The following is a 117,699-nucleotide window of genomic DNA, read 5'->3' on the forward strand; positions in this document are numbered from 1 at the left end:
GAGGAAGTCATCACTATTAGTTTGTTTTAGGCAACAAATTCTTTGTCCATAATATCTATCAAATGTCTATTTGGCTAGAGCCTAGACCTATTTTGTGAAAAAAATAAAAAACAACGTTGAGGGAGCTATGGTAGTCGGATTGTAGTTATAAAAGAAAGGATGTTTGCTAGAACAATTCGATAACTTTACCAAATATCCTCCCATACATTAATGACGCTAGCCTATATCTCTGGTTGAAAATTCTATTGTTTCATTCGAGCCAAATGGCCCAAAGCAGCCGCGAAATAATGATCTCCTTTCCTATTGTTTTGCTTGAAAGACCATAATCCATGAGAGAGAGCTCAAAGTAATGTTTGTTTTTCCAAGAAAGATAAATTAATGTTAACAATATTATTAGTTGACCGTTAGTATTAAATTAGTCTTTTAGTCCCTTTTAGACTCAAATCCTCACTTTTTACATCAGATTATTCTATTGAATTATAAAATTCCTCATCAACAAAATTTTTTAACAAAGCACTCGAAGATGTTGGATCAATTAGTACCATAGGTGGGTGCCACCATATCAACATTAATGCACAAGATCCATAAGAACTATATAGGTAATTTTACAGGTGATTTGGATTATCTCAATTGGCACAAACATAATACCCTCATTATACCCTTAGATCAAGTAAGAAAGTATTCGGTCAACATATCATTGGTAAGAAGTTTATTAATGATAAAATCTATAATTGATTGGAAGTCTATCAATGGTAGACTTCTTTTATTTTTAAAAATAATCAACCATAATATCAATTACAAATAAATTTTGCTATATTATTGTTGCATTATTTTAAAATAATTTGTCGTACATCTAATGTGTTACTATTGCAATTATATTTCCCTAAAAAGATAGGAAGGAAATAGGTCTCATTTAATAGAAATTATTTGATGTTTAATTTTTATAAAAGTGAGCTTATACTATCTCATTCAATAAGTTAATTCTGATGTCTATTTATATTTTCAAAAGCCAAGCGAAGTTTTAATATATATATTTTGGTCATCACAAAAAAAAAAAAAATAATAATAATAATAAATAAAAAAGAGATTTTAAAAACTTATTTTTTTTTTCTTGATGTTTATTATAAATTCAAGTGTTTCACTCAAATAGGTGAAAATCAAAATAGACAAATTGAAAGAAAACGGCAACCATAAATTATAGGGTTTTTTCTAAAGAAAAAAATTAACATAAAATATTTACGCTAAAAAACAAAATCATTAAATATAAAATTTATTACACCTTATTTTTCTTAAATAAATATGTTACCAAATATTCTTTTTTTTTTTTTTTTGAATTTTTCTAAATTTTTATATTTTAAAAAATAAAAAACGTATTCCATAACTTTAGAACTCTCTAATAAATTCATATACTACGATTAATATTGTTTTAACAAAATGAAGCAAAATAATTATATAACAAATTCTTTCATGACATATATTGTAGGTTTTAAAATTTTATCATGTTTGTAAATATTTTCAACATGTTTAAAATGATTTTCGAATTTTTTATTTATGTTTTTGTAAAACTCACAAACTAACCATTAGGCACATATAAGAATATAAAATTACCTCTCCACGGATGAGAACTGTCTAGATATAAATACAGTGTATTTAATGAGATCGAAAAATCAAATAAAATATCACATATCGATTACAGTGTATTTGTAAACACACCCACTTATGATAATTATTAACTAAATCAAAAAATTATTATATTCTTTCACAAGATCCCTAAACATATTCAATTGGTTTCGATATCCCCTAAATATTTCGATTTTTACCTTCAAATTAATGAAAAATAATTTCAAATATTAAATTTTTTAATGCAATAATTATAGATTCAAACTATTATAGATTTAAAACTATATAATGCAGTAATTATTTATTATCATAAAAAAATAAGAAATTACTTGGATGCTCGGAACCACCCTATCTGTTAGTGCATTGAAGTTCACTAACACTTGTTGAAACTCCAAGTCACTTCCGCCGTCGTTTCTCCTCTGATCAAGCTCAGCTAAGCCATCATATTCCACCTAACTCCTACAGCTCCATTTATTTTCCACTACTAGTTTCCTTTTTAAGCCCCTGCTGGTACTTCCTACTCACTTACTTTCTTTATTCTGTTTGCTTTTTGTCCGCATCTATGGCTTTTATCAAACAACTACCCAAATCCTGCCAAATCGAGCAAAAGGAATTCATACTATCTTTGGATAGTAAACCAAGTTTCATCCGTATGTGGTTGACTGAAGTGTGTCAACACAAATCTTTCTCCATGGACATCACACCTGACACGCTGGAGTGGATCAGAAACTGCTTCAAAGACTTGTTGGACACCTCAACAACTAAACACTTTTTTGCTGAAAGGAGGTTGGAAGACAACTGCATGTGGGTGAGAAAAACAAAAAACAAGAGCAAAACAAGTATTACTGCCGAAATCTTCAGAATCGACAACAAAGGAAGGAAATGTAGCATCCTTATACCTGAAGGTCCTGACAGCTTTGGGTGGAAGTCTTTCTTAGCTTTGATTACTTTCAGACCTTCTGCTCCAACAAAGAGAATTCGCTCAGAAATAAGGAAGGAGTTCCTCTTAAAATACTCAGACTCATTCTCATCAGACTCTGACTCTTCCAGAAAATCATATGCAAAAGCGCTCTCAGACAGCAGTGAAGAAGAAAACAAGAAAAGATACAAATCTACATCAGACGACAGTTCAAGTAGAAGAAGTTCCACTATTGGTTTTAAGCCTTTTACTCTCTCTGGGGACTCCTTTGAAAAAACGGTTATTGTCACCAGGCGTTGTTTCCATGATGACTGGAACAGAATTATGTTCTCCCTAAGAAAGCAATCAGAAATAGCTTTCTCATACAAGCCGTTCCAAGCTGACAAAGCCATCCTTTTCCTGAACCCAGACCATGCCAAACTTCTATGTAGTAACAAAAGCGCAAATGGCTGGTCTACAGTGGGAAATTATCAGGTAAAGTTCGAAAGTTGGGATCCAAATTTACACTCTTTTCACTCTGTGATTCCCAGCTATGGAGGTTGGCTTCGTTTTAGAGGGATTCCGCTTCATTTGTGGAACTACAATACTTTTCAAAACATTTGTTTGGCTTGTGGAGGTTTCCTTGTTGTTGCAAAGGAAACAATGCAAATGGAAAAGCTCGTTGATGCCAAAATTAAGGTCCGTTATAATTATACTGGCTTTGTCCCAGCTTCGGTTTTTATCACTGATAATCAAGGCGAAAATTTCATCATCACTACTGTTCCACCGGCCGAAGCCAGATGGCTCGTTGAAAGAAACGTCAGAGTTCATGATACTTTCAAAACTAAAGCTGCTGATGAATTTGATCAACACAACCCCTTAGCTGAAGTTTACACTTACAATGGCTTCCAAGCTATCCCGCCGGAATCAACAAGAACTCGCGGTGACTACAGTTTCCTTAACTCTGACAAGCACTCTATCTTAAATCACACACAAGCCAAGAAAAATAACTCTTCAGAATCTGAATACGATCCTTTCGATCAACAGCTCAGTGAAAGAAGGAAAGAGAAAGGGAAAGTTATTCTCCTCATAAATGATCAAGATCATGGCCATTACTCCAAGAGATCAAAAAGGATCTCCAACAGAAAAGTTTCTTTCTTATCTCCTGGTTGTATCCAATCATACAGTTCAAATACTGAGAAAAATATTGAAGGAAAATCATTGGAGATCTCGACCATTAATGATCCTTTTGAAAAGAGATGGAGTCCGCACCAAAAATCCAAGATAAAACTCACGTACAGAATCAAAAACGATCCTCATGAATTTAATGAAGATCAAAAGCTATCCTTAAAAGAATATGGGGAAGGAAGCAAACAAATGAACCTCTCGGTGGATATGGGCCCCATCTCTCCTCTGGACTCCATGTTACAGCCAGAAAACAATCATGGGCAAGATTCTCTCAACAACCAGACAAAAACAAAAGCCAAAGGAGAAGTTCAAAATCAAACTGTCTCTGTAAAAGAAGGAGCTGATCATAATAAGTCTCCTTCAAGAAGCACAGCAGATGGAATTTCAAAGGATGCAAAGACTGACAGTGAACTAGAAATTGACAGAGCCTTCAAGGAAAAACTTGTTATTTGGCTAAAGGAAAACGAACTCAAATTGTCTCCAAAATATACCAATGATGTACCTAGTTCCTCATATTTTCCTGTCATTGTATATGATCAAAATGTGGATCTTTCAGGCCATGGGCCTCTGGGGGATAAGGGTAATACATGAAGGTCTTATGTTGGAATATTCGAGGGCTAGGTTCTCCCTCAAAAAGAGCCACAATAAAATCTCTAATTTTCTCTTATGACCCTGACTTTGTAATCCTTACTGAATCTAAAATAAGCAACCTTCAATTGCTTAACAAAAACATCTTATGGAATAAGCCTGGTATACATTGGCACGCTCTTCCTTCTACTGGCTCTTCTGGCAGCATTATAGTCTTATGGGATGACACCAAATTCAAAGTCAACAATATCAAAGTGGGCAGTCACTCCATTTCTATAAATGTTCTCAGCACAAATGGAAATTGGTGGCTCACCTCTGTCTACGGCCCTTACAAAAACAATGACAGAACAAACTTGTGGCTTGAATTAGAGCTTCTTCAAACCCTCTGCCTTCCTAATTGGCTGATAACAAGGGACTTCAATATTGTTAGATGGGAAACGGAGACAAATGCAAAATCTCTCGATCGAAGAAACATGACTAACTTCAACAATTTCATCTCAGTGAATGAGCTTATTGATCCCCCCCTTTAACCAACAAATATACATGGTCAAATCTCAGATTAAATCCTACTTACTCTCGTCTTGACCGTTTCCTCCTCTCAAAGGGCTGGGAACATACCTTCGGCTTACATACCTCTCGGACTATGGAAAGAATAGTCTCGGATCATTTCCCCATCATTTTGGAATCACCTCAAATCAAATGGGGTCCCTGCTCTTTCAGACTCAATAACTCCTCCCTAAAGGATAAAGAATTCCAGAAAAACTTCACAGATTGGTGGAACAACTCCAAACAAGTTGGCTTCCCGGGCTACGCTTTCATTCAAAGTCTAAAATCTCTATCAAAACTCATCAAAGAGTGGCAACATAACAAAGTCAATCTGTATGATGCCAACAAAAAAGTTCTCTTGGAAGAGATTGACTCAATTGACAAGTTAGAACTTCAAGGAGAGATGTCTACCATTCATCACCAAAAGAGAATTTCTCTCAAATCGGAATTGTTAAGCATTGAAAACAATCAAGCACAGATTTGGCATCAAAGATCCAGACAAAGGTGGAACCTATTAGGGGATGAAAACAACGCATTTTTCCACAGAGTCTGCACCATAAATCAAAGGAAAAATCTAATTAAATCCATATGCGACCCAAATGGTATTTCTCTATACTCAATTGGTGATATCTCGAGGATCTTCATTTCTCATTTTCAGAATATATACACTAAAGAGAACTATGAAGAAATCCTTATTGGCAATTTGAACTGGAATCCAATCTCCTGTTCTCACCAATCCGAGCTGTGCAAGCCTTTCGATGAACATGAAATAAAAAGCACTATCATGTCCATCAGCAATGAAAAGGCCCCAGGACCAGATGGTTACACCATGCTCTTCTATAAGAAACACTGGACTGATCTCAAGGGAGACTTGCTGAATGTTCTCAAGGATTTCCACAAGAAAGACATTGTAAATAACAATGTAAACAACACTTTCATAGCCCTTATCAGCAAGAAAGAGAAGTGCAGCACGCCTTCAGACTATCGTCCCATTAGCTTAACAACCTCCCTCTACAAGATAATGGCTAAAGCCTTAGCAAACAGACTCAAATCCACTCTTCCTGACACTGTTGCGGAAAATCAAATGGCTTTCATTAAAGGGAGGCAAATTACTGATGCAATTCTTATAGCTAATGAAGCAATTGACACTTGGAAACAAAGGAAAACAAAAGGTTTTGTCCTAAAGCTTGACATTGAAAAGGCTTCCAATAAAATTAGCTGGAACTTCATTGATTACATGCTTGCAAAGAAACAATTCCCACTTAAATGGAGGAAATGGATAAATGCCTGTATCAGCAATGTCCAATATTCCATCCTGCTAAATGGATCTTCTAAAGGTAGAATCAAGGCGGAAAGAGGTATAAGGCAGGGAGACCCTCTCTCTCCTTTCATCTTTGTCTTAGCCATGGATTACTTAAGCAGATTGCTGTCCCACCTGGAAACAAAAGGAGCTATCAAAGGGGTCTCTTTCAACAACTGCTGCAACATATCTTACCTCCTATTTGCAGACGATGTACTCATCTTTGTCGAAGATAATGAAAAGTACTTAAACAATTTACAGATGGCGCTCTCCCTCTTTGAGAAAGCTTCTAGGCTGACTTTCAACCTTTCGAAGTCAACAATAAGCCCCATTAACATATCTGCCGATAGAACGGATCAGATAGCTAGATTTTTCGGGTTTCAAACTAAATTCCTACCAGTCAACTACCTAGGAGTTTCGTTAGGAGGAAACCCAAGATCCAGATCTTTTTGGGGACAAACAATCGAATGTATCCACAAAAAACTAAACGGATGGAAATACTCACAAATTTCCAAAGGAGGAAGACTTACCCTTTTAAAAGCTTCTCTCTCGAGCCTCCCCACCTATCAACTTTCTACTTTCAAAGCTCCTGTCTCTGTTTACAAAGAAATTGAAAAACATTGGAGAGATTTCTTGTGGGGAGGAAGTGAGGACAAACAAAATGCTCACCTGATCAATTGGAGAATTTGTACCTCCCCTAAGGAGTTGGGAGGCCTGGGAATTAGCAAGCTAAAGGATACAAACCAAGCCCTCCTATGCAAATGGCTACGGAGATACCACAATGAGTCAAACTCTCTTTGGAAAAAGTGTATAGATGCTAAATACACAAAAAACCATCAAGGCAACATACCAGTAGTAGGTAGAAATAGTAGTGCAAAATCTCCCTAGAATGCGATCAAAAAATGGAAAGACTGGTTTGAATAAAAAATCAGCTGGATTCCCAACGATGCCTCCTCTCTATCCTTTTGGCACAGCAAATGGCAAAATAATATTCCTCTCTCCCACCAAATTCCTAGACTCTATGCTCTCTCGAATCTACAATCAGCTACTGTAAAGGAAGTTTGGGACCAAAGTACCGATGGATGGAACATTAACCCAAGACGACCTTTAAATGAGAGGGAAAACCATATTTGGGAGTCCATCAAAATGAGCTTGCCTCAGATTCACAGCAACAGAGGGATAAGTAAGCCTCTCTGGAAACCAAGTGACAGCAACGTCTACTCGGTGGCATTAGCAAAAGATCTTGCATTCAAGGAAACCTCAATTCCAAGGGAGACAAACTGGGAAAAGGAGCTCAAACACCTCTGGAGGTCTCACATTCCACAAAAATGTAAATTCTTCATTTGGACCATGGTTCATCAGAAGCTCAATACTATGGATAACATCCAAAAGAGGAACCCAAGCATGTGCCTCAACCCAAACTGGTGTATATCCTGCCGATCCTCAAACGAAGACATGAACTATTTATTCATCCTATGTCCTATGGCCCACAGACTTTGGAATCTTTGGAGCTCCGAAACAGGCATTCCTATGGCCAACACAAATGTAAAAGACCTCTGTTTAAGCCTATGTAGGCTAACAGGTGGTAATGCAAAGAACATCATCAGCTTCAATGCAGCCATAGCTACCTTATGGACAATTTGGATACGAAGAAACAATCTTATCTTCGCAGAAAAAGATTCATCCTATCAAAAGGCTTGGGAAGATATCTGCACTCTCACGGGAAGTTGGTCCTCAAAAAGCAAAATACTCAAAAATTACAGTCAAGCTACTTTAGCATTAAACATAATTGCCTTCTGTAATCTTCCTATGTAAATGAACCTTTGCAACTCTTATGATAATAAAATTTGTGACAGGGATGCTCTTCTCTAGCTCCCTTCACTGGTATCCTTTCAAAAAAAAAAAAAAAAGAAAGAAATTAACGAAAAAGATATTCAAATCTTCATTTTTGAAATTTTGGAATTATACATTCAAAAGTGCATACGTCCTAAAATAATGGCAAAGATAATGCAATAATTAATTATTAACAAAAACATTAAAAAAAGTAACGAAAAATCATTTAAAAGATTCAAATTTCAAAGCTCACTTAAATACCAATCATTCCCTTAAAATAATGCAATAATCCCTGAAATTACTATTGTATTTAGGAATCTATATTGTCAATTAGGTAGGGGTATTTTTAAGGCATAGTTGTCCCATTTATTATGTGGAAATTAATTGTTTTGCTATTTTGACAATTTAAAAATAAAATTGTCATTTATCCAAAGTAAACCTTATATTTTGCTATTATAACTTACTCTCATCAAGTCTTCTTTTCAAAGTAATCCAACTTACTAACTCTCGACTTTCAAGGCTCCAACACAGGTTTACAAAGAAATTGAGAAACATTGGAGGAACTTTTATGGGAAGGCACTTCCAATGAAAGCAAACCTCACATGATCAACTGGGATATCTGTACCTTACCGAGAGACAAGTGGGGCCTTGGTCTGACGAAAGTCAAAGACACAAACTTTGCCTTACTTACCAAATGGCTTTGTCGCTATCATAAATAACCAAATTCTTTATGGAGAAAGGTAATCGATGCTAACTACAGTAAAGATTTCATCGGAAGTATCCCAATAACAGGCAAGTATTGCAGTTTAAATGCACATTGGCTTGCCATCCTACAAGGCAAAGACTGGTTTGATTTTAAGATTTCTTGCACAATAAACAATGGAGATTCGCTCTCTTTTTAGGATAGCAACTGAACCAATGATACTAAACTTGCTCATAGAGCCCTAAGATTACATGCGCTCTCAAGCTGACAAAAAGCTTCTGTTAGATGAATGGGACCTTGATGCCAATGACTGGAATTTTAGGCCAAGAAGGCCCCTCAATGAAAGGGACGTCGTAGCTTGGCAAACGATAAAGAATTCTCTCCCTGTCAAAACTGGCAACAATAATCCTGATAGGTCAACTTGGATTCTTGATAGTAAAGGAACTTACACAACTGCATCAACAAAAAAGCCATCTTTGAAGGCTCAAATCTCACCCCAGTAAATCAAGACCAAAATTACAAAAATCCATGGAGCTCCTCTATTCCCTCTGAATGTAAATTCTTCATCTGGACGTTGTTGTACCAAAGAATCAGCACCATGGATGTCATTCAAAAGAGAAATCCTTCCTGCTGTCTAAGTCAAAACTAGTGTATCACATGCAAAGCAGCGCAAGTGGATATCAATCATCTGTTCATACTCTGTTCTAGAGCGATAAGTCTTTGGAAAAAACTACAAATTGAGACTAGAATTGCAATTCCATTAACAAACATCAAAGATTTATGCTCACGTCTCTTGCTTCTTCATTATGTCTTTCTTATATCCGTGATAGCACAAAGGATATCATTCGGTTCAATGTTATTGCAGCAACCTTATGGACAATTTGAATTGAAAGAAACAATCAAATTTTCAAGGACAAGACATCAAGCTTTGGAACCATTGGGAGAGTATTTGCAATCTGATAAGCATATGGTCAACCAAAAGTTCTCTCTTCAAAAACTACTCTCATAGCACCATATCTCTCAATTTTAATGCTTTCTTACACTAATCTCTTGTACTTAGGTTGCCCTCCAGCCCGCTGTAACTCCTTTCATCAATGAAATTCTGTTATGGTTTGTTCTTTGCTACCCTAACAAAAGTATCTTTCTCTAAAAAAATTCATCACTCCAATGTTTCGACTTGTCCACCAAGAAAGATTTTCATACAATTTTTTTCAAAGAAAATAGCAATTAAAATCCAAATCAATTTTCTCATCTCTTATGTAACTCTGAACAAAAAAAAGTATTTTTTTGACATTAGGATATAATAAAGGTGTAAGGATGTGTAAAACCATTGAGATCTTTTATTCTTATTCGACTATATCTTATTAAAGAAATGAAGATAGCTAGGAAGTTTCCTAATTTTAGGAGATCACAAAAATTTTCAATCCACTAATGAATGGCATATAATTTCCATGATGTTGATTTGGCTGTACACTTAGGTAGTGTCCATATTAATCTCGTTAAATTAAAGCTGTCCCTAAACAAAAAAAGAATTATATATAATTAATTATTATGTGACAGAGACCTTATTTGATGTCATTATTTTTACCCTCCAAATGTAATTCCTTCGACAACACCACCTTAGATTGGAATCCAGCCGTCCATTATTCGATGTAATTAAAGTTTGTTTTTAACTTCCAAAATGGATTCAAAGTATATATTTTCAATAATGTCTCAAATATGGGTTATCACTATTTTCATTATTTTTATCTTATCAAATGCATTTATTATGGAGTACAGGAGAATTAGCAAAGGAGAGGATAAAAGGTGGCTAACAAGAACTTGACTCAATAACATTTTTATGTAGATCAAATTCTTCTGCTTTTAATTTACACTAAATACACACATAAGTGGCTAAAGAAAAACTTTTCAAGGGAGAGATTTAATTTCCCAAGCCTGCCAAAGAGGCTCAAACTTACTTTTCCCTCTAACTTTCCATTTATTTTTAATGGTCTAGTTTAAGCTTTTAATTTTGAATCTAAATGTCCAATCTATTAGAATTTTTATTTACATAAATTATATATATTATTATATAAAAAATTTGAAATTTTGATTCCTATTCGATACAAAATTTAATTTTATATTTAATAGATTCGTTAATTTTAGAAATTGTTAAAAGTAATAAAGTTGACAAAATATTTATAACCTAATGAAAAATCAGTGGCTTTTTTCTATTGAGTTTAAATAGTTTCGTTTTCTTATTATTATTTTAGAAAAACCCTCAAACCTTATCTAACGATCAGATCAATGTATTGGCATTATTCTTTTCCGCAAAATCAATAAAATATAAAGTACTAAGATGGAAGAGTTCGAACATTCAAAAGTATGAAAACAGAAATTGACATAAACAAAGAAAAATGTAAGTTAAACCTACATTTTTTTTACTCAGCACTATCTACCAATAAAAAAAACAACAAAAAGAAAAAAAAATGTTGTCCAAATTAGATGATACAATATAATCCACCTCATAAAATTAGAAACAAACCAAAAACAAAGGGCCAAAATCAAAAGAACAAAAAAAAAATTCCTAAAACCTTATTATATATATGTGTGTGTTCGTGAGACTCAAAGAGACCATAACTCTCATCCATCTTAATTTCTTAAGAAAATTTTAGGTTCAAGTATGAAGATCAGACAGTGCAAGATGCAAAGTGAATTGAGTGGAGAATTAGCAAAGCTTGTGGCTTTGTTAATGGTGGGCTTAGTTATGATATCTAAAGGTGACTCACAAGAGTTAAAAGTTGGGTTTTATAGTGAAACATGTCCTTTGGCTGAAAAGATTGTGAGAACCACAGTGGCAAAAGCTGTTTCCCAAAACCCTGGAATGGCTGCTGGTATTATTCGATTGCATTTCCATGATTGTATTGTTCTGGTAAGCTCATAACTCCATCTATTTTTTAATAACTTCATCATCATTCATTTTAGTCGATGATCGATTTTGGTTAACGTTTAAATAGCATAATAAACTAATGAAAGTCTCATGTCAATATCTTGTTAATTAACATGTTAGTACCAAAGATCGAATGATTCCTCTAAAATTTAATCAAATACTCGTAACTTAGGTTTCATCTTCAAATCAATGGCCATTTTCGGATTCTCAACATGCTCTTTCAATTTTTGTTTTTTATCATATATTTGTTTGGAGTCTATGAACTTTTTATACTATATCATGAAATCCTAAAAAATATCGATTATTGTGTTTCTTGTACTTTGTAGGTCTTGGTTCCTTTCATTTAAAAATTTTCAATTTAATTATCTAATTATGTCCTAACATCTAATTTCAATTAAGCTTTTTATTTAAAATTTATAAAATTGCTAAATGATAAGCTAGGTGTATGTATCATAATGATAAGTTTTTGTATGACGTAAATTTCAGTGAGAAATTAGACCACTTCAAGAGAGAATATTTTATTGTCTTCCAAATTTTAAGTTTCTCATAAGACAATATCATGACATTTAACAAAGGAGTAAAACATAAAAGATTAAACTGACATCAACCATATACTATCCATCAATAATTTTAAACAACGTTGAAACGGGAAAAAGCACCAACACCATATAAACAAAAACACGACTTTATAGCCATTATTGTATATGGTTTGATTAGTTTTTTGTAACACATTTATATTTCATACATTAAAACCTTAAAAAAAAAATTGACAGGGCTGTGATGCATCAATACTCCTTGATAAAACACCGCAAAATCCTGATACTGAGAAAGGCACTAGTGTCGGTAACCCATTATTACGAGGCTTCGAAATAATCGACGATGCGAAGTTCGAAATCGAAACTCGATGTCCACGAACTGTTTCTTGCGCCGACATATTAGCCTTTGCAGCTCGGGACAGTGTCGCAACACTCGGTCAGTTCACCTACGACGTCCCTGGCGGTCGTCGTGACTCACTCGTCTCTCATGGGGCAAATGTATCTGACAACATCCCTTTTCCGACAACTGATATTGGATTTCTTGCACAACATTTTGAAGAACGAGGCTTGTCGCTTAGAGACATGGTGGCGCTTTCTGGAGCACATTCTATTGGAAGGACGGGTTGTCCAGAATTTACCGATCGACTTTTCTCGAGCAATGGAACAGAAATAACCGACCCAAGTTTGGACCCAAGCTTTGCAGCTACTTTGAGAGAGAAGTGTCCGTTTGGTAGCGGGTTTGATAAGACGGCAGATTTGGACAATGTGACGCCAAATCATCTCGATATTCAGTTCTTTGAGAATTTGAAGAACAAGATGGGGGTTTTGTCGTCGGATCAAGCGATTGCGACTGACCCTCTTACGGCAGCGATAGTGAGCAGATACCAGGGGAATAGAGCAATATGGATGAGGGATTTCTCAGCGGCTATGGTGAAGATGGGGAAGCTACAAGTTTTGACTGGATCTCAAGGGGAGATTAGAAAGGACTGTCATTTTAGGAACTAGGGTTCTTTTTTTTCCGTCATGGTTATGATTAAGCTACAAGCGTAATAAAATTATTGGAATTAAGTGGTTGCATCCTAACAAGGGTTGGATGTAGATTTGAAAAAAAAATTTAGTACAACCTTTTGTTTCTTTCTTTTTCGTATATTCAACGGTTTGAATTGTTTTCGATAATTTCTAATTTGTGTTCCTGTGGAGCGGTGTGATTCCTCCTTTATGTATTGTCACTTTCCCCTTTGTATGTATTTAGTTTGATTGGGTGGTTGTTTCAAAAAAATAATGTATTATTAAAAGTTTATGCTATATATATATATATATATATATATATATTGCAATTGCAAGTGGGTTGCGTTATGTTTATGTTTACAATGTCAATAATATTTAAATCAACTATTCTATATCAGAGGAGCAACTATTAATTGTTGTCATGTATAATCGTTGGATGTAGAAAGAGAGAAATTGTATTAATGTAATTTAAATTTATATATAATAATATGATATGAAATCCCTAGTGAATTGAAATTAGAAACTATTTTAGGATGAAAACCCTTAATTCTCAATCACTAAAACTCTTCAAATCAATATGATTTCAACCCTAAGGATTTGGGTTAGACACGAATTGTTTTAAGATCAAATATCTTTTTAAAAGGAAACGGCTAGTTAGGACTTAGGGCAAAACCTAAGACCAAACTAGAATATTATTAATGAAGGGTTAGAGAAAAGCCCAAACGCTAATTACAGAGGACGCTAAGATTAAGAGCAATTGTAGCTGCTGAATAATTTTTGAAAGTAGGATCTCTACTACACCAATTTCCTATGAGAATTTTGCAATCTTCCCACAAGTTAGAAATTGATTTTTGATAACTTAAAGTATCAAAAATTCTATTATTTCTCTCTGTCCAAATACCCCAAAGAATTGCTATCCGCCCACAAAAAATGACCTTGTGCTTCGGGAGGGATTGGTTTAGGGAGAGGAAGAAGGAGAACATCGCTTCAAAGTCGTCGGAATTAGGCGCGAAATTGAGAGATCGATGGAGGAGGGACCACAGGGGCTTCACCAGATCACAGTGAAGGAAAAGGTGAGCTCCCGTTTCGCTTTCTTTTTTGCAGAGAACGCACCAATTAGGTTGGAGAAGCGTATTTGGCATTCTTTGCTGAATAACCTCCATAGTGTTTAACTTTCTTTGAACCAGGCACCACATGAAGAATTTTATCTTCATAGGAATGTGAGATTTCCAAATTAAATCAAGCAGCTTTACTCGAGGATCCGCTATCGATCGATCAGGCTGATGGGAGATACAACTTTTTGCAGAGGCGATGGAGAAGGATTTTTTACTGTCGGGAATCCAGGTAGGTTTACTTGGCCCTCTGTTAGTTCTCGGAATAGGAAGATTCTCTAAAATTTTCTCCCAGGTGCTAAGTTCTCTATCATTCAACTTTCTTCTAAAAGTTATTTCCCATTGATTGTTGTTTGAGTTCCACACATCTTTGATTGAGGATTCTTTGTCGAGAGAGAGGGCAAAAAGTCTAGGATAGGCAGTAGAGAGACAACCTTCTTGAGACCAGTTAGAATACCAGAAGGAGATTTGATCTCCATTGTTCAAATCCCAACCTTGATTACTTTTGAACCAATCAATGTTGTTGATGATAGATCTCCACGGGGCTTCAGAAGAGCTAGAGGAAATGTTTGATGGGATGTCCCCTGGGTGTTTGCCTTTATATTTGATATGGATTAACCTCCTCCAAAGGGAATTAGGCTCCGAATAGTAGCGCCAAAGCCACTTAGATAAAAGAGCTTGATTTGTTACTTGGAGCCTCGAGATACCCAGCCCACCCTCCTCCTTAGGCTTAGTCACTTTTGACCAGTTGATTAAGTGTGACCCTTTTAAACCAAAGCTACCTTTCCGAAGGAAATTTCTCCAAGATTTTTCGATGTTTTTGTACGTGGAGGATGGAGCTTGGAAGACAGAGAGTTGAAAATTTTGGAGGCTACTTAGAGTAGACTTGATTAGCGTGAGTCTTCCACCTTTTGAGATGTGGGCATATTTCCAGTTGTTGGGCTTTTTTTGGATTATGTCTTCAATATTCCTCCAGAAAAGGTTGGATTTTGGGTTGCCACCAAGGGGGACTCCTAAGTATGTAAGAGGAAGAGTGTGGCACAAAATACCTCAAGAAGAAGCACACTCCAAAGCTCTAGACCAGGAGACATTAACTGGAACCATAGCTGATTTTGACAAATTAATTTTGAGCCCTGAGGCCTTTTCAAACAGAGATAGAGCCATTCTAAGGTTATTAAAAAAGTAGTCATTATCTTCTACAAAAAGTAGAATATCATCAGCGAAGAGGATATGGGATATGTTGCAATCATTGGCGAGGCACACCCCTTTGATGGCATCAGAGGACTCCAAATGACTTAAGAGCCTGCTAAGGTAATCCATAGCAATAACAAAGAGGAAGGGGGAAAGGGGATCACCTTGTCTGAGACCCCTATTGGCTTTAATTCGACCTTGTGGTTTTCCGTTGACTATGATTGAATAGGTGACATTGCTTATGCAGCCTCTTATCCACTTCCTCCAGGAATTTGGGTAATTTTTTTTCTTAAGAACGAAATCAATGAAATCCCAGTTCAGATTATCAAAAGCCTTTTCAATATCCAGCTTCAAGATAAAACCTTTGATCTTCTTCACTTTCCAATAGTCTAAAGCTTCATTCGCCATTAAGATAGCATCTGTTATTTGACTTTTTTTTATAAAAGCAAGTTGGTTTCCTGAGATAGTATCTGGAAGGGTGAGCTTTAATCTATTGGAAAGAGTCTTTGCAATGATCTTGTAGATAGACGTTGTTAGGCTGATTGGTCTGAAATCTTTTGGATGAGAATAATCCTTCTTTTTTGCAATCAACGCGATGTATGTGTTGTTCATATTCTTATTGATCACTCCCTTCTCAAAGAAATCCTTAAAGATGTCCAGGATATCCTCTTTCAGAAGATGCCAATAAGACTTAAAGAAGGAAATAGGAAAGCCGTCTGGACCAGGGAGCCTTGTTTCCATCAAAAGATTTGATGACCCCTTTAATTTCTTCCTCCAAGAAGGGGGCACAAAGGAGAGACCAATCTGAGTAATCAATTGGATTCCAATCAAGATTTTCAATGAAAAGAGGGTCTCTTTTGGTGGAACATCTGTGAATACTTGAAAAGTGTTTGATAAAGGCAAGTGAAATATTATTGTTTGTATTCTGAATCGAGCCTTCTTCATCCTGGATTTCATGAATGAGATTTCTCTTCTGTCTTGATGAACAAATTCTGTGAAAGAATGCAGAATTTTCATCTCCCTCTTTAAGCCAAAGCTTTTTTGCCCTTTGGAACCAGAATTGGGATTCCTTAAGGGATAGATAACTGAGCTCAGCTTTTAGAGCAAGTCTACGGTTGCTTTCCTCCTGAGACAAAGGAGTATCCAGCTCCTTCTTGTCAATGGAATCCACTTCCCTGATAATGTTTTCTTTAGCAGAAATGAGGGAGTGGAATTTCTCCTTTTGCCATGGTTTGATGAGGTTTGCTAAAGACTTGAGCCTTTGAATGAAGGAAAACCCGGGGTGACAATTTTGAACCGAGAGCTCCCACCATCTTTCCATATTTCTTTTGAATTCAGGGTCATTTAAAGCTACGGAGTTTAATCTAAATGGAGCAGGGCCCCATCTGAGAGTGGAGGTGGAATCTTCACAGACTAGAGGGAAGTGGTCAGAAGTAGGTCTCGGGAGAGTCCTTGTGATATGAGGTTTGAAGAGAATTTCCCAGCTAGAGTTGAACAAGAATCTGTCTAGGCGGGAAAAGGTGGGGGGATTTCTCAAGTTTGACCAAGTGTATCTGTTATTTGTTAGAGGAGGGTCAATCAGAAGATTGTTGGAGATGAAGTTATTCAGCATTTTGGAGCTGTGAGTAAAGGAAGTGACTGTTGTTGATTCCTCTCTCATTCTGACCACATTTAGGTTTCCCCCTATTATCCAAGGAGAAGAGTTAAGATGTTGGAGATTATGTAAATCTGCCCAAAAATTTAATCTTTCCCTTCTTTTGACTGGACCATATAAACCAATTAACCACCAAGAACCGTTATTGAAGGTCGAAAAATTTGCTGATAAGCTGAACTTCCCTTCCTCTTGACTTAAAAGAGAATGATGCTGAGCATCCCATAAAATCAAAATCCCTCCTGAGCTGTCAATAGCGTTTTTAACAATCCAGTTAATGCTATTAGAAGGCCGAAGGGACTTAATAATTCTCTTGTTTGTGATTTTAAGCCTTGTTTAACAAGAACACATATTCCACGTCCAAGATTCGAATACTCCATAAAATAAGATGATCAAACTAACTTGAATGTTTTTGGCCTGTAATTGAATACATGGATTAAAAAAAAAATACTCTTAACTAAACTTGAAGGAGTGCAAAAGTTAAATTTGATTCGCAGTAAAAAAAAAAAAACTTATTAAAAAGCCTAATAGCAATACATAGCGATACTTAGGATTTTTATTGAGAGGCTATATAAGTCTTACTATTAACTTGTTTTAATTTGTTAATTTACAAAATATAGCAAAATCAATTAAATTTCATGTATTTCATTTAAGTTTTTTTTTTCTTTTTGCTATATTTTTAAATAATTTCAATTCTTTTTTGCCCATGAAAATTTCTCTCTTTTTTTACCATATCATTTTCTTATTTGTGAAAATTTATATTTTTGTTATTTTCTTATTTATTTATTTATTTTATTTGTTCATAATTTTGCAAAGCATGTTCTAATTAAAAGTTTAGTGAAGTTTATGTAAATCTAAAATCATAAATTTGTGGTTTATTTAATTTATTAGAAAATACTATTTGCAATCTAAATTACAATTTTTAATTTTTTTAATTTTCTTTTCTTAATTTATGGTAAATAAATAATGTATCACCGTTATATATTACAATGCACATAACCAAAATCTATATCAATGAAGCAAGGATGATGAGGGTGCTAAGAGAGTGTTCATCTAGTAGAGATATCCAGTGCACTTACCGACCCATATATCTTTTTACAGAAAAAAAATAACTCTAATTTTTCATAGGTGTTGGATATGTGACCAATTATTTAAAATAACAAGAGTCATTGTCATTCATTATGGATAATTATAGAAGAATTGTGAATTAATTTTTAAATTGTTACTTGAATGGTTTTGATTATATATTTATTTAACTACGTAGTTAAATAAATAATCAAAACCATATGCTAATTACTTGTATACAATTGTGTTTAGAGCACCAACACCAACATATATATATATACTGAGTATTGTAAAGGATTGTAGCATATGGTTTTTGTTTGATTCAGTTGTGTTTAGACATTACAAGAAATTTGGCTTTTAATGTCGGTTTAAAACCGACATTAAAGGCCTTTAATGTCGCTTGGCGACCGACATCTTTGCGAGCGTTATTAAAGGGCTTTAATGTCGGTTGGGCTTCAATGTTGGTTTATAACCGACATTAAAGACATCTTTAATGTCGGTTATAAACCGACATTAAAGCCCTTCAATGTCGGTTATAAACCGACATCTTTGAAGGTGTTATTGAAGGCCTTTAATGTCGGTTCATCTTTAATGTCGGTGGATAACCGACATTAAATATGTCTTTAATGTCACTTATGATACATCTTTAATGTCGTTTTTCCACCGACATTAAAGATGTCTTTAATTTTTTTTTAACCGACATTAAAGCTGTCTTTAATGTCGTTTTTTCAAATTTATTTGTATTAAATCCTTGCATTATTGTCCATTTTGTATGACACCAAATAGTTAAAAATGAAATCTTTTACTTGTACATATACAAAATGAAATCTTAATAATGTGACATTTATATACAACTTGGATCCAAACACAGAAATTATGAAGCTTAATTATTACACTGATCATCCTTTGAAAAAAAAGAAAGAAAGAAAGAAAAAGAATATATTGAGAGAGCAATAACTAAAACTGCAACTAATAGCAAAGTAGAACGCTTCACAAATGACCAACTTCAAGATCTTGTCACAAAGATGAGGGCCTGGCTAATTGTACTCACTTGCAACCATTTCTTCTATTGCAGTCATTTGTTTAGTGATAACTCCCTGTAAAAGACATCAAGATGGTTGAATTGATAAGTAACAATGTTATGACCTAGTTGCTAGTAGAAATATCAAAATATCAAAATATCAGAACAAACAATCTCTCTTCTCATTAACATCTCGTCGATGTGGACCTGCCATTTCTCAATACAACCCCATATAAATGGTCACAACAAAGCAAGGAATCTTTTCATGAACATGTAAAGCATAAAAGAAAACATATTATTACGATAATAATAGGATTATTCTTTCTTTCCGCAAACAGATGATCCCAACAAGAAGAAAAATATCCAATAACTCGGAAGAAAAATAAAAAACAACAATATCAAGCTAGGACCGATTGCAAGAAAGGAATTTAATAACCAAAACTCCTCAGGACACATTCTGGAGGGTCTCCCAAGGAGCCTATGCTCACCCAAAAAGTCCTCCACACACTAGCCATACTCTCCAATTTATAACCCAAAGACTTAACAAACTTAATGTCTAATTATTAGAATGCCCCTTACTACTAATCATATCTTGACTTGGCCTTAGAGTTGGACAAGTCAAGATATGTAGTGTTTATAGTTTCAAATTCCAAATTTTCAAAGTAAAATCAGAAAACCCTAATTAAACAACATTGTTAAACATCAATGGAACATCAATCACTTCTACTGCATGCAGAGGAAAGATCAAGATGCTCAAAAATCAACAAACCTGAGCAGGGCTCTTGGTTGCTCGCATGTAAGATCTTGTGACAGTGTATCAGTGAGTTCTTTAAGACCCTGAAGGAATACAATCGGCACACTTACAAACAAGTAACAAATAGTAAATGATATTATGAAAAAAAACAATTAAACGTGTGCATTATGAGTTGTACGTATCTTTACAGCACATATATAACAGTGTCATATAAAGAAAAGAAACCCATAAATTAGATCTTCATGTAACATATTCTTTTTTTTCCTTTTTACATAACTTTGACTAAACCAAGCTACATAATAACAATAAATAAAAAAAATTCGAGTCTAGATGAACCCAAATATTTCTGAAAGTTATGTCAAGAGAGAAGACTTACACCATGCTAATGGAGGCAATAATGGTGTAACCAATGCTAACACCAACCAGATTACCATACTGAGCCAACCCACAAAATTTAACATTGTTAAATCCTGCAGTATATACCATGATCAAGTAATTAAAACCCAACAAAACTTCCTTAAATTTTAACTAAACAAAAGGGTTGGTTAATAACAATATAATTACCCAAGTGAGCCTTGACAACATCCATATAAGTGTAGTTTCAACTTTTGGTATCTAATTGGCAATGGTCAAAAAGTATAATGTATTGTTAAATAAAACATTCAATTTTAGGGGTAATAAACTAAAAATGCGCCAACTATCCTAAAGATATTAAACATAAAATTAAAATGTTGACAGATTTAACAAAAACTACTTATAATTTAGCATTCAAACAGGAGCTATTATAGATGCACTCACAAGTATGATCAAGGTTGTCAAGCCACGAAGCAAGTACAGAGAATGGAAGGTTCTGATTCAGAAGCAATGTACAAGATCACCTACATATCTGGCACAAGTAGGAATAAGTATTGGAAAATCCTCAAGGTTTTCATTCAGACCATTGTTAGTATTGTTCTTGGAGATCCTACCATGATTCTTGCCTCTTCGCTCCTTGATTTGCTTGCATGACGTAATGTTAAATATTATCTAAATCTTTCCTTTTGTACTCTTCAACTCTTACGTATAACTTATAAGTTCCTTTTAAAATGACTTTGCAATGTATCAAAATCAATAATAATAGCTCTAAAATTTTGTGAGTACCATTCTACCGCCGCACCTACTCAGATCTACCACCGCTCGTGCAGATCCTCAATCTCCTTCTGTTCGTCGGTCTCTACTTCGTTTGTGTGATCGTCGTCCATATCCGCTGCCAACCAGAACACTAGTACTTCAGACACCGTCTACCAGACCTTCGCCTCCCCGTTCTTCAGACACCGCCGCCCAACCCCTTCTTGCAAACCGATCAGATCCACTGCCCAGCTCAATCGACTCGTTCTTCATCTCCATTTGTTGTTTAAAGGGTTTCCAGCGGGTTCGGTTCAGCTTCTTTGATAGATAAATTATAATAATAATAATAATAATAATAATAATAATAATAATAATAATATTTAATATTTTCTATATTCATTTACCAAACATCCCGAGCCGGTAACGTGCCGGTGGTGAGGAGGGTGAGTGTTCCACGTGAGGCACGAGCACGATGCGGCAACGGAAGAAGCTGCCTCTGATGATAGCACGGCGACGAGTTCACACGCGTTTGCGACTGATCAGAGAAGAGAGGGGAGAAAGTGATGAGATTGAGAAAGCAAGAAAGGGAAGAAATGTTGAGAGAAAACCTTTGTAGGGTTTGGTAGAGAAGAAAGGAGAAAAGAGTAAAGTAAGAGAGAGAAAAATTCAACTTTTTACAAAATTAAAAAAATAAAAAATAAAATAAAAAGACCTTTAATGTCGGTTCTAAAAAACATGATGTTTAATGTCGGTTTTAAACCGACATTAAAGATAAAGCTTTAATGTCGGTTTAAAACCGACATTAAACATCCGCCTTTTGAAAACCGACATTAAAGCTTATTTTTCATTTTTTCCACCCGACATTAAAGACCAGATTTCTTCTAGTGAGAGCACTAACACCAACATATATATTGAGTACTGTAAAGGATTGTAGCTTTTTGAAATCAAGTTAGTGAAGTTGTTTGTGTTTCCTAATTATTTTTAATAATCACTTTGAGAAAATGTTAATAACCAAAAAATAAATCAATCTATCTATCTATCGTTGCATAAAGCTATGGCTTAGGACGTACTATTATTTGTCATTACTATTGTTTATGAAAGAAAACTACAAAGAATTAAGTAATCTATCAAATTATTTATGTACAATCAAATAAAATGTCTATTCTGATAAATATTTTTTTAGAAGTTTTACCCATCCAATAATAGTCTTTTATTTTAATAAAAAAAATATTAGAAAATCATTTTGAGCTAATATTTCAAATTTTGCTCTGCATATTTAATTTAGTGAATCTTAATTTAGTTGACTCAAATCTTTATTTTAACCTTCAAAAAAAATCTTTATTTGGACTGGCTCCTTTTAACAAAAGATTTTTAAAAATATTAAGTTTTCTATTTTTATTTAGCATCGTCGTCTTAGCCCACAGAAATTAATAAACTATAGGTATAGACAACTTCATAAATTAAATACTAAAATGGTTTTTGAACTATAGACATTGTAGAACACTAATATCAATGTCTTATCATCAATAGAATTTTATTACAGATCATGTCTCTATATTTAAAAATATCTCTATTTTTAAATATAATATTGAAAAATCGTTATGAATTGAAAAAAAAAAAACAAATTGAAACTTTATGTTATGGAGATCAATTTAATAGATTTTGCTATATATACGCAAATAGTTTTCTTTTAATTGTATTTGAAAATGTCCAAACCTACGAGCACAATATAATAGTCATCAAATAAAGATAAATATAATGTTTATCAACAAAAATACATATTATTCAACCACAAAATCATGAATACATGCATAAAAGAATTACAACAGGAATAAACCAAAAACAAGAAAACGTCCACTCTCTCAAACTAGCTAAATTAAAATTTAAACATACATAGAATATAACATTAAATTCAAACAAACAAAAAAGAAAAACAAGAAATAATTCACAAAACACAAACAATAATTAAAAAAGTACTTATATCAGTTCACAAAGCTACAATGACGCCTAATCTCGCCCTGTGATCCAGTGAGGACACCGATGGAACCCATTTTAACCATAGATTTCCCAAAATTGGAGGCCCATATCGAGCCATACTTTGCATAAGCCAACACTAATTTTGATGTGGAAGGGCTACTCAACAATATTTGATCAGAGCTCAATAGTCCTTCATGCTTAGTCAAGCCAACGTAGTATTGTTTGTCTAGACGATTCGGGGTGGTAAAGTCGAGGGCCACCTCAAGCGGCTGAGCATTTTGGCCTCCAACGTTGCTAGTTGGTGGAGGGCATTTGGTCTTCAAGTAAGCTACGTATTTTGGGTTCATGGAAGGGTCTTGATTGTGGGTTGTGTTGAAGGAATAAAGCCTCTTGGAGAAGGTAACGCATCGAGCTGCTCCGATCGAGTGGGCACCAGAAAGAGTTACCATATCTGTCTTTGATAACCCTCGCTCTGCAAAATTTTGGGTGAGTTGTTCAATGTTGAAGGTGGGAGAAGGAAGACGACTGGCCTCTTCTTTAATTGAGATGCGTCCATCACGACGACCAGCTGGTACTGCATAGTTAATGCCTGCGAACAATAGTCTTAATATAAAATTTAATCTAAATAATGTGTTTTTCTTTTCTTATTTTCTTATTTTCTTTTTTCATTTACTTCATGTGTTTTATTGAACTTTTTATGATATAAGGAAAGTATCGATATTTATTCTTTGTTTTCACGTTAAATTTATGAACATGCGAAAGAAATATAAATGATAATGTTAAAGATATTAATGGAAATTTAGAAAAATATGTTTAAAATATGAAGTACAAAAATAGATAAAATTAATGATTAACAAGGCCATATTAAATAATGAGATTTAAAAAATTAAAGTGTATCCACACGCTACGCACTCTCATCTATCATTTCCTTCTTTTTTTTATTACCAACTGTCTGGTGATATATTTTTTTATTTTTGTTAAAAAAATACTTTCGTGTGCTGAACACACTTTTCAAAAACTAAAAAATTAACAAATTATCAGTTGATTATATCAAATAATGATATACCTCCAACTTTACGAGCGCTATCACGAGCAGCAAAGGCAAGGATGTCAGCGCAAGACACGGTGTTGGGACAAGCAGCCTCAAGATACGTCTTAGCTTCATCAATAATCTCGAAACCTTGTAAACTTGGAAAGTTCGAAGGATGATCTCTCTCAGCTGGATGTCCAGGAGTGGATTTCAACAGCACAGAACCTTCACAACCCTAAATTTAAATGCGAAGAATGAGAGACTTAGAAAAGAAATCAAAGCTTACGATGTCACGTCATTGCAATTGAATGCAACTCAGGATGCACACAACCTTTTTTATCTTTTTAAATACTAAAGCGTTTTAAGTAAACTTCGAGACGTACCCTGATAAAACAATCATGGAAGTGCAATCGGATGAGGCCGGCTGCCGCACCGGGGTTTAGAGAGATGGCTTTGTTTACAACTTTCTTAACAATAGCCTCAGCATTGGGACAAGATGAACGATAAAAGCCCACTTTTAGGGTTGCAGAAGCAAAAGTGAAGAGATAGAGGAAGAAGATGATGGTGGAATGCTTTGAAAAAATTTTGAACTTTTGAGAAGAAGAAGAAGAAGAAGAAGCCATTGAAGCCAAAGAGAAGAAAAGAAGAGGGTTTTAGAAATTTGAAGAGAAGGTTTTGAAGGTGTGTTGTATTTTAAATTTGTTGTTTTTTTTTTCTTTTGTTGGGTTTGAGAAGAAGGTGAATGTTAGGGTATATTTATAGTTGTCTATGGGCTCTCAAGCAAATGGGATTTTTTTAATTCACTTTTTGAAAAAGAAACCGTGTATTGAAAGTTGTTAAAAGCATAATAATGATAGTACAATTGTACGAGTTGTGAAATTTCCTAACTTTGAAGGATTAATTAAAAATTACATTGAATGATTAATTAAAAATTACATTGCGATGAATCTCTCTTTATTAACATGATGATGATGATAGAAAGATGTTATTATGTTAACTTAGTTAAGATGTTTCGGTATACCTACCAATTACATCTCTCTTTATTAATCTTTTGAAAAATAATTAAAATTTATAAGACCAAAATATTTCTTGATAGATGCTAACAAACTTCTAATATACATTTTGTTATATTTTTAAATATTTTTTTAAATAATTTCCGATCTTTATCTTTGTAGAATTATTTTATTCGTGTTTATTAGTATCTATCACATTAATAGATTTTAAAATTTTTGTTACAATTATAAATATTTTTCCTTAAAAAATTATATATATATATATATATATATATATAAATAAATAAATAAAGAAAAGTATATATATCATATTGTATTACGCCTAGAAAATTTTTCAAATTTTGGATTGTGATCGGTAGTTTTTAAGAGTTTGATTTTTACTGTTAAACGTCATTGTTTATTTTTTCAGACTCAAGATAACTTAGAATTTGTTCCAAACAATTTGTATTAGAAGACATATATATGTGATAGAATTAATTAATTTACCAACAATACATATATAAATGAAACTTTTGACCGTTTGAGTGCATTATTTGAAGTCAACTCTAAAGTTCAAAGTATTTTGTATAATTTGGAATTTAAAACTATATATTATCTCATATGCATATAGATATATATAGTTATCCTCTCAAACATAAATAGTAGTTCATACTGGTATTTATGCCTGTACTCTCAACCAAAAAAATTAAGATTTGAATTATTCAACCCTAAAAAAGCAATAAAAAGAATCTATAAGTTAAACCCCCAAAAGACGACAAAGAAATGTTGATAGAATTAAACATCAAACATGGAAGAAATGAAATTTCCTCACAATAATGTTTTTACAATATTTAAGTAGGGGTTAATGGGTTTAACTGTTGACTATGAAAAACAAGGCCTAGTGGGAGATTAATATTAACCCTTAATTAAAAGTAAGAGAAATACCTTGGGCTGCATGGAGACCAAGTAGGCTGTTTAGAGAAAAAAAAAAGAGAGAGAATAAAATAGTCAAAGATTTGCATGAAAACAATATTAATTTAAGTCGTTTGAATGAAAAATAATCATTTTTTAGGGCACAAGCTCGAGAATATTTTAATTAAAAGACCACAATTATAAAAATTATTGTAAAATTGTTAATTATTATAAACATTTTCAAGTTGATGAATTTTTAATTGTAATAATAAGTTTAATTTTTTTGGTTTGAGAATATAGTATGATTATCCAAGTGATCATTGTCCATAAGCACAACAATCCAATTTGAACTCTTCGATCTAGATTATTTTTATTAGCCTAAATATAAAAGTTACCAACTTTTATCATTACTAGTTATTAGTTGTATAGCAGAGGATTGTAAATAAAGTTGCAGTTGTAATTATACTCTCACATTTCCGGTCACAAAAGAAGTGAGCTCTGAAATTTATTGAGTGTAACCTTTAAAATTACTTCATTAATTCATAGAAATTGTAACAATTGTGTCAAAATTTAAAGACTTAATTTTTATTATTTGGATTGTAATAAAAAGATTATCATTTCCAAATTCAATTTCTATGACTATTATAAATTTGAGGGTTATTTTTTAACATTTGTATAAATTTGGTTACTCACTCTTTACAATTAAAAGTTTGAAGATATGATTACAACGATAGCTCTAAAATATTCTATAGGGATCATTTTTGTAATTTAGGGTAGTTGCAAAAAAAGTAGATTTTGTTGAATCTAAAAATTCAGAATACAACTAAAACATTCCGTTACTCAATTTAACATTTAATTGAAAGTTAAAAATGTAAAAAAGAATAATAATTAAGCCAATCATGGTTAAGTTAATTTTGCAAAGTTAAAAAATAAATAACCTAACTTAATTGACATATGTATGCTTTTGAGGGATGGAATCTCGAATTCAAATTTTCGATGAAGTTTGTACTTAATAAAAGCTTTCAAAAAAACCAATTGGTGCAACAACAAGCAATAATTAATTCAATGTTCTATTACATATTTAGAAAAATAAAATAACTCTTACAACCCGACATGTTTTTTCTATAAAAAAAGAAAAAGAAAACTTTTAATTCAAAAGAAATAAATAATTAGGAGATCGGTACTTTCCTAAGTATGGTTAGTAATTTATTGTTATTGTTTTATAATTAAACTTTATTGGTGGCCTAGGCATTATGTGAGGCAAATAAAACCAAGGAAGGCTTATGTGAGACCATGGCGTCTATTCAAGAATTATATAGTACATATGGTGGTTATATTATAACTAATAATAATAATAATAATAATAATAATAATAATAATAATAATAATAATAATAATAATAATAATAATAATAAAGTAATTTTCTTTTGTTCACAAAGATAGGGAACAAATCCTCCATTTTAGGTCATCCCAATCACTATTAAACCAAATTCACTCTAACATAATAAAGAAAATTTTGATGTCAAAAAAGAAGCTGACAGAAATATCATTGCAACCTAACATGGCAAAAATAATTCCATCCATTCTACATCAAGTTGATGAAAATGAGGGAAGTAGACCCCTATCATAGAATGAGGAAATTGATAAAATTAAAAAAAAAAAAATTATAAACCTTTTTCCCTATTCAAAAAGTATAATATGTTCATTAATTTATTTTATTTTTCAAAATTATAAGACTTTATATCTTTTTTATAGATATCCATGATCATCTACGTTATTGTCACTAATCGTAGTTTTTAAAGACAATAATCCGAAACTATCACTTATAAATATATTTCCATAAATACTCATTGGTGGTTGCTAGTATCATTGAAGGTCTCGACAACAGTAGATCGTAGTTTCATCGACGGCAATAAGCAATGAGCAAACAAGAATATTTTGATTATTTTTCAATAGCATGAAATTACACTAAAAAAACATTTTTCAATTTTCTAAATTTTGGATTTATTTGTTTTCTTTTATAAAACCGCAACTTATTTTGGATTTTCTAAAAGATTGTTTCTAAGCTGTTTGTAAAAAGATACAACTTTTATGAAAATATCATTTGAAAAAATTTAAATATCCATTTGAACACATTCTAAATCCCAGAAAATCACATCTAGAACAAAAAAGAAAAAAAAAAATTACCATTGTCAATTTGCCTAAGAAAAGTACATCATTAGTTGTTTAGTTGAAGGGTAATTGTCATTTAATTTAGGGGTATAAACTCTTTTCAATTTTCCAATATATGGAACCACCATATTTTCTAATATTTTGTCAAAAATAAAAAATAAAAAATAAAAAATAAAATTAATTTGCATGATTTGTTTAATACTCCATTGTCCTATTCATTAACAAACAATCCTTACTAGTTATGGTCGATTATTTTGAAGCTACCTATCTACAAAATATAACAAAATCTATTAATTTTTTCATAATTTATTTAAGTTTTTTTTTTTGCTATACTTCATAAATAGTTTCGATTTTATCGTTATCCATACAAATTCTTCTTCATTACAAATATATATTTGATACATTTTAATATTACATCTTTCATGAATATCTAAAATATACCTATATGTTTTAAAATATTTGAATAATTAATATTGAAGAAAGATTTAGACAGAAGTCTTACAATACATTAAGGCTCTTGAGCTATGTTTGGCCCTTCCTATTTAACCCAATTATGAGACTTTGTCCTAGCTTTGAAAATGTTTACTCATTAAATCAAATGTCCAAGAATTATTATTTTATTGTATATAAATCATATATTAATAAAGTTAAAAATCAAATTGTATTGCATCAAAAAAATTTCTTTATATTTATTGCTTTGAAGTGAGATTTCTTTTTATTAAAACATTAAATTAAGTTTAGCACATCATTTATAGTATCTCATAATCACTTATGATTGTATAAGTATAGGTGGATGAATGACTCATAGAAGTACAAGTGGTAATCTCTCCTTACACAAATTAAATTGTTCTTTAGTTAAGATTATTCAAACTCAATAGAAATTGTATACATGAGTGAACTTCCCATAATAAAATAAATTTTACTTTGTTACCAAATAAAAAAAGTGAAACTTTCTCTTATAAAATATAAGTTTACTGTTGATAGATCCTACTTTTAAATAAAGATAAAATGATTAATTCTCTCGTTGTTAATTCGTTTTGAGATGGAATTCATGTAATTTAATATAATTTCTAAACTGATGAAGTTTAAATAGACAAAAATTGGAATTTGTTGATTCGAGAATGGTAAACTCAAAAAAATGACATAAGATATCTTAAAGTTCCACATTAGAAAAATCAAAATACGTAAGTTATTCTTTTTTTATTTATACAGTGAATGAACTCGATCAAGATTTCGGAATACTCTTTTTTATTTTCCTCTCTCAACATCTATAATCAATTACCTCTTGTCGTTGTTGGATTTGGATATGATTTTTCACTATTCAATTAATATAAGAAATTATCGTCATTGGATTTGTATGGTTCACCTAATAGTATATCGACTATATTTACGTTCACTTAGTAGAATATCAAATTGCATATTCAAATGTGTTTTAGGGAACTCATAAAGTAGACTCTTCTCTCTTAACCTTGAGCTGAAATCATATAAATAACACAAATATAAGAATACAACTTAAGCTTTCATAAATTAATGGGCTGTGGGCTAGTGGACATAAATTAAGCCTACTACAATTTCCTTAAACTTTTCAGCTTTCGTAAATTAATAGGGTTGTATTTAGGGCTTTTCTCTAGCCTTTTATGATACATTTACCGTGTAACACTCAACTACTCTTAATGAAAAAGAAGAGTATAGTACAGAAGGAGCCCTTGGATTCTCCGATTTGCTATACTGATCCTCACTTGTTTCCTCGACAAAACAGAATAATACAACTTAAGCTAAACTTTAAGACATCTTGTATACTTAGTCATTCAAAACTTTACGAGAACAAATATTCATAGCATTATTCAAACAAATTAAAATATCATTCATTAGAAAAGGAATTAGCAAGAGTTTCATACGACATCAACAAAAAAAAAATCTAACAATGCATAAATAAAGAGAGAAAAGTATACACACTTATTGAGTTAAACAATAATGAAAAAAAAATTAATAAATTTGAACATAATAACAGTTTAACATATATATGTAAAACAAACACACCAAAGTTCTTCTTTCCTTGCAGATTAAACAAGTGATCCCCAAGGAAGCTTCGAAATCAATTTACAAAGCTGCAATGGCGTCTGATCTCTCCCTTGGATCCTGTGAGGACATCAATTTTGCCCATTTTAACCATTGCCTTCGCAAACTTGGTTTCCCATTTGGACCCATGATGGGCATATCCCAACACCATTTTTGAAGTCAATGAACTGCTCAACAATGTCTGATCGGAAATCAGTAGCCCACGGTGGTTCGTTAGCTCGATGTAGTAACTGTTATCCAAATGATGCGGGGTTGAAAAATCAAGATCCACGTCTGGCTGCTGACTCCCGTCATCGCCAGAGCTACTTGGCGGTGGGCATTTGCTCTTCAAGTAATCAGCATATGAAGGGTCCAAGGAAGGGTCTTGTGCATGAGTTGTATTGAAGGAATATAGCCTGCCAACAAAGGTAGGGCAATGAGCTATTCCTATGGAATGAGCACCGGAAAGAGTCACCATCTCCTCCACTGACAGCCCTCGTTTTCCAAACTCACTAGCCAGCTTCTCGGCATGGAAAGTAAAACCAGGAAGAGCGCTAGCATCTTCCTTTCTTGAGATGTATCCATCACGTCGACCAGCTGGCACGGCATAATTAATACCTGGTACAGATATGAGTAGAGAAGATTTAAATCTATCGTAATGTATCAATTTTCCAAAAAAACTATCGTAATGTATCAAAGCTCAAGCTTCTGAGTTTAACTAGTGATGGTTTAATCAAACAGTACCTCCAACTTTGTTGGCGCTATCACGAGCGGCGAAGGCAAGAACGTCGGCGCATGACACAGTGTTGGGACAAACACTCTCAATTTTCGCCTTGGCTTCATCAATAACCTCGAAACCTCGTAAGGTTGGAAAGTTTGCAGCATGATATTTCTCAGATGGATTTCCAGGAGTAGATTCTAGAAGCACAGAAGCATCGCATCCCTGTAAAAATTACAAAACAAAAGAGAGACATACAAATCAATTTTTTATTTTCCCATGCGTGATATACTAAAAGTAAGGTTAAATTACAAGAATTTTTAGTCCTTCTGGAACGAAAAAAGGTGAAAAATGCAGTCTCTATGTAGTTCTAAAAGTTAAAATTCATTTTTTCATACAGTTTTCATTATTACTTATAAGGTTTTTATCAAACAAAAAAACTTCAAAATGAAACTTACCCTAACAAAGCAGTCGTGGAAGTGCATTCTAATGAGACCTGCAGCGATGCCGGGGTTTCTAGAGACGGCTTTGTCTACCGCATCTTCAACAATGGCCTCAGCATCAGGACAAGATGAACTATAGAAACCTACTCTAAGGCTTGTAGAAGCAAAAGTAGATAGGGAAAAGAAGAAGATGATGCATAAGAGCTTGGAGAAAAGTGCTTGGAATAACTTATGGGAAGAAGAAGAATTAGCCATTGTAAAGAAGAGCCAAATAAGAGGGATGTTTTTAGGCAAATGGTGTTATTAATTTTGTTTGGTAATTTTGATGAAGAAATTAGGGGTGTTGATGATACATATTTATAGCTTGAGGATATCCATGTTGTGTTGAAAAATGATGATGAAATCAAAAAGGTGGCTAAAGTAATATGAAGTTGTCTAAGTTTGAACTTTTATATATTATATTATATATAACGAATGGGAGGGGGAATTTATAGAGATATAATTATTGACTTATTAAGGAAAAACAAAACCCTAGTGGGGATTTTAAAATAAGTTTACTTAGCAAAAAATGGATTGCTCGGGGCTGCTTGATTGTATATAGAGACATTAAAAATATGTATTTGCATGAACAAATATATATATAAAATAACATATCCTTTCGTATCTCTTTCCTAAGAGAGATTATTAATTAATATAACTCGTGCTTAATTAGAACATAATTAGAACATAATTAGATGTATGAAAGAATGATGGAATAATATTTAAAATATGCAAACAAATTTTCAGTATGGTCGTTATTAAGGGGAAGATTAAATGTTTTAAACAACAAAATTTCAATTGCATATACCAAACTCTCTTTTGAACTAATCATATATATTAGATTGATTATTTTATTATTAATGTTTGTTTTCAAATATATAGTAAAGTGAATCAACATTATTACAAAATTTCATATTTTATCAATAATCAACATCGATAATCTTCCTAAGTTCTTATTATCGTAACCTAAAATTTTCATTTGAAATAGTTTTCTTGTATGTTTTTTTCTATAAAAGAAATATTCATTTTGAAATAGTCAGGATGTTGAAATTTGGTTAGTTTAAAAACGTGGTAAAAGAGATTATATATTAATGCATATTAATAAAATAATGTGCATTACTAAGTTTCAATGACCGAAGTTGATAGAGAATTAGGTCCAACACACAATCGCTCATATACGATTACTCACAGCCCATTAATATCTAACAGTTCCGAAATCTACATGGGAGGAGGAAACAAATTAGTCCATCATTTTTCCTTTGGTTATGTATCTAACTTATATACAATTTAACTTTTGTCGGTCTTTTTTTTTTTTTTTTGATGTTGTTACAATATACAGGAAATTATAATTGGTGGCAATTTTAAAAATAATAATTAAGTATATAAAAATATTTTTATAAAGTTACAAAATATACCTAAATCTATTAATGATAAATATGTATGGCTGATAGACTCATATTGTTTATTAGTGATAGACTAATATCTGTAACATGGTCTATCGGCGATAGACTTGACAAATTTTGCTATATTTGTAAATTTTTTTAATTTTACTATATATACATAAATATTTTATTTTAATTACTATATTTTTAACTACCCTATCAAATGTTCAAAAATTATTATTTTATTGTATATAAATTAATAATAAAATTTAAAAATCATGTTGTATTTGCATCAAAAAGTTTTCTTTAAATTTATTCCTTTGAAGTTGGGTTTCTTTTCAATCTCATAAATTTAATAAATTTTTATGATTAAAACATTATGGGATATTTGCAAAATTATGATAATAGAGTCCATGTCACTATATTTTCAAATTTGCAAAAAAAAACCAAATTTAAGAGTAAATAACCCTTTGATAGCCGTTTGATAACCTAATATTTGTCATATTCGCAATGTGCAAAAAAGAGGTGCTTTGGACTATTTTTTCTGAATTTTTTTTATCATCTCATGCAATTTCCTAAAATATTAAATTAAATTTAGCACATCATTTATAGTATCTCATAATTACTATTATTCTCCACTATTCTTTTTATCTACGTATATATAGAATCACCGCTTATACTTTCACGAGTTCATCAATCCACCTATATTTATAATCATAATATGTATTTTCCAAATTTTAAGTAATAATCTCTTCTTACACAAATTAAATTGTTCTTTAGTTAAGATAATTCAAACTCAATAGAAATTGTATACATAAGTCAAACTTAATTCTCTTTATTAAGATAAATTTCCCTTTAGTTCCAAATAAAAAGTGAAACTTCTCTTATAAAATAATTCAGCAGTTGAGGATCCCACTCTTGAAAAATCAAATAAAGATAAAATTGTTATAGTTTATGAGCATATGAAGTCTAAAACGACAAAAAATGGAATATGATTCAAGAATGGTAAACTTAAAGAAGTGTCATCTTAAAGATCTAACGTCAGAAAAATCAGAAGACCTAATTTATTCTTTCATTATTTAGAGTATATGAACTCGACCTTTTTTCTGAGTCAACAAATACCTTACGTTGGAGGCTTTATACAAAATTTGATGAAGCAAAAACTATAATAATGATACTTGATATTAATCCAACTTAATCGCTAATACTACTTAAAAGTAAAGATTTCATTTCATGGAATACTCAATAATAAAGATCTGACACACACCATCAAGAATATCCCTCACCATGTATTATTCCCTTTCTTATTTTCTTCTCTCTCAACATCTATGATCAACCTCTTGTCATTGTTGGATTCAATTCGGATATGAATTTTTTACTATTCATTAAGTTGACAATCAAAGATAAACAAACAAAAAGAAAAAGAAAAAAGCTAGAAAGAAAAAACATAAACGCCAGAGAATCAAGAAAATTCTAATTTGCATGGTTCACGAAATAATGTATTGACTATATTTACATTCACTTATTAGAATACCAAATTGCAAATTCAAATGTATTTTAGAGAATTTATAGAGTATACTAATCTTTAATCTTGAACGAAATCATAGATAACGCAAATATAAGAGTACTACTAATTAAGCTAAAGTTTAAGACATCTTGTAAAACTTTACGAGAACAAATATTCAAGGTATTATTTTGGTATGTATCAATAATAGATAACTCTTTTTTTCATTGGGCTTATCTCTAGTCTTTTTTGTATCAATCAACTTTGTATGGTGGTGCATATTGAATATATATAGAGGGGATGATGAGAGTACTAAAAATGTGTCCATGCAAGTTGTGATACTTAAGTGTACATATTGACAAAAAAAAAATATATCTATTTCTAAACAAAATATCATAAGCCATTATTCAAACAAATTAAAGTATCATTTATTAGATAAGGAATTTCGAAGAGCTTCATATATGACAACAACAAAATTCCAACGATGCATAAATAAAGAGAGAAAGTATACACTTATTGAGTAAAACAATGAAAAAATATCAATAAATTTGAACAAAACAATAACATTTTAACATATATAAAACACACAGACCAAAGTTCTTTTTTCCTTACAGATTAAACAAGTGATCCCCAAAGAAAGCTTCGAAATCAATTCACAAAGCTGCAATGCCGTCTGATCTCTCCCTTGGATCCTGTGAGGACATCAATTTTGCCCATTTTAACCATTGCCTTCGCAAACTTGGTTTCCCATTTGGACCCATGATGGGCATATCTCAACACCATTTTTGAAGTCAATGAACTGCTCAACAATGTCTGATCGGAAATCAGCAGCCCACGGTGGTTCGTTAGCTCGATGTAGTAACTGTTATCCAAATGATGCGGGGTTGAAAAATCAAGATCCACGTCTGGCCGCTGACTCCCGTCATCGCCAGAGCTACTTGGCGGTGGGCATTTGCTCTTCAAGTAATCAGCATATGAAGGGTCCAAGGAAGGGTCTTGTGCATGAGTTGTATTGAAGGAATATAGCCTGCCAACAAAGGTAGGGCAATGAGCTATTCCTATGGAATGGGCACCGGAAAGAGTCACCATCTCCTCCACTGACAGCCCTCGTTTTCCAAACTCACTAGCCAGCCTCTCGGCATGGAAAGTAAAACCAGGAAGAGCGCTAGCATCTTCCTTTCTCGAGATGTATCCATCACGTCGGCCAGCTGGCACGGCATAGTTAATACCTGGTACAGATATGAGTAGAGAAGATTTAAATCTATTGTAACGTATCAATTTTCCAAAAAAAAACTATTGTAATGTATCAAAGTTCAAGCTTTTGAGTTTAATTAGTGATGGTTTAATCAAACAGTACCTCCAACTTTGTTGGCGCTATCGCGGGCGGCGAAGGCAAGAATGTCGGCGCATGACACAGTGTTGGGACAAACAGCCTCAATTTTCGCCTTGGCTTCATCAATAACCTCGAAACCTCGTAAGGTTGGAAAGTTTGCAGCATGATATTTCTCAGATGGATTTCCAGGAGTAGATTCTAGAAGAACAGAAGCATCGCATCCCTGTAAAAATTACAAAACAAAAGAGAGACATACAAATCAATTTTTTATTTTCCCTTATATTATTTGGATGGGTTCAAGAAAGCAAAAAAAATATATATAATATTTGCTAAAATTAGAAGTTTCATCCTCAATATCACAGTGGTGTTTATTTAGTCGTAATGCTTTAAGAAACTTTTAAGTGAATTCATGATAGAAGTGCAAAGATGGATATCTAAATTCAAAGTTTTTTGCCAAACGCATGTGTTTTAGACTAAAAGTAATATTAAATTACAAGAATTCATTTTTATCATATAGTATTATTATTATTTATAAGGTTTTTACCAAACGAAAAAACTTTGCGTGAAACGAACGTACCCTAACAAAGCAGTCGTGGAAGTGCATTCTAATGAGACCTGCAGCGATGCCGGGGTTTCTAGAGACGGCTTTGTCTACCGCATCTTCAACAATGGCCTCAGCATCAGGACAAGATGAACTATAGAAACCTACTCTAAGGCTTGTAGAAGCAAAAGTAGATAGGGAAAAGAAGAAGATGATGCATAAGAGCTTGGAGAAAAGTGCTTGGAATAACTTATGGCAAGGAGAAGAATTAGCCATTGTAAAGAAGAGCCAAATAAGAGGGATGTTTTTAGGCAATGATGTTATCAATTTTGTTTGGTAATTTTGATGAAGAAATTAGGGGCGTTGATGATGCATATTTATAGCTTGAGGATATGTTGTGTTGATGAAATCAAAAAGGTGGCTAAAGTAATATGAAGTTGTCTAAGTTTGAACTTTTACATATTATTTGTCATCTTTGTAATTTAAGGAAAAACAAAACCTAGTGGGAATTTTAAAATAAGTTTACTTAGCAAAAGATGTATTGCTAGAGGCTGCTTGAACCAAGAATTATTAGAGTATACATTTTATATAGAGACATTAAAAATATATATTTGTATGAACAAATATAAAGTAACATCTCCTTTCGTAGCTATTTCCTAAGAGAGATTATTAATTAACATGACTAGTGCTTAATTAGAACATAATTAGATCAATGAAAGAATGATAGAATATTAAAATATGCAAACAAAATTTCAATATGGTCGTTATATTAAGGGGAAGATTAAATGTTTTAACAGCAAAATTTCAATTGCATACCAAACTCATCTTTTGAACTAACCATACATATATTAGATTGATTATTATTCGTAGGATTTTTTTTCAAATATAGAAAATTGGATCAAAATAATTATAAAATGTAGCAATTTCATATGGTTAACACTAATAAACTTCTATTATCGGTGCCTAATTTTATCATTTGAAATAGTTTTCTTTATTATAATTATATTATCAACTATATTCATTTTGAAATAGTTGGGTGTTGAAATTTGATTAGTTAAACAACGTGGGAAAAGAGATTTATTAATGCATATAAATAAAATAATGTGTATTACTATGTTTCAAAGACCAAAGTATATGGAATATTATACTAAAAAAATGGAAGAGAAAAAAGAAGATAAAGTCACAGACGCTTATGCATGTCAAGTTGTCAACTACTAAACTATTTTTTTATATGTAATATTGAACTTTTGAAATCTATATATATTTGTTAGATATTTTTATGCTAACTACTAACTTATTCATAATTTTAATGTGAATTTCATGCTTTGAATAAGGCATATTATATATCTTTCTAACACTTATTGTTTTATAGCTTCTTTAGGTTGTTTTTTTGGTCTTTTCTCTTTCGCTCTCTCCCCCCTCCCTAGTTAAGAGTATTAAGATTAATGTGATAATAGCAATTTGGTATATTTAATATTAATGTTGTATCATTTTTATATTATGCGTTCATTAGTTTTAGGTTATTTGATAGCTAAAATCCTACTGGGCCTATTCTAAAGCAATGCATTGCCAATAGATGAATATACAAGAAGGTTCGTAAAAGCAAAAGAAAGAACTCAAAAAGTGAAAATACAGTTAATGAACAAGCTTGAGAAATTAAAAGTCTTCCAATTTAAAGTAATGATAGATGTATCATAATACAAAAGAGTTTCGATTTTGTGTCTCATCATGTATAGATATCGTGACTATCTTCTCCCCTAACGATTTCATGGATTGTAAATGGCTAGCTCACAATAATCATTAACATTGGATATTGGATTCAAAAATATGCAAACCTCCTAATAACCATGGAACATACAATTGAGGTACTTTCTCTTTTATAGCCACCAATGTTGTCAATTAATTCATTGTTGATTTATGGTTAGGGGTGATTATTTTATAGCCACATATAATTTAAGTCATAAAAACTTCTCGATCTAACGAGAGCAAACAAATTAAATCTTGTCTTAAGTCGGTAAACTTAGCTCATATGATCAATAATAATTGGAATGACATTTTTCCTAAAAATTAGAGGTTTGATCTCTCATTTCTACCATTATTATATATATATAAATAGTTAATAATGTCTCGTCATAAGCATCACTTGCTTTTGTTTTGTGTTATCTCGATTAAATTGTGTATTCTAAATTCTTTTTATTTATTATTTAAAATATTCTAATTCTTGTTTAGTACTATTGTAACTAATTGTGAGTGAAGGGCTGACACATAAAGATGAGTTAATGCAATCAAAGTACTACCTTTTTATAAAAATAACTTCATGAAAAAGCATTACAAACAATAAATGAGTTACAATAATAAATAATAAACCGAGAAATATACAATTTCAGAATTACTTCAACATAAATAATAATAATAATAAACAAATAAATGAATTTGAACAAAGCAATTAAACCCTTCTTTTTGAAGAAACAGCAAAAGTTGTTCTTTTGCTGAAGATGAATCAGATGATTAAGACTAAATCATCTCCCAAATCTCAATTAACAAAGCTGCAGTGGCGTCTAATCTCACCCTGTGATCCTGTTAGAACATCAAGGAAACCCATTTTAACCATTGCCTTTCCAAATTTAGCAGCCCATTGATGGCCATGCTTAGCATTATGCAACACCATTTCTTTAGTGGAAGAGCTACTCAACAATGTTTGATCGGAGCTCAGCAGCCCACGGTGGTTTTTCAACTCGATATAGTACCAATTATCCAAACGATATGGAGAGAAGAACTCGAGCGCCGCTGTTGGTTCCTCGCTTCCATCGCCGTTATTGCCACTCGGGGGTGGGCATTTGGTCTTCAAGTATGCAGCATATAAAGGGTCCATGGAAGGGTCTTGTGGATGAGTTGTGTTGAAGGAATAAAGTCTATTGGAGAAGGTAGGGCAATGAGCTACTCCAATGGAGTGCGCACCAGAAAGAGTCACCATCTCCTCTGATGAGAAACCGCGCTTGGCGAAGCTCTCTGTGAGCTGCTCGGCGTTGAACGAGGGACCAGGGAGACTGTTTGCTTCTTCCTTTATTGAGATGCGACCATCACGACGACCGGCTGGTACTGCATAGTTGATTCCTCCAACTCTGTATGCACTGTCCCGGGCAGCGAAGGCGAGAATGTCGGCGCAAGAAACAGTGTTCGGGCAAATAGCCTCGATTTTGGCCTTGGCTTCGTCGATAACCTCGAAACCTCGTAAGCTCGGGAAGTTTGCTCTATGTTCTCTCTCTGATGGGTTGTTGGGTGTGGACTGCAGCAACACAGAACCTTCGCAGCCCTAAATAATGGCATATTAAGAAAAATTAAATGTTAAATTGATACTAATTATGAGAGAGAAATGTAGTATTAAAGGGATCTAAGTATGAAATATTTTCCTCATTTATTCTATTTAGACTTTTAAAGTTCATTTATTCTATTAGAATATTAACTAATAATAATTATTTGAGTATAACCCTATCTTTTTCTTTATAAATATATATTACTATACATTCTTTTAATAACTCCTAAAATTCAAAATCTACTACTAAACATAATACTTATTTTGAACACACCAAAATCAATAGTATACCCTTATCAAATATTTTATTCGACACAAGAAAAAACTGACACTTAAGAAGTTAGAAATCAAATTGAACTTCCATGAATTGTATTCAACTCGTTTGAAAAAAAAAACATACACAATAAAAGTCTAAAAAAGCTTTCGAAACTTACTCTAACGAAACAATCATGGAAGTGCATTCGAATAAGACCCGCAGCGATGCCGGGGTTTTGAGAGATGGCTTGGTTTACAGCATTCTTGATAATGGTTTCAGCACGAGGACAAGATGATTTATAAAACCCTACTTTTAGGGTTGTAGAAGCCAAAGTGGAGTGAAAGAGGAAGAAGAAGATGATGCAATTAGAGAATAGATTTGAGAGAAGTTCGAACTTTTGAGAAGAAGATGCCATTGATAATGTTTTGAAGGAGAGAAAAATGTTTTTTTTTTTTTTTTTGAGTTATTGGATTAATTAGAAGAGACGATTATGATTATGGTATTTATAGAGGCAGAGGGTTGGTTTAATATATTTCTTATGTAAAACGAAACCGTGTATTAAAAGCTGTCAATTTATGAAGTTTTCTAAAGTTTGATCTGTTCTCTAATCATATATTTAAAAACAGTATGGAGGTTAATTATTAATTATTTGACTATAGGAAAAAGGGAGAACAAACCCCTAATGGGGTATTTAAATAAAGTAGTTGTATTTGTTTGTAGTAGGTATATTTTGAGAGGGAAATGTCATATAGTTGCATGTTGAGTATGTTGTTTCCCAACCTCTTTTTTCAAAGGGGTGGTTTGAATTTACAAGCTTTAAAAAAGGGAAGAAAAAAAACAATGAGAATTTTTTATTTTAAATTCTATTATATTAACATAATTAAATTATTAGCTAGGGTTTGTTCTTTTTTGGTTTGGAATTATAAGAAATTTTATCTTGGTTACGAACTTTTAGGAAATTATTCTTGTAGTCGTTACTATGTTTTTGAACAATGTGATATTAAATTTGTTTCATATATTTTATTAGTAGTGGTACATTAAGGTATAGATACGTTTTTTTGTTTCGAAATTTTTATCTGAAATTATAAAGGATTTCTACTTTAATCACAATTTTGAAATATAATATATGTTTAAAATATTATTGTGTCGAGGCTTAGATATTCTTTATAAGAAAAATAGTGTTGAAAATATATAGGCTTTTGGAGTAGCTTTAGAATGGTTCTCATCTCATTGGACCAAGAGTTGTGCTCTATTTCGTGTTCGGTCAGGGTCAACCTTAACTTTCGTGAGGCTAAGCACTTTTCCTTCCTCGACTCATTTTGGTCCTAAGGCTGATGTTTTGAGCCGTAAAAAATACATATGAGGTATACCCATTAGTGCTAACAATGAATATTCTTTAAGTTGTGTTTGATCCTTTCCTAACTATATATATTTTTAGATGAGAAGTAAATTTGGAAAGTTGGACTATTAGTTAAATTTTTCAAGCCAATCTAATTTTTTTATTTAAAAAAAAAACATACGAAGAATTAGGAATGCACTCAAACATCTTCACTAAGTAAACAAAACTCCTTAGCACCCTAATCATCTTTCAAAAGATATATCACCGAACACAAATGAAAACAAAAAATGTTTGGAACTAATCAACATTTAAAATCAACAAAAAAAGTTCGGCTGCAACAATTGCTTTAAATCTCAACGCCTTTTGTAATTAGCTCTCAAGCTTTTCTCTACCTCTTTTTTAATAAATTTTCTGTGCTAGGTTTGGTCGTCTTAGGTTTCTATCGGAAGTCCTAAGCTTCCAACTTATGTCGTTTCTCTTCAAAAAAACATTTAAAATTACAGAATACATGAAAATATTAAAAGACTTGTTTATTGAGATTGAAAATCAACCTAATTGAAAAAGTACTTTTATTAAATTAATTAATAACTAGTTTACCCGTTAAACTTCTTTTAATATAATTAATTAATTTGATGGTTGAATCCCAATACTCGTTAAAATATATTTATTTTAAAAAAAAAAAAAGTATAATCCAAATCCATTATGAATTAGTCCAGAAAAACAATAAGAACTATTTGACCCTCGAGATTTTCTTAATAAAAAAAATGTCGTAAAAGAAATGGTCAATATTTAGATTCTAAGGAGGAAAAAAATACATCATATGTAGACTCTCTCAATTGATGATGTCAACTTCAAATTAATTATAAATATAGGTTAAAATATTGTTTTATCACCTATATTTTGAGGTCGATTCTATATATCTTTTGAAATATCAAAACTTCGGTGGAATGGAGAAATTGAACCTCTAGCTTGGAGATAATATAAATATTATATCAATAGAGTTATACTCCTTTTAATCTTAAAATTTAATCTCTTAACTTTCAATAAATCTTAAAATTAATTATTTTTTATCAATACCTACCGATTCTTTCATGAAAAACAAACAAAAAAAAATTAAGAGAAAAAGACCATAGGAACGTCAAAAAAAATTTGGATTCTACTTACATGTTGATAAAAAAAAATATATTGAAAGAAAAATGAAGAAATTGCAAAAAAGAATTTAGAAGTTTGTTTAATAAGAAATTTTAGAACCAATTACAAATTGTTATGTAATTTACTAAAATAATTGTATTTGGAATTAACTAAAAATTGGCATGTGTCCCAAATTAAATTTAAAGACAAATTGGACAATTTTAATGTGTCATGTGTCTTTATTATGATAGCTGGATCAAATTAATTATTTTGGTTGAATTAAATATTATTTACTTATGCTAACCCAAAAATAAGTTTAGTTTAAACCAAAATTAAATATGGTCCATGGACCAAACAGACTAAGTCCATAAAACCCACCATGAAACTCTATAAATAGAGGAGTTCACTTCATTTGTAAAAAGGAAAATTTTTTAATAGAAGGTCCAGAGAATTACCCTCGAAGATTGAAGTTACAAGAAGATACAAGCTTTCTTCAAAGACAAGTTCGACATAAATACATCGCATCAAATCAACGTAAATACAACATCGAGACAAGTTCAACTCCACAAATCAAATTTCTCTGAAAATCTCGTGTGAACATAGTTCTTTAAAAAAATAATTATAAAAAAAAATTATTTACCCTCCTAAAAAAAACCACTCAAAAAACAAAATTTCATTATTATTGATTTTTCTATAGATAAATATTTTGTCAATTTTGCAATTTTTTACGATCTTTAATATATAAGATTTAAGAAAAATTATGTATTAACTTTTAAACTTTAACCAAAATTATTAAATTATTGTTACTAAATAAACATTACTTGAGACTTATAATTTTATTAGTTAAATCTCAAGGATGAATAATTTAATTTCTCCTTAAGAATAATTTATTTTATGCATCAATTTTAATCCGCTACATTAAAGGATGGGTACTATAAATCTTTTGTGTAAAAATTATTAACTCCAATTATTTTCTCTCTACTAAAACCTCCACAATCTTAATAAAAAAAAAAAAAAAAAAGGAGACCAATGAAAACTAATATTATCAATTAAGGAAAAATAACATTGAACATGTTTGAACAGATATTATGTTAAAGTCACAAAACTTTTTAAACTAAATTACTATTAACTCAAAAACTTAAATTAAAATTAAAGATATTATGTTAAATTACTAATTAACCCAAAAACATAAATTAAAATGAATGAATGAAAACTATAGATGTGCAAACCATAGATATAGTTTAACAAATAAATCATCGCTTTAACTAATATACTCTTTATTGCTATTGTGGTTATTAGTAATAAACAAAAAAAAAAAAAAAAAAATCTTCATAGTCTAATGAATTTAAAGTTTTAAAATAATAATTTAATTGTCTAAAAAAACTCTATAGATATATGACGCAATATATTCACATGTTTTCTTTTCTAAAACTACGATCAGAAAATTTATGCTATAACTATAAGCTCTCGAAGTTTCAAATATGTATCCAAGAATCAATGTGATGTATAGGATGGTGTATATATTTATTCCCACATAATCCATATACATGTTTTCTATAGCTTCTTTAAATCTGATAACACATATAGTTTATTACAATAACAATATAGAAGTTTCAGTTAACGTAAACGTAGAAAACAGTAGTACAAGGAGTCTATCGAATGTTTTCCAAAGAGACAAATACAATCAAATTGGTAACTAAAGCTTGGTAATTACAATATAATCAAGCTTGAGGAGTCTACAGAAAGTCTAATTCAATCAATTGCTATGTGGCTTTATTGATCCAATAGATTCTTGTAGTACCTGATAAGAAAAGAAAAAATCAATTTAGAGCACAAGTCTACACATTAATATTGACAATGACAACAAATATTCTAGGGTAACCTTTGTAATATAAACACAAGCTACCAATTCTTAGCCAATACAAATTATGCTTGAACATGCCTAAAATAAAAATATGTAAGTGAAGTTGTGACCTCCAATGAAAATTACATATTGTATCCATGGTTATGTTTCAAATCCTACATAGAAACAAAAGACCAAACCGAGCCGAATGATGACTCAATATCAAAACATCTTTTCATAAAAGAGAATGAAAAGAATAAATGAACAATTCGTCATAAGACTGTAAGTTGAATTCGAAACATATTTCATTTGAAGCCTACTAAAAGGAATAAAGTCTATTCAGACCCTACTAAAAAGAGAAAAGCCTGAATTTATAACATGTTAACCCACGGGCAGTACGAAACCAACTGGAACAGTCAGAATATGACAGAAAAATGAGGTTTCGGGTCGAAGCCTCAGTCATGAGTCTTCTTCCATCGATTAGTATGATCACTTCAATAAGTGCAGGAGAAGTTGAATAAGTCTCATATGGTCACTCTTTCATAGGTGCAGTTTAGTCACGAAGGATGTTCAAGGAGGACGAGGATTCTTTAGCATTATTGACCCCTAAATTGGGGAATGGTTATTGTGGAGCCCTAATCCAATAGAATGAAAATATTTAAAAAAATTCACAATTAAAAATATTAAAAATATATATGAATGAAATTAAACACAGTGAGTAGAATGAAAATGCACAAAAATGATTACATAAAAGAAATGAAAATAGAAGACTCACACAATAAAAGAAACAAAAACTCACAATGAAAAGAAAAAAATCCAATAGATCGTAAATAATAGAACTAAACCAAAGAATTTCACATTAAAAAAAACAACACAAAACAAGAAGGGAAAGATTTGGATAATCAAATAGACACAATAAAATTTCAAAGAGCGATCATCGGGTGAAAAGAGTTTAAAAGCCATCATAGAGAAAATGATGCTACGTAAAAGAAGAAAATAAATTTCACACTTATTCAATCAAAGAAAAAAAATATCACAAACTAACAAAATTGAAAGAAAAAACAAAGAATACCAAAAGTAAAAATATCCAAACAAACTCCAAATTTGGAAAAAATCTCTAATACTTTGCAAGCTAAAAGAATAAATCTAAAAAAAATGTCTCCCCAGAAGACATCGCACAACAAATGACTAGAAAAAGAAAAAGAAGAAAAGTCAAAATTTTATAACAATCCATAATGCAAAGTGCAAACTAAAAGATAATAAATCTAAATAGAAAAACTATCTTCCAACAAAGAACCAAAAGAAGGAACTCAAAATATCAAAACAATCCATAATACCACAAGGAAGTTAAAAGATAATAAATCTAAATTAAATATACCTCACACAAAAAGAGACCAAAAAAAGAACAAGAAAGAGACTCAAAATTTTAGAACAATGTACCATAATCAAACAACAAGAGATCAAAAAAAGAACAAGAAGAAACTCAAAATTTTAGAACAATGTACCATAATCAAGCAAGGTAAGATAATAAATCTAAACTAAATGTGTCTCACAAAAAAACATTGCACCACAAAAGACCAAAACAAGGGAAAAAAAACTCAAAATTTCTAAAAACAATCACCTAATAAAAATGAAATTAAGCTAAAAAATAATAAATCAATCACCTAATCAAAATGAAATTAAGCTAATTAAAAAAAATAATAAATTTAAATTAAAAATGTCTCATAAAGGACAAAAAAAAACTCAAAATTTCACAACAATCACCAATGCAAAAATGTAAACTAAAAGATAATCAATCTTAAATAAAAAATGTCTCCAAAAGAGATAACAAATGACAAAAAAATAAAAAGAAGAAACTCAAAATTTCAGAACAATTCATAATACAAAATTCAACCAAACTAAAAAATAATAAACCTAAGTTACTCGTACAACAAAGAACAAAAAAGAAAAAGCAGAAACTCAAATTTTCATAATAATGTAATACAAAAAAGCAAGCTAAAAAGATATCGCACAACAAAAGATTAAAAAAAATCTATACTCAGTTCCAACAAAAAATAAATATAACATGTTTATTCAATGTAATGACCAAATGAGCGAGATTTAAAATAAAAAAACAGAGACATAACACAATAGAACTAAAGAAAATAATTTCACATAAAAAAAATAACACAAAACAAGAAGGGGAAGTTTTGAATAATCAAACAGACCCAATAAAGTTTCAAAGAGAGGGTGAAAAGAATTTGAACCCCATCAAATGCAACTATATAAGAATAAAATAAATTCCACATTTGTTCAATAAAAAAAATCACAAACTAACAAAATAAAATAAAGAAAAGCAAAAACAAAGAATACCAGAAGTAAAAATATCATAAAAACTTCAAATTTCAAGATAATCCCTAATACAAAATCCAAGAAAAAGAATAAATTTAAATTAAAAATGTCTCGAAGATTTTAGAACAATCCATAATTCAAGATGCAAACTAAAATATATAAATCTAAATTAAAAAGACAATCGCATAATCAAGAACCAAAAGACAAGAAAAAGAAGTAACTCAAATTTTCAAAACAATTCATAATATAAAGAGCAAAGGAGTTGAAAGATAATAAATCTAAATTAAATATATCTTATAAAAAGCCATCACACACCAAATTAAGACAAAAAAAATCTAAATTTGTTTCATAAAAAAAATCAACAAAGGACAAAAAAAACAATCCATAATCCCATAAAAAGTTACGAATATATAAAGGACCGAAAAAGAAAACAAAACTCAATCTCAAAACAATCCATAATACAAAAATACAAACTGATGAACAATCTAAATTAAAAATGTCTTCTAAAAAGACATTGCACAACAAAGAAAAAAAGAAACTCAAAATTTCACAACAATTCATATAATACAAAATTCAAGCAAACTAAAAAATATTCCTAAGTTAAAAATATTTTTCATAAGGAGACATTGCACAACAAAGGACCAAAAAAGAAAGAAAAATTTCATAATAATATTGATATGTCGTTGAACAAAGAAAATTAAGAAAATTAAATCAAAATAAACATATACCAAAAAAGTTATCTACAAGAAAACATCAACTAGAACTAAACCAAAGAATTTCACATAAAAAATTCATAGAGAAAATGCAACTACGTAAGAAGAAAATAAATTCCACATTTTTCAAAGAAAAACAATATCACCAACTAACAAAAGAAAAAGAAAAGACAAAAAATCCTCTAAAAGTATCATAACTCCAAATTTCAAAACAAAAAATGCAAGCTAAAAAAATAAATCTAAATTAAAAATGTCACATAAAGAGACATCCCACAACAAATGACCATAAAAAGAAAAAGAAAGTCAAAATTTAAGAACAGTCCATAATATAAAATGCAAACTAATTATCATAAATCTAAATTAAAAATATATCCTAAAATGACATTGCATAACAAAGAAACCAAAAGAAGAAAACGAAAAGACATGGCACAACAAATAACTATAAAAGAAAAAAAAAAGTCAATTTCAGAACAATCCATAATACAAAATTCAAGCAAGCAAAAAAAAATAAACCTAAGTTAAAAAATGTCTCATAAAAAAATAAACCTAAGTTAAAAAATGTCTCATAAAGTGACATCGCACACCATCAAAAGACAAAAAAAAAACAACAGAAACTCAAAATTTCATAATAATCCATAATACAAAATGGAAGGAAACTAAAAGATAAATCTAAATTAAAAATATCTTATAAAAAGACATCGCCCAACAAAAAAAAAACAATCCATAATGCATAATGCAAACAAACTAAAAAATATATAAACTAAAAATATTTCATCAAAAGTTATCGCACAACAAAGGACAACAAGGAAAAACTCAAAATTTCAGAACAATCCATAACACAAAATACACAAAATGCGAGCTAAAAGAATATAAGTCTAAATTAAAAATCTCTTGTAAAAAGACCTAGCACAACAAAAAAAAAAGTCAAAATTTCAAAACAATTCATAATACAAAATTCAAGCAAGCCAAAAAATAATAAACCTAAGTTTAAGACATAAAAGAGACATAGCACAACAAAGAAAAAAAAAAAGAGAAAAAAACAAAAACTCAAATTTTCAAAACAATTCACAATCCATCATCCAAGCAAAGCTTTAAAAGATAATAAATAATCTAAATTGAAAATGTCTAATCAAAAAACATCACACAACAAAGGACTAAAGCAAAAAAAAAAGAAAGAAACTCAAAATTTCACAAAACAATCCATAATACAAAATACAACAATCAACAAACTAAAAAATATCTAAGCTAAAAATGACTCATAAAAAGTAATAGCACAACAAAGGACAAAAAAAAATCAAATTTTCATTTTTAAACTAAAAATGACTCATAAAAAGTAATAGCACAACAAAGGACAAAAAAAAATCAAAATTTCAGAACAATCCCATAACAAAAAATGCAAGCTAAAAGAATAAATTTAAACTATAAATGTCTAATAAAGACATAACAAATGACCAGAAGAAGGAAAAAAGAAAGTCAAAATTTCAAAACAATCGCACAATGTTTCATAAAGAGACATCGCACAATGACACAGGAAAAAGAAAAAAAAAGAAACTCAAAATTTCATAATAATCTATAATACCACATATAACGCAAGGAAGCTAAACGATAATAAATGCAAGGAAGCTAAAAAATAATAAATGTAAATTAAAAATATCTCATAAAAAGACATCGCAACAAAAGACTAAAAAAAAAAAGAAACTCAAAATTTCAAAAAATCAATCCATAATTCATAATGCAAACAAACTAAAAAATAATAAATCTAAATTAAAAACGTCTTATAAAAAGTCATCACACAACAAAGGATAAAAAAATAAACTCAAAGTTTCAGAACAATCAATAATGCAAAAATGCAAAGGATAAAATAAAACTCAAAGTTTTAGAACAATCAATAATGCAAAAATGCAAACTAAAAGATAATAAATTTAAATTCAAGATATCTCTTAAAAGATATTGCACAAGAAATGACCAAAAAGGAAAAAAAAAAGCTCAAAATTTCATAACAATTTATATATAATACAAAATCCAAGCAAGCTAAAAAATATAACTAAATTAAAAATAGAATAAGGAGACATCGCACAACAAATGACCAAAGAAAAAAAAAACTCAAAATTTCAGTACAATCCATACATACACATGCAAGCTAAAAAATAATAAACCTAAATTAAAAAATCTCACAAAGAGAGACAACAAAATACAAAAAATAGGAAAAAATAGAAATTCAAAATATCAAAACAATCCTTTAATACAAGCAAGCCAAAAAATAATAAATATAAATTCCAAATGCCTCATAACACATCGCACAACAAAGGACAGGACCAAAGAAGGAAGGAACTCAAAATTTTAGAAAACAATCCATAATACAAAATGCAAAACAAGCTAAAAGATAATAAATCTAAATTAGAAATGTCTCGGAAAAAGACTGAACAACAATAGACAAAACAAAGAAAAAACTCAAAACGAAAAGACATGGCACAACAAATGACCAGAAAAGGAAAACAAAGAAAGTCAAAATTTCATAACAGACCATAATAATACAAAATTCAAGAAAGCAACAAAATAATAAAACCTAATTTAAAAATTCTCATAAAGAGACATTGCACAACAACAAAGGACAAAAAAAAACTGAAACTCAAAATTTCATAATAATAATCCATAATACAAAATACAAGGAAGCCAAAAGATATTTAAATTAAAAATATCTCATAAAAAGACACCGTCCAACAAAAAACCAATAAAGTAAAAGAATAAACTCAAAATTTCAAAAAAAAAACAATCCAGAATACATAATGCAAACAAACTAAAAAATATCTAAACTAAAAATGTCTCATATAACAAAGGACAACAAAAACTTAAAATTTCAGAAAAGTCCATAACACAAAAAAAGAATAAGTTTAAATTAAAAATGTCTCGCCAAAAGACGTACCACAGCAAATGACCAAAAAAAGTCAAAATTTCAGAATAATAAGCAAGCTAAAAACTAATAAACCTAAGTTTAAAATGTCTCAAAACGAGACATCGCACAACAAAAAACCAAAAAAAGAGAAGAACATAAACTCAAATTTTCAAAACAATACATAATCCATCTTCCAAACAAGCTTAAAAAGATAATAAATAATCTAAAGTAAAAATGTCTAATCAAAAACATCACGCAACAAAGTACCAAAGCCAGAAAAAGAAAGAAACTCAAAATTTCACAAAAAAATCTAAATTAAAATGCACAACAAAGACCAAAAAAAAGAGAAACGAACAGAAACTAAAACTTTCAAAAATATACACAATCCATCATCCAAGCAAGCTTAAAAAGATAATAAATAATCTAAATTAAAAATGTCTAATCAAAAAACATCACACAACAAAGGACCAAAGAAAGAAAAAGAAAGAAACTCAAATTTTCACAAAACAATATAAACTAAAATGTCTCATGAAGAGACATCGCACAACAAAGACCAAAAGAAGAGAAAAGAACAGAAACTCAAATTTTCAAAACAACACACAATCCACCATTGAAGCAAGCTTAAAAAGATAATAAATAATCTAAATTGAAAATGTCTAATCAAAAACCATCACACACCAACAAAGAACCAAAGAAAGAAAAAGAAAGAAATTAAAAATTTCACAAAATAATCCATAATAAAAAATTCAACAAGCTAAAAGATATCTAAACTAAAAATGACTCAAAAAATAATCGCACAACAAAGGACAAACAAAAACTCAAAATTTCAAAAGAATCCCATAACACAAAATGCAAGCTAAAAGAATAAATTTAAATTATATATGTCTCGTAAAAAGACATGACATAACAAAATGCAAACTAAAAGAATAAATTTAAATTATAAATGTCTCGTAAAAAGACATGACATAACAAATGACCAGAAAAAGAAAAAAAGAAGGTCAAAATTTCAAAACAATCCATAATCCATAATACAAAATTCAAGGAAGCAAAAAAAAAAAATAAACCTAAGTTAAAAAATGTTTCATAAAGAGACATCGCACAATGACAAGTGACAAAAAAAAAAGAAGAAACTCGAAATTTCATAATAATCTATAATACTAGATATACACAATCCATCATCGCACAACAAACACCAAAAAGAGAGAAAAGAACAGAAACTCAAATTCTCAAAAGAATACACAATCCATCATCCAAGCAAGCTTAAAAAGATAATAAATAATCTAAATTAAAAAAGTCTAATAAAAAAACATCACACAACAAAAGACCAAAGAAAGAAAAACAAAGAAACTCAAAATTTCACAAAACAATCTAAACTAAAATGTCTCATAAAGAGACATTGCACAACACAGTCCACCATTGAAGCAAGCTTAAAAAGATAATAAATAATCTAAATTGAAAATGTCTAATCAAAAAACATCACAAACAAAAAGAACCAAAGAAAGAAAAAGATAGAAACTCAAAATTTCACAAAATAATCCATAATACAAAATTCAACAAGCTAAAAAATATCTAAACTAAAAATGACTCATAAAAAGTAATCGCACAACAAAGGACAAACAAAAACTCAGAATTTCAAAAGAATCCCATAACACAAAATGCAAGCTAAAAGAATAAATTTAAATTATAAATGTCTCGTAAAAAGACATGACATAACAAATGACCAGAAAAAGAAAAAAAGAAAGTCAAAATTTCCAAACAATCCATAATCCATAATACAAAATTTAAGGAAGCAAAAAAAACAATAAACCTAAGTTAAAAAATGTTTCGTAAAGAGACATCGCACAATGACAAGTGACAAAATAGAAAGAAGAGACTCAAAATTTCATAATAATCTATAATACTAGATATAATGCAAGGAAGCTAAAAGATAGTAAATCAAAATTAAAAATATCTCATAAAAAAACATCGCACAACAAAAGACCAAAAAAGAAAAGGAAGAAACTCAAAATTTCAAAAGACAATCCATAATTCCTAATGCAAACAAACTAAAACATAATAAAATCTAAACTAAAAACGTCTTACAAAAAGTCATTACACAACAAAGGATATAAAATAGAAACTCAAAGTTTCTAAACAATCAATAATACAATCATGATGCAAAATGCAAACTAAAGGATAACAAATTTAAATTTAAAATGTCTCATAAAAAGACATTTCACAAAAAAAGAGAAAGAAAAGCACAAAAATAAACCTAAATTAAAAATGGAATAAAGAGACAACGCACAACAAATGACCAAAGAAAAAAAAACTCAAAATTTCATAACAATTCATACATTCGCAACCAAGCTAAAAAATAATAAACCTAAATTAAAGAATCTCATAAAGGGAGACAACATGATACAAAAAATAGGAAATAACAGAAACTCAAAATATCAAAACAATCCTTTAATACAAGGAAGCTAAAGAATAATAAATATAAATTCAAAATGTCTCATAAGAAACCATCGCACAACAAAGGACCAAAGAATGAAGAAACTCAAAATTCCAAAAAACAATCCACAATACAAAATGCAAAACAAGCTAAAAGATAATAAATCTAAATTAGAAATGTCACAACAACAATACACCAGAAAAAGAAGAAACTCAAAATTTCAAAACAATCCATAAAATAAAATGCAAGAAGCTAAAAGAACTAAATTAAAGATGTCCCATAAATGGACATTGCAGGACAAAGAACCAGAGAAAATACAACATAAAAATGAAAAAGAACATTATGGATTGTTAAATCACCAAAATAAATTTAATGGGACACAACTACATTAGAAGAAAAAAATTCCACAAAATAAAGAAAACAAAAAAAGTAGGACCAGTTAAGTAAATAAAAAATAAAGAAAGAAAGAAAAGAGAAAACAGAGAATACCAAAAAGAAAAAAATGTCCACATAAAGGAGAACAAAAAAAGAGAAGCAGTTCAAAAGTATAAATAATCCATAATACAAAATGCAATATAAATCTACATTAAAAATGTCTCGTCAAAAAGACATTGCAAACAAGAAATGACCAAAAGAAAACAATATAGAATAGAACAATGGAACTACAAAAATTGAGAGTATGGAAGACCATGAAAACAATTCATATTTAGTCAAATTCGTTAAAAGAAACTAAGAAAATATGAAAAAACAAAAGTGAAACAAAAGATAACCAATAAATAAAGACTGCCACACAATGGTTCAATAAAAAACAAAAACAGTGAGAAAAATGAATATAACATCTAGAAGAAGTAAAAATTATTTGAACAGTCCAATAAATGATCAACTAGAAAACAGCCAAAACTAAAAGAATATCATATAAAAGAGGGGAGGGATCGAACTTTTCAAACCCCTGTACAGGTGCAAATAACAAAGGCCAAAAAATAAAATAAAACTATAGTCTCCAACAAGAAATAAATATAATAATGATCATTCAATCACCGTAACCAAATGAGTAAGATTTAGAATTAAAAAAAAATAAGAAAGGAAGACACAACTAAAGTGAAACTAGAAGACACATGTCTTCTATTAAGGTAGAGTTAAGGTAATATAGAAAAATTGATTCCCGGACAACCAATTTTTCTTATATCACCTTAAAATTACCAAGGACAAAGGCAATAATATATGGAGAAAATCACACAAGCAAAATTCCAAAATATTAAAGAAAAAGAATGGAAAAACCTGAGAGGGAAAGCAGGTGCGAGGTTTTTTTACAATGGCAATCTTTGATTTCCTCGGCAAAAATCTTCACAGAATCTTCCTTTTGGAAGCTTTATTTACTTTTCATTTCAGAGAAGTATTTCACATCCAAATTAGCATGTGGTGCTGCATGAATGTAAAAAACAGACAAACATATCAGTTAAATATTGCTCATGCACATATGGAGAAAAATTATTGACGATTATTAATACCCTCTACAAATTAGAATCATCAACCTTCTTTGCAGTAACTAGATTTTAATAGATCATCAAGAACCATTTCTGGTTTCTCCTTTGAGAGTAGCTTCAGACTCCATCTTATTCTTCTCTCCATCATCAACATACACACTCGATTGATCTCCATCTAATTTGCTACCTGATTCATCGGTTTTCCTAGACTGAAACCTAAACTCAGTTTCCAATTCTGCATTTTCCTTCACGGGTTCCACACCAATTGTTATCATTCATCAAACTTCTTGACTAAACATATTTTTGTGCAAAGCAAAAAAGAACAAGACAATCGCAAGATGCAAACCTGAACTGTTAGACATGTCACCGATGGACATATGAACAATAATTGGTTTCATTTTCTAATTCCTTACTTTCCTTCACTGAGTTCTGCACCAATTGCTATAATAAAAAATTTCAACTAAACAGATCTATATACAAATCAACAAATGCAAACCTGAACTGTTAGGCATATCACATGTGGACAGTAATCGGTTCCATTTTTTTTATATACAAGCATATATTTGGAATAAGATATATATATATTATAAGACACAGTGTGAAGAAAAGGTAATCCAAGGAGGACAAGGAGGATTCTTTAGCATTATTGACTTTTCCCAATAGGGAAATGGTAGTGGAAGCCTACAAGTAGAATGAAAATATTCAAAAAAAATTCCGTAATTAAAAAAATCAAAACAATGAATGCAACGACTAGTAGAATGAAAATGCACAAAAAATGGAAAAAAAAACCCTCACAATGAAAAGAAAAAAAATCCAATAGATCATCGGTCAAGAGAGTAGAATAATATTGCTATGTCATTGAACAAATAAAATAAAGAAAATTAAATCAAAATAAACATATACCAAAAGAGTTATCTACAATTACAAGAACATCAACAACAATAGAACTAAACCAAAGAATTTCACATAAAAAAAATTGTAGAGAAAATGCAACTACATACGAAGAAAATAAATTCCACATTTGTTCAAAGAAAAACAGTATCACCAACTAATAAAAAGAAAATAAAAAACAGAGAATACTTTAAGAATATCATAAACAAACTCCAAATTTCAAAACAATCCCTAACCAAAGATGCAAGCAAAAAAATAGATCTAAATTAAAAATGTCACATAAAAGAGACATCTCACACCAAATGACCAGAAACAGAAAAGGAAAAAGACAAAAAATGTTTTTAGAACGATCCTTAATATAAAATGCAAACTAATTATCATAAATCTAAATTAAAAATGTATCCTAAAATGACATCGCACACTAAAGAACCAAAAGAAGAAATGAAAAGACATGGCACAACAAATGACCAGAAAAGAAAAACAAAGAAAGTTAAAATTTCAGAACAGACCACATAATACAAAATTCAAGCAAGCAACAAAATAATAAACCTAATTTAAAAAATGTCTCATAAAGAGACATTGCACAACAACAAAGGACAAAAAAAAAACTGAAACTCAAAATTTCATAATAATCCATAATACAAAATACAAGGAAGCCAAAAGATATTTAAATTAAAAACATCTCATAAAAAGACCACCCAACAAAAAACCAATAGAGAAAAAGAAGAAACTCAAAATTTAAAAAAAAAAAAAACAATCCATAATACATAATGCAAATAAACTAAAAAATATCTAAACTAAAAATGTCTCATATAACAAAGGACAACAAAAACTTAAAATTTCATAACAGTCCATAACACAAAAAAAGAATAAGTTTAAATTAAAAATGTCTTGCCAAAAGACGTACCACAGCAAATGACCAAAAAAAGTCAAAATTTCAGGACAATAAGCAAGCTAAAAACTAATAAACCTAAGTTTAAAATGTCTCATAAAGAGACATCGCACAACAAAAACCAAAAAAAGAGAAGAACATAAACTCAAATTTTCAAAACAGTACATAATCCATCATCCAAGCAAGCTTAAAAAGAATAAATAATCTAAACTAAAAATATCTAATCAAAAACCATCACGCAACAAAGTACCAAAGCAAGAAGAAAAAGAAAGAAACTCAAAATTTCACAAAACAATCTAAATTAAAATGCACAACAAAGACCAAAAAAAGAGAAAAGAACAGAAACTCAAATTTTCAAGACAATACACAATCCATCATCCAAGCAAGCTTAAAAAGATAATAAATAATCTAAATTAAAAATGTCTAATAAAAAATATCACACAACAAAGGACCAAAGCAAGAAAAAGAAAGAAACTCAAAATTTCACAAAACAATCCATAATACAAAATGTAACAAGCTAAAAAATATCTAAACTAAAAGTGACTTATAAAAAGTAATCGCACAGCAAAGGACAAAAAACTCAAAATTTCAGAACAATACCATACAACAAAATGCAAGCTAAAAGAATAAATTTCAATTATAAACGTCTCATAAAAAAACAACATAACAAATGACTAGAAAAAGAAAAAAGAAAGAAAGTTAAAATTTCAAAATAATCCATAATACAAATAGAGGAAGCAAAAAAAACAATAAACCTAAGTTAGAAAATATTCCATAAAGAGACGTCGCACAATCACAAGGGAAAAAAAAAGAAACTCAAAATTTCATAATAATCTATACTACCAGATATAATACAAGAAAGCTAAAAGATAATAAATCAAAATTAAAAACATCGCCCAACAAATGACAAAAAAGATAAGGAAGAAACTCAAAATTTCAAAAAACAATCCATAATTCCTAATGCAAACAAACTAAAACATAATAAAATCTAAACTAAAAACGTCTTATAAAAAGTCATCACACAACAAAGGATAAAAAGTAGAAACTCAAAGTTTCAAAACATTCAATAATACAATCATGATGCAAAATGCAAACTAAAGGATAACAAATTTAAATTTAAAATGTCTCCTAAAAAGACATTGCACAAAATAGAGAAAGAAAAGCACAAAAATAAACCTAAATTAAAAATGGAATAAAGAGACAACGCACAACAAATGACCAAAGAAAAAAAAAAAACTCAAAATTTCATAACAATTCATACATTCGCAACCAAGCTAAAAAATAATAAACCTAAATTAAAAAATCTCATAAAGGGAGAACAAAATACAAAAAATAGGACAAAACAGAAACTCAAAAGATCAAAACAATCCTTTAAAACAAGGAAGCTAAAGAATAATAAATATAAATTCAAAATGTCTCATAAGAAACCATCGCAAAACAAAGGACCAAAGAATGAAGAAACTCAAAATTTCAAAAAAAAACAATCCACAATACAAACACCAAAAAGAGAGAAAAGAACAGAAACCCAAATTGTCAAAAGAATACACAATCCATCATCCAAGCAAGCTTAAAAAGATAATAAATAATCTAAATTAAAAATGTCTAATAAAAAAACATCACACAACAAAGGACCAAAGAAAGAAAAATAAAGAAACTCAAAATTTCACAAAACAATCTAAATTAAAATGTCTCATAAAGAGACATCGCACAACAAAGACCAAAAGAAGAGAAAAGAGCAGAAACTCAAATTTTCAAAACAACACACAGTCCACCATTGAAGCAAGCTGAAAAAGATAATAAATAATCTAAATTGAAAATGTCTAATCAAAAAACATCACACAACAACAAAGAACCAAAGAAAGAAAAAGATAGAAACTCAAAATTTCACAAAATAATCCATAATACAAAATTCAACAAGCTAAAAAATATCTAAACTAAAAATGACTCATAAAAAGTAATCGCACAACAAAGGACAAACAAAAACTCAGAATTTCAAAAGAATCCCATAACACAAAATGCAAGCTAAAAGAATAAATTTAAATTATAAATGTCTCGTAAAAAGACATGACATAACAAATGACCAGAAAAAGAAAAAAAGAAAGTCAAAATTTCCAAACAATCCATAATCCATAATACAAAATTCAAGGAAGCAAAAAAACAATAAACCTAAATTAAAAAATGTTTCATAAAGAGACATCGCACAATGACAAGTGACAAAAACGAAAGAAGAAACTCAAAATTTCATAATAATCTATAATACTAGATATACACAATCCATCATCGCACAACAAACACCAAAAAGAGAGAAAAGAACAGAAACTCAAATTCTCAAAAGAATACACAATCCATCATCCAAGCAAGCTTAAAAAGATAATAAATAATATAAAGTAAAAAAGTCTAATCAAAAAACATCACACAACAAAGGACCAAAGAAAGAAAAAGAAAGAAACTCAAAATTTCACAAAACAATCTAAACTAAAATGTCTCATAAAGAGACACTGCACAACAAAGACCAAAAGAAGAGAAAAGAACAGAAACTCAAATTTTCAAAACAACCCACAGTCCACCATTGAAGCAAGCTTAAAAAGATAATAAATAATCTAAATTGAAAATGTCTAATCAAAAAACATCACACGACAACAAAGAACCAAAGAAAGAAAAAGAAAGAAACTCAAAATTTCACAAAATAATCCATAATACAAAATTCAACAAGCTAAAAAATATCTAAACTAAAAATGACTCATAAAAAGTAATCGCACAACAAAGGACAAACAAAAACTCAGAATTTCAAAAGAATCCCATAACACAAAATGCAAGCTAAAAGAATAAATTTAAATTATAAATGTCTCGTAAAAAGACATGACATAAGAAATGACCAGAAAAAGAAAAAAAGAAAGTCAAAATTTCCAAACAATCCATAATCTATAATACAAAATTCAGGGAAGCAAAAAAAACAATAAACCTAAGTTAAAATATGTTTCATAAAGAGACAAAGCACAATGACAAGTGACAAAATAGAAAGAAGAGACTCAAAATTTCATAATAATCTATAATACTACATATAATGCAAGGAAGCTAAAAGATAGTAAATCAAAATTAAAAATATCTCATAAAAAAACATCGCACAACAAAAGACCAAAAAAGAAAAGGAAGAAACTCAAAATTTCAAAAGACAATCCATAATTCCTAATGCAAACAAACTAAAACATAATAAAATCTAAACTAAAAACGTCTTACAAAAAGTCATTACACAACAAAGGATATAAAATAGAAACTCAAAGTTTCTAAACAATCAATAATACAATCATGATGCAAAATGCAAACTAAAGGATAACAAATTTAAATTTAAAATGTCTCATAAAAAGACATTTCACAAAAAAAGAGAAAGAAAAGCACAAAAATAAACCTAAATTAAAAATGGAATAAAGAGACAACGCACAACAAATGACCAAAGAAAAAAAAACTCAAAATTTCATAACAATTCATACATTCGCAACCAAGCTAAAAAATAATAAACCTAAATTAAAGAATCTCATAAAGGGAGACAACATGATACAAAAAATAGGAAATAACAGAAACTCAAAATATCAAAACAATCCTTTAATACAAGGAAGCTAAAGAATAATAAATATAAATTCAAAATGTCTCATAAGAAACCATCGCACAACAAAGGACCAAAGAATGAAGAAACTCAAAATTCCAAAAAACAATCCACAATACAAAATGCAAAACAAGCTAAAAGATAATAAATCTAAATTAGAAATGTCACAACAACAATACACCAGAAAAAGAAGAAACTCAAAATTTCAAAACAATCCATAAAATAAAATGCAAGAAGCTAAAAGAACTAAATTAAAGATGTCCCATAAATGGACATTGCAGGACAAAGAACCAGAGAAAATACAACATAAAAATGAAAAAGAACATTATGGATTGTTAAATCACCAAAATAAATTTAATGGGACACAACTACATTAGAAGAAAAAAATTCCACAAAATAAAGAAAACAAAAAAAGTAGGACCAGTTAAGTAAATAAAAAATAAAGAAAGAAAGAAAAGAGAAAACAGAGAATACCAAAAAGAAAAAAATGTCCACATAAAGGAGAACAAAAAAAGAGAAGCAGTTCAAAAGTATAAATAATCCATAATACAAAATGCAATATAAATCTACATTAAAAATGTCTCGTCAAAAAGACATTGCAAACAAGAAATGACCAAAAGAAAACAATATAGAATAGAACAATGGAACTACAAAAATTGAGAGTATGGAAGACCATGAAAACAATTCATATTTAGTCAAATTCGTTAAAAGAAACTAAGAAAATATGAAAAAACAAAAGTGAAACAAAAGATAACCAATAAATAAAGACTGCCACACAATGGTTCAATAAAAAACAAAAACAGTGAGAAAAATGAATATAACATCTAGAAGAAGTAAAAATTATTTGAACAGTCCAATAAATGATCAACTAGAAAACAGCCAAAACTAAAAGAATATCATATAAAAGAGGGGAGGGATCGAACTTTTCAAACCCCTGTACAGGTGCAAATAACAAAGGCCAAAAAATAAAATAAAACTATAGTCTCCAACAAGAAATAAATATAATAATGATCATTCAATCACCGTAACCAAATGAGTAAGATTTAGAATTAAAAAAAAATAAGAAAGGAAGACACAACTAAAGTGAAACTAGAAGACACATGTCTTCTATTAAGGTAGAGTTAAGGTAATATAGAAAAATTGATTCCCGGACAACCAATTTTTCTTATATCACCTTAAAATTACCAAGGACAAAGGCAATAATATATGGAGAAAATCACACAAGCAAAATTCCAAAATATTAAAGAAAAAGAATGGAAAAACCTGAGAGGGAAAGCAGGTGCGAGGTTTTTTTACAATGGCAATCTTTGATTTCCTCGGCAAAAATCTTCACAGAATCTTCCTTTTGGAAGCTTTATTTACTTTTCATTTCAGAGAAGTATTTCACATCCAAATTAGCATGTGGTGCTGCATGAATGTAAAAAACAGACAAACATATCAGTTAAATATTGCTCATGCACATATGGAGAAAAATTATTGACGATTATTAATACCCTCTACAAATTAGAATCATCAACCTTCTTTGCAGTAACTAGATTTTAATAGATCATCAAGAACCATTTCTGGTTTCTCCTTTGAGAGTAGCTTCAGACTCCATCTTATTCTTCTCTCCATCATCAACATACACACTCGATTGATCTCCATCTAATTTGCTACCTGATTCATCGGTTTTCCTAGACTGAAACCTAAACTCAGTTTCCAATTCTGCATTTTCCTTCACGGGTTCCACACCAATTGTTATCATTCATCAAACTTCTTGACTAAACATATTTTTGTGCAAAGCAAAAAAGAACAAGACAATCGCAAGATGCAAACCTGAACTGTTAGACATGTCACCGATGGACATATGAACAATAATTGGTTTCATTTTCTAATTCCTTACTTTCCTTCACTGAGTTCTGCACCAATTGCTATAATAAAAAATTTCAACTAAACAGATCTATATACAAATCAACAAATGCAAACCTGAACTGTTAGGCATATCACATGTGGACAGTAATCGGTTCCATTTTTTTTATATACAAGCATATATTTGGAATAAGATATATATATATTATAAGACACAGTGTGAAGAAAAGGTAATCCAAGGAGGACAAGGAGGATTCTTTAGCATTATTGACTTTTCCCAATAGGGAAATGGTAGTGGAAGCCTACAAGTAGAATGAAAATATTCAAAAAAAATTCCGTAATTAAAAAAATCAAAACAATGAATGCAACGACTAGTAGAATGAAAATGCACAAAAAATGATTACACAAAAGAAATGGAAAAAAAAACCCTCACAATGAAAAGAAAAAAAATCCAATAGATCATCGGTCAAGAGAGTAGAATAATATTGCTATGTCATTGAACAAATAAAATAAAGAAAATTAAATCAAAATAAACATATACCAAAAGAGTTATCTACAATTACAAGAACATCAACAACAATAGAACTAAACCAAAGAATTTCACATAAAAAAAAATTGTAGAGAAAATGCAACTACATACGAAGAAAATAAATTCCACATTTGTTCAAAGAAAAACAGTATCACCAACTAATAAAAAGAAAATAAAAAACAGAGAATACTTTAAGAATATCATAAACAAACTCCAAATTTCAAAACAATCCCTAACCAAAGATGCAAGCAAAAAAATAGATCTAAATTAAAAATGTCACATAAAAGAGACATCTCACACCAAATGACCAGAAACAGAAAAGGAAAAAGACAAAAAATGTTTTTAGAACGATCCTTAATATAAAATGCAAACTAATTATCATAAATCTAAATTAAAAATGTATCCTAAAATGACATCGCACACTAAAGAACCAAAAGAAGAAATGAAAAGACATGGCACAACAAATGACCAGAAAAGAAAAACAAAGAAAGTTAAAATTTCAGAACAGACCACATAATACAAAATTCAAGCAAGCAACAAAATAATAAACCTAATTTAAAAAATGTCTCATAAAGAGACATTGCACAACAACAAAGGACAAAAAAAAAACTGAAACTCAAAATTTCATAATAATCCATAATACAAAATACAAGGAAGCCAAAAGATATTTAAATTAAAAACATCTCATAAAAAGACCACTCAACAAAAAACCAATAGAGAAAAAGAAGAAACTCAAAATTTAAAAAAAAAAAAAAACAATCCATAATACATAATGCAAATAAACTAAAAAATATCTAAACTAAAAATGTCTCATATAACAAAGGACAACAAAAACTTAAAATTTCATAACAGTCCATAACACAAAAAAAGAATAAGTTTAAATTAAAAATGTCTTGCCAAAAGACGTACCACAGCAAATGACCAAAAAAAGTCAAAATTTCAGGACAATAAGCAAGCTAAAAACTAATAAACCTAAGTTTAAAATGTCTCATAAAGAGACATCGCACAACAAAAACCAAAAAAAGAGAAGAACATAAACTCAAATTTTCAAAACAGTACATAATCCATCATCCAAGCAAGCTTAAAAAGAATAAATAATCTAAACTAAAAATATCTAATCAAAAACCATCACGCAACAAAGTACCAAAGCAAGAAGAAAAAGAAAGAAACTCAAAATTTCACAAAACAATCTAAATTAAAATGCACAACAAAGACCAAAAAAAGAGAAAAGAACAGAAACTCAAATTTTCAAGACAATACACAATCCATCATCCAAGCAAGCTTAAAAAGATAATAAATAATCTAAATTAAAAATGTCTAATAAAAAATATCACACAACAAAGGACCAAAGCAAGAAAAAGAAAGAAACTCAAAATTTCACAAAACAATCCATAATACAAAATGTAACAAGCTAAAAAATATCTAAACTAAAAGTGACTTATAAAAAGTAATCGCACAGCAAAGGACAAAAAACTCAAAATTTCAGAACAATACCATACAACAAAATGCAAGCTAAAAGAATAAATTTCAATTATAAACGTCTCATAAAAAAACAACATAACAAATGACTAGAAAAAGAAAAAAGAAAGAAAGTTAAAATTTCAAAATAATCCATAATACAAATAGAGGAAGCAAAAAAAACAATAAACCTAAGTTAGAAAATATTCCATAAAGAGACGTCGCACAATCACAAGGGAAAAAAAAAGAAACTCAAAATTTCATAATAATCTATACTACCAGATATAATACAAGAAAGCTAAAAGATAATAAATCAAAATTAAAAACATCGCCCAACAAATGACAAAAAAGATAAGGAAGAAACTCAAAATTTCAAAAAACAATCCATAATTCCTAATGCAAACAAACTAAAACATAATAAAATCTAAACTAAAAACGTCTTATAAAAAGTCATCACACAACAAAGGATAAAAAGTAGAAACTCAAAGTTTCAAAACATTCAATAATACAATCATGATGCAAAATGCAAACTAAAGGATAACAAATTTAAATTTAAAATGTCTCCTAAAAAGACATTGCACAAAATAGAGAAAGAAAAGCACAAAAATAAACCTAAATTAAAAATGGAATAAAGAGACAACGCACAACAAATGACCAAAGAAAAAAAAAAACTCAAAATTTCATAACAATTCATACATTCGCAACCAAGCTAAAAAATAATAAACCTAAATTAAAAAATCTCATAAAGGGAGAACAAAATACAAAAAATAGGACAAAACAGAAACTCAAAAGATCAAAACAATCCTTTAAAACAAGGAAGCTAAAGAATAATAAATATAAATTCAAAATGTCTCATAAGAAACCATCGCAAAACAAAGGACCAAAGAATGAAGAAACTCAAAATTTCAAAAAAAAAACAATCCACAATACAAACACCAAAAAGAGAGAAAAGAACAGAAACCCAAATTGTCAAAAGAATACACAATCCATCATCCAAGCAAGCTTAAAAAGATAATAAATAATCTAAATTAAAAATGTCTAATAAAAAAACATCACACAACAAAGGACCAAAGAAAGAAAAATAAAGAAACTCAAAATTTCACAAAACAATCTAAATTAAAATGTCTCATAAAGAGACATCGCACAACAAAGACCAAAAGAAGAGAAAAGAGCAGAAACTCAAATTTTCAAAACAACACACAGTCCACCATTGAAGCAAGCTGAAAAAGATAATAAATAATCTAAATTGAAAATGTCTAATCAAAAAACATCACACAACAACAAAGAACCAAAGAAAGAAAAAGATAGAAACTCAAAATTTCACAAAATAATCCATAATACAAAATTCAACAAGCTAAAAAATATCTAAACTAAAAATGACTCATAAAAAGTAATCGCACAACAAAGGACAAACAAAAACTCAGAATTTCAAAAGAATCCCATAACACAAAATGCAAGCTAAAAGAATAAATTTAAATTATAAATGTCTCGTAAAAAGACATGACATAACAAATGACCAGAAAAAGAAAAAAAGAAAGTCAAAATTTCCAAACAATCCATAATCCATAATACAAAATTCAAGGAAGCAAAAAAACAATAAACCTAAATTAAAAAATGTTTCATAAAGAGACATCGCACAATGACAAGTGACAAAAACGAAAGAAGAAACTCAAAATTTCATAATAATCTATAATACTAGATATACACAATCCATCATCGCACAACAAACACCAAAAAGAGAGAAAAGAACAGAAACTCAAATTCTCAAAAGAATACACAATCCATCATCCAAGCAAGCTTAAAAAGATAATAAATAATATAAAGTAAAAAAGTCTAATCAAAAAACATCACACAACAAAGGACCAAAGAAAGAAAAAGAAAGAAACTCAAAATTTCACAAAACAATCTAAACTAAAATGTCTCATAAAGAGACACTGCACAACAAAGACCAAAAGAAGAGAAAAGAACAGAAACTCAAATTTTCAAAACAACCCACAGTCCACCATTGAAGCAAGCTTAAAAAGATAATAAATAATCTAAATTGAAAATGTCTAATCAAAAAACATCACACGACAACAAAGAACCAAAGAAAGAAAAAGAAAGAAACTCAAAATTTCACAAAATAATCCATAATACAAAATTCAACAAGCTAAAAATATCTAAACTAAAAATGACTCATAAAAAGTAATCGCACAACAAAGGACAAACAAAAACTCAGAATTTCAAAAGAATCCCATAACACAAAATGCAAGCTAAAAGAATAAATTTAAATTATAAATGTCTCGTAAAAAGACATGACATGAGAAATGACCAGAAAAAGAAAAAAAGAAAGTCAAAATTTCCAAACAATCCATAATCTATAATACAAAATTCAGGGAAGCAAAAAAAACAATAAACCTAAGTTAAAATATGTTTCATAAAGAGACAAAGCACAATGACAAGTGACAAAATAGAAAGAAGAGACTCAAAATTTCATAATAATCTATAATACTACATATAATGCAAGGAAGCTAAAAGATAGTAAATCAAAATTAAAAATATCTCATAAAAAAACATCGCACAACAAAAGACCAAAAAAGAAAAGGAAGAAACTCAAAATTTCAAAAGACAATCCATAATTCCTAATGCAAACAAACTAAAACATAATAAAATCTAAACTAAAAACGTCTTACAAAAAGTCATTACACAACAAAGGATATAAAATAGAAACTCAAAGTTTCTAAACAATCAATAATACAATCATGATGCAAAATGCAAACTAAAGGATAACAAATTTAAATTTAAAATGTCTCATAAAAAGACATTTCACAAAAAAAGAGAAAGAAAAGCACAAAAATAAACCTAAATTAAAAATGGAATAAAGAGACAACGCACAACAAATGACCAAAGAAAAAAAAACTCAAAATTTCATAACAATTCATACATTCGCAACCAAGCTAAAAAATAATAAACCTAAATTAAAGAATCTCATAAAGGGAGACAACATGATACAAAAAATAGGAAATAACAGAAACTCAAAATATCAAAACAATCCTTTAATACAAGGAAGCTAAAGAATAATAAATATAAATTCAAAATGTCTCATAAGAAACCATCGCACAACAAAGGACCAAAGAATGAAGAAACTCAAAATTCCAAAAAACAATCCACAATACAAAATGCAAAACAAGCTAAAAGATAATAAATCTAAATTAGAAATGTCACAACAACAATACACCAGAAAAAGAAGAAACTCAAAATTTCAAAACAATCCATAAAATAAAATGCAAGAAGCTAAAAGAACTAAATTAAAGATGTCCCATAAATGGACATTGCAGGACAAAGAACCAGAGAAAATACAACATAAAAATGAAAAAGAACATTATGGATTGTTAAATCACCAAAATAAATTTAATGGGACACAACTACATTAGAAGAAAAAAATTCCACAAAATAAAGAAAACAAAAAAAGTAGGACCAGTTAAGTAAATAAAAAATAAAGAAAGAAAGAAAAGAGAAAACAGAGAATACCAAAAAGAAAAAAATGTCCACATAAAGGAGAACAAAAAAAGAGAAGCAGTTCAAAAGTATAAATAATCCATAATACAAAATGCAATATAAATCTACATTAAAAATGTCTCGTCAAAAAGACATTGCAAACAAGAAATGACCAAAAGAAAACAATATAGAATAGAACAATGGAACTACAAAAATTGAGAGTATGGAAGACCATGAAAACAATTCATATTTAGTCAAATTCGTTAAAAGAAACTAAGAAAATATGAAAAAACAAAAGTGAAACAAAAGATAACCAATAAATAAAGACTGCCACACAATGGTTCAATAAAAAACAAAAACAGTGAGAAAAATGAATATAACATCTAGAAGAAGTAAAAATTATTTGAACAGTCCAATAAATGATCAACTAGAAAACAGCCAAAACTAAAAGAATATCATATAAAAGAGGGGAGGGATCGAACTTTTCAAACCCCTGTACAGGTGCAAATAACAAAGGCCAAAAAATAAAATAAAACTATAGTCTCCAACAAGAAATAAATATAATAATGATCATTCAATCACCGTAACCAAATGAGTAAGATTTAGAATTAAAAAAAAATAAGAAAGGAAGACACAACTAAAGTGAAACTAGAAGACACATGTCTTCTATTAAGGTAGAGTTAAGGTAATATAGAAAAATTGATTCCCGGACAACCAATTTTTCTTATATCACCTTAAAATTACCAAGGACAAAGGCAATAATATATGGAGAAAATCACACAAGCAAAATTCCAAAATATTAAAGAAAAAGAATGGAAAAACCTGAGAGGGAAAGCAGGTGCGAGGTTTTTTTACAATGGCAATCTTTGATTTCCTCGGCAAAAATCTTCACAGAATCTTCCTTTTGGAAGCTTTATTTACTTTTCATTTCAGAGAAGTATTTCACATCCAAATTAGCATGTGGTGCTGCATGAATGTAAAAAACAGACAAACATATCAGTTAAATATTGCTCATGCACATATGGAGAAAAATTATTGACGATTATTAATACCCTCTACAAATTAGAATCATCAACCTTCTTTGCAGTAACTAGATTTTAATAGATCATCAAGAACCATTTCTGGTTTCTCCTTTGAGAGTAGCTTCAGACTCCATCTTATTCTTCTCTCCATCATCAACATACACACTCGATTGATCTCCATCTAATTTGCTACCTGATTCATCGGTTTTCCTAGACTGAAACCTAAACTCAGTTTCCAATTCTGCATTTTCCTTCACGGGTTCCACACCAATTGTTATCATTCATCAAACTTCTTGACTAAACATATTTTTGTGCAAAGCAAAAAAGAACAAGACAATCGCAAGATGCAAACCTGAACTGTTAGACATGTCACCGATGGACATATGAACAATAATTGGTTTCATTTTCTAATTCCTTACTTTCCTTCACTGAGTTCTGCACCAATTGCTATAATAAAAAATTTCAACTAAACAGATCTATATACAAATCAACAAATGCAAACCTGAACTGTTAGGCATATCACATGTGGACAGTAATCGGTTCCATTTTTTTTATATACAAGCATATATTTGGAATAAGATATATATATATTATAAGACACAGTGTGAAGAAAAGGTAATCCAAGGAGGACAAGGAGGATTCTTTAGCATTATTGACTTTTCCCAATAGGGAAATGGTAGTGGAAGCCTACAAGTAGAATGAAAATATTCAAAAAAAATTCCGTAATTAAAAAAATCAAAACAATGAATGCAACGACTAGTAGAATGAAAATGCACAAAAAATGATTACACAAAAGAAATGGAAAAAAAAACCCTCACAATGAAAAGAAAAAAAATCCAATAGATCATCGGTCAAGAGAGTAGAATAATATTGCTATGTCATTGAACAAATAAAATAAAGAAAATTAAATCAAAATAAACATATACCAAAAGAGTTATCTACAATTACAAGAACATCAACAACAATAGAACTAAACCAAAGAATTTCACATAAAAAAAATTGTAGAGAAAATGCAACTACATACGAAGAAAATAAATTCCACATTTGTTCAAAGAAAAACAGTATCACCAACTAATAAAAAGAAAATAAAAAACAGAGAATACTTTAAGAATATCATAAACAAACTCCAAATTTCAAAACAATCCCTAACCAAAGATGCAAGCAAAAAAATAGATCTAAATTAAAAATGTCACATAAAAGAGACATCTCACACCAAATGACCAGAAACAGAAAAGGAAAAAGACAAAAAATGTTTTTAGAACGATCCTTAATATAAAATGCAAACTAATTATCATAAATCTAAATTAAAAATGTATCCTAAAATGACATCGCACACTAAAGAACCAAAAGAAGAAATGAAAAGACATGGCACAACAAATGACCAGAAAAGAAAAACAAAGAAAGTTAAAATTTCAGAACAGACCACATAATACAAAATTCAAGCAAGCAACAAAATAATAAACCTAATTTAAAAAATGTCTCATAAAGAGACATTGCACAACAACAAAGGACAAAAAAAAAACTGAAACTCAAAATTTCATAATAATCCATAATACAAAATACAAGGAAGCCAAAAGATATTTAAATTAAAAACATCTCATAAAAAGACCACCCAACAAAAAACCAATAGAGAAAAAGAAGAAACTCAAAATTTAAAAAAAAAAAAAAACAATCCATAATACATAATGCAAATAAACTAAAAAATATCTAAACTAAAAATGTCTCATATAACAAAGGACAACAAAAACTTAAAATTTCATAACAGTCCATAACACAAAAAAAGAATAAGTTTAAATTAAAAATGTCTTGCCAAAAGACGTACCACAGCAAATGACCAAAAAAAGTCAAAATTTCAGGACAATAAGCAAGCTAAAAACTAATAAACCTAAGTTTAAAATGTCTCATAAAGAGACATCGCACAACAAAAACCAAAAAAAGAGAAGAACATAAACTCAAATTTTCAAAACAGTACATAATCCATCATCCAAGCAAGCTTAAAAAGAATAAATAATCTAAACTAAAAATATCTAATCAAAAACCATCACGCAACAAAGTACCAAAGCAAGAAGAAAAAGAAAGAAACTCAAAATTTCACAAAACAATCTAAATTAAAATGCACAACAAAGACCAAAAAAAGAGAAAAGAACAGAAACTCAAATTTTCAAGACAATACACAATCCATCATCCAAGCAAGCTTAAAAAGATAATAAATAATCTAAATTAAAAATGTCTAATAAAAAATATCACACAACAAAGGACCAAAGCAAGAAAAAGAAAGAAACTCAAAATTTCACAAAACAATCCATAATACAAAATGTAACAAGCTAAAAAATATCTAAACTAAAAGTGACTTATAAAAAGTAATCGCACAGCAAAGGACAAAAAACTCAAAATTTCAGAACAATACCATACAACAAAATGCAAGCTAAAAGAATAAATTTCAATTATAAACGTCTCATAAAAAAACAACATAACAAATGACTAGAAAAAGAAAAAAGAAAGAAAGTTAAAATTTCAAAATAATCCATAATACAAATAGAGGAAGCAAAAAAAACAATAAACCTAAGTTAGAAAATATTCCATAAAGAGACGTCGCACAATCACAAGGGAAAAAAAAAGAAACTCAAAATTTCATAATAATCTATACTACCAGATATAATACAAGAAAGCTAAAAGATAATAAATCAAAATTAAAAACATCGCCCAACAAATGACAAAAAAGATAAGGAAGAAACTCAAAATTTCAAAAAACAATCCATAATTCCTAATGCAAACAAACTAAAACATAATAAAATCTAAACTAAAAACGTCTTATAAAAAGTCATCACACAACAAAGGATAAAAAGTAGAAACTCAAAGTTTCAAAACATTCAATAATACAATCATGATGCAAAATGCAAACTAAAGGATAACAAATTTAAATTTAAAATGTCTCCTAAAAAGACATTGCACAAAATAGAGAAAGAAAAGCACAAAAATAAACCTAAATTAAAAATGGAATAAAGAGACAACGCACAACAAATGACCAAAGAAAAAAAAAAACTCAAAATTTCATAACAATTCATACATTCGCAACCAAGCTAAAAAATAATAAACCTAAATTAAAAAATCTCATAAAGGGAGAACAAAATACAAAAAATAGGACAAAAAAGAAACTCAAAAGATCAAAACAATCCTTTAAAACAAGGAAGCTAAAGAATAATAAATATAAATTCAAAATGTCTCATAAGAAACCATCGCAAAACAAAGGACCAAAGAATGAAGAAACTCAAAATTTCAAAAAAAAACAATCCACAATACAAACACCAAAAAGAGAGAAAAGAACAGAAACCCAAATTGTCAAAAGAATACACAATCCATCATCCAAGCAAGCTTAAAAAGATAATAAATAATCTAAATTAAAAATGTCTAATAAAAAAACATCACACAACAAAGGACCAAAGAAAGAAAAATAAAGAAACTCAAAATTTCACAAAACAATCTAAATTAAAATGTCTCATAAAGAGACATCGCACAACAAAGACCAAAAGAAGAGAAAAGAGCAGAAACTCAAATTTTCAAAACAACACACAGTCCACCATTGAAGCAAGCTGAAAAAGATAATAAATAATCTAAATTGAAAATGTCTAATCAAAAAACATCACACAACAACAAAGAACCAAAGAAAGAAAAAGATAGAAACTCAAAATTTCACAAAATAATCCATAATACAAAATTCAACAAGCTAAAAAATATCTAAACTAAAAATGACTCATAAAAAGTAATCGCACAACAAAGGACAAACAAAAACTCAGAATTTCAAAAGAATCCCATAACACAAAATGCAAGCTAAAAGAATAAATTTAAATTATAAATGTCTCGTAAAAAGACATGACATAACAAATGACCAGAAAAAGAAAAAAAGAAAGTCAAAATTTCCAAACAATCCATAATCCATAATACAAAATTCAAGGAAGCAAAAAAACAATAAACCTAACTTAAAAAATGTTTCATAAAGAGACATCGCACAATGACAAGTGACAAAAACGAAAGAAGAAACTCAAAATTTCATAATAATCTATAATACTAGATATACACAATCCATCATCGCACAACAAACACCAAAAAGAGAGAAAAGAACAGAAACTCAAATTCTCAAAAGAATACACAATCCATCATCCAAGCAAGCTTAAAAAGATAATAAATAATATAAAGTAAAAAAGTCTAATCAAAAAACATCACACAACAAAGGACCAAAGAAAGAAAAAGAAAGAAACTCAAAATTTCACAAAACAATCTAAACTAAAATGTCTCATAAAGAGACACTGCACAACAAAGACCAAAAGAAGAGAAAAGAACAGAAACTCAAATTTTCAAAACAACCCACAGTCCACCATTGAAGCAAGCTTAAAAAGATAATAAATAATCTAAATTGAAAATGTCTAATCAAAAAACATCACACGACAACAAAGAACCAAAGAAAGAAAAAGAAAGAAACTCAAAATTTCACAAAATAATCCATAATACAAAATTCAACAAGCTAAAAATATCTAAACTAAAAATGACTCATAAAAAGTAATCGCACAACAAAGGACAAACAAAAACTCAGAATTTCAAAAGAATCCCATAACACAAAATGCAAGCTAAAAGAATAAATTTAAATTATAAATGTCTCGTAAAAAGACATGACATAAGAAATGACCAGAAAAAGAAAAAAAGAAAGTCAAAATTTCCAAACAATCCATAATCTATAATACAAAATTCAGGGAAGCAAAAAAAACAATAAACCTAAGTTAAAATATGTTTCATAAAGAGACAAAGCACAATGACAAGTGACAAAATAGAAAGAAGAGACTCAAAATTTCATAATAATCTATAATACTAGATATAATGCAAGGAAGCTAAAAGATAGTAAATCAAAATTAAAAATATCTCATAAAAAAACATCGCACAACAAAAGACCAAAAAAGAAAAGGAAGAAACTCAAAATTTCAAAAGACAATCCATAATTCCTAATGCAAACAAACTAAAACATAATAAAATCTAAACTAAAAACGTCTTACAAAAAGTCATTACACAACAAAGGATATAAAATAGAAACTCAAAGTTTCTAAACAATCAATAATACAATCATGATGCAAAATGCAAACTAAAGGATAACAAATTTAAATTTAAAATGTCTCATAAAAAAACATTTCACAAAAAAAGAGAAAGAAAAGCACAAAAATAAACCTAAATTAAAAATGGAATAAAGAGACAACGCACAACAAATGACCAAAGAAAAAAAAACTCAAAATTTCATAACAATTCATACATTCGCAACCAAGCTAAAAAATAATAAACCTAAATTAAAGAATCTCATAAAGGGAGACAACATGATACAAAAAATAGGAAATAACAGAAACTCAAAATATCAAAACAATCCTTTAATACAAGGAAGCTAAAGAATAATAAATATAAATTCAAAATGTCTCATAAGAAACCATCGCACAACAAAGGACCAAAGAATGAAGAAACTCAAAATTCCAAAAAACAATCCACAATACAAAATGCAAAACAAGCTAAAAGATAATAAATCTAAATTAGAAATGTCACAACAACAATACACCAGAAAAAGAAGAAACTCAAAATTTCAAAACAATCCATAAAATAAAATGCAAGAAGCTAAAAGAACTAAATTAAAGATGTCCCATAAATGGACATTGCAGGACAAAGAACCAGAGAAAATACAACATAAAAATGAAAAAGAACATTATGGATTGTTAAATCACCAAAATAAATTTAATGGGACACAACTACATTAGAAGAAAAAAATTCCACAAAATAAAGAAAACAAAAAAAGTAGGACCAGTTAAGTAAATAAAAAATAAAGAAAGAAAGAAAAGAGAAAACAGAGAATACCAAAAAGAAAAAAATGTCCACATAAAGGAGAACAAAAAAAGAGAAGCAGTTCAAAAGTATAAATAATCCATAATACAAAATGCAATATAAATCTACATTAAAAATGTCTCGTCAAAAAGACATTGCAAACAAGAAATGACCAAAAGAAAACAATATAGAATAGAACAATGGAACTACAAAAATTGAGAGTATGGAAGACCATGAAAACAATTCATATTTAGTCAAATTCGTTAAAAGAAACTAAGAAAATATGAAAAAACAAAAGTGAAACAAAAGATAACCAATAAATAAAGACTGCCACACAATGGTTCAATAAAAAACAAAAACAGTGAGAAAAATGAATATAACATCTAGAAGAAGTAAAAATTATTTGAACAGTCCAATAAATGATCAACTAGAAAACAGCCAAAACTAAAAGAATATCATATAAAAGAGGGGAGGGATCGAACTTTTCAAACCCCTGTACAGGTGCAAATAACAAAGGCCAAAAAATAAAATAAAACTATAGTCTCCAACAAGAAATAAATATAATAATGATCATTCAATCACCGTAACCAAATGAGTAAGATTTAGAATTAAAAAAAAATAAGAAAGGAAGACACAACTAAAGTGAAACTAGAAGACACATGTCTTCTATTAAGGTAGAGTTAAGGTAATATAGAAAAATTGATTCCCGGACAACCAATTTTTCTTATATCACCTTAAAATTACCAAGGACAAAGGCAATAATATATGGAGAAAATCACACAAGCAAAATTCCAAAATATTAAAGAAAAAGAATGGAAAAACCTGAGAGGGAAAGCAGGTGCGAGGTTTTTTTACAATGGCAATCTTTGATTTCCTCGGCAAAAATCTTCACAGAATCTTCCTTTTGGAAGCTTTATTTACTTTTCATTTCAGAGAAGTATTTCACATCCAAATTAGCATGTGGTGCTGCATGAATGTAAAAAACAGACAAACATATCAGTTAAATATTGCTCATGCACATATGGAGAAAAATTATTGACGATTATTAATACCCTCTACAAATTAGAATCATCAACCTTCTTTGCAGTAACTAGATTTTAATAGATCATCAAGAACCATTTCTGGTTTCTCCTTTGAGAGTAGCTTCAGACTCCATCTTATTCTTCTCTCCATCATCAACATACACACTCGATTGATCTCCATCTAATTTGCTACCTGATTCATCGGTTTTCCTAGACTGAAACCTAAACTCAGTTTCCAATTCTGCATTTTCCTTCACGGGTTCCACACCAATTGTTATCATTCATCAAACTTCTTGACTAAACATATTTTTGTGCAAAGCAAAAAAGAACAAGACAATCGCAAGATGCAAACCTGAACTGTTAGACATGTCACCGATGGACATATGAACAATAATTGGTTTCATTTTCTAATTCCTTACTTTCCTTCACTGAGTTCTGCACCAATTGCTATAATAAAAAATTTCAACTAAACAGATCTATATACAAATCAACAAATGCAAACCTGAACTGTTAGGCATATCACATGTGGACAGTAATCGGTTCCATTTTTTTTATATACAAGCATATATTTGGAATAAGATATATATATATTATAAGACACAGTGTGAAGAAAAGGTAATCCAAGGAGGACAAGGAGGATTCTTTAGCATTATTGACTTTTCCCAATAGGGAAATGGTAGTGGAAGCCTACAAGTAGAATGAAAATATTCAAAAAAAATTCCGTAATTAAAAAAATCAAAACAATGAATGCAACGACTAGTAGAATGAAAATGCACAAAAAATGATTACACAAAAGAAATGGAAAAAAAAACCCTCACAATGAAAAGAAAAAAAATCCAATAGATCATCGGTCAAGAGAGTAGAATAATATTGCTATGTCATTGAACAAATAAAATAAAGAAAATTAAATCAAAATAAACATATACCAAAAGAGTTATCTACAATTACAAGAACATCAACAACAATAGAACTAAACCAAAGAATTTCACATAAAAAAAATTGTAGAGAAAATGCAACTACATACGAAGAAAATAAATTCCACATTTGTTCAAAGAAAAACAGTATCACCAACTAATAAAAAGAAAATAAAAAACAGAGAATACTTTAAGAATATCATAAACAAACTCCAAATTTCAAAACAATCCCTAACCAAAGATGCAAGCAAAAAAATAGATCTAAATTAAAAATGTCACATAAAAGAGACATCTCACACCAAATGACCAGAAACAGAAAAGGAAAAAGACAAAAAATGTTTTTAGAACGATCCTTAATATAAAATGCAAACTAATTATCATAAATCTAAATTAAAAATGTATCCTAAAATGACATCGCACACTAAAGAACCAAAAGAAGAAATGAAAAGACATGGCACAACAAATGACCAGAAAAGAAAAACAAAGAAAGTTAAAATTTCAGAACAGACCACATAATACAAAATTCAAGCAAGCAACAAAATAATAAACCTAATTTAAAAAATGTCTCATAAAGAGACATTGCACAACAACAAAGGACAAAAAAAAAACTGAAACTCAAAATTTCATAATAATCCATAATACAAAATACAAGGAAGCCAAAAGATATTTAAATTAAAAACATCTCATAAAAAGACCACCCAACAAAAAACCAATAGAGAAAAAGAAGAAACTCAAAATTTAAAAAAAAAAAAAAACAATCCATAATACATAATGCAAATAAACTAAAAAATATCTAAACTAAAAATGTCTCATATAACAAAGGACAACAAAAACTTAAAATTTCATAACAGTCCATAACACAAAAAAAGAATAAGTTTAAATTAAAAATGTCTTGCCAAAAGACGTACCACAGCAAATGACCAAAAAAAGTCAAAATTTCAGGACAATAAGCAAGCTAAAAACTAATAAACCTAAGTTTAAAATGTCTCATAAAGAGACATCGCACAACAAAAACCAAAAAAAGAGAAGAACATAAACTCAAATTTTCAAAACAGTACATAATCCATCATCCAAGCAAGCTTAAAAAGAATAAATAATCTAAACTAAAAATATCTAATCAAAAACCATCACGCAACAAAGTACCAAAGCAAGAAGAAAAAGAAAGAAACTCAAAATTTCACAAAACAATCTAAATTAAAATGCACAACAAAGACCAAAAAAAGAGAAAAGAACAGAAACTCAAATTTTCAAGACAATACACAATCCATCATCCAAGCAAGCTTAAAAAGATAATAAATAATCTAAATTAAAAATGTCTAATAAAAAATATCACACAACAAAGGACCAAAGCAAGAAAAAGAAAGAAACTCAAAATTTCACAAAACAATCCATAATACAAAATGTAACAAGCTAAAAAATATCTAAACTAAAAGTGACTTATAAAAAGTAATCGCACAGCAAAGGACAAAAAACTCAAAATTTCAGAACAATACCATACAACAAAATGCAAGCTAAAAGAATAAATTTCAATTATAAACGTCTCATAAAAAAACAACATAACAAATGACTAGAAAAAGAAAAAAGAAAGAAAGTTAAAATTTCAAAATAATCCATAATACAAATAGAGGAAGCAAAAAAAACAATAAACCTAAGTTAGAAAATATTCCATAAAGAGACGTCGCACAATCACAAGGGAAAAAAAAAGAAACTCAAAATTTCATAATAATCTATACTACCAGATATAATACAAGAAAGCTAAAAGATAATAAATCAAAATTAAAAACATCGCCCAACAAATGACAAAAAAGATAAGGAAGAAACTCAAAATTTCAAAAAACAATCCATAATTCCTAATGCAAACAAACTAAAACATAATAAAATCTAAACTAAAAACGTCTTATAAAAAGTCATCACACAACAAAGGATAAAAAGTAGAAACTCAAAGTTTCAAAACATTCAATAATACAATCATGATGCAAAATGCAAACTAAAGGATAACAAATTTAAATTTAAAATGTCTCCTAAAAAGACATTGCACAAAATAGAGAAAGAAAAGCACAAAAATAAACCTAAATTAAAAATGGAATAAAGAGACAACGCACAACAAATGACCAAAGAAAAAAAAAAACTCAAAATTTCATAACAATTCATACATTCGCAACCAAGCTAAAAAATAATAAACCTAAATTAAAAAATCTCATAAAGGGAGAACAAAATACAAAAAATAGGACAAAACAGAAACTCAAAAGATCAAAACAATCCTTTAAAACAAGGAAGCTAAAGAATAATAAATATAAATTCAAAATGTCTCATAAGAAACCATCGCAAAACAAAGGACCAAAGAATGAAGAAACTCAAAATTTCAAAAAAAAACAATCCACAATACAAACACCAAAAAGAGAGAAAAGAACAGAAACCCAAATTGTCAAAAGAATACACAATCCATCATCCAAGCAAGCTTAAAAAGATAATAAATAATCTAAATTAAAAATGTCTAATAAAAAAACATCACACAACAAAGGACCAAAGAAAGAAAAATAAAGAAACTCAAAATTTCACAAAACAATCTAAATTAAAATGTCTCATAAAGAGACATCGCACAACAAAGACCAAAAGAAGAGAAAAGAGCAGAAACTCAAATTTTCAAAACAACACACAGTCCACCATTGAAGCAAGCTTAAAAAGATAATAAATAATCTAAATTGAAAATGTCTAATCAAAAAACATCACAAACAAAAAGAACCAAAGAAAGAAAAAGATAGAAACTCAAAATTTCACAAAATAATCCATAATACAAAATTCAACAAGCTAAAAAATATCTAAACTAAAAATGACTCATAAAAAGTAATCGCACAACAAAGGACAAACAAAAACTCAGAATTTCAAAAGAATCCCATAACACAAAATGCAAGCTAAAAGAATAAATTTAAATTATAAATGTCTCGTAAAAAGACATGACATAACAAATGACCAGAAAAAGAAAAAAAGAAAGTCAAAATTTCCAAACAATCCATAATCCATAATACAAAATTTAAGGAAGCAAAAAAAACAATAAACCTAAGTTAAAAAATGTTTCGTAAAGAGACATCGCACAATGACAAGTGACAAAATAGAAAGAAGAGACTCAAAATTTCATAATAATCTATAATACTAGATATAATGCAAGGAAGCTAAAAGATAGTAAATCAAAATTAAAAATATCTCATAAAAAAACATCGCACAACAAAAGACCAAAAAAGAAAAGGAAGAAACTCAAAATTTCAAAAGACAATCCATAATTCCTAATGCAAACAAACTAAAACATAATAAAATCTAAACTAAAAACGTCTTACAAAAAGTCATTACACAACAAAGGATATAAAATAGAAACTCAAAGTTTCTAAACAATCAATAATACAATCATGATGCAAAATGCAAACTAAAGGATAACAAATTTAAATTTAAAATGTCTCATAAAAAGACATTTCACAAAAAAAGAGAAAGAAAAGCACAAAAATAAACCTAAATTAAAAATGGAATAAAGAGACAACGCACAACAAATGACCAAAGAAAAAAAAACTCAAAATTTCATAACAATTCATACATTCGCAACCAAGCTAAAAAATAATAAACCTAAATTAAAGAATCTCATAAAGGGAGACAACATGATACAAAAAATAGGAAATAACAGAAACTCAAAATATCAAAACAATCCTTTAATACAAGGAAGCTAAAGAATAATAAATATAAATTCAAAATGTCTCATAAGAAACCATCGCACAACAAAGGACCAAAGAATGAAGAAACTCAAAATTCCAAAAAACAATCCACAATACAAAATGCAAAACAAGCTAAAAGATAATAAATCTAAATTAGAAATGTCACAACAACAATACACCAGAAAAAGAAGAAACTCAAAATTTCAAAACAATCCATAAAATAAAATGCAAGAAGCTAAAAGAACTAAATTAAAGATGTCCCATAAATGGACATTGCAGGACAAAGAACCAGAGAAAATACAACATAAAAATGAAAAAGAACATTATGGATTGTTAAATCACCAAAATAAATTTAATGGGACACAACTACATTAGAAGAAAAAAATTCCACAAAATAAAGAAAACAAAAAAAGTAGGACCAGTTAAGTAAATAAAAAATAAAGAAAGAAAGAAAAGAGAAAACAGAGAATACCAAAAAGAAAAAAATGTCCACATAAAGGAGAACAAAAAAAGAGAAGCAGTTCAAAAGTATAAATAATCCATAATACAAAATGCAATATAAATCTACATTAAAAATGTCTCGTCAAAAAGACATTGCAAACAAGAAATGACCAAAAGAAAACAATATAGAATAGAACAATGGAACTACAAAAATTGAGAGTATGGAAGACCATGAAAACAATTCATATTTAGTCAAATTCGTTAAAAGAAACTAAGAAAATATGAAAAAACAAAAGTGAAACAAAAGATAACCAATAAATAAAGACTGCCACACAATGGTTCAATAAAAAACAAAAACAGTGAGAAAAATGAATATAACATCTAGAAGAAGTAAAAATTATTTGAACAGTCCAATAAATGATCAACTAGAAAACAGCCAAAACTAAAAGAATATCATATAAAAGAGGGGAGGGATCGAACTTTTCAAACCCCTGTACAGGTGCAAATAACAAAGGCCAAAAAATAAAATAAAACTATAGTCTCCAACAAGAAATAAATATAATAATGATCATTCAATCACCGTAACCAAATGAGTAAGATTTAGAATTAAAAAAAAATAAGAAAGGAAGACACAACTAAAGTGAAACTAGAAGACACATGTCTTCTATTAAGGTAGAGTTAAGGTAATATAGAAAAATTGATTCCCGGACAACCAATTTTTCTTATATCACCTTAAAATTACCAAGGACAAAGGCAATAATATATGGAGAAAATCACACAAGCAAAATTCCAAAATATTAAAGAAAAAGAATGGAAAAACCTGAGAGGGAAAGCAGGTGCGAGGTTTTTTTACAATGGCAATCTTTGATTTCCTCGGCAAAAATCTTCACAGAATCTTCCTTTTGGAAGCTTTATTTACTTTTCATTTCAGAGAAGTATTTCACATCCAAATTAGCATGTGGTGCTGCATGAATGTAAAAAACAGACAAACATATCAGTTAAATATTGCTCATGCACATATGGAGAAAAATTATTGACGATTATTAATACCCTCTACAAATTAGAATCATCAACCTTCTTTGCAGTAACTAGATTTTAATAGATCATCAAGAACCATTTCTGGTTTCTCCTTTGAGAGTAGCTTCAGACTCCATCTTATTCTTCTCTCCATCATCAACATACACACTCGATTGATCTCCATCTAATTTGCTACCTGATTCATCGGTTTTCCTAGACTGAAACCTAAACTCAGTTTCCAATTCTGCATTTTCCTTCACGGGTTCCACACCAATTGTTATCATTCATCAAACTTCTTGACTAAACATATTTTTGTGCAAAGCAAAAAAGAACAAGACAATCGCAAGATGCAAACCTGAACTGTTAGACATGTCACCGATGGACATATGAACAATAATTGGTTTCATTTTCTAATTCCTTACTTTCCTTCACTGAGTTCTGCACCAATTGCTATAATAAAAAATTTCAACTAAACAGATCTATATACAAATCAACAAATGCAAACCTGAACTGTTAGGCATATCACATGTGGACAGTAATCGGTTCCATTTTTTTTATATACAAGCATATATTTGGAATAAGATATATATATATTATAAGACACAGTGTGAAGAAAAGGTAATCCAAGGAGGACAAGGAGGATTCTTTAGCATTATTGACTTTTCCCAATAGGGAAATGGTAGTGGAAGCCTACAAGTAGAATGAAAATATTCAAAAAAAATTCCGTAATTAAAAAAATCAAAACAATGAATGCAACGACTAGTAGAATGAAAATGCACAAAAAATGATTACACAAAAGAAATGGAAAAAAAAACCCTCACAATGAAAAGAAAAAAAATCCAATAGATCATCGGTCAAGAGAGTAGAATAATATTGCTATGTCATTGAACAAATAAAATAAAGAAAATTAAATCAAAATAAACATATACCAAAAGAGTTATCTACAATTACAAGAACATCAACAACAATAGAACTAAACCAAAGAATTTCACATAAAAAAAATTGTAGAGAAAATGCAACTACATACGAAGAAAATAAATTCCACATTTGTTCAAAGAAAAACAGTATCACCAACTAATAAAAAGAAAATAAAAAACAGAGAATACTTTAAGAATATCATAAACAAACTCCAAATTTCAAAACAATCCCTAACCAAAGATGCAAGCAAAAAAATAGATCTAAATTAAAAATGTCACATAAAAGAGACATCTCACACCAAATGACCAGAAACAGAAAAGGAAAAAGACAAAAAATGTTTTTAGAACGATCCTTAATATAAAATGCAAACTAATTATCATAAATCTAAATTAAAAATGTATCCTAAAATGACATCGCACACCAAAGAACCAAAAGAAGAAATGAAAAGACATGGCACAACAAATGACCAGAAAAGAAAAACAAAGAAAGTTAAAATTTCAGAACAGACCATAATAATACAAAATTCAAGCAAGCAACAAAATAATAAACCTAATTTAAAAAATGTCTCATAAAGAGACATTGCACAACAACAAAGGACAAAAAAAAAACTGAAACTCAAAATTTCATAATAATCCATAATACAAAATACAAGGAAGCCAAAAGATATTTAAATTAAAAACATCTCATAAAAAGACCACCCAACAAAAAACCAATAGAGAAAAAGAAGAAACTCAAAATTTAAAAAAAAAAAAACAATCCATAATACATAATGCAAATAAACTAAAAAATATCTAAACTAAAAATGTCTCATATAACAAAGGACAACAAAAACTTAAAATTTCATAACAGTCCATAACACAAAAAAAGAATAAGTTTAAATTAAAAATGTCTTGCCAAAAGACGTACCACAGCAAATGACCAAAAAAAGTCAAAATTTCAGGACAATAAGCAAGCTAAAAACTAATAAACCTAAGTTTAAAATGTCTCATAAAGAGACATCGCACAACAAAAACCAAAAAAAGAGAAGAACATAAACTCAAATTTTCAAAACAGTACATAATCCATCATCCAAGCAAGCTTAAAAAGAATAAATAATCTAAACTAAAAATATCTAATCAAAAACCATCACGCAACAAAGTACCAAAGCAAGAAGAAAAAGAAAGAAACTCAAAATTTCACAAAACAATCTAAATTAAAATGCACAACAAAGACCAAAAAAAGAGAAAAGAACAGAAACTCAAATTTTCAAAATAATACACAATCCATCATCCAAGCAAGCTTAAAAAGATAATAAATAATCTAAATTAAAAATGTCTAATCAAAAAACATCACACAACAAAGGACCAAAGCAAGAAAAAGAAAGAAACTCAAAATTTCACAAAAGAATCTAAATTAAAATGCACAACAAAGACCAAAAAAAGAGAAAAGAACAGAAACTCAAATTTTTAAGACAATACACAATCCATCATCCAAGCAAGCTTAAAAAGATAATAAATAATCTAAATTAAAAATGTCTAATAAAAAATATCACACAACAAAGGACCAAAGCAAGAAAAAGAAAGAAATTCAAAATTTCACAAAACAATCCATAATACAAAATGTAACAAGCTAAAAAATATCTAAACTAAAAGTGACGTATAAAAAGTAATCGCACAGCAAAGGACAAAAAACTCAAAATTTCAGAACAATACCATACGACAAAATGCAAGCTAAAAGAATAAATTTCAATTATAAACGTCTCGTAAAAAAACAACATAACAAATGACTAGAAAAAGAAAAAAGAAAGAAAGTTAAAATTTCAAAATAATCCATAATACAAATAGAGGAAGCAAAAAAAACAATAAACCTAAGTTAGAAAATATTTCATAAAGAGACGTCGCACAATCACAAGGGAAAAAAAAAGAAACTCAAAATTTCATAATAATCTATACTACCAGATATAATACAAGAAAGCTAAAAGATAATAAATCAAAATTAAAAACATCGCCCAACAAATGACAAAAAAGATAAGGAAGAAACTCAAAATTTCAAAATACAATCCATAATTCCTAATGCAAACAAACTAAAACATAATAAAATCTAAACTAAAAACGTCTTATAAAAAGTCATCACACAACAAAGGATAAAAAGTAGAAACTCAAAGTTTCAAAACAATCAATAATACAATAATGATGCAAAATGCAAACTAAAGGATAACAAATTTAAATTTAAAATGTCTCCTAAAAAGACATTGCACAAAAAAGAGAAAGAAAAGCACAAAAATAAACCTAAATTAAAAATGGAATAAAGAGACAACGCACAACAAATGACCAAAGAAAAAAAAACTCAAAATTTCAGAACAATTCATACATTCGCAACCAAGCTAAAAAATAATAAACCTAAATTAAAAAATCTCATAAAGAGAGAACAAAATACAAAAAATAGGAAAAAACAGAAACTCAAAATATCAAAACAAACCTTTAATACAAGGAAGCTAAAGAATAATAAATATAAATTCAAAATGTCTCATAAGAAACCATCGCACAACAAAGGACCAAAGAATGAAGAAACTCAAAATTTCAAAAAAACAATCCACAATACAAAAACCAAACAGAGAGAAAAGAACAGAAACCCAAATTCTCAAAAGAATACACAATCCATCATCCAAGCAAGCTTAAAAAGATGATAAATAATCTAAATTAAAAATGTCTAACAAAAAAACATCACACAACAAAGGACCAAAGAAAAAAAAAGAAAGAAACTCAAAATTTCACAAAACAATCTAAACTAAAATGTCTCATAAAGAGACATCGCACAACAAAGACCAAAAGGAGAGAAAAGAACAGAAGTTCAAATTTTCAAAACAACACACAATCCACCATTGAAGCAAGCTTAAAAAGATAATAAATAATCTAAATTTGAAATGTCTAATCAAAAAACATCACAAACAACAAAGAACCAAAGAAAGAAAAAGATAGAAACTCAAAATTTCACAAAATAATCCATAATACAAAATTCAACAAGCTAAAAAATATCTAAACTAAAAATGACTCATAAAAAGTAATCGCACAACAAAGGACAAACAAAAACTCAGAATTTCAAAAGAATCCCATAACACAAAATGCAAGCTAAAAGAATAAATTTAAATTATAAATGTCTCGTAAAAAGACATGACATAACAAATGACCAGAAAAAGAAAAAAAGAAAGTCAAAATTTCCAAACAATCCATAATCCATAATACAAAATTCAAGGAAGCAAAAAACCAATAAACCTAAGTTAAAAAATGTTTCATAAAGAGACATCGCACAATGACAAGTGACAAAAAAGAAAGAGGAAACTCAAAATTTCATAATAATCTATAATACTAGATATAGACAATCCATCATCGCACAACAAACACCAAAAAGCGAGAAAAGAACAGAAACTCAAATTCTCAAACCATCATCCAAAAGCAAGCTTAAAAAGATGATAAATAATCTAAACTAAAAATGTCGAATAAAAAAACATCACACAACAAAGGACCAAAGAAAAAAAAAGAAAGAAACTCAAAATTTCACAAAACAATCTAAACTAAAATGTCTCATAAAGAGACTAAAATGTCTCATAAAGAGACATCGCACAACAAAGACCAAAAGAAGAGAAAAGAACAGAAGCTCAAATTTTCAAAACAACACACAATCCACCATTGAAGCAAGCTTAAAAAGATAATAAATAATCTAAATTGAAAATGTCTAATCAAAAAACATCACAAACAACAAAGAACCAAAGAAAGAAAAAGATAGAAACTCAAAATTTCACAAAATAATCCATAATACAAAATTCAACAAGCTAAAAAATATCTAAACTAAAAATGACTCATGAAAAGTAATCGCACAACAAAGGACAAACAAAAACTCAGAATTTCAAAAGAATCCCATAACACAAAATGCAAGCTAAAAGAATAAATTTAAATTATAAATGTCTCGTAAAAAGACATGACATAACAAATGACCAGAAAAAGAAAAAAAGAAAGTCAAAATTTCCAAACAATCCATAATCCATAATACAAAATTCAAGGAAGCAAAAAAACAATAAACCTAAATTAAAAAATGTTTCATAAAGAGACATCACAATGACAAGTGACAAAAAAGAAAGAAGAAACTCAAAATTTCATAATAATCTATAATACTAGATATACACAATCCATCATCGCACAACAAACACCAAAAAGAGAGAAAAGAACAGAAACTCAAATTCTCAAAAGAATACACAATCCATCATCCAAGCAAGCTTAAAAAGATAATAAATAATATAAAGTAAAGAATACACAATCCATCATCCAAGCAAGCTTAAAAAGATAATAAATAATATAAAGTAAAAAAGTCTAATCAAAAAACATCACACAACAAAGGACCAAAGAAAGAAAAAGAAAGAAACTCAAAATTTCACAAAACAATCTAAACTAAAATGTCTCATAAAGAGACATTGCACAACAAAGACCAAAAGAAGAGAAAAGAGCATAAACTCAAATTTTCAAAACAACACACAGTCCACCATTGAAGCAAGCTTAAAAAGGTAATAAATAATCTAAATTGAAAATGTCTAATCAAAAAACATCACACAACAACAAAGAACCAAAGAAAGAAAAAGAAAGAAACTCAAAATTTCACAAAATAATCCATAATACAAAATTCAACAAGCTAAAAATATCTAAACTAAAAATGACTCATAAAAAGTAATCGCACAACAAAGGACAAACAAAAACTCAGAATTTCAAAGGAATCCCATAACACAAAATGCAAGCTAAAAGAATAAATTTAAATTATAAATGTCTCGTAAAAAGACATGACATAACAAATGACCAGAAAAAGAAAAAAAAGAAAGTCAAAATTTCCAAACAATCCATAATTCATAATACAAAATTCAAGGAAGCAAAAAAAACAATAAACCTAAATTAAAAAACGTTTCATAAAGAGACATCGCACAATGACAAGTGACAAAAAAGAAAGAAGAGACTCAAAATTTCATAATAATCTATAATTCTAGATATAATGCAAGGAAGCTAAAAGATAGTAAATCAAAATTAAAAATATCTCATAAAAAAACATCGCACAACAAAAGACCAAAAAAGAAAAAGAAGAAACTCAAAATTTCAAAAAACAATCCATAATTCCTAATGCAAACAAACTACAACATAATAAAATCTAAACTAAAAACGTCTTATAAAAAGTCATCACACAACAAAGGATAAAAAATAGAAACTCAAAGTTTCAAAACAATCAATAATACAATCATGATGCAAAATGCAAACTAAAGGATAACAAATTTAAATTTAAAATGTCTCATAAAAAGACATTTCACAAAAAAGAGAAAGAAAAGCACAAAAATAAACCTAAATTAAAAATGGAATAAAGAGACAACGCACAACAAATGACCAAAGAAAAAAAAAGAAAAAAAAAACTCAAAATTTCAGAACAATCCATACATTCACAAGCAAGTTAAAAAATAATAAACCTAAATTAAAGAATCTCATAAAGGGAGACAACATGATACAAAAAATAGGAAAAAACAGAAACTCAAAATATCAAAACAATCCTTTAATACAAGGAAGCTAAAGAATAATAAATATAAATTCAAAATGTCTCATAAGAAACCATCGCACAACAAAGAACCAAAGAATGAAGAAACTCAAAATTCCAAAAAACAATCCACAATACAAAATGCAAAACAAGCTAAAAGATAATAAATCTAAATTAGAAATGTCACAACAACAATACACCAGAAAAAGAAGAAACTCAAAATTTCAAAACAATCCATAAAATAAAATGCAAGAAGCTAAAAGAACTAAATTAAAGATGTCCCATAAATGGACATTGCAGGACAAAGAACCAGAGAAAATACAACATAAAAATGAAAAAGAACATTATGGATTGTTAAATCACCAAAATAAATTTAATGGGACACAACTACATTAGAAGAAAAAAATTCCACAAAATAAAGAAAACAAAAAAAGTAGGACCAGTTAAGTAAATAAAAAATAAAGAAAGAAAGAAAAGAGAAAACAGAGAATACCAAAAAGAAAAAAATGTCCACATAAAGGAGAACAAAAAAAGAGAAGCAGTTCAAAAGTATAAATAATCCATAATACAAAATGCAATATAAATCTACATTAAAAATGTCTCGTCAAAAAGACATTGCAAACAAGAAATGACCAAAAGAAAACAATATAGAATAGAACAATGGAACTACAAAAATTGAGAGTATGGAAGACCATGAAAACAATTCATATTTAGTCAAATTCGTTAAAAGAAACTAAGAAAATATGAAAAAACAAAAGTGAAACAAAAGATAACCAATAAATAAAGACTGCCACACAATGGTTCAATAAAAAACAAAAACAGTGAGAAAAATGAATATAACATCTAGAAGAAGTAAAAATTATTTGAACAGTCCAATAAATGATCAACTAGAAAACAGCCAAAACTAAAAGAATATCATATAAAAGAGGGGAGGGATTGAACTTTTCAAACCCCTGTATAGGTGCAAATAACAAAGGCCAAAAAATAAAATAAAACCTATAGTCTCCAACAAGAAATAAATATAATAATGATCATTCAATCACCGTAACCAAATGAGTAAGATTTAGAATTAAAAAAAAATAAGAAAGGAAGACACAACTAAAGTGAAACTAGAAGACATACATGTCTTCAATTAAGGTAGAGTTAAGGTAATATAGAAAAATTGATTCCCGGACAACCAATTTTTCTTATATCACCTTAAAATTACCAAGGACACTCAAAAAATAACACTAAAGGAAAAAGGCAATAATATATGGAGAAAATCACACAAGCAAAATTCCAAAATATTAAAGAAAAAGAATGGAAAAACCTGAGAGGGAAAGCAGGTGCGAGGTTTTTTTACAATGGCAATCTTTGATTTCCTCGGCAAAAGTCTTCACAGAATCTTCCTTTTGGAAGCTTTATTTACTTTTCATTTCAGAGAAGTATTTCACATCCAAATTAGCATGTGGTGCTGCATGAATGTAAAAAACGGACAAACATATCAGTTAAATATTGCTCATGCACATATGGAGAAAAATTATTGACGATTATTAATACCCTCTACAAATTAGAATCATCAACCTTCTTTGCAGTAACTAGATTTTAATAGATCATCAAGAACCATTTCTGGTTTCTCCTTTGAGAGTAGCTTCAGACTCCATCTTATTCTTCTCTCCATCATCAACATACACACTCGATTGATCTCCATCTAATTTGCTACCTGATTCATCGGTTTTCCTAGACTGAAACCTAAACTCAGTTTCCAATTCTGTATTTTCCTTCACGGGTTCCACACCAATTAATGATCAACTAGAAAACAGCCAAAACTAAAAGAATATCATATAAAAGAGGGGAGGGATTGAACTTTTCAAACCCCTGTATAGGTGCAAATAACAAAGGCCAAAAAATAAAATAAAACCTATAGTCTCCAACAAGAAATAAATAAAATAATGATCATTCAATCACCGTAACCAAATGAGTAAGATTTAGAATTAAAAAAAAATAAGAAAGGAAGACACAACTAAAGTGAAACTAGAAGACATACATGTCTTCAATTAAGGTAGAGTTAAGATAATATAGAAATATTGATTCGTGGACAACCATTATTTTCCTTAAATCACATCAAAATTACCAGGGACGCTCTCCAAAATCAAAAGAAATGATAAAGAAAATAACCAATAATATATTCAGAAATCACACATGCAAAATTCTAAAATATTAAAGAAAAAGAATAGAAAAACCTGAGAGGGAAAGCTGGTGAGGTCTTTTACAATGGTGAGGTCTTTTATTGGGTTCATTTTCTAATTCCTTACTTTCCTTCACTGAGTTCTGCACCAATTGCTATCAATAATAAAAAATTTCAACTAAACAGATCTATATACAAAACAAAAAAGAACAAGGAAATCAACAAATGCAAACCTGATCTGTTAGGCATATCATCGAACAACATGACAGTAATTGGACAAAAAAAGGACAAAAAAGAAAAAAAAAAAAAAAAAAAGCAGAAACTCAAAATTTCACCATAATCCATAATACAAAAATGCAAGGAAGCCAAAAGATAAATCGAAATTAAAGTATCTCAAAAACTCACCAACCTCTTCTTTCTTCCTACTTCTTTAGAGAATTTCCATTGTTGGGTCTTCTCAATATCTCTAATGGGTGCTTGTTTGAGCAAAAATAAGAAGACTTTACCTTGAATTTCTTCCACCTCTGTACCTTCACCTCCAGATCCCACCTCTTCTAACGGTTGCACCAAACCCATCATTCCAATTTGTCAGCCTCCTACCACTGATGTGCAACTTAAGAACTGCAACAAAACAGGGGAGGAAAATGGTGAGAGGAAAGAAGAAAGAAGTGAGTACCCTGTGAAGAAGGAGGTTTTTGTGATTAAGCACAGAAAAAGCCATGATGGAAGAGATAAGAATGGGGGTTCTCTTGTTCCATCTCAAGAGGGGAATGGTCATGTTTTCTCTGCTGGTACTCCTACTGTGTCTTCTTCTTCCTGTGAAATTTTGGAGTCTGGAGCTATGGGGGAAAATTTGAAGGTGGGTTTGGTCCGAACTTAGCTGTACTAAAGAGGAAGTTGATGCTATTTTCCTTCACGGATTCTGCACCAATTGTTATCATTCATCAAACTTCTCAACTAAACATATTGTTATGCAAAACAAAAAAGAACAAGACAATCACAAGATGCGAACCTGAACTGTTAGACCTGTCACACCAATAGACATATGAACAATAATTGGTTTCATTTTCTAATTCCATACTTTCCTTCACGAGTTTCTGCACCAATTTTTATCAATCGTCAAAATTTTCAACTAAACAGATCAAGATACAAAGGAAAAAGCATAAGGAAGTCAACAAATGCAAACCTGAACTGTTGGGCATATCATTGAACGATATGTGGACAGTAATTGGTTCCATTTTCAGATCTCCCCCTAAACTCAAGCTGCACTTAGGCGTGATTTGCCTCATTATAGAGGGCCTTTTTTCTTTTTGAAGTTCTCAATGTGATCGAGTAGTAATTGCTTCATCTTTGAGGGGCCTTTCTTCTTTTCGAAGTTCTCGATGCAATTCGTGGAATTCCCGAGGAAATAACCTCTATCGGCGATTCAGCTATTCCAGATCTGTCAAGGTGCAAAAACTCCTTGATTCCTTCAACCTATACCAAGAGCGAATAAGGAAATATCTAAATTAACTTTCGAAAACCCTAGAAAAATCTTATTTAGTAGAATCATATTATACACTTCAAAATCACTAAAATTACACGATTAAAGTACAGAATCAAAAAACGATTCAGGCTCTATCACCGTACAAAAACTCCTCGATTCCTTTAGCCTATACGAAGAGCAAATAATTCAAAATCAGAAAACATATATTGAAAAAACAATCCAAAATCAAAAGATGAACACTCTACAGGGAAGAAGATGACTCAGGGGTTGAAGATCGAGCAGCAAGAGCGTCGGCCATGGCGACATTAGTGATATTGGCCGAAATCTTATTCGGAACTCTCTCCTTGACGAAGTATGGAAATCCATGGCGAAATGGAGATCAAATTTTTGTTTTCATTGAAGAAATTTTGACTCTGGGATGGCCGACGAGAAAACCCTAAACAAAATTTCTTCAATCTAAACAAAATTTTGACGATGCCAGAAGAAATGAAGCGATTCTATGAAGTTGACAAGTGGAGGAGCCTTAAATATGATGATCCTAGGGAAATGCTACCGTTAAAAGCGTGAATTTTGAATTTTGAAAATTATGGGCTAAGCCAACATGTCAATGGGCTTCGGGATTAGCAAATTATAGATCTATTATTTCTAAACAGTAGGAAATGTTATTGATCAAACATAAAATTGATAACATTTCCTACTATTTAGACATTTGAAATATTTATTTAAATGTTTCTAATGAATCCGACGGCAATGTCAGGGTTACAAGAGACGATCTCGTCGACGGCGTTCTTGATAATAGCTTTAGCATGAGGATGAGATGATTTATAGAAGTCAACTTTTAGGTCTGCAGGAAGTAAAATAAGAGAAGAGAGAAATGAGGAAGACGAAGCAAGAGAGGTTCGAGAGAAGTTAGAAACTTTTATAAGAAGAATAAGAAAGCCACTGGAACGTGTGTAATTTTTTGTTTTGGGTTTGTGAATAAAAATATGTATTTGTATAATTACTATAGCCTAAGAAATTGTGTGTGTGAGGAAGTGGGATTTTTCTAAAAAAAGTGCTTTTGGAAAAAGAGACCAGTGTTAAAAGCTGTAACTATGAGATAAATTATTAGGCATAGCATAGAGCAATAAGTGAAAACATGAAATTTTCTAAGCTAATCAACTATATATTATACGAAGTTACTAATTCAATTCTAATATGAATTTTTCAATTGTGTTTGTTATATTGGAGACAAATGATTACTAACCGTGACAGACTTTATATTAAACAAAAAAAAAGTTGCATTTTGTTAATAAAAGATTGTGCATTATTAAAAGATTGTTATTTTTATTAATGTTTGTTACCTTTTTGACATATAAAATAACATAATTTCGAGAGATCATTTGTTTTGATTTTCCATTTGTTAAAATTATCGTTTTTAAAATTAAATGTAAATATTTTTTTACTCTTTCAAAATTAATTTTAATAATATAAAGAGCACATCTAAAAGAGAAATTATTGTAACTAGTTGCTTTATTTACAAATACAACAAAATGTAATTATTTACAAATAGACGTATATTCAATATTTATGATTCTCCATCTTTATAAAAAAAATCCATCATTAAACCTAGATTTGATAAGTGAAATTTAAGCACGATATCCATCTTATTTGTCCTCACTCTTAACAAACCATCGTGTTTATACGCTTGACTTTACGAACTAATATTAAAAGTGATTGATTAGTTTTCTTAAACATGGTCATTATTGTTTATATTAAATTTTGCATAAAAGATGGTTTTAACGATAAAATTTTTGCTAAAGAGGCTAGTCGTCTCTTTCAATCAATACCAAGTTATATTTGCTATTAACTTTCATGAAGGTAAAAATAATAATTATATTGTATGACAATTAAGCATCAACTTTCGACTTAAAATCTTGACAAGAAAAGGTTGACACGTGAATTTAAATTTTCTTATATATATTTTTTAAATTTTGACATTTTTATTCGATGAGGGATCTTATTTATCAATTGAACATAAGTTTAAACCAAGTTTTATATATTTTATTTTGAATCGATGAGTATTAAAATGACTCTTTTATGCCATCTTAATATGATAAAATACGAACTCCATAAATAATCAAATAGAAAATTCTAAGTTAAGTAATTGAAAAATCTAAGTTTAAGGCTAAATTTAATATGATAAAATTGGAAATGTTGAGGAAAATATATGAAAAAAAGATTTCCTAGAAGATTGGATATAAGAGTACACTTGTCCCGTTCAAAGCAATCCATATTCCGTATGGGAATGAAAATTTTCGGTTATCCAAACAATGGGCATCTTCTTTGTGGGGTTTTAGGGTTTTAGGGTACATTTCGAGCTCGAAGACATTGACATTGAACCAAGAATTAGGGTTTTGAAATGGCTTCCCGTTGTCAGTTTTGGCTTCCAAAGAAGAACAGATTCTGTGCAGTTGCTCCAATTAACGATTCCAAGTACCACCACCTTTATTTCTCTGAAATTTAATGCCTATTTCAATCGCTGGCTTCTCTTATAATTTTTCTTTCATTTTCGATTTTTTTTTTTTTTTGAAGATTTTGTGGCAATCATAGCTCCAGAGCTGATGGAGACATGGTTCCATGCCCTGTAGACCCGTCTCAGTAAGTTTAATAACTTTCTTTCTCATCTCTGTAGTTAGTGTTCGTAACTCTGATATGTAGTTTCCAGTTTGGTAATAATTCTTAGCCTATTATGTTCTCTATATTCACTTCTCTAGCTCTGTGCTTCGAGAAAATCTTCAAGGGCATGTAAAGAGGTGTCCATTATTGAAACAAACTCAATCATTGGCTGGCCAACCCTTTTATCAAAAGGGCATCAATGCTGGGGAGGAGGATTCGATGTCGGCAAATGGACCGGATTCGGGTTTGTCAGATAGTATTTCCTCTGAAATGAAGAGGAATATTGTTTATGGTATGTCTGGAGATCAATTTCATCGCCTTCTTGGAAAGATTAGAGCTCTTCATGATCTGATATGCAAGGATATTCAAGACTCTTATCAGATAAAGGAAGCTTGCAATATGTGGATTAAAGGGGAAATAGATAGGTATTTAGTTGTTGTTGGCAATTAATGGCTTTCATGGGATTTAATGGGTTTTCTAGAATGTCCTCTGTTTTCTTTTGAGTAGGAAAATTCCATTTCAAGAGAAACACGTTCTGCAGCAGGCTTCAATTCTCGGAAACTTGGACGAATTTGGAGTGCTGAGGAATTATGATGGAGGTCAACAACGTGAGGGCAACCGATCATATGGCAATGATGCTAATGTCGTCCCCGCCGTGGTTGAGTTTGGAGCAGGAAGAGGCTACCTAACTCAAATGCTTGCAGATTGTTATGGTATCAAGAGGGTGTTTCTGGTTGAGCGGAAATCATACAAACTGAAGGTTAAAATTCAAGATTTCGCCCTTATGTACGTCTAGATTTTTAGCAATTTGATTGGTTAAATTTTGCCATTGCTAAACTTCATTTGGATTTATATCCTTTGTTTTGTGTGTTTTGTTATGCCAATGCAATCCCTAGGCTGATCGATCACTGCGACAGAAAGAGAGCTTGATTTTAGAGCGTTTGAGAATCGACAGTAAGGTCTTCTCAAATTTTGTTTTTTGGCTTTCTGAAAACCGTCTCTTAATCTAGAAAGAAGTGCATGATAATCGTATACCTGCATTATTGTGTTAATTCCATCTGATTCTTGATCTTGATAACACAAGTACGGTTATATTCATTCTTACAGTTGAGGATCTAAACTTGAATGCCGTCGAATCTCTGAGGCATAATCCTTACTTAGCCATTGGTAAACATCTCTGTGGGCCTGCAACAGGTTGTTAAATCGTAGTAATCAATTTATTGTAAACTATAGTTGTTACCGAAATAAAGCTGTTTTAACTCCTATTCCTTATTTTATTTCATAGATTTGGCTCTCAGATGTTGCCTTACCAAACAACCCAATCAGGCTGATACCGAACAGTGCAGAGATAAGTCAAAATTGAAAGGTTTGGCAATAGCGACATGTTGCCATCACCTTTGTCAATGGAAGCATTACACAAGTAAGCAATCCCTTTACATCTTGCGAATATATGCCTCAAATGAGGTATCTTTTTCCTTTACTTTAGACGGAAGCAGTAATCAGTAGTTAGCTAAAGATGATCTGCTCTACAGATAAGAGATATTTATTAGAACTGGGAATCACAAAAGAAGAATTTCTTGCTATCACATGGTTCACTAGTTGGGCAGTGGATGCTAATCACAGTGAAGATATTTCAGATGTTACGGACTCAAAAACATTTCTTCAATCTAGGTAGCCATTATCACGTGATCCATACAAAAGCATTACTTTTACTGTTCATATTATAATGTTGTGATGGATGATAACCATTTTACATAACTTCTGCTCAACTCCCATATCGTTGCAGTGAAAATGAAAGCGATGGGATGATTGGGTGCACAGTAGACGAAATTGTAAAAAGTATGAATCCAGTGGAAAGGGCAGTCCTGGGATTTATGTGCAAGGAGATTATTGATATGGGAAGACTAATGTGGCTGAAGGAATGTGGATTGGAAACACAGCTTGTTAAGTATGTTCCATCTACCATTTCCCCTGAAAACCATTTACTAATTGCTAAATGCAGAAATATTTGTGCTACGTAATTATATGCTGCAATTTAAATTTTTATTTATGGTTTATTGTGAGAATAAGTGGGTTAGTATTAACTCTTCAACAGTTTGGTTGTTTAGAAACAAGCATTGAGAATCAAGGATGTGATGAAGAAAGAGCGCAATCTTTTTTTCTTAAAATGTGTTTGATTATTGTTTTCAGATTGTGACATCTCAATTTGAAACTTTAAATTAGGTAAACAGTTAGTTCTGAAATTTGAAAATAGTATATGACAAAATTTTCCTGCTTGGTTTTTTTGAGTACGGTCATGCCAAATTTTGTTTCATTATGTTTTCATGTGTTTTATACTTATGTGTATGGTATTTTTTTTTCTATTCTTTAAAATGTTGTAATTTAATACTTTGCATTTTGATATCTTTCAATTATTCTTTTAAATCGTTAGTGAATGTTAAAAATTATTAGTTGATAGTAAGATTCTGCAAAATGCAAGAAAAAAAGAAAAAAAAAATCTCATGTGAAACCAAATCGGACCACTCATCTGTATCAAATTGAAACAAAACTACTTAAGCATAAATAAAATCGAACCGAAATCGAATTGTTTATGCATAAATATTAGAATCGAAATCTGTTATGAATATTATACATAAATAAAAGTCCTATAAAGTTGCAAACATAGATTAAATTAATTCGTACGGTGATTAAGTACAAGACATTGAAGTCTAAAAGTCGATTACATTCATACTCAATCTAATTATATTTATATATAATAATCCTTTTTATAAATAAAAGGATTCGATTCGATCTAGTTCAGTTGCAATTTAACATAAACCAAATTAGACTGCATGCATTTTAATTTGCATTTTAATTTGTTAATCCTAGTTGATAGTACACTTAGACCTTTTTTTATGACAAGCTTATATCCATAATGAGTTACAAACTTTTGTGATTTTCTTTACCTATTGATATGATCAACCATCCAAAAATTCAATAGTCTATTTCATGATTATTAAAAGTTTAAAATAACATAGTAAATAATATCCTGACAAAATGAATTTTTTAAATTAGATTACAAATTTAGTTCTTTTAACGGACCTATTAACTTTCTATATTGGGTTACAAAAATCTAATAGAAAGTCTTACGATTGATGTATTGAGAATATAAAACTGTGTGAGTTGAATAAAAATGACATGGAGATGCAGGGTATCGAACCCTGTACCTCTCGCATGCAAAGCGAGCGCTCTACCATTTGAGCTACATCCCCGATGCTTGTTATTGCAATTATTCGATTATAATTTTCTCTCCTTATGACTATGTTTTTTACAGTTCGTATTCAAGTTCCTCACTCCAATGTTTCGCCTTGTCAACCAAGAAAGATTTTTATACGATTTTTTTCAACGAAAATAGCATAAATCCAAATCAATTTTCTCATCTCTTACGTAAGATTCAATTCTTCCAATTCCCATTCCACAATTATTAATTTAACCCCAAAAATCTCTCCTTTCTCCATCACTCTCTCACTCTTCTTCACTTTCGCCGCTTCACTCAACAATGGATAACCCCACCGGCGCCGTCCTCTTCACCACCATCGGCCTCAACCAATACGGCTTCGATATCTTCTCTGTTGCACTCAATTCCCCCACCGTCGAACGCCGTCTCACCGACGGAATCTCTGTCAATTTCAACGCCCAATTCCTCAATAACCAACTTTCCGTTGTCTTCATCTCTGAACGCTCCGGCTCTTCTCGAATTTACCTCTCTGATTCCCCTAATTCTTCCCCTAAATTGCTTGCTTCCGCCCCCGGAAGCTGCTTTCATGACCGACCCATCGTTAGAAATGGCCGACTCCTTTTCATCTCTGCTCATGAAAATCCCCACAAGCCCTTCACCAGCTGGGCTGCTCTGTATTCCACTCCGTTGGACGGCGACGATTCGATTACCCGGCTGACTCCTCTCGGGTCCGTCGATTTCAGTCCAGCGGTTTCCGGAAGTGGGAAGTTTGTGGCGGTTGCTTCTTATGGCTCTCGTTCTTGGGGCGGCGAATTTCATGAGCTGAACCTAGAAATTGTTGTGTTTAAATCTTCTGACCCGGATCGGCGGGTTGTGGTTGCCAGTCGGGGTGGATGGCCATCGTGGTCCGGCGACTCCACGGTCTTCTTCCACCGGAAGGCCGAGGATGGGTGGTGGAGCATTTTTAAAGTGGAGATTCCTGAAAATCTTGATTCCTCTATGTCCTCTGATTCCCCAGTTCCAATCCGGGTCACTCCGGCGGGTCTTCATTGCTTTACTCCGGCTGCCATGAACGACAGCAGACTAGTTGTCGTCGCTACACGAAGAGCCGACAGTAAATTCCGACACATCGAGATTTTCGATTCTGAATTGGAAGAATTCATCCCAATTACCCAGAAATTGAATCCCGATTTCCATCATTACAACCCGTTTGTCTCACCGGATTCCAATTTCATCGGATACCACCGATTTCGCGGCGAGTCAACTCAAAGCGAATTGATTCCATATCTCAGTCCGGTAATTTCCCCAATTAAAGAACTCCAAATGATCAGAATAAACGGTTCGTTCCCAACGCCGTCACCTGACGGCGATTTAATCGCCTTTAATCCCAATTTCAATGGATTACAAATCGTTAAATTTGACGGCTCAAAATGTCGAACCGTTTTAAAAGATCGAACCGCCTTTTACAATTCGTGGAGCCCAACGGAGAAAAACGTGATTTACACTTCGTTAGGACCCATTTTCGGGGCGGTAACAGCAACGGTCCAAATCGCTCGGATCACGATCAACTCTGATGATCTCAAAGATGGTGATAGCGATGAAGTTTCCAGTGAAGTAAAGATTCTTACAAAAGACTATACCGGAAACAATGCCTTTCCGGCGTGCTCACCGGACGGTAAGTTTCTGGTCTTCCGGTCTGGGCGATCAGGACACAAGAATCTTTACATCGTCGACGCCGTGAAGGGCGAGTTTGAGGGGGAATTACGACGGTTGACGGATGGAGCGTGGATTGATACAATGCCTAACTGGTCGCCGAGGGGAGATCTCATAGTATTTTCTTCAAATATGCATAATCCAAAGAACACCGAAGCATTTAGTATATACGTCATAAGACCGGACGGTTCGGGGTTGAGGAGAGTATACGTGGCTGGACCGGAAGGGTCTAGTGAGGTGGACAGGGAGAGGATTAACCACGTGTGTTTTAGTAGAGACGGTAAATGGCTTTTATTTACAGCGAATTTGAGTGGGGTGACAGCAGAGCCGGTGTCGTGGCCCAATCAGTTTCAGCCATATGGCGATCTGTTTGTGGTGAGATTGGATGGGACCGGGTTAAGGAGGCTGACGTGGAATGGATATGAAAATGGGACTCCCACTTGGTATTATGGGAGTGAGGTGGCACTTTCTGGTTTGAGCTTGAAAGATGAGGTGGTTGGTGAGAAGTTGAAAGGAAATTTTGATGAACCGCTTTGGATAACGTTTGATTGATGTTTATGTTTGCCAATAAATGTTTTTTTTTTTTTAAGATTTCGTTGAACTTTAAAATAAAAAAGGTGCATTCTATACAATTGAATTTTGGTTGAATTACACTGTTTCACTAAACAAACTTGAAGCTTTGCTTATCACATATGAATATGTTTGTAATCTTAATGTTTGGTTCAAAATTTTCTAGTCCTCACTTCTACTTGTATTAAAAAAGTTGAAGTTTGTTTTAATGAGTCTCTTGTCTCTAGCTTTTCATGTTATGGTTATAAGATCGTATTTTATAAGTCATGATTTGTGATAAAAATTTGAAATAGGTATGTCGATAAAAATTTTGGAAAACTATGAATATCGATTAAAATTGTAATAATTAGTTCATGAAATCTTGGTCATGATTCCCATTAAACTACAATTAACCATTTTTAATCATCATGCCTATAAAGTAATATAGCATCGAGATATATGGTTAATGGATTAAATGGTGACAAGGCGATGACTTTGAAAATTTTATTTATTTTCCTTTGCCTCTCTCTTATTTTCCTCCTCTTTTTCACTCCTTTCATATTCTCTCTTCTCATCCAACTTTATTTTGTCGATTTCATGACTTTAAACACACATCGTCGAACTTCACTTACCCGATAAAGCCAACCCACGTGGCTCCCCCATCTCTCTCTCACATTGCTTCCTTCGTTGCCACATGTAATATAATCCATCTTCCTCTCAACAATCTCCAACCTTGGGGGCATCATGTGAGATTGTTATTGTCGTTCATCATTCATTTGATGACAGAAACATCCTCTATGGTCTCACCTACTCTTCCAAATGGCTACTTCGAGACCCCTTCTTAACCTTGCTTTGATGTGCTCTCAGAGCTTCGTCAATGGATGGTCAATCCACGACTCGGTTTCACACCATAAATCCTAAACGACAGTAAACATAATCAAACAAGCAACTTTTCAAATAATCATTGACAAATTACACTTGTAGATAAACAATTAAACACTGCCTAAATTGGGATAGAACATGCAACTAAGGTTGTAATAACCTAAAACTCATAATCCATTAATTTTTCACATAACCCCAAGTTCTCGTTTTAGTCCAAAGGTTAGAGTTTTCTTATTTTGGTTTAAATATGAATTGAATTGAATTATTAATTTGTAGGTGTGCCTTAAACTCAACTCTCAACAATAATATATGTTTTCACTCCAAATGCTCCCATCTTGGTTTCCTCGCTTATGCCTTTCCGTGTCACCAACACTTGCATCGACATCTCCAAACTCTTGACTAGTGCTATGAGGTTTGGAAGTTGATCAAGCACACCAATTAGGATGGTGATTGACCTTTAGTTTTACCTTTTTTATGTTCACCTGTCTTTTTATCTTGCACTTTTTTCTATTGTTTTTTACTTCATTAGCCGGTATTTTTTTGAAAAAAAACAGCATGAGATAATCAGACATACCTTTGGTTAATTATAAAGTAAATAACTGTTGTAATAGCTAAAGGGACAGCAAAATGGTATAACATAAGAAACTTTGGTTACTCAGTTCGGCCAATGTTACCTACGTCGGGGAGCTGCGCACAACTCTGATGAGTAATATTATTATGATTCACACATAGTCAATATACATCAATACAAAAAATGCTCTCTGATCAACTATATGACTATCTTAACAAGCTTAATAGCATAAGAGTGCAGACTCTCTTTGAATAATGTTCGAGTGAATCTTCTTGATCACGTCTTCATACTCTCCTTGAGTTTTATCATAATTAAATAATGGATAGATAATTAAATCCCTAATCTCAAAGTTGACAGTACGAATGCTACATACTAATTGAGCTACACTTGTTTGGAATAGATGAAATTATTTGATGGAAAATTGTAGCTTATATGCAAGTTTATAATGTAAAATTAATACAACTAACAATTGGAATTTTAAATGGACATATTTCCAAAGGATGGAAATTGAAATCTTCCCTTAATTTTATTATTTTTGTGAGTCAAATATTAAAGTAAGAATGGATTGGGTTTCTAAGACAGGTGGGGTCACCCGTCGGGCCCTAATTTGAAACTTTGGATCACAAGTCGCTTGACCGGCGGCGGGTGTACTTTTTTCGGTAAGAAAAGACGGCGCACGTTCACCTACTCCCTAAATTTACGGTAATACCCTCCAAAAAATCAAGAGAGTTAAAAAAACAAAATGATAGAAATTTTGACTTCTATTTTAATAAATTATCCTTCGTAATTCGTAATAATAATAATATGGTTTAAATAGCATTTTTTACCCATATTTTTTATGTTAAGTTTATGCATTTTAAAATTTTCAATTTTGATCTTCGTATTTTCAATAATTATAAATTCAGTCTCTATAATTTGTCTAATAATTTGTCCAATCTATTATCATGTCTACTATAACTTTTGAGAATTAGGTTTACATTTTTTAGGAAAGATCATTATTATTCAACCAATTTTAATTAAAATAATTTTAAATACTAAATTTAAGATTGAGGCATTTTAAAATAGGTTAATTATAATAGTAGCAATTTTTAGAATAATTATTAAGTATGTAGCAATATTTTAAAAAAATTGCAAATATAGTAAAGTCTATCAGTGATAGACCAACATTTATTATATGGTCTATCAGTGATAGACTCCTATCATTGATAAATTTTGACAGATTTTGTTATATTTGCAATTGTTTAAAAATGTTGTTATATACTTAATTATTTTGAATATAATTGCTACATTTGCAACTATCCCTTTTAAATATATAAAAAATATTCTTAAAAGAGGGTAATTACAATGGACAGTAAAATTTTATTGAACTCCAAAAGAATTGGGTCGAAATTGTGTTAGATTTTGATTTGGGCTGTAATCAGGTATAGGGCCCAGCCCAAGCCCAAGCCGACTAACGAGTTCGGAATAGAGTAGAAACGCACGAAATGGAAACGTTGGTTAAAATGAAGTTATATTTTGGTAGTAAATTGGAGAATGCAATTGAGAGTAAAATAAACAAATAACAATAATAAGAATAAAAATGTAAAATTGTATGTGGAGTGAGTTTCGTCGCGGCTCTCCAAATTCTCGTTCGACCCCCTTTTAAGAACTTTCTGGGAATCAATCAAATATCCTCCCTTGTTCTTCAAACCCTAGGCATTCAGATTTCTCTAATTATTCATCGTCTCCCTTTTTATCTGACATAATTTCTTGTGCTTCAAGTTCCAGATTCTTCATAGTCGGATTGCCCTCTACTTTTAGGATCCAATTGGACTTTTCTCCTTCCTTCAACCGTTGACAACAAGAGAACAATGGACGATAGCTGTGCTGTGTGTGCCGATACTCTTGAATGGGTTGCCTATGGGTCTTGCGGTCATCGGGATGTTTGCTCCACCTGCGTTGCTCGTCTTCGATTCATTTGTAGTGATCGCCGTTGTTGCATCTGCAAGTCCGAATCCGCTGTCGTGTTTGTCTCTAAGGTGAGAGTGCTGCTATTCCCCTTCCATGATCGCGTTCAATTCTAGGGGTGTTTAGTGATTGAATTCTGATATGCAATTTGGTTTTTTCCTAAGTGCTCTGCTGCTGTAGTTGCATTCGAATTCTTTATTGAATGTTTTTTCCCCTTTACTGTCGTGATTTTCCGAAATTATGAATGCGCTTTTGTTTTCTGTTCGGTTTAGATTATCGTACTTTAGTAGTTATATCAAGGGAATGCGGATGCATTTCGAATGTCTGGTTATTCTATCCGTTTCTCCTTGCTTCAATGTTAATGTGATGTTCTTATAGTTCATCTCTCTCTCTTTTTTCCTTTCTTTCTTTGATAGAATAAGGTCTGTTTGGATACTGCCTTGGAAATAATTTTTCATTTTATTAATTCAGAATAAAAACCATAATATTAATGAATTTAGGAACAATGGTTTCAATGTGAATAGGAGTAATACCTTATAATATCATCTGAATTTTCAAAAATAAATTTGAAAACGAATGCACCGGGAAGGTTGAGGAAAGGTGAGTTCAAGTACTTAGCTTGATCTCTCATTGGGATTTCTATGTTATATCTGACTTTTTGTATGGTTTTAGGAAGATTGGTGTCCATGACAATGATCAAAATTTCTCCAAATTGCACTCACAATTATTGGCTCTCAGTGTTACCTTCGTGTTTTTGACTGGGCTTATGATTTTTATGCTCTGCTGTAGGCCTTGGGAGATTATACTAGGACGATTAACGACTTCACAGTCTTTCCTTCAGAACCAAAAGAGGGTCGTAGTGGATCCTATTGGTATCATGAAGACACACAAGCATTTTTTGATGATGCTGACCACTACAAGATGATAAAAGCAATGTGTAGGTTGTCATGCAGTGTGTGTGATAAGATAGGTGAAGATCAACCAAATGATGCCTCAAAGCGCCGAGGAAGATTTCGGAATATTGAGCAGCTAAAGGGTCATTTGTTTCATCGGCATAAGTTGTTCATGTGCAGCCTTTGTCTGGAAGGCAGGAAGGTATGCTTATTATTCCTTTAAAATTTTTCTGGTATGCTGGACATTGAAATTCATAGTCCAGTTACTTTAAGTAGATATTTATGATCAAGGATGAGAATATAAATTAAAAAAAAAAGTGTGTTTTTTGTTATATATGCAACACAAAATATTGTGGAAAAAATGTAACAAAATAAAGGCTAAATATAAATTAGAGGAAAAAACAGTAGGAAATAATTCTACCCCGTTCGATGAGTTGTCTAAAGAATACCTCTTTAGTGGGACGGAGAGAGGAACAGAGCAAAAGGGAGAGAAGGAGGGAGAGGAAAAAAGTTAAAACCAATCAACTTAAGATTATAACACAGGAGTCTGAAGCTGCTGGATAATTTCAAGCCAGCAAATAGACCAGTATGTATGTACAAGTGCGATAATATATCAAACACAGAATAATAACAACAGTAACAAAAGAAAAGAAAAAACTTTGCCACCTCATATCCATGTTGATTTTTTCAGATGTCTGATATTATCGCCTATATTTTATAATCCATGGTATGATGACCATAATTTTATCCAAACACTGAATATGAAACAGAAATTATCTTATCTTTTCTTCAATTGCAACCATAGTGCTGATTAGCTTTTCTGGTGTGCCTCAGGTTTTTATTTGTGAACAAAAGCTATATAATAGAGCACAATTGAATCAGCACATACACACTGGTGACTCTGAGGTGGATGGAAGTGAGGGTGAGAGAGGTGGTTTCACCGGGCACCCTATGTGTGAATTTTGCAGAACTCCATTTTACGGAGATAATGAGCTGTATACTCATATGTCAACTGAGCATTATACATGTCATATATGCCAAAGGTATACTGAACATGCTCAAGTGTGACTAGGGTTTATAATTTAAACTAAATTTGGCTGCAATGTAAAACTGAACTAGACCAAATTGATATTGTTTTGTTTTTTATTTGATCCATCAATTTCTCTCTTTTTTTTTTTTTTAATAGACTTGGTTGTCAACTCATTTAATTCGATATCTTTTGAAAGGAATCTGTGGTTAAAGTTAATTTTATTCATGAATCTGTCAGAAAAATGAATAGGTGAGTTGGGATTATAAAGAAGAAGGATCTAAAAGACCTGAACCAATCAATTCTTTTCTTGTTCCATTCTTCTTTTCTGGGGAACCAAACCTTTCAATTTTCAAAATCTCAAGATGGAAACTTAATTGTACCAAACTGATTCAACTCTATACCTTCATCCTTTTTCATTTTTATCTTAGTGAAGATTAAAAATTGTTCCATTTTTTTGTGGTTGCAGGCTCCATCCTGGACAGTATGAATACTATAAGAACTATGATGACCTAGAGGCAAGTTGTTTATCGATAATATATTGTCTTTTCAATCACTGTTTTGAGTTTTGAGTTTTGAGCTGACTTTAATGTAGTGAGCTTCTTTTGGCGACAGATTCATTTCCGACAAGGACATTTTCTTTGTGAAGACGAAGGCTGCCTTGCTAAAAAGTTTGTTGTGTTCCAATCTGAAGCAGAAATGAAGGTAACTTGGGACATGGAAAGAAAGGCGTTTTTTATGTGTTTAGTTAAATGCTTTCTGTTATGTTTCTGCCCACTTATTTCAAGTGTGTAAGGCTCTAGTTTACAGTGCCTCATTTCTTCATGTCTACTTGTTTATATTTCAGAGGCACAATACTATTGAACATGGTGGCAAGCTATCTCGATCGAAGCGAAATGCTGCCTTGCAGGTATGTATTACTTCTCTTCCAGTTCTGGCTTTTAAGACCCCATCCGATAGCCATTTGGTTTTTCAAATTTGTGCTTGTTCTCTATACTTTGTAATTATGGTTTTCGTCTTTCCTAGGTATCCTAGTTTCCAAAAACAAGAATAAGTTCTTAAAAGTTATTCTTTCTAGTTTTCAATATTTGGCTTGAATTTCGATGACACTTATATATGTGGACAACTTGACATAGAAATCAATAACTGAAGGTAGTGTAAGGTTTAATTTTCAACAACCAATTTGGTTATAAATGGGATTTAAGAAATTCAATTTGTGTTTTGTATGCCATTTTTTTTATCTTATTCCCTTTTCCTGCATTATTTATCAATTAACATTGTCTTTTCCAGATACCAACCAGTTTTCGATATCGAAGAAGTAACGAGCAAGATAATCGCCGTGGCAGACGAACATTTCGTCGTGATTCTTCGGATGATCTACTTTCTTTGGCCATTCAAGAAAGTTTTGAAACAGCCAATGTTGATGACAACAATCATGACCCATTACCTAGCGGACAAGTAGCCTCGGATCAGGAAAATGCAAGCAACGTTGACCCCTTGATTGAACCATTCGAAGCATTAGCAACAACAGATCCTGAATCAGCTTCTCGATACCTTCAAGCCTTGGGCCATTCTAGGAATTCCCAATTGGAGCAATCATCCTTTCCCCCCCTTTCAACTGCATCTAGCAGTAGCCATCCAAAGCCCAATCAGGACAAAGACAGTATGGCAGCTCATCTTCGGCGCCAGAGGAATAATGTGACCGTTTTAAATTCTGCAGGTTGGTCAAAATCAAGTCGTGCCCCTGTGCTACCTTCAAATAACTCATCTCAAGCTTGGCCAGCAATAAATTCCAATCATTCAGCTTCAAGCAGTTCTGGGCAGACTAAGGGGGTTGCCACCATTAATAATGGCCCTTCAGTCTCTGCTTACGCAAATGCTGCTCAGATGCATCCGAAGCCTCGATCTAGTTCTTCAAGTGGATCAGGCAGTAGCAGTAGGATCAGCCACTCTGCTTCCGCACCCAATCTCACCGACATTGCGCATACCGAACCGTCACTTAACGAATTCCCTCCAGTATCTGCAGCACAGGCACGGAAAGTGCCATCAAGTAGCCAAAGTTCAATGAACGTGGAAGATGTCCAGACAGCAAACAAATCTCTAGTAGAAAAGATACGTGCTGCACTCGATTTTGACCAAGATAGATATTCCATTTTTAAAGATATATCTGCACAATATCGTCAGGGTCAGATTGACACGGAAATGTATCTAGATTGCGTTCAACAGTTTGGTTTGTCGCATCTTTTGCTTGAGTTGGCTAGGCTCTGTCCTGATCCTCGGAAACAGAAAGAACTTGTGGAGACCTATAACGCTAGTTTTCATAAAGATGTGATCCCAGTCAATGGTAGAGCTCAAGATAGTATTCAAATTAAAGACAAAAGCAAGGGGAAAAAAGGTAAAGGGAAATCTATAGAAGTTAAAGACAGCAGTTCCAAAGACAAATTAGCAGATAGTATCTTGAGCAGTGTTCGGGAACTGCAGTCGAGTTACAGGCCATCAGAGGAAGATGTAGAGGTATTATCAAAGGGTGAGTACCGAACTTCGAAAGGGAAACTGAAGATATCATCTGATGACCAGCAAGGTGGGACAGGAGGACAAAAAAGTCAACCGTCTACTGGTCTATCGAACCAAAGCACTGGGGATGGTGGTGGTGGTGGGGGGAGCAAACAAAAAAAGAAAACCTCCAAGTTTCATAGAGTTCGTTTAGGTGATGGATCGGTAGCTGCACTCTTGGATCTAAAAAATTCCAATCTCACTTCAGACCCTGACCCAGATGAAAGAGTAGAGGACAGGAACAATGCTGCAGGGGCATTGCCTGTTCGGGGAGTTTGGCGGAATGGAGCCCACAGGCTCTTCTCCTAGCACAAGTTTGGTGAAATGTAATAACATTTTGTGGATATAGAAGCAACAAAATTCGATTGAACTGTCTGAGGATTTGTACAACCAGATGGGTCGAACTCGAAAGGAGGGTGAAATTTTGCATTGGTGATGAAAGCAATGGCTCTAGGCTTATGCTTTCTTCATATTTTCTGAGTTTATCATTTTGATATATCATAGTGTGGATAATATGATTGATATGTTCCTTTTTGTGTTGAAGTGGGAGCATAATGAAGGAACTTTTGATGTTTAAGGAACCTCACTTTTACTGTATTTAACTTCTTTATAAGGTCTTATGTTTCCACAAGGAATGCTTGCCTTAGTCGATGCTGTTGTGTGTGCAACATTTCTTTCGAAATTTTACTATTGTTTTTCCCATAAGATTGTCACCTTAATCAAGTTTTGGGTTCACCTGTTAAGGACATCTTATTTGGAGGAATAAAAAGGTATTATGCTCACAGTTCTAAGAGAGTATTGTTTTCCAAATGTTTGAGATTAATTGTGTTCTTTTTTCCCGTGAAGGAGATCCTATATTACTCACCGGTGTCATTAGCTAGTCGACCAAAATTATTACCAGCCGTCGATGAGGTTTTAGATCAACGGACTGTCGATCACACAACAGTGGTCCGTGAGTTTTCTTCACTCAGGGCACTCGGGAAACATATTAAAAGAAAGAAGAAATGGAGAAGAATCAGTAATTGATTGAAGATAGAAGAACGAGAAAAGAAAAAAAAAAGATGAGATAGGATGAGAAGTAGAGATGAAGGTCAAGTATATACCGATCTTATAATCAAAATTTGTGTAATTGAATAACAAATTAGATGAGATATCATTAATGAATTAATCATAAAGCAACCAAACGATTATGAATCTATTACGTTTACAATTATCGTGATCATTACTATTACTGTTTTGCTTCATTCATATAATTATGTAATTTTCAAATGCAATCGAATCGAGTACTTTCCGCGAATCAATTTGTGCTTTTTCTTTACGGACCGAATACAAAGCACATGTAAATAACAACCGATGTATGTAGACAAAATTGAACGTGAACTAATTGATTGCAAAGAATAGAGAGAAGAAGAAAAAGAATTAAATAGATATTATACATATATTTATTTAATTTAAAAGTAGTTTCTTTAAAAGAATATATTAGGACAACGCAACTATCAAAAACTCCATAATCATATTCCGAACAGCAACTTCTTTCTTTCGTTTCTATTTTCAGGTTTTTTGTTAATCATTTACTTCCTATTTTCTGTTTTTGAAAACTAAGCCTAAAGTATCAAATGAAGGTCTACTTGGATCCATGGGGACATCCTATCTGTCTGCATTTTCAAAACAATTTCTATAATCGAAATTTTGAAAGAAAATGCAATATGAAGGGATATACACATTAACATTATAATTTATGGATAATGTCAACATAGTAAAAACAAATTTGTCCAAGGAATATATATATATATTGACACACAAGGAGATTACAGAAATATACAACAGCTTCAGCATTCGTTAATCTCAATCAAGATTAGTCTCAGCCAAAGGTTTTTTCACTGCTGTAACACATGTACAGAAAGCCATCATCGTCCTTGTATGAATCGTACACCGTACTCATTAAGCTAGCTGCAAGAGTTTTAGGTCAGTTAGAGAACAAGAACGTGAACGAGAATGAAAATGGTCAATAGCATCAACTCAATTGCAACTCTACCTGTTTGAGGCAAAGTATTGTTTACGAATACAAAGAGGGCTTTTCCAGGTGCTAGACGAAGCCTGGTGCTTAGAACATGGATGAATTGGCCAACAGACATGTCTCGAGGAATGAGGTACCTTTAAGTCAAATGAGAAAACAAATGACATTCGATAGAGAAGGCAAAATCGAGACGACACAATATGCCATGCTATGCTACATTCAAATATAAAGTGGGCTATTTGAAGTTTCCTAACTACGTTCTTGTTTATTTATCATATTCATGTTTCTACATTTTTGGTTGCTTCCCAAAATTTGTGTCTAGAAAGATTTCGAAGACTTTGTAAACAAGAAACAAAAGGTCTATAAAAAAAGTTTGGTTCTTACGAAAATAGAAATGGGTAGGAAACAAGAAATGAGAATATTATCAAGCAGACTCGTGACGGACGAGGTGAGAAATCTATGAAACATGGAGTGTTTTATGACAAAAACATGATTCAACTATTAGATGATACTAAATTTACTAAGTTTCATTTCGGGATGACTATATAATAGAGAATACCTGAAGTTTATAGCTAAATAAAAACAAACACGAGCAATCAAGAAAAGAGTGTAATGCTAATCTCTGTTTTCATTCAATTGATTTTCAGAGACAGTTAATTGAAATTAGTAGAACAGAAACATTGAGGAAACTCAAAACAAGATGAAGAAACTCACTTCTTCTTTTCCATCTCAGGAAGTTCACATTTCCCATATCTCTCAACAATTACCTGCAATTACTCGAAATATCAAAAGGAAAACCATTAATTCACTTCCGTGTATTTTGGAGGAAATTAATATCTATCTATCATTTGCACCTCACAAACATAAGAAGATTACATAATTATGTTGAGACTTCATGTTATTTTCCGTGGCATTGAATTTTAGGAACAAAAATAGTGAATGTTTCATTTGTATAAGCAACCAAAATTGAATTTGAATACAATCAACAAGAAGCTTCTAGCCACAAGTTATGCGAAAAACCTCATACAATTTTGTTCTTGGATAACAAAGGAAACATTGACTAAAATCATTTGATAACTTTAGAATTTCATCTCCCTATAGCAAAACACGCAAGCTATTCCGCAGAGATTTCGTAAAGAGGAAAAAAGATTTAAAAAAAAAACCCTAAGAATTCGACACCTGCAGACTCTCTGAATCACCGATATCGTGCATATCGATTAAATTCACAAATTCACCATCATCTACTACAATTTCTCAACAAAATGCAAAACAGATGGAACTAGGACCGAATCTTCTCTAATAAAACATAAATATGAAGAGAATCTCGCAACTTACGGGGACTCGATCAGGATACTTGGCCAAGACTTCGAACGACTCCTCAAATCGTTGTTCTGTGAAAAAATCAAGGCCATAATTAAACAAAAGATCTTAAAAAATATATAAAAGGAGAGAAAAATTGATGAAAAATTAGAATGATGATCTCGAGTTTGAAGCCACAAAAAGTCAATCATACCGTAGGTGAACTCGTCCTTGAAGGATTTGGTTCTTCCCATTAGCGCTGTCTTTGCGTTGCCGTACAAATGGGAAGAACGTATAAATAGAGATAAATCCTACCTTTTGGTTTATCTTAAGGAAATTCTCCCAAATACAATATTTCACAAAATATTTACTTTTTTTTTTCTTATAAATTTGGTCTATCCGAAGGTAATTAAATAGTTTGTCGATTTTTTTATTTTTAGATTTTTTTAAAAATAAATTAGAATTTAATTAATAAGCTTCAAGCGAGAATGAGTATGGTAGGAGAGCCTAATCTTTTTTTGCTACACATGCCTAGAGAAGAAAACAAATATACTCATGTTATTGCAAATTTAATCTTTTTCTCTTAGTTGTTCTTTGATCGATAAAGAGGCCTTTTATGATACTATTCTTCTTTTTATTTCGGCCAAACTGTCACCGAACTGACTATGTTTCATTTAGTAAATGTTCAAACCAACCTTAACAATGAAAGGGTACAAATTAAACATCTTTAATTCGATCAATTTTGATCGGTAGTTAGATTTTTTTAGTTTATCATGCTCACCTCCTTGTAGGGGTATAAGAATAACTAGAATAACCCGTTAACTCGGACTACCCAACCTATATTATAAAATTAGGTTGGGTTAGTTTAAAATGTGGATTAAGTTTGGTTGAAAATTTTGGTTTTTTTCGAGTTGGGTTGGGTCTCGAGTTGGAGGATGAAAAATTCAATTCAACCAATCCAACCCGATATATATATATATATATATATATATATTATTTATTTAATAAAAGTAAAATTTGTAATTACTAATTAGGTCACGGTCAGTCTCGGTCTCCCTTGCTAAATTAATAAGCTTCAAGTGGGAGAGCCTAATCTAGTTAATACTTCTCTTTTTGGTTAAATATGCCCAGGGAAGAGAACAAATATGGTCATGTTATTGCAACTTTGACTTTCTCTCTTAGTTGTTCTTTGATTGATAAAGAGGTATTTTCTCATACTATTCTTCTTTTATTTCGATCAAACCGACTATGTTTGTTTTAGTAAATATTTAAATTGACCCTAATCATGAAAGAGTACAAACTAACCATTGTTCAGTTAAACGGTCGATTTTGGATGATTTAAGCATTTGAAAATTTTAAAAAATGTTGATTTGGAATTTTTTCCAAACGGACACTAACTGAACTCCTCCTCATCTCCAGTTGACCAAGACTATTTGATCGGTTTTGATCAGTAGTTAGATTTTTTAGTTTATAGGGTTGGGTTGTATTAGTTTATAATATGGTTGTGTTTGGTTGAAATTTTTGGTTTTTTTGGGTTGGGGTTGAAATATTTTGTTCAACCCAACACAACTCGATATATATATATATATATATATATATATATATATATATATATATATATATATATATATATATATATATAAAATTTATTTAATAAAAGTAAATGACTAATTAGGTCACGGTCAGTCTCACTCTCCCTCTCAGTTCTCCCTTCCATTCTCAAATCTCAATATCGTCGACGCCTTCTCACTTTGATTCTCAAATCTCAAGTTCTCTCAGTTGTCTCCCTCACGACCAACGACCATTTGATTCTTTGATTCACGATGGCCCTAAACCATCTCAGATTCTCATCCTTTCTACGGCCAGCATCGTCGACGCCTTCTCATCTTCGATTCTCCCTCTGTACGGCCTGCCATCTCCAATTCTCCCTCTCATCCTCTCTATGGCCAGTTACATCTCCATGGCGCCTTCTCATTTTTAAGGTTTAGTTTAAAATTTAAACCCTAAAAATGTATTTTGTTCAAATTGATGGTTTATTTCGATGGATTGCATGATATAAATTAGATTTTGTTTTAAAGTGATCCATGATCATTCACCATTTTGGCCCTAGAAATGAACTTGAAATGAGCTTTCACATGCTTGAATAAGCACAAATTGAAACATAGAAAGAAAAGTGCTATGCATGTAGAAAGTGCACAGTAAGCTAGATGCACATTTATACTTACATTGCTGATATATCTGAACCAAGGCTGTTGATTAGCATGTCTTTTATATCTTAAGGGGTCGTTTGTATTAAAAGAATTGGGATGAGAATAATATTGCTAGGAATAAACTGTACTGTGACAGTGTAATACATGGGAATAAGATGTCTGAGAATTAATTATAACTATGTTCGGTTGTACAGTAAATGTTATCAACATTTAGATTTTAAATGAAAACATAAGGTTTAGATTTTAAAACTCGGGGTAAAGTTGCCCCAAGATGAAAAACATAAGGATTAAGATTTTGAAACTCGGGGCGGCATTCCATGGCGAATGATAGCAACTCAACTTCCCACCGTGGCAGCCTGCCTTTGTAGAAAGTCTTTGGCCTTAGCTCCTCAAATTCTTCTAGTTCCATCTTTTTACCTTATCAATGATGAAAGCTAATATATACATAATCCTCTCCTTTCAGTCGAGCCTTCCGAACGTCTTTAATTTAATCGAGCCTATTAGTTCCATCTTTGATACATCTACATTTAGTTCCATCTTTGATACATCTACATTGTGAAAAACCTTTTTTTTAGTGTCCTTATCAATGAGACGGAGGTGAATCTGGATTTCATCAAATTATAAGGGTCAAAGAATTTGAGATGAACAAGGTCATATGAATCTGTCTGTCGGTGCCTCGAGATCACCCCAAGTTTTAAAATATTTTCCTTTTGTTTTTCATCTCAAGGCACTTGCTAAACTACACCCTTCCTAAGTTCATTCTTATATCTAATATTTCATTAATGCTGGAAAGTAGAAAAGTTTTTAGAATACAAGAGTGAATTGTGAAAACGAAATTGATGGATTGAAGGGAAGCTGTGTTTTAGAATATTTTACAAAAATTATGAAAACAAAACTAAAAAGGAAAAAGAAAAAGAAAAAGAGGAGAAGAAAAGATATGGTTGATTGATCAAGGAAGAAGAACATACATACTGAGGGAAGGGATCGACAAGCCTTTGCTTCTCCAGGATTGAAAATCTTCCGCTTGTGTTGAATACTAAACCCTAAAAAAACAATACAACCCGACAACTCAACCCTTTCACATCCTTACTACTCCGGTAGTTATTCTACTAATTTTTTTTTTCTTTTTGTCTGTTCATCAAATAATTTCCAGCATCCTGCCAAATTATATATAATTCTATCCTCTTCTATGTTTCTTAGAGCAGCTGGATTTTATAATTTCTTTTCCAATGTCTTTATATTATCTACATTTAATATATCTTGAAAATCAGAGGGCATGTGACTCTCTCCATATCTTTTTTTGTAATATAATGAAAATTGTCATCCATACACCAAACCACTCTTTCTTTTTCATGTTCTCTTTCTCTTTCATTTTATTTTCTTTATCATTAACAAATCTCTTCAATGTTTATTTTGGTCTACCAAAAGAGTTGTAATTCTGATCCATAAACCTTTAAATAGGTTATATTTAGATATTTGAATCTTTAAACTTATCATTTTTTCTTGAAATTATGTGACACTTAAATTTATTTTTATTGAAATGTAAAACATTTATTCTTTTTTATTTTTCCTCTATTTTCTCTCTCTTTGTCTTCATCCTTCGCTGTCAACGACAAGTTATCGTTGGCACTAAAGTGACTACGAATATTAAGTTTGATCGTAACCCTATGCTAGGTGATGAGCATTTTGAAATAGATCCGAAAAGAATAATAAGAGATGTTTGAAGATTTTTATTTAAATTGAAAATTCTAAATCATGTCTTTAGATCGATCTCACAAATCGAAAATACTCTATTTTTTTTATCCTTTCTCACACAGAGATAATGAGAGAGTGGAGGCTTAATGCTAAGATGAATGGAATATTTAAACCATAATTTTGTTTGTAATCCTTTAATTTTGCTACAATCAAAGGAGATTTAATTTTGTCGCTAATTATTAAATTTTTAAATGGTTTTTCAAGCACATTAATTTTGATGAATATTAATATATTTTACAACATGGAAAAGTGATTCAAAGACACTAATCTACATTTTGTCTTTTAATTATTTTTATATTCCTTTCAACCCATTCAATATAAGTACATTAGTTTTGTTTAATTATAAATATCATCAGTCAAAAGAGGATAGAAAAAAAACACATTGTTTCAACTCAATAAGACAACAAGGTGAAGATTAGAAGATTCAAATCGCAAGTTTCTTAGTCGTCAATATATATTACATGTCAATTGAACTTCACTTATTATACATATTTTATTCTAGTTTACATCAAATACAAGTCTTTGATCATAAAAAATACAACAAATGTTTTATCTACTAAACTTAGTTTGAAAGGACATAGAAAGAGACATGAATTCAATGACAATCTGACATTTCCTTAATTTTAGGGGTAAAAGGAATTTATATTAGATTAAAAAGATACTATTTTCAATCCCTAAACCTTGATTTTAGTTCTTATATATCTTTTGATCTTTCTTAAAATTTGTATATGTCGGTAGTTTTATTGAAAGAAAAATTTCAGCCAATCAAAAGTTCTCGTGTCACTTCTTTAGATCGAAGATAAAATAAATTAAAAAATATATTTTATTTGGGACATATCAAAAAATTATTTGTTCTAAAATTAAATTAATTTTTTTTTTATAAAAAAAAAAAACATGAAAATAGGTAAATCAAATTATGCCATTTTGTGTATTCAATGATGAGAGCGCTGGTCTAATCAAATGCTACATGGTGTGGTTACAAAGGGGTTGGATTAAAGTCTAAACTAAATAAGCCTAAGTCCAAAACTTAGACCCAAAAAGTTAGATAAGTCTAATTAAGCCCATACATGATCCAAGATCCAAAGAATTAAAAACACAAAAATCAACAAATTTGATCCCCTCTTCACCACTTATAAATCCAAAGATTCATCTCCAATAAGCTATGCAACTCTTATATTGAAGTCTACTTTTGAATGAAACATCAAATGATTATGCATATTAGAGATTGTTGTACCACTATAAATCAATAAAAATCAATTTCATTCTACAAAGTAAATGTGTGTGTGTGTGGAATGATCTTTTGTGAACAAATTTTATTGTTAATTTAAAACCTCTAAAAATCACAAATATCTAAATTAAAAATTAGATATTATTTTTTTCAAAAAAATAAAATAAAATGATCCTTATTTAAAATTTAAAATATATTTTCAAGAAGTTGAAAATATTTAGCAAAATCATCCAATTCTTTGTAGTTGGTTTGAGTTTTTCTTTTTGCTATTAAAAAAAAATATATTTTTTTTTTGGAAAATAGTTATTTGTATTATTTGATAGTAGGAAAAATAAATTTTGTACCGTCCAATTAATAAGGTTGCTTAAGAAAAGTGTAAGGATTGGATAAAACAAGCTCACATGACCAACATGTGGTGTTTTAAATGTCTCATATATACCTCTCTCCAACAAAATAATTTGATATAATAGATATTGAGATCCAGTATGATATTTATTTATTATATGAAGAAACAAAAAAACACCAGTTTGATATAAAATATGAAGCAAAACTAATTAATTAAGATGGTGTCAAAAAATAGTATTAATTAAGAAGAATATCACCAAAGTTTCATCATTTCTATATCATTGCATTTTACGAGATGTTCTCAAATAATGAGTGAGTGAATTAGGAGATACACAAAATTGACAAAAGCTCACTTCATTCATACATTTGTATTTTTACTACATGTGACATGAAAACCTTAATCCAAATATAAATAAAAAGATACCATCATCATTTGGATTTATCTAGTAGATTTTTTTGCCATAAGATTTTCGTTATAAACATTTAGTACTATCTTTTGATTTACACGATTTCACATCTAAAATCAAATATAGAATCATCTAAACATCGAAATCTATTTTCTAATACCCTTTATACAAAATGGATTTTTACGTAACTAAGCAATTAGTTCGTAAAAATAAATGTAAATTTTGAGTTAGTAAGTACATTCTAAATATCTCAACTAAATTGACAATATTATTATCGCTCTTGTTTGATCCTACTTCCTTTCATGATTAAAATTAATTGAATATTTAATATCAATTAATTATTAATATTAAATTTAATTAATTATTGAATATAAATATATTATTTAAACACAATAAGTTTTAACTAATCCATATATCATTCTTAACTATTTATATTAAAGTTTATTAGTAATTATTAATACTATATAATTAATGAAATAATTAGTATGCATACCAAAATATTGAAAACTATTTATCCACTGAGAGACATTTTTATGGATAATAAAATTGAAACTATTTATAAATTATAGCAAGAAAAAGAGACTATAAATTAATTTGATAGATTTTGTTATATTATATATATTTTTAATATTTTGTTATATTTAAACTATTGGTTTTAAATTTCCAAGACGAGTATTGAATTCATGTACATCTTCTTCATATTATTAGTTTTCATTTTTCATATTCCCACTTTTTCTCATTCGCGATTTCTCTTCATTTTCTCTTTTAGAATTTCTTCATTATTCTTCGTCATCTTTCATCTTTTTTTTTTTCCTTCTTTGTTCACTACACGAACGTTTATCAAAATATAAACAATCAGTCGTCTATCATAGATATACAGAAATAAATCACTATATATCCCAAATAGATAAGTGATAGTTTTAAATGATTGTGTGCCAATATTTAAATGATTTTGGTACAAGATTGTGTACCAAAATTATTTAAATATTAGTCTTTTTTATCACTGTCTATCTGGAATAGATAAGTGATAGATTCAAATGATGTTAACTAAGATCTAAACGATTGGTAAAAGATCGTATACGAAGATCATTTAGATTTGGTATAAGATCATATACCAATAACATTTATATTTAGTATACCAATAATGTTTAGATTTTGGTACAAGAGATCATGTACCAAGATCCGTTTTTTCCAAGATCTGAACGATTATATAACAAGCTTTTCGCGCGCAGTATGTGTAACCGTTAATCATGAGATATTTTTGTTATTTTACATGATGGGTTTCTAAGTTTTTTCTATTTTCAAAATTAATTTCTAAATATAAATATTTTAGATTTTGTTCTCTTTTAAAAAAACTCATATACAATCGTTTAATTTGTTAAACGATAAATAATTAAATAATATAAATATATAAAAATATTTTAAAATAATTATAAAAAAAATCCATGGAGACATTTATCAACATTAGTTACCCTATATATTAAAATAAATACATTATATACCTAAAAAACCTAAATTCAATATTCATAAAATAACACCATCGTCTTCAAATCTAACAAAATTTTACTATTTTTTTTATTTTTATTTACAATAGTTTTTTTAAAATAATGTAAATATTTAATATATATTACATTTTATTTAAGTTAAAAAGAAATAAAATGATAATAATTGAAGTTAAAAGGAAAATAATAATTAGTATTAGGGAGTGGTGTAGTGTCGGTGGAGATCTAAAAGAAATGAATGTCGTAATGTCGGCAAAAGGAAAGCTTTACAGATC

At 30.4% G+C, this 117,699-nt stretch overlaps 9 protein-coding genes, 1 long non-coding RNA gene and 1 other non-coding gene across 14 annotated transcripts; 4 read left to right on the forward strand and 7 right to left on the reverse strand.

Annotated features, from left to right (window-relative positions):
- The first annotated feature begins 11,338 nt into the window (after positions 1-11,338).
- On the forward strand, positions 11,339-13,146 carry LOC103500036 (peroxidase 5-like). Its single transcript, XM_008463216.3, has 2 exons — positions 11,339-11,587; positions 12,379-13,146. The coding sequence occupies exons 1-2, from the start codon at positions 11,339-11,341 to the stop codon at positions 13,144-13,146; spliced, it is 1,017 nt and encodes a 338-aa protein (XP_008461438.1).
- A 9,634-nt stretch (positions 13,147-22,780) lies between these two features.
- LOC103499987 (peroxidase 5-like) lies at positions 22,781-24,786 on the reverse strand. Its single transcript, XM_008463169.2, has 3 exons — positions 24,441-24,786; positions 24,094-24,292; positions 22,781-23,616 (listed from the first exon to the last, which is right to left on the reverse strand). Exons 1-3 carry the CDS (start codon positions 24,678-24,680, stop codon positions 23,033-23,035), a joined length of 1,023 nt encoding a protein of 340 aa, XP_008461391.1. The 5' UTR covers positions 24,681-24,786; the 3' UTR covers positions 22,781-23,032.
- A 5,442-nt stretch (positions 24,787-30,228) lies between these two features.
- LOC107991803 (peroxidase 5-like) lies at positions 30,229-31,607 on the reverse strand. Its single transcript, XM_051082787.1, has 3 exons — positions 31,368-31,607; positions 30,936-31,134; positions 30,229-30,809 (listed from the first exon to the last, which is right to left on the reverse strand). Exons 1-3 carry the CDS (start codon positions 31,605-31,607, stop codon positions 30,229-30,231), a joined length of 1,020 nt encoding a protein of 339 aa, XP_050938744.1.
- Positions 31,608-34,685: 3,078 nt separating this feature from the next.
- LOC103504289 (peroxidase 5-like) lies at positions 34,686-36,427 on the reverse strand. Its single transcript, XM_051082790.1, has 3 exons — positions 36,188-36,427; positions 35,635-35,833; positions 34,686-35,506 (listed from the first exon to the last, which is right to left on the reverse strand). Exons 1-3 carry the CDS (start codon positions 36,425-36,427, stop codon positions 34,926-34,928), a joined length of 1,020 nt encoding a protein of 339 aa, XP_050938747.1. The 3' UTR covers positions 34,686-34,925.
- A 2,003-nt stretch (positions 36,428-38,430) lies between these two features.
- LOC103499988 (peroxidase 5-like) lies at positions 38,431-40,164 on the reverse strand. The gene is made up of 2 exons (XM_008463170.2): positions 39,899-40,164; positions 38,431-39,464 (listed from the first exon to the last, which is right to left on the reverse strand). Exons 1-2 carry the CDS (start codon positions 40,133-40,135, stop codon positions 38,685-38,687), a joined length of 1,017 nt encoding a protein of 338 aa, XP_008461392.2. The 5' UTR covers positions 40,136-40,164; the 3' UTR covers positions 38,431-38,684.
- A 3,526-nt stretch (positions 40,165-43,690) lies between these two features.
- Positions 43,691-91,134, reverse strand: LOC103499985 (uncharacterized). Its single transcript, XR_007822583.1, has 15 exons — positions 90,897-91,134; positions 90,747-90,817; positions 90,352-90,641; positions 90,178-90,262; positions 89,221-90,087; positions 88,562-88,789; positions 88,308-88,451; positions 80,600-81,232; positions 80,346-80,489; positions 74,273-74,416; positions 67,404-67,547; positions 60,533-60,676; positions 53,680-53,823; positions 44,424-44,668; positions 43,691-43,991 (listed from the first exon to the last, which is right to left on the reverse strand). It is a non-coding gene; the product is annotated as an uncharacterized LOC103499985 (long non-coding RNA).
- Positions 91,135-92,928: 1,794 nt separating this feature from the next.
- LOC103499984 (tRNA:m(4)X modification enzyme TRM13) lies at positions 92,929-95,477 on the forward strand. 4 transcript variants are annotated; one of them, XM_017047158.2, is made up of 10 exons: positions 92,929-93,126; positions 93,226-93,291; positions 93,408-93,734; positions 93,817-94,069; positions 94,206-94,263; positions 94,417-94,503; positions 94,595-94,729; positions 94,842-94,980; positions 95,096-95,257; positions 95,405-95,477. In XM_017047158.2, exons 1-10 carry the CDS (start codon positions 93,053-93,055, stop codon positions 95,415-95,417), a joined length of 1,314 nt encoding a protein of 437 aa, XP_016902647.2. In that variant the 5' UTR covers positions 92,929-93,052; the 3' UTR covers positions 95,418-95,477. The 4 variants fall into 4 exon arrangements, with proteins under 4 accessions (XP_016902647.2, XP_050943844.1, XP_008461388.2 ...); XM_051087887.1 differs by having other exon boundaries at positions 95,418-95,477; XM_008463166.3 differs by having other exon boundaries at positions 95,096-95,477.
- Positions 95,478-96,487: 1,010 nt separating this feature from the next.
- On the reverse strand, positions 96,488-96,560 carry TRNAA-UGC (transfer RNA alanine (anticodon UGC)). The gene has a single exon. It is a non-coding gene; the product is annotated as a tRNA-Ala (tRNA).
- A 148-nt stretch (positions 96,561-96,708) lies between these two features.
- On the forward strand, positions 96,709-98,887 carry LOC103499982 (uncharacterized). The gene has a single exon (XM_008463165.3). The coding sequence runs from the start codon at positions 96,848-96,850 to the stop codon at positions 98,789-98,791; it is 1,944 nt and encodes a 647-aa protein (XP_008461387.2). The 5' UTR covers positions 96,709-96,847; the 3' UTR covers positions 98,792-98,887.
- Positions 98,888-101,774: 2,887 nt separating this feature from the next.
- LOC103499981 (E3 ubiquitin-protein ligase HEL2) lies at positions 101,775-107,307 on the forward strand. Its single transcript, XM_008463164.3, has 7 exons — positions 101,775-102,259; positions 102,978-103,283; positions 103,916-104,124; positions 104,578-104,626; positions 104,724-104,813; positions 104,956-105,018; positions 105,399-107,307. Exons 1-7 carry the CDS (start codon positions 102,092-102,094, stop codon positions 106,968-106,970), a joined length of 2,457 nt encoding a protein of 818 aa, XP_008461386.2. The 5' UTR covers positions 101,775-102,091; the 3' UTR covers positions 106,971-107,307.
- Positions 107,308-108,368: 1,061 nt separating this feature from the next.
- Positions 108,369-110,350, reverse strand: LOC103499980 (autophagy-related protein 8i-like). Its single transcript, XM_008463163.3, has 5 exons — positions 110,192-110,350; positions 110,014-110,069; positions 109,393-109,445; positions 108,697-108,815; positions 108,369-108,611 (listed from the first exon to the last, which is right to left on the reverse strand). The coding sequence occupies exons 1-5, from the start codon at positions 110,229-110,231 to the stop codon at positions 108,523-108,525; spliced, it is 357 nt and encodes a 118-aa protein (XP_008461385.2). The 5' UTR covers positions 110,232-110,350; the 3' UTR covers positions 108,369-108,522.
- Positions 110,351-117,699: the final 7,349 nt, after the last annotated feature.

This window comes from Cucumis melo, chromosome 1 (assembly GCF_025177605.1).
Source record: "Cucumis melo cultivar AY chromosome 1, USDA_Cmelo_AY_1.0, whole genome shotgun sequence".
Lineage (NCBI taxonomy): Eukaryota > Viridiplantae > Streptophyta > Magnoliopsida > Cucurbitales > Cucurbitaceae > Cucumis > Cucumis melo.

Coding starts and splice junctions, on each gene's coding strand:
- LOC107991803 (XM_051082787.1), bottom strand. CDS start 31,607: ATGGCTAATTCTTCTTCTTCCCATAAGTTATTCCAAGCACTTTTCTCC. Junction 31,135..31,367: donor TCCACGACTGCTTTGTTAGG/GTAAGTTTCATT, acceptor TAATTTTTACAG/GGATGCGATGCTTCTGTGCT. Junction 30,810..30,935: donor TAGCGCCAACAAAGTTGGAG/GTACTGTTTGAT, acceptor TATCTGTACCAG/GTATTAATTATGCCGTGCCA.
- LOC103499984 (XM_008463166.3), top strand. CDS start 93,053: ATGGCTTCCCGTTGTCAGTTTTGGCTTCCAAAGAAGAACAGATTCTGT. Junction 94,070..94,205: donor GGAAATCATACAAACTGAAG/GTTAAAATTCAA, acceptor TGCAATCCCTAG/GCTGATCGATCACTGCGACA. Junction 94,730..94,841: donor TCAATGGAAGCATTACACAA/GTAAGCAATCCC, acceptor TCTGCTCTACAG/ATAAGAGATATTTATTAGAA.
- LOC103500036 (XM_008463216.3), top strand. CDS start 11,339: ATGAAGATCAGACAGTGCAAGATGCAAAGTGAATTGAGTGGAGAATTA. Junction 11,588..12,378: donor TCCATGATTGTATTGTTCTG/GTAAGCTCATAA, acceptor AAAAATTGACAG/GGCTGTGATGCATCAATACT.
- LOC103499981 (XM_008463164.3), top strand. CDS start 102,092: ATGGACGATAGCTGTGCTGTGTGTGCCGATACTCTTGAATGGGTTGCC. Junction 103,284..103,915: donor TTTGTCTGGAAGGCAGGAAG/GTATGCTTATTA, acceptor GGTGTGCCTCAG/GTTTTTATTTGTGAACAAAA. Junction 105,019..105,398: donor AGCGAAATGCTGCCTTGCAG/GTATGTATTACT, acceptor TGTCTTTTCCAG/ATACCAACCAGTTTTCGATA.
- LOC103499988 (XM_008463170.2), bottom strand. CDS start 40,135: ATGGCATCTTCTTCTCAAAAGTTCGAACTTCTCTCAAATCTATTCTCT. Junction 39,465..39,898: donor TCCATGATTGTTTCGTTAGA/GTAAGTTTCGAA, acceptor GCCATTATTTAG/GGCTGCGAAGGTTCTGTGTT.
- LOC103504289 (XM_051082790.1), bottom strand. CDS start 36,427: ATGGCTAATTCTTCTCCTTGCCATAAGTTATTCCAAGCACTTTTCTCC. Junction 35,834..36,187: donor TCCACGACTGCTTTGTTAGG/GTACGTTCGTTT, acceptor TAATTTTTACAG/GGATGCGATGCTTCTGTTCT. Junction 35,507..35,634: donor TAGCGCCAACAAAGTTGGAG/GTACTGTTTGAT, acceptor TATCTGTACCAG/GTATTAACTATGCCGTGCCA.
- LOC103499987 (XM_008463169.2), bottom strand. CDS start 24,680: ATGGCTTCTTCTTCTTCTTCTTCTTCTCAAAAGTTCAAAATTTTTTCA. Junction 24,293..24,440: donor TCCATGATTGTTTTATCAGG/GTACGTCTCGAA, acceptor ATTTAAATTTAG/GGTTGTGAAGGTTCTGTGCT. Junction 23,617..24,093: donor TAGCGCTCGTAAAGTTGGAG/GTATATCATTAT, acceptor TATTGTTCGCAG/GCATTAACTATGCAGTACCA.
- LOC103499982 (XM_008463165.3), top strand. CDS start 96,848: ATGGATAACCCCACCGGCGCCGTCCTCTTCACCACCATCGGCCTCAAC.
- LOC103499980 (XM_008463163.3), bottom strand. CDS start 110,231: ATGGGAAGAACCAAATCCTTCAAGGACGAGTTCACCTACG. Junction 109,446..110,013: donor AGTATCCTGATCGAGTCCCC/GTAAGTTGCGAG, acceptor GAGTAATTGCAG/GTAATTGTTGAGAGATATGG. Junction 108,612..108,696: donor CAATACTTTGCCTCAAACAG/GTAGAGTTGCAA, acceptor AAACTCTTGCAG/CTAGCTTAATGAGTACGGTG.